The sequence below is a fragment of the Onychostoma macrolepis genome, chromosome 14 (genome assembly GCF_012432095.1).
Source record: "Onychostoma macrolepis isolate SWU-2019 chromosome 14, ASM1243209v1, whole genome shotgun sequence".
NCBI lineage: Eukaryota > Metazoa > Chordata > Actinopteri > Cypriniformes > Cyprinidae > Onychostoma > Onychostoma macrolepis.
Genome location: NC_081168.1, coordinates 5,304,506 through 5,448,684, shown reverse-complemented (window position 1 = coordinate 5,448,684; position 144,179 = coordinate 5,304,506). Strand labels below are relative to the sequence as shown.

The 144,179-nt window shown below is 37.0% G+C and overlaps 5 protein-coding genes and 1 long non-coding RNA gene across 10 annotated transcripts; 2 read left to right on the top strand and 4 right to left on the bottom strand.

The window, feature by feature from the left end:
• Positions 1-27,010: 27,010 nt before the first annotated feature.
• klhl4 (kelch-like family member 4) lies at positions 27,011-70,286 on the bottom strand. 5 transcript variants are annotated; one of them, XM_058797825.1, is made up of 12 exons: positions 66,614-69,898; positions 65,834-66,511; positions 52,211-52,378; positions 50,890-51,026; positions 50,472-50,668; positions 46,121-46,333; positions 45,785-45,956; positions 42,603-42,827; positions 38,815-38,977; positions 31,894-32,106; positions 30,754-30,925; positions 27,011-28,965 (listed from the first exon to the last, which is right to left on the bottom strand). In XM_058797825.1, exons 2-12 carry the CDS (start codon positions 66,250-66,252, stop codon positions 28,906-28,908), a joined length of 2,139 nt encoding a protein of 712 aa, XP_058653808.1. In that variant the 5' UTR covers positions 66,253-66,511; positions 66,614-69,898; the 3' UTR covers positions 27,011-28,905. The 5 variants fall into 5 exon arrangements, with proteins under 5 accessions (XP_058653808.1, XP_058653810.1, XP_058653811.1 ...); XM_058797827.1 differs by lacking the exons at positions 65,834-66,511; positions 66,614-69,898 and adding an exon at positions 70,031-70,286; XM_058797828.1 differs by lacking the exons at positions 65,834-66,511; positions 66,614-69,898 and adding an exon at positions 69,968-69,984.
• On the top strand, positions 56,669-65,983 carry LOC131553281 (uncharacterized). Its single transcript, XR_009274156.1, has 3 exons — positions 56,669-58,048; positions 58,184-58,293; positions 65,858-65,983. It is a non-coding gene; the product is annotated as an uncharacterized LOC131553281 (long non-coding RNA).
• A 216-nt stretch (positions 70,287-70,502) lies between the features above and the next one.
• Positions 70,503-101,243, bottom strand: ahnak (AHNAK nucleoprotein). Its single transcript, XM_058797822.1, is given in 6 exon segments — positions 70,503-78,083; positions 78,086-89,384; positions 89,531-89,736; positions 89,976-90,132; positions 90,421-90,482; positions 100,950-101,243. Coding segments are annotated over 4 exon segments (18,222 nt in total). The 5' UTR covers positions 90,421-90,482; positions 100,950-101,243; the 3' UTR covers positions 70,503-71,523.
• A 16,502-nt stretch (positions 101,244-117,745) lies between these two features.
• Positions 117,746-125,006, bottom strand: eef1g (eukaryotic translation elongation factor 1 gamma). The gene is made up of 10 exons (XM_058798402.1): positions 124,864-125,006; positions 123,891-124,049; positions 123,748-123,811; positions 122,702-122,844; positions 122,475-122,618; positions 120,963-121,092; positions 119,982-120,207; positions 119,720-119,892; positions 119,407-119,531; positions 117,746-118,024 (listed from the first exon to the last, which is right to left on the bottom strand). Exons 1-10 carry the CDS (start codon positions 124,873-124,875, stop codon positions 117,866-117,868), a joined length of 1,335 nt encoding a protein of 444 aa, XP_058654385.1. The 5' UTR covers positions 124,876-125,006; the 3' UTR covers positions 117,746-117,865.
• Positions 125,007-126,126: 1,120 nt separating this feature from the next.
• On the bottom strand, positions 126,127-128,374 carry polr2g (RNA polymerase II subunit G). The gene is made up of 8 exons (XM_058798403.1): positions 128,227-128,374; positions 127,753-127,862; positions 127,506-127,665; positions 127,307-127,357; positions 127,165-127,230; positions 126,990-127,061; positions 126,862-126,895; positions 126,127-126,618 (listed from the first exon to the last, which is right to left on the bottom strand). Exons 1-8 carry the CDS (start codon positions 128,236-128,238, stop codon positions 126,605-126,607), a joined length of 519 nt encoding a protein of 172 aa, XP_058654386.1. The 5' UTR covers positions 128,239-128,374; the 3' UTR covers positions 126,127-126,604.
• Positions 128,375-136,204: 7,830 nt separating this feature from the next.
• On the top strand, positions 136,205-136,995 carry neurog1 (neurogenin 1). Its single transcript, XM_058798780.1, has 2 exons — positions 136,205-136,248; positions 136,359-136,995. The coding sequence occupies exon 2, from the start codon at positions 136,369-136,371 to the stop codon at positions 136,993-136,995; it is 627 nt and encodes a 208-aa protein (XP_058654763.1). The 5' UTR covers positions 136,205-136,248; positions 136,359-136,368.
• Positions 136,996-144,179: the final 7,184 nt, after the last annotated feature.

Below are 144,179 nucleotides of genomic sequence, written 5' to 3'. Positions count from 1 at the left end.
CATTGCTGAAATCTACAGTAAATCATTCAGTACAAAATAAAACTACCTGGTCTCATGGCATTTACGTACCTGGGTGCACTTTTTAACGTGACATGAAATACGTACCAATAAGTACATATCACTGCAGTTTCAAAAATAAATGAACACTTTCACACAAATTTACAGAGTTGCGATTAATATGTTGCGGAAAATCGTGCTACACGCACTTTCATGAGATCGGGTTAGACTACAACAATTCATTTGTAGCCTATTTTACAAATGATAATACAACGAATTCATGACAATGTTTCACATTCAAGCTACCCATAAAAGTGAAAAGTTCTTTAAAATCATCTGGAATGCAATAAAGTAATTTTTAAAGCTGTTTTGCTGCATGGATTAAAAATAGGCTAATAAATAATTCTCATATCAGACAAAATTGCGTTGCAGAAAATCCTTTAATTTTTAAGGAAATTCTAAGGAATTCAGAGCAGAGAAGCATAAAAATCAGAAAAAAAAATATAATCGGGCCTGTTTTAGGGTTTATTATTTTTATATTTTAGACTGTGATGAAAAATGACTCGCCATCTCCTCATTGGACTTGCCTTTAGAGAGAAATGCATCTTTACGGATTACATAATGAAAGAGTTTTTGTTTTCGATTTGAATTATTTCGTTTTAAAGTAGTAACTTAAAGCTTTCTATAGATATATTTATCATATTTGTGACTCAATTCGTTGAGTTTCGTTCATCATTGTGAAGCGCTCCTATTCAAGACGAGACGGCAAGCACATCCTCTGTTTTCCTATTTATTTTAATAAAAGCACAACGTTTTGTTGACATTGTGAATGCACACAAATAACAGTAGACCTTTTACAGTTCCGAATGATGTATTACTCTTTCCTTTTATGAGCAAAAATTACGGCATATTTAAGTTGTTTCCACTATCAAAAAGAAAATGCAAGTGACCGCTCTGGCGCCTCCTTGTCCTGCAAAGTGCGCTTCAGCTTCCACTCTTCAAACAAACGATTGGATTTGCACCTAGCGCACATTTATATAGTTCAAACATTTCAACATTGTGATATGCTTGAACTGTTTATATCTATAGATTGTAATTGTCTGCCGCTGGCCGCTTGGTCGTTACTTACAAAAAATAAAATAAAATAAATAAAAAAAATAAATAAAAAAAAAACCTTACATTTAACGAACAAAAAGTGCTCCAAACGTTTTTATAAATTAGCTTCATAAAAAACGAAACGAAACCCTCCAAACGAAACGAAACCCCTGCCTACCCTCGGAAGAAATCCTGCAGGAGCCCCTGGCATCAGCTATTACCTTTTATATCAGTTTTGCATTTGTTAATACTATCGGGTAGGTTAAGGGCTGGATTTGGTGTAGGGCATATTTCCAACACGATAGAGCATTAACCTTTAGCGACAGTCCCCGGATATTTGAATTCTGAACCGCCGCAATACGTATCTGAAGCAACGTAATAAAAAAAACAGCAATACGTACCAATATCTACGTAATAAAAACGTGCCAGGGTTCACATATTGAACCTGTGTTTTAGCTCCACTCACTGGACATTTCTATTTGAAACTGCGGCGAAACGTGCAGCAAGGTACGTAAAACGGTGTCGCACAAAAAGTGCGCAGAGGTACATATTTTTATGAGACCAGGTTGCAATAAAACTTTGTGCATAAAAATCTGCAAGGTCAAACTGAACCGTATTCTCATACAACACATTGTGCATGGAATACTTGAAATGATCATATTATTCCATCCACATCAATATGTCACATTCATAATATTTTACATCCCAGAAATGTCATTTCTGCTTGCAGTAATGTGGCAACTTATTACTCCCAAATAACAGACCAATGCAAGGCTCAAATATCCAGCTCAAGACATTCACATCCCACACCCGTGCCTTCAAAAGGATTTTATGGTAAAATCTCTCATACTAGTTAGACTGCGGTGATTTAAAAAGTTGAAAGAGAGCAGAAGTCAGGAGCTCTGGAATATATTAAACACAGTATGAGAAGATAGCAGAAATATTCATCATTCGGAGACTTCAGAATGCATTACCAAAGAACAATTTCAACAAGCTCTTAGTACCTCTCATTAGACGGTGTATCAAACCAGAACAAAACTCACTTCTCCTAACTACGTGGAGGAAGTGGATTGGAAAATTAAATGGAAGAGACAGCACAGCCTTTGCCATGGTATTGTCGCCAAGCCTCGTTCATGCTCAAAAGTCCCTCAGCTGCTAAATTACATGCTCTTTAATGTCACATCATTGGCTGTCTTTGAATGCCTAAGCATATCAGAAAACACATAAAAATAATTGCTGGAAGACCCATTGTCTCGAGTTCACGCGAAGATGCCCTTACTTGTGAAGATTTCAAAGTTTGCACGCTGGCGTGAGTTGGTAAAGCGAAGAGCGTCTTCTTGACCAGCTTCTTTTTAAACCTGGAGTTTCACTGAGCATCAGTGGTAAGTTTGTCTGCAGACTTTCTTTTAGTGTAGCGGTGACAGTTGCTCAACTCAACTCATGGTGAATATCTTATGAGTAATATTTAATTGGGCTGGCATTGCGGTGTCAACTGCCCCTCCTCTTTGCTTTCTTATGCATTGGAAGCAGTCCTCAAATGAGTCTAGTCTCTCATCTCCGTCTGCTATAGGGAATCAGATAAAAGCCTCTTCAGAGAAACCTGTTCCTTTGCATAAGCACTACAGCCAAATCAAACAGTCCTTTCCTTCACTGTGCTCTGACAGCAGTATGACAAAGGTACACCTTTGGTTCTTTCCAATGGGACAATAGTCGTATCGTGCACATCAAGGGAAGTTTTAAACATTTCAAGAGCCCTGAGTTGTTCTTTGCATGCAAATGTTCTCTTTGCCTCTGTGCATGTGTGGCTTGAAAGACAGAAGGCTCACGTTCCCCAGAGAACAGTGGTTTGAGAGCACAGTTTTGCCCGTCTTTTGCATGCTAGCTTCATCCATATGCATTGTGTGATATTTTAAAAATGTATTAAAAATCAAACATGTCCTTCCATTTAGTTTTTAGTTTGTTTTATTTAAATGCTTGTGCTTTTTGTGTAACTTAACTTAATAGTTCACACAAAGACAGAAATCTTCTGAAAATGTACTCGCCCTCAGGCCTTCCAAGATGTAGATTAGTTTGTTTCTTCATCGGAACAGATTTGGAGAACTGTAGCATTACATCACTTCCTCACAAATGGATCCTCTGCAGTGAATGGGTGCCGTCAGAATGAGAGTCAAAACAGCTGATAAAAACATCACAATAATCCATAAGTAACCCACACCACTTCGGTCCATCAGTTAATGTATTGTGAAGTGAAAATGTCCATGTTTGTATTTAAAAAAATTAATCATCATTAAGATATTTTCAATTTAAAACACGCAAGTTTTCACTTCACAAGACATTAATTAATGGACTAGAGTGTATAGAACTATTCTTTAAATGCACTGCACATAATATGTGTGCGGAATAGACAAGCTTATGTTTTAATAAGTTGAATGCAAAATCCCCCATGCACCTTCAATGCATCTGCTGTATCTGATCAATTAGTGTATTATTGGGCCCTTCTTATTATGGCAACACTAAACCACTTCCACTGCAGCATTTTTGGCTCAATTCTAGGATTCTGAAATCTTTATTCCCTAACAATTGGTCTGGAGACGAAAGTCAACTATAACACAGAACAGACAAAATAACCATCCAATTCACTCAACAGCCTTTGCAATCACATATTGAAATGGAAATTACACCCTCTTGGAAGTGCCTAGCTGATTCATGAATTACTTTTGCATTGATTGTGTGTTTTGCATGCATCCAATAACTTGCATTTTGCACAGTTGCTGATAACATGGAGTGTTGTAATCTACAGCCAATTGTGTATTTTCACTGCTTGAAAGTGACACAAATCATTTTTGATCCATTCTGCAAGATTTATTTATTTATTTATTTTGCCACTGCAAAATAATACACCCATTTTTTTACTGAGGAAATCTGTGCAAAATTATAGTGCCGCCGTTCAAGACAGAGCACGATGTTAAGGAACAAATCAAGCAGATCGCGAGTCCCGCAGCTTGGAGAAGGTAACAAATATGTCATGACATGCCAAAAATAAGCAATTCAATTAACAGAGTTGTAAAACAGAGCAAATTATTAAAGTGAAAATGCCTATTTACAGAAGCAACACTAAACCTCCCAACGTTGTGCAGAATTAGCCTGATTGTCTCTCTTTTAGCTAGTAAAATGAATGATTTTAAATGCACGTCAGAAAAGTTGACATCTCGACACAGGTCAGCCAGGGAGTTCTTGCTTTTTCTGTCATTTAACCAACCTACAGATGACCTTCCAAATCAGGCCTGATAGCGGACACCATTGACTTGGCCTCATCCGTGTCCCGTTTGAAGCTCTCTTATGTACTCTGTGTGACACAACTATTTCTAGCTGATAGTGCATCTCGCCCCAAGTCTTTGTGATCTTAGATATCGTGTTTGACTTTGCCAGCTGATCAATATTCTATGAATTTTTGAAGCTCATTTAGTCTTGGGGAGAGAGAGCAGACAAACGTGTTGGGGCATTTACTGGGCCTAAATAAATAAATAATTAGGACATTTCACAGTACAAAAAATGTTCTCTTTCTCTTGTGCTTTAAAACACAGTGTATAGTATGCATAAAAATATCTCGATTGATTGTACAAAGTTGTTAGCCATCATGTTGATTTTCACACTTCATAACGAAGCAGTTGTTTGGAGGGAAAAAAGGCAGAATGTTATTTGCTGCACCATATTCGACAGATACATCCTCTATTCCTTTTGATCAAATGACCATTATACTGCAAGCTTTCACTGTCTCCTGCTGTCATTTCATTTAGCAATACTGGAATTGTAAGACCCTCATACTGTGCTTTCTGCCAAGAGATTATTAGGCACTTCAGAGTAGGAGATGACTTCCGCTGTTTACAAAGATGTTCTAAAGAAATATGAAGGTGAGTAAACTCTAATCCTCCCTGGCACTGCTTTGTAATTTGTGATATAACGGTACTTTAGCTAGACTAATGGTAGCAGCAACACAAAGATAATATAAATTTAACAGAAATTGATGTCTGAAAGCTTTGCATGTAGAAGCAGGTTTGATCCAGTAAAGCATATTTTCAGTTTAAAACTTGCCACTCATAGATGTACATCTGGTGAAGACCTTTCAACTTCAAGTCTTCTAGAGATATGCAATGAATCAACTGAAATATTAATATGCTGCACATAAATTGTGTGCAGAATAGTCACACCTAAGTTTTTGTTATTATTTGTTTATTTTTATTTTATTTACAGTTTTTGATGTAATTTGATCTGAAAATGTGGTACAATTTACATAACAAAAAAGTTTTCCTTTTGTTTGTCTGAAATGTTGAAAAATATTGAATATTATTGTGCCAACATAATGTTTTATTTATTTATTTATTTTACTTCAGTGATTCAAATGATTTTATAAAGATTCTAAAAGTGTCTGAAAATTCCCATGTGATTATAGGCATAATACTAATAATGGCCAAATAACAACAAAATTCACTTCACCAAAACTCTGAAATCTTACTGTTGGGTTTTTTCAGCATTTTGTTTCTGCAAGTTACATTGTTACGCCAGTCATTGAGTCTTTTAAAACATTAATTCAGGAATAAAATGAATAATTTATTCATTCAATTCGTTCAAAACAAATTAGTTTGAGAACAAAACAAATTACTCTTCATGGGCGAGGCACTAAATCATTAATTTAATAGATTTGTTTAAAAATATGGCAAATAGTAAGTATGTTTATGAGTGAGTCATTAACAACCGATTCGTTCAAAACACTGATTCATTCAGCGGTGCCATAAAGGTGTGTTTCTCTCGCAGATGCAACAATTGCTTTGCTTTGACTTTGTTTGGCGGAGTAAGTGGCAATATTGTGTCTAAAATGCAAGTTGCTCAAAATTCTTAGCTTTTTGTTTGTCGAATTGTTGGATAAAAGCAAACTCGCAACTGTGCCGTTCTGAATTTGAGCACGGCTGTGATTCTGCACGAGGCTGATGGTAATACCACTGGTGTGATATTTGACATTGCTTAATTATCAAGCATAGAGTTACATATTCTTGCAAAATGTATAATATATCACGGCTGAAACTTTGTATGTTTATGGGAAGTACTTTTGTTACAAGAATTTCCCTTGAGAGAATGCAACCGGACCTGATCATAAGTTTAGCCACCTGTCCAAGAGATTAATTCGAGATGGTTTGTAGTGGGCTTAATGATTAGAGGTACACTCTGCTGCAAGAAAAATAATCACATCAGCTAGTGTCATTAGCACTCCTTTCCCCAGAGGTTAGAGCGTGTGGCACTGTGTACAACTGAAATTAATTCCCGGACCTAATCAGAACCACATTCCAAGACATGGGTTTGATTTTCTTTTCTTAAGGCTGTTATGGAATTTATAGATTAGATACAATGCGGCTTCCGAAATTATTAGTTACAGCCATGTAATTATATTCTGTAGTAGTATTCCTGTCTTGAGCATGCAGTAAGGGACGCTCACATGGTTTACACCTCACATACCTCAGTGTTTATTTATCTCCTTCCTGCAAAAAGTTTTAATATGCTTGTTTATTATGCTGCTGTTTTAATCACACTGCCATTATACAAAAAAAAAAAAAAAAACATTAGGGAGGCTATAAACACGAGGTAAATTGGACTTGACACTGCATTTCAAATTGTAAATCAGCCATAGGCAAGAATTCACTTTTTTAAATCATGCTGAAAGCACACTAATGTCAAACCAATTGTCATTTCAAATGAGATTATAGTATCAGTTAATAAGAAATCCGTTTTTTTGCTTTCAAAATGAAAACATGCTTATCTTCATCTAGCACCATCAGAGGAAGTCGTTAGACTTGATGTTTTCTCAAGTCTTAATTCTACAGAATCCACTAGTATTATAATGCACAAACAAATCACTGATTTAAATAATAAATAACAGTTATATTTAACTTCAAACACAGCCTGCACAGACCTTCAGCTCAGTGAGGATGACAGCAGTGCAAGATAAGCTATGCTGTTAAAGCGTTTAAGGGCAATTATTTGTAAATTGTGGCAATTGATTTTTTTTTTAACGGTCCTGAAAATGCATTTTGTTAGCACTGCGTTATCATTATAACTGTTTTGTCCTCAGCTCATTGTGACTGCATTGTGTGCATGGGCAGAATTTTCACTCGGCCAGCAGGCTCCAGCTGTCACAAACAAGGATTTGACTTGTTTTAAAGGCTATAAGGGAATGACAGGCCACTGTAAAATATGCTTTCAGACATTACCCTATGTTGGTGCCAGTTCTTCAGCTGTGCCACCACTTGCCACAATTTATATGAATCATTCCCACACTCCCCTTGCTGCTTGTGACATACAGTATTTATTGTAAATCTATTCAACACAAGTATGACTTTCAAATATGGCTATGCTGCACGCTACTGAAGAATGAATGCAATACGTTATACTGACCATAAACATAACTTTACAAGCCAGTGCCTGTCATAAAAGATGTAGGGTGTGTGATTATGAATTTTGCATGTATATCATGCTGGATGACAATACAGCAAAAAATGTATAAATCTTTTAGATTTATTCAGAAAATGAAAGGAGCATTATTCAGAATGCCATACTACATTTCTGTCTTAAGAAATCAATGATTACAAATTTATTAGGTTTATTTCAGATTGGTGAACCATGCACTGAGCTGTTTCTGTTACAAAAGGAGAAAATGCAAAAGCTGCGTAGTGCTATTGTGACCATATCCTAAATATTGATGTTTGTTTACATTATATTTATTTGCTTTTTAAATTCAGTTAAAAGAAAAAAAAAAATGATTTGAAAAGGCCATCCAAAATGTAGATGAGTTTGTTCACCTGAAGAGATTTGGAGAAATTTAGCATTACATCACTTGCTCATCAGCAGTGAATAGGTGCCGTCAGAGTGAGTCCAAACAGCTGATGAAAACATCACAATAATCTGTTCAGATCACAATGATCTGCTTCTTACAAACACAGCTTTTCATTTCACAAGACATTAATTGATGGATTGTAGTGGTATGGATTACTTGTGGATTATTGTGATGTTTTTATCAGCTGTTTGGACTCTCATTCTGACGGCACCCATTCACTGCAAAGGATCCATTGGTGAGCAAGTGATGGAATACTAAATTTCTCAGATGTAGAAACAGAATCATCTACTAACCAAACTCATCTTCGTGTTGGATGACCTGAGGGTGGGTAAATTTTAGACTTTCGAGGGGGTGGAACATTTCTGGTAAATTTCCAAAAATATTGGAAATTTTCTGGGATTTTATTGGAAACTTTAAGAAAATTTGGGGAATTTTCAGAAACTTTTGGAAAGCTTCCAAAAATGTTCATGCCCTTTTGCAACCCTAGTAAATTTTCAGCAAATTCTCATTTTTGAGTGAACTATTCCTTTAAAGACTATTGCCGAACTTTTTTATTTTAAGAAATTAAATCAATACTGTTCGAATAACAGTTCTGTGACAATGTTGCATCAACTGTAGTTAAGTAAACTACATAAGGGAATATAAAAGCTGTCTATAAAAATATATAAACGCATTTCGACAAACAGTATAGCTGTAGAGAAACTAAATCTAAGATGGAAAAGAAAGGTGCATGAGAAAATAGTAAAAATTCAGCACCTTTTCTTGTCTTAACCCTGAGCAAATACAGTGCGTCATCAACCGCTAAGGAACAAGAATCTCTTTGTTAGTTTGATCAGGATTTGAGTAAACTCTGAAACAGTGCTTATTGCTCAGTTATCCACTTTTGCTATAATGAAAAGCATGTCCTGAATCTGTCATGGGAGATTAGGTGAATGTGATTACTGTTGTCCTTTTGCCAGTGTTGATTTATACCCAGCGGCAGTACAGTCAAACCATCCGCATGTGTTTTACCTCTCTTTATACCAGGGAAGATTAAATAGATTGAATTGATGATAAGGACTTAAAATAAAGAAGTTTTATCAGAATTGTGCTCAACATAGAAAGAAAATTGATATTTTACTCCCAGTGCCATGCAAATGTATTTACCCCCTTACCGGTTAAGAGTGATTGTTCTATTATTAGTGCTTGTGGCTATATTTGCAACAGTTTTTGAGGGTGTTAATACTTCACTTATGAAAGTGTCATCTCTTTGCATTGCTTTGCCAGGAAATTTTATGCCAGAAGAAGTTGGAAATGGCTCAGGTATGCTCGGCCATCCTTTGTTTGCTGCCCATTATAACATCCATGCTGGAGAAAGGTCAAGCCACGTGTCTGACATCCAGCTGAAGATGTGCGTCATTGCTGTGTGGTCACACACACTTCACACACCACAGAATGTGAGACATTTTATTGTGACATATTAAAGAAGGCCTTAATGCCTGTATTTTATTTTATTTTTTTCTTGCTTTTTGGAAAGCAAGCCATCACCTTCGTTTTGTCGTACGCACAGTTCAATGCTGCCAGTATGATGAGGATTGTTTGATGAACTTTTTGTTACTTCACTGTGCTTACATAAACAAATATTGTCGTGTTTAGTACTTTGGAAACTGCCTACAGTTCTGTGTTGGATTCAATTAACTGAGCAGTCTTTATCTTTACCCGGTCCTATGTTGGCAATAGCTGTGAATGTTACAAGCGTGGGTGCTTCGAGAACAGCTACTACCTAACTGAGAGTGTGAAGAAGCCATTTTCTCTTGGCTCTAATTAGGATATGACAGATTGTAATGCAGTCCAGGTTCAACAGAGTTTCTTTGTGATATTTTAAGTATTGTTGTTATTAAAGGGATAGTTCAGAAATAAGTATTCTCATCGTTTACTCACCCTCATGTTTTTTCAACTTTTATGGAAATTGTAGAACAAATGAGATGTTTTCAGAACATTCACATGGCTCGTTTTCATACAATGAAAGTAAATGGTGACCAGAGGCAGTTAAGCTCCTGAAATGACAAAAAGCACCATAACAGCAATATTGTCTATATTTAAAATTGCTGCCAAAAAATAAGCCAAATCAACGTTTCGTCACAACTTCATTTCATTACATTCAATCTGCTTAAATTTGTGTGGGACTCCATTTGGAGAGTAAATGTTAAAAATGTGTTATTTTACGTGTTTTCATGTCTTGCTCTTGTTTAATGGTCAGTTCTGTTGAAGGTTTGTTTTGAGAGTTTCTGTTATGTTGTGTTTTTTGGTCAGGTTGCCGCTTGCTTTGAAGTTTTTTTGATCAAATTTTTATGGATTTGATATCAGCTTTTACAGCTTTTGAATCTGTGAATAATTAAGCCAAATCTGTCTGTCAAAGAACAAATCATAGTCCAAATAGGACAACATGAAAAAAGAAAACATGAAACCTGATTTTCTCAAGCATGATCCAAATCACTATTGTAGGTGGTTTGAAATTAAAAACTTTGGTCACACTTTATATTAGGTGGCCTTAACTACTATGTACTTACATCAAAAATAAGTACAATGTACTTATTGTGTTCATATTGTATTGCAAAACACTTTTACTGCTATTGAGGTGGGATATGGGTAAGGTTAGGGACAGGTTTGGTGGTTTGGGTAGGTTTATGGGTGGGTTTAGGTGAAAGGGATGGGTCAACAGTGTAATTATAAATGTAATTACAGAAATTAATTACAATATAGGTATTTTAAAATATATAAGTACAATGTAAAAACATGTATGTATACAAGGAGTGCATTGTGCCAAATTATTAATTTAAATGTAAGTACATATTAGTTAAGGCCACCTAATATAAAGTGGGACCAAAAGTTTTTTTTTTATGTTATTTGTATGTGTCTTATAGCCACAAGATCAATTTTGATTTTTGGTCAATGTGTCATGTATTCAGCATTCATCATACAGGAATCTACCTGATTTTTTTCTCCAAACACATAACTTTACATAGGCTACAGTTCACTGCAGTTTCCAGTTGGGATGAACATTTAGGCAGAAAAATGTCAACAACTTTTATTTCTTTTTCACACAAATTATGATTAGAGGGCCATGATATTGATTAATTAAGATGTCCATGCAGTTCCTTGCAGAATATTATGACCTCGAAAGGTTTTTACTATAGTGCATGATTTGTAAACTAATACGTGTTGGCTTTTCTGATGCACAGTAATAAACCTGCTCGGTAGCTCACCTAGTACAACACTTCATTTGCGATGCAGAGCACCCCATAAAACACAAGTCGTAATAAGAGCTCAAAGTAGCAAGCTAAAATGTCATGGTTGCCTCAGTGAACACATTTTTATCTGAGGTTTACTTTTAATTTTTAATCTTTTCATTATTTTTAAACACAATGGATCTTGGTTTGAATCTTTAGGGTCTTCATGAAAAGTCTATAACATACTTTGGTTAAAATTTCTCAGTGGTACTGTAGTGTAAAACAACACCCATTTTACCATGTCAAAAACAGCTATGCTCACAGCGACCTGTTTCCGTGCATGTGCCTTTAAATGATAATGAGCTACTGCTCACCCCGCCTTCTCTTCAGTGGGTTGAGCAGTTCTCTGAGACTGTTAACTTTAGCCACATTTGTCGTGGAACTTGCTAACTAGCACATTATTAGGAAAGGCGATTTGCAAAGATTTAGAATTTTTTTTTAAATATACTAACTTCTTCTAGAGGTGAAGCTGGATCACAAATAATTATTGCGAACATAGACACATTTAAGTAGATTGGGGTTACATTTCCTTCAAAACAAAAGTAATCCACTGCATCTTCAGCGGCTCAGATGTCAGGAGTAAATGATGACTGCTATGTTTATTCTTACATTCTACAACAAAACACCTAAATTGCTTATAAGACATTCTTGTCTACACCTGCTCCGGCTTGAAACAATGGCAGACTGTTGACAGCTCACTCAAGGCAGGTCTATGATAAAATGGCAGTGTTCGTCAACAGTCATGGAAGGGGCCTGGGACAATTTATGTCACTTTGCCAAGAATCTGTGAATGGCTTGCTCTGAGAAAGTGCTTATGATTTGTGGGGATTTAAAAAAAATTTTTATGAAAAAGCACTGGGTGGATTTTTATGATTATAGGGTGGTTGTGTGCACACACTGCCAACACACATTTATGTTCAAACACCATATGTTTTTTTCACCAAGTGAATTTTGCATCTGATGTCCCCTTTAAGCTCCAGATATTTCATGCTCCGATATGTACAACAACCAGTAAAATAAAACATTGCCAAATTCACATTCATTCATTTTGGATAAAACTTAATGCACTTTTAGCATCACTGGAGATTTATTTTTGAAGGTGTCTCGAAATGTGTAAAAAAAAAAAAAAATGTGTAATATCATTTTGCAGAAATGTCACAAAAGGCACGGTTTTCCAACAAGCCTGGGTTGCATGTATAACAAGAACAACTACTGTGACTACTAACATGAGGCTGAGTACATGATGGAATTTTTATTTTGGGCAAACTATCCCTTTAAGAAATACTTGAGACACTGGAGGAAGCTGATTCACACTTTCCTTTTGGCAATTTCAGTTGATTCAAATTTAAGGTCAAGTTTAAAGATTCCCTTTTGAGAAACCACTGTAAAGCCAAGTAGATGTGTTTTATGAATACATGGCTGAAACTCTAAAGCAGCATTTTCTTTAGCAATCCAATGTTGCAAAGGGCTAAGGTCAAAGGCTTTACAGAAGCATTAGAATTTCAAAATTTATTGAGGGAGTGGCCTTGCCATCAGCCATGTTTGTTGATTGAAGGGAGGTAAGAGAACTGGCTTAATTTGTTTCATCTGAAGAATTATTGGGCTCTAATATAATGGTGTGATTCATCTTTCTCACCATCTGGTCCAAGAGAAGTGCTCCAGTGGTGCTGATTGCCTTCCCTGGTGCTGTGTGGAGGTAATAGGCTGTTCAAAGCCAGTCCCACTGTGGACAGCTGAGCAGAGGTGGGGCAGCAGCATCTGGGCTTGAGGTTGTCACCAGCTGCCTGTCACGCAAACTCCCTTAACTAGCAAGCGAAACCCACTCTATCCAACATTATGCGCTTATGCTGAAGCGGAACAATCGTTATGTCTTTGGAGGAGTGACGAACGAGTTGATGACCCCCAAGGTCGTTGGATGCTTCTTTTGATAAATGGCGCTTCAGTTTCTTGTGATTACTGAACACTAATTTACCCTAGACCCGAGTGATTTTGTACCATTTAGAAAAATAACAAATGGACCATCGTCCAGTCAGAGCAATCATACTAATAATCTGTGTAAGAAAACGGTTCAAAGACATGTGATCAAACCGTTCATCTCCCGCTGACAGCGTTATCAAAAAGCAGTCAATAGTCAAAGGAATAACAAGCTCGACTCAAAGGGCATTGTGTTTCATACTCTCACCCAGCGGGCCCTTAGTGCGCCGTCCTTGTCACGAGAATCTTGATGTCTAATTTTAGACCCCCGAATAATTACAGAGTCCAGTTGACATTTTGCAGCTGATGTGTGGTCTTGGCTAACGCACCTTTTTGACACAGCCCGTCTCCCCTCACAATTATATGAAGTGCGGTTCACGGAGGTCTGCGTTTCATACAAACAAAATAACTGTAGGCAGATTTTTGTTCTTTAAACTCGTGATGCATGGAGCACATTACCTAGCAATCTCGATTCAAAGTCCCAATTAAAAGCGAAGGGGGCTTGCTCTTCATTACCCGAACTCCAGGCGATTTTCGGGTCATTAAGCTCTACCTGTATCTGTGGAAATATTTTAGAGGTGGACATCTGGAGGTTACGAGATCAAGTATAAAATGAAATGCCTCGCCGTCCTCTCTTTGCCTTTTGTCCGGAGAGGCCAAAGATAATGAAATGTAATGCCACGTGATAAGGATCTTGGCAGCGTTTTCTGCACACCATCATCGTTTGATAAAGCAGTAAACGGTTTACGGATAATGTTAATTATTTAGCCTGGGTGTTGAAAGGCAACAGTGCTGTAAATCCCCACCTTGCTCATATCATACTGTACGTTATTTTTCAGAAAGCTCTCCGTTTCCTCGCAACACGTGTAGATGCAGCTATATAAAGTCTTTACATTTTAATGCCGTGATAGTACAGCATCATTCCTCAAAGCCCTCTAGAGCTCTAGTCTCTATTCACCGCTGTGTGTAAAAGCCTTTTTATCTAAAGACCTCCTCTGCGGTGTCCATGGCATAAGGTAGCACATCTTTTATCACACAGAGGGAATAATACCCCCGAATAACCTTTGTTAAGCTCGATAATATGAGCTCTGTGCATGATATGATTCACTCGTCAAAGAAGAAATGCTCTAAAATGGCACCGAAAAAGATTGGTACGACAAACACAAGAAGATATGTGGGAGGAGTCGTATATTTAACTATATTTAACAGATTGTGTGGGAGGAGCCTGACGTTTGAAACGTTAATTGCGCTCTGTAAATGTGCAAAGTTTCGTGGCAGACTGCAGTTCTGTCTATTACAGTCTTCAGATCTTTCATAGCTTCAAGGATTGTATAAATGTATTTCTTTAATTCATTTTTGTTTGAATAATTTAGACGTTCATCTATGTTAAACGTCCCTACCACCGGTAGATCCAGATGCTGTTAAAGTTCGCCTCGGGCCGACTTCAAGGAGTTTTCGTCGATCAATATTTTTTAAGCAGAGGTACGAGCTAAATTTTTATTAATTATTAACGCTGCACTTTTGAGAACTACTGAAGCAGAATTAAAAGCAAATTGTGAAATTAATAAATATGAACTTTATAGCCAGACTTGATCCTTACCAGCAGCTTTTAATCCTGTGAGGTGATTTTGATCTAAAACTACATGCGCTAAAAAAAGAAGAAAGCCTTTTCAACACAGAACTGTTTTATGATTTATGGGAAGCCCACGTAGTTCAAGCATGCAATATTCATGTTTAATTCTGTCCTTCACTTTTTCAAAGCAAATTTTATTCTTGCCTCAATATTGATTGGAGAAGAATGCAGGGGAGAAATTTACAACTGATTTCATTTTAGATCTTTATGCCTGACAATTTAGTTATCTAGATACTCTGGAGATTCAAGTGGTCACATTCTGCGATAAACTTGTATCCTACGATGGCCAGCTAAAGCGGTGTTTTGTTTCTCTAATGGAATCGGAATAACTTAGCAAATATTGGCAGCCTGAAGTGAAAAGGACGCATGGAAAAGAACAACCAAACGCTTTTTCTTCCTGCTCTCACAGCAGGTGGAATACCAACATAAAAGCATGGGGTTCTTCAGGCTTGGGCTGCCTGAGAGACTCGCGCGCTATAAAAAGCAGCAAGATGAGTCAATGTTGCCATCTTGTGGAAGGCAAATTTCCAGTGATGGCCAGCTCCCTCACGCAAAGACCAGCTCTCCTTAGAGTCAAAAGAAAACAGATACATCTTGATATGTGATGAATGATGTGGATTCAAATGACAGCCTGCTCCCAATTAGCACACCAAGTATATACAATATAGCTATTTGTATGGCTATAAACATGCATTACTTAGAAAGATGTGATTTAAAGAGGCTTATAGTGCACACAGTTTAAAAGTACTTGTAAGGCGTAACAGCCTTGACAACTCGAGTTAAAACAACAAAAACAAAAACTTTCATTGCCATTGGTTTGCCTTATGGAGCTGCTGTAATGATCACACTCAGTGCAGTTGTGAGTGTTTTTAAACCCTCTCTTGTTTCTGTGACCATCGTCAAACACTATTTAGAGTCTCGCTGGAGATTTGGGCGCTTGTTGCATTCAAGATGATCCACAGTAATCAGCTCCTTTGAGTCCATCCTTCTGAGCCGCAGCACATCTCGCTGTGTCTTTATGTTACATCATTCTCCACATGGCACATTATTAAGCTTATGGGAGCATGCTGGAAGAAAGCCTTGCCCTCCGATTTGTTGTTGCAGGGAGCCTCAGCTGTTACGAGCGCAGATGGATCGTTTGCCGACCAACCCAGCGCAAGCCATTGAAAGTAATTTATGCACGCTTCTGGAGGACATTCTTGGCATTGACGTGACTCACATTGCTGCGATGCCTTTGAATGTGATATTAATGACATGAGTTGGCTGTGTCAACAGGGATGATTTTCAACCAAAACGGAAGAACGACATCGGCCTGTCTGTGGATTCCTGCTTTGCACCTACCGGAACGTAGTCATCTGAAATTCCGACCAGGTGTCGTGTCACGCTGATGCCTGGTTATGCGGTGGTGTTTTTGTGTGCGCTGCGGCAGATTATCAGAGCTTAACATGCCACACTGGAGATTTAGCTTTTATGTAGCCCATCCTCCAAGTGGCAATGCATGATCCAGGTGCATTTTTCCCTTGAAAACACTGTGAAGGGCATGTTTTGGGAGAGTGTTAGAGCTTGAAACACAATGAAAGTGGCTTTTCTGACACAGAGGCTGCTGGTTGCTCTTGCTCAACTCCCTGTGACAGGACTGTGACTGAAAAGCTCAAAGGCATTGGCAAGAAATCCCTCACTGGCAGACACAGCGTGCTTTTCAATTTATCCCTCTTCACGGCATCATACCTATTAACTCTCGCTGAGTTTAATTGCATCTTCTAATGCTTTCTCTTTTATTTTGAGCAGTTTTTCAGTTCATTATATAGCATGCAGTCCAGCAACTTATAGGGGCCCTTGAGTAAAACTTTCCTATTATACTGATAAGTGCAAATCTCTTTAATTTCCCCTAAATTAAATGGACTTCAGAACAACTTAAGGGCCATTACTGTTATGCAGTACCTTTAGAGCTCTGCAACTTTACTAAAATGAACATGCCACCATTGTAGCAGACTTTCAGAACATGCTATGGTCAAGCTCAGGGACTTCAGTTTTATCAGCTATAACTTAATTGTTTATACATTGTAGGTCTGCACAATGTATCAAAATAAAATTTATATCACAATGTGGCTTAGTGCAGTTGTCAAATCTTGCAGGCTGCGATTTAAATAAATATAAGCTTTACCGGTTTACACACATGTAGTTCATGAATGTTTTAGTGTTTCAGCGTCTGAGAACAGTTGCTTATGTTTTAAGTCAATATAAATGCTTCAGAAAGAAATCGGATGTGTATCAAAGCATTGGATCTGTGCATTTGGACTTGAAAGTGGCAGTAGCCTATACTGCACCCACTCCTGTCAATTTATACAGTGAAGTCTATGCAGTGTTATTTTACATTTGATTATTCAGTCTATGTTTCTGAAAGCTATTGTTAGATCGACCTGAAAAACTTAAGCCACTGTTTATTTCAATAGTGTCTTTGGTGTGTTGCATTTATTTGTACTATTACTTGCAATTGGTTTATTTGTTCTTATTTTTTTACTGTTCACTTGTCATGTCTTGTAATGTTTCCACTTAATATTAGTTATGACAGTAGTTTTTTCTGTGACATCGAAATTGGAATATGGAAAAGGAAATATTTGTATTTTATTTTATTCATTTACTTATTGTGAAAGTAAAAAAAATTATAATAATTTTGGAAAAATGATTTAACATTTTCTGTGTAGTTGCACTTCCCACTAATTTTAGAATGATCTATTATTTCCAAAGCTATTTGAGTCATCTGGTGATTTTTTTTTTTTTCTTCTTCAAATTGCAATATATCGCAGAAATACAAAATATCGCACTGCCATTTTGCAGACGTAATGCATTGCCAAAAAAATGAACAGGTTGGAAATAAAGGGCTAAAATCTTTGGTAATGTCAGTTAGGAAAAGTACATCTGTTTATGTTAGTTCAGGTCCAGTTAAATAATAATAATAATAATAATAATAACAGATACAGTGTCGTGGAATCCAGGGATACGAGGAGATGTGGAGATGAGGAATAGCAGACTTTATTACGACAATAAACTAACATTACAACTCTACAGACATTCACCGACATACATATGACAATCGTATGACAACCATTGACAATAACAATTGACAACTAAGACCGAACACAGAGGAGAGGGAACACAGGACTTAAGAATACTTGGGGAAACGAGATAATTAATAACACAGTGCTGGGGACTAATTAACTAATGACAAAAACTAGCACACGGACAGGAACTCCAAATAAGGTCACAAGAGGAGGGGAAACACAAGACGTAGAGACACAGTCTGACACTACCCCCCCCCCCTCCCAATAGGCGCATCCCGCGCCGTACAACATCCAACGGGGAGGGGGGGGGCGATCTGGAGGCCTCAAGGGGCAGGGTATCAGGATGGACGGCCTCCAGGGCGGATCAGGGGACTCAGGAGGCCATGGCAGGTCAGGGGACTCAGGAGGCCAAGGCGGGTCTGCCGCCGAGACCTTGGCCTCGGCCCTCGCCTCGGCCTCTCTGGCAGGAACCTTACTACCCCCCCACCCAAAATTTTCTTCGGGAAATTTAAGGTGGATCTGGGCAGGCGCTCAGGCAGTGCAGAGATTGGGAGGCGCCTTCGTGGCGCAGGCACAGGGGGGCGCTCTGGAAATGCGGACTCTTGGGGGCGCTCTGGAAGCGCGGAGCTGGACAGAGACGTAGGAGGGCACTTGCGAGGGGCAGGAACTGGCGGGCACTTGTTTTTAATATCTGCTTTAAAGAAAAGAAAAAAAATGGAAACTCTCGTATTATTTCTTAATGAATTGTCTTTTTCTTTTCTTTTTTATATTAGAGCTTAGTGAAGCACCCGAGGACAAAAATTTTACCATCCACTCAAACTAAATTACAGAAATTGTTTAAAATTCACCCCTATGTCCACATAATTGTGATAAAGCGATAAAAGAAAACTGACTAATTTCATTAAAAGACCCATGATTGACTGTCTAGACATGAACTGCCGTGTGGGGCTCTCTGAAGTCAAACCACAGGACTATAATAACAAAGAAGGTCAAAGGCAAGTGCCATTGAGTCCGTAATAATCATTTCTTCATCAAGCTTTTTATACCAGAAATCTTTCACACCGTCTACATTCACCTTTTTCAGGAGCCTGACTGAATATAATTTTGCAGTGATTTGTTGCCCTTGTTGAAGGTTCTGCAGACTTTCTGTGCATTCAAAGAGTTTGTCTCAGTCTAAGTCAAAGGGCTGCGAGAAAATTCTATTTTGTGTGGGGCAAAAGATTAATGTGTGTACATGTTTGTGTTTTGCCAAGGGGCGATGAATGGGTTAAGGTCGATGGAGACTCAAGCAGTGAGATGTTGTATGAAGGTCATGTCTGAACCATGGTGGAGAGTTTACTTTCAAGGACGTGCATGTGTGCTGCTGTTAGAACATTCAGTCAAGAAAACAGTCTGCTTTCTGAATACAGAGTCAGGACATACAAAATGAAAGACTTGCTGTCTATGTTCATAAGCTACATTTTTTTACTCCACACTCTTTCAGTCCTGTTTCTATATAGACACTTAACTGATTACTATTTTACGTTACAGAACCCTGAGACCCCACAAAAAAAAAAAAATCTTATTTTGTTTTCCATTATAAATATTTAAAAATGCTCAAATCAAGATACATTTACATGAAATTGTGAAAAGCATTTTTTTCTTTTCTTTTTTGAATGCTTAAAACAAAAACAAAAAAAGTCTGTCAGTGGGGTTCCATTAAGTTTTTTATTTTTTAAACTTAACATCTTAACATGCTTCTCAAGTATATGTATTTTGATTAAAGATTTTTTAGATGTATGTATGTATGTATGTATATATGTGTATATATAGATATATATCACACAAAAAAAGTATTACATTTTTGAGCATTTTAGCATTTTCTTCTTTCTTTATATAGTCAGTTCACATTGAATTAGGAAAGCCAGGAAGTTTCAACCTGATTTTTCAATATTAGTTTTTGAAAATGTCTGTGGGATCATTTTAATTAAAAAAAAAAAAAATGTTTTTATACAATTTAATTTCCAATTTGTATTTATAATATTCAGTATTATATTCAATATGTGTGTAGTGTGTAAAATTTTATTTTTGAATTTTTTTAAGGCTTTTTTAAGTCATGTTGCTTCTCAAACATTCTTGATTTAGGAATGCTTAAATGTGTGTAACGGAAAACAAAACAAATCACAAAATAAGTGTATGCAATGCAGTAATGATATAGTAATTTTAACTTGCCTCTAATTTTCCCATCAGTTTCTTGTAATATACCTGTATTCCTCTTAACAAGGAGACATATTCATAGAAGCTCTAACTCAGATTGTTATATGTTGTGTTGTGTTTTTGAAAATGTCTGTGGGGTCATTTTTATTTTTAAAATGTGTTTATACTATTCAATTTAAATAGTAGTAGCTTATTTATATTATTTAGTACTATTCACTCTCAGAAATAAAGGTACAAAAGCTGTCACTGGGGCGGTACCTTTTCAAAAGGTACATCTTTGTACCTAAAGGGTCCATTTTGGTACCTTAAAGGTACATATTAGTATTTAAAGTGTACATATTTGAACCTAATAGGTACAAAAGTGTACCTTTTGAAAAGGTACCGCCCCAGTGACAGCTTTTGTACCTTTATTTCTGAGAGTGTATTCAATGTCTATTTTTAAGCGGATCACTTCTTAGCTGAATTTCTTGTTTTACATTGTGGAGTACCTTTAGTTTAGATAGTGAAAACCCACTGAATGAACTGCCTCAACAAAAGTCACTGAACTTCACCATTTCCAGCTTTAAAAATCCACACAATGACTTGGTTCTCCAAACGATGTAAAGCTTGTTAAACACATTAAAAAAGTCGTGTTGGGAAAGACGCTCCGAGTCTGAGTTTAAAGAGAATCTGCCTTCTCAAATTTTCAAGCTGAAGGCTACACTACAGTATGTCAACTTATGCAAAGCACCATAGCGCTCCTGTGAAATGCACGGTAAGATCAAATTAATCTTTTGAAGTTGTTAACAGCGATAGGCTGAAATCCAGACTCAGGTGCAGTATGTGCTGCCTTGGGCAGGCCTGCTGGCAGTGCGTATGAGCTTTGGGCTTACACGGTGTGAAGCAGTTTCCCACAGTGATACCCAGTTACAAAGCGATCCAAAAGTGATTAAATTAACTCGGTGTGCTGCAGTACTTATGTCCCTTGGCTGGCAGCTATAGACTACGACCCAAAGGTTAAGCACTGCCACCTCTGCCCTGCTTTCTGTGATTATCCTCTGAATATTTTGGGCCATTGGCTAATGTGAATAACTGTAAGTGACCTGGTTTGCATCTGAATGTGCAAGTGTACTGTGCTTATGAGCTTGGGTGTGATTCTACCGGAGCAGATTGTACCGAAGAGCCAGTGGGACTAAAAGTGGTGTGGTCCTATGGTTTGATATGATTCGTGAGTAAATTATGTTAAATAAGAGTGATAATGATCTTTCTGTTTACTGAGCTGTCTTGGTGCCTTGTTTAACACAGTGCCCTTTTATTGAGGCATTTCCACACTTAGTGGAAAATAACTCCAGAATAACAGAATATCTCTGGGAATTGACAAAGAACTAGACTAACCCAGCCTGAGGTCTTTTAGAACAGTTAAGCATTGCGGGTAACCGTTTATTCAGCAAAGTAATGGCCTGGAACTTTAATTGTCATGGGTAGTTCATCTTCACCAACAAAAGCAGCTAACAATGAGGTCTCGGTAGAATGCCTACTTTTTGCCTAAACTGGTGGTGATTAAGCTCTCTCTACTTTTTGCAGCTGTGCAGGGCAAAAGAACCGCTCAAGGGCTTTCACGTGTTGATCTATCAACAGATTCAATCATTTTTATGAGATTTAATTAGTATTTACTTCTGGCTTTGTTTGACCTTCAGTTTCTGGCTTTGTTTAACCTTCAGTGTCCTTAACAAAAACCTTTTTAAAAGTTCAGTTCGATTCTTTCATTATTTACTCACCATTGTGTTGTTCCAAATTACTGAACGTGAACTGAGAATTATTTTGGAGAATGTACGGTTTTGTCTTATTTGCCATGCACTTACAATGAATGGAGACTTTCAAGCTTCAAAAAGGTTTCAAAGACACTGTAAAATCATCAAGAAAGTAATACATATGATTCATAGTCTGCATTTAAAGTCATGCAATAACACCGTGTGAAGAGCAGACTGCATTAAAGTTGTTTTTCACAGAAAGTATTGACATCCATAGCTCTCCTTGGGAGTTTTTAGAAGTAGTGATGTCTGATTCATGACCAAATCTGGTATACAAATCCCAATCTAAATTATTCTCAGTTTAAAATCATTGACTCACTGGAGGAGAAGATTACCAGTGAATAACAATCAGGTCTGCAACAAACTATTATTTTGATAATCGATTAGTCTAATGTATTCTAATGATCATTACAACCATTAATCGACCAATTGCCGATTATTTAACCAATTAATCAGCAGGATGCTTTCTTGACTGCTGGTTTCTCACCATTTTGTTGTGTGTTTATTTCATTATTGAGAGGAAAGCATGCAGCACATACACAGCAGTGTCTGGTTCAGCTGTGTTACAACTCCGACTCTCTTAACTCCCTTCTTCTTGCATCTGCACTCTCAGAAATAAAGGTACAAAAGCTGTCACTGTGGCGGTACCTTTACAAAAGGTACATGTTTGTACCTAAAGGGTCCATTTTGGTACCTTAAAGGTACATATTAGTACTTAAAGTGTACATATTTGAACCTAATAGGTACAAAAGTGTACCGCCCCAGTGACAGCTTTTGTACCTTTATTTCTGAGAGTGTGGGAGGGCAGAATTACAGTCTTGTGCTACAGCACCAGACTGGTCAAACCGCGTTATTGCAGGCCCATACATTGGGGCATATGAGATCGAACGAATATTGGATGACAATTTTTGAATTGTCATCATTGCCGATAATGTCGACTAATCGTTTCAGCTCTAATAACAATTGAACCTTGTAAATATTATCAAATAAGAGTTTTGCAATATAGCCCATGAGCTTTATGGACCACTTTTGTGGTGATTTTTCATCCTTCTTGAAAACTTGAATCTCCAGTCCTTATTCGTTTCAATAGCATGAAAAAATGACTACTACATTCTTCATAATATCTCCTTTTGTGTTGCACTGACATACAGTAAAGAACATCATAGTAGTAAATGATGGCAGAATTTTCATTTTTGGGTGAACTGTTCCATTAAGAGTAAGTTATTGTAAAACTCTTTTTCAAGCTATTTATATTTTGTTTTCTCTGAAAATGTGAGATATATTGTATTTGCACTCAGCTTGTCACTGTTCCTAAAACTGGAGTCAGACAGCAGATGAATTTAGAAGGGTGTTTAATTAATAATCATGACACAGCCTGGGGAGCAGTTCTGATGTAACTGCAGCCTATTATTTACTAGCGTTACGAAAGTTGTTAGAATTGTTTAGGGTGTTAAACTTGGCCTTATGTTTGATAGACATTTGTCTTATGTATTTCACATCTTCACTCTGTTTTCTCTTTACTTTAACTCTTGAGAGGACATTAAAAGACGATCAGTATTTCAGTTCGAGTGATTTTGTCAAGACAAGGTTGATGTGTTTTTTTCTTTGTGCACTCCTCGCTGAAGTGTGATTAGTTCTGTGTTCCCTGGTTCTTCCCTGGTTCAGATGTTACAGATGATTAGAAATGCCTCGCAAAACAAAGTCCACTGCGATTTATACACGAGGTTTCCAGCAGGTAATTTTGATATGCTTGTCATTCACACCTCTGTTAAAAGTTCACTTACGAGCTTGTCTGGGAAATTGGCATTCATATTTGTGGAGGTTCAGCCCTCTTGTGTTTGTAATAGTGACTCAGTGTATGTAGTCGCTGAATTACAGAATGTCTCCCTTGGAAGTTGAAGCCCATTAAAATGATAGATTGCACTGTGTCGTAGTTTATGCTTAGGGACAGTTTACACCCACAAAGCAGTCTAATTGCATTCATTCCGGTGAAAAATCCACAAACGTTGAATCTGGGCTCTCAGGCGAGTTGGCAGCAGTCTACCTGACATCAGAAGACTGCCTTTGAGGGAGAAGAACGAAAATGTAAATTCTGACAATGAAAAGACAGGGTCTATATCATCTGAAGTCGGTGGACAGGCCTACCATGCATAATTTCAAAGACGGCACAAAGCTGGTACAAGAAAGCGATGGATGGGTTCATTTCTTCTTCTCTAAAGCTTGTTGATCTGCACATTCCTCCCCGTCACATCTTGTTAAAATGAATGACAATCAGTGCATCATTTCAGCCTCTGAGACAAAGTCTCTACCTCCCATTTCAAGCTCCAAACATCTGACGAACATCAGGTTCCCTCTTATGCTGCGTGTCATTTTCTGGCACTGCAGAATATACCTTTGAGAACATATGAATAGCAATTAAGACATTTTCAAATGAGGTGACTTTGGCACAGCAGCTCTTCTTTCTCTGCCTCTTCCCTCTCTTGCCATATCACTTCTGACATTTTTGACAGCAATTACTATCTGGGTATTTTTTCATAGGCCTACACGGTATATACAGTCATATTCACTGTATTGTTGCTTTATTTGTATTTTCTGTTCGCTTTAAATTTCCAGCATATAAATAACCCTCAAGTTATTTTTGTTGTCGAAGAGTTGTATTATTTGTTGTAGGGACAAAATGTAATATTTTTTGTCATACAATCACTGCATACTGAACAAATTAATTTCCTCAGCACAACTATTAGTATTAGTGTTGTATGTGTGTTATATATTATATATGTCTATGTGTGTGTGTGTGTGTGTGTGTATATACATGCATACATACACACATGCATAATATATATGTGACCCTGGACCGCAAAACCTTAAGTCGCTGGGGTATATTTGTAGCAATAGCTAAAAATACATTGTGGGGGTCAAAAATATCAATTTTTCTTTTATGCCAAAAATCATTAGGACATTAAGTAGAGATCATGTTCCATGAAGAAATCTTTTCGTACTGTAAAAAAAAAAATTTTTTTATTACTATTTTATATTTGATAATACATTTTATTAACTTCATTTGGACAACTTTAAAGGCGATTTTCTCAATATTTAGATTGTTTTGCACCCTCAGATTCCAGATTTTCAAATAGTTGTATCTCCGATCCTAATAAATTTACCCTTATGACTGGTTTTGTGCTCCAGGGTCACATATTGGTCTCATATATTTTGGTCTTTTCTGGAGTTTGACTAAACTGTCCTTGTATATCAAAAGCTGCATAATGCTATTCCAAATTTTTTGTGTTCGGCTACTTGAAGAAAAGAAGCAGCAGACAGGTTTTGAACGACATGATGATGAGTAAACGATTACAGAATTTTCTTTTTTGGGTGAACTGTTGGAATTCAAAGCATCTTAGTGGTGGTCCTTCAATTCATTGTGATTCATTCACCGACTTTAAAATAGCTGGGGAATGTCTGAATGACAGTAAATGTCTAGTGTCTTTGTTTTTTGTTTTTTCCAATTGTTGATGCCAAAAAAGTATAACTGTAAGATGTAGTGTGATTTGTCATTATGAGTAGCAGGATTTTTTTTTTTTTTTTTTTTTAACATATATAATTTCTTTATATTTCATCAGCCTGGCCTAATAATTATGCAGCATTATTATCTCAATTACTTGCCCTTGACCTAGTTGATGCAAGTTGACATTTATTGTTCATAGCAGGGATAGAGAACTGGCCTTTTGAATTTTTTTTTTTTTTTTTTTTACTTAAAGTAATAGGACTAAAAGTGCAACAGCACCATCTGCTGTAAATACACAAATTATGCATACACATCAAAATGTAAAGCCATGTTCTTCAGAGCCGGGTTCAGTCTGTCTCACTGTAAGTCATTGCAAGGTCTGCCGCAACTTTTACTGGATGGAATCCAGGCTGTCGTGTTTATATTGAATTCTTATTTGAGCTCTGCAATCAGTATGCAAAGTAATTTGATGGTCCGGGTGATATCGACAGGAGCGTAGATTACTTTTATGTAATGTCCAATAAAATCACACTAGCAGTTTTATTGCAAGATGAAACGAATGTATGCTGAACATTTTGTGACAGATCATTAAAAAGTTTTGTGAAGCTAAAGCTAATTATTCTAATTATAAATTCTATTAAAACAGACGAAACCTGAAATGCTGCGAGTGGATATAGGCTATATAGTTCCTTCATTCAGAGGTCTTGGCATTGATTTGTCAGTTCCAGCGTGGATGAAGCAGACACAGCTTTCCATGAGGCCATGAACCGGAGGTCAGGTAATTTCAGAAGGCTCTTCAGATATTGCCATTTCCAACATCTGGTGGGACTGAAACAACACCTGCAGTCTTTTTTGCCCTTTTGCACTCCCTCTCCACCCATCTTCTGATGTGCTGCGGCAATTGCGTTGCATTAATAATCAATTTTTATTCCCTTTGAAATGTTCAGTCTTTGTTTTGCTCTTGCTCTGTTGAAGAACAAAGACTATAATTGCAATCTATCCATTTTATCAGATACAATCTGGCTTTGGACATCGCTCTGTCCTTTCGCATCACTTTCATCTTGTGACATTTCAGACTATCAACAAATAACACATTAATTTTTTAAAGGTTACACTGCAACAATTCAGGGTCTTTTTTTCTAGACTTGAACCTCCTAGGTCTCTGGGTCTGTTTGATTGAAGTGCCATTGCCTCTTTTCATTTCATATTGATTCAGTTATGTCCTTCATGTAGAATAATGATTCTACCCATGTAGCCTACTGGATTTATTGACCGCTGTAGTAATCTTGCTGTTATTGTTAGATTTTGATTTCTAATCCATAATGTTTAGCATAAACAAATTAGCCACGTTGGTAACATGTTGATTTTATTGCAGATGACTAGTGATACTAAGTGACTCGAGTCAATGGTCGTATTTTTATTTTCAAATGGAATTAGTTATTAGTTTCTTAGAGGTTGTAAGACATCCACAGCTGAGGCAATATGCATCCAATGCTGTACAAGAGACAACCACTGGAGGCCACTGGAGTATTAAAAAAAAAAAATAAAGGGCTTGAAACAGCATACGCAGGACACGCGGTGCTCCATCAGACAGAATGCGCCACAGAAATACTCAGAAAAAGAATAGCTTTTTATTTCTAAGTTTCTTCAGCATGCCATATATAAAACAATGAAAAATTCAATGAAAGCATTTCTGTATTACAAATGTATCACACTAGTAAACTTATTCTTGATTTCAGCGTGTTACATTCCAGTTAAGTCAAACAGGTAATGGGGGCTCATCAATGAAACATGTTTATGGCAGTCAAAAAACAAATGAATATCAGTACATCACAAAGAAAGAATTCAGATAACAGTTTTAATGACAGACTTTGACATCATGATTAAAGACCCTGTGAAATTACCTCATCTTATGCTAGCTTACTTGTAAACACAAACAAAAAATATATATATTTTAGTAGATATACACTAGAGCTGCACAATTAATTGTTAAAATACTGTGATCTCGTTTCTAACACTCAGAGAGAGCAGTTATATGTAAAAGTATGAAACAGCTTCACAAAGTCTTTTAAACCACACAGTATCTTTTTTTTTTTTTCGTTACAAACATTCTAATTATCACATAAGAACTAGGATAAAAGTTTATTTTTTGGATATAAACACTGATGCCTAGCGTTCAAAATAGAGTTAATCATCTTTTGAAAATAACTTGACATTTTAAATAAATATTGTATTATTACATCATTATACCAGTAGGTGGCGACAAGTGACTGTTAAAAATGTATTCAGCCTTGATTCATTCATTCAAGAGATTCGTTCAAAAATATTGATTCATTTAATAATGGAACAAGTGAATATTTTGAGTGAGACACTGAATCAGTCATTCAAACTGGAAAAAAACTTTAGTTTTTTTTTAAATAGACTGCAGTAATCAACATTTTGTTAACACTACTAACAAGTTACGTGTCATTTTGTTGTAGCTGTCTATTCAGAATCACGGGAGAATCGTGAACTCTGTTTTTAAACAAAACAATCATGGAGCTCTATTATAGACTTAAGATTTAAATTTGCATGGCTGTGACACAGCTATAGCCTATTGATATGAAAAAAAGGGATGAGCCCTTTGATACATCCCACCCCAGATTCTGGTTCATCAGGTGATTTCACAGGGTCTTTAAAATATTTAATAATGGCATTCAAACATAGAAGTAGCATGCCAGTACATTATGAGAATAAATTACACAGGACCAGGGACTATATACATAAAGGTGAAATATCAATATGATATAATAGTATATTTTCTACTGTAAACCTTATTACCATTTTAATGATGACTTACCGATACGTGCTAATTACTTTGGTAGTTTTTATTTGTTTTTATTTTTTTCTACTTCAGAGACAGTTTCTTAAAGTAATTTCGTGCTGAACCTAGTCTCAGACCAAAAAAATCTATTCAGATGAGAACTGCATGAGTCTGTGTCCACAAACATTTTGGGTAAACCAGTGTTTTGTTGCAAGCGTACAGCTGGAAGTATTCACAGTGGTCTTTTAAAATTGTTTATCTAAGATCAAAATACATTTTCCACAAAATTTCACAAGTAAACAAGTATGCTGCTGTCTTTAAAATTACATTTGATTTTCATATAGTTAAAAGATATAATAAATGTCAAAAATGTGATGAGGTTAACGATGTAAATATTCACATGAAAAATTCTAACTCAAATTCTGTCTGTATGCATTTTCAAAAGTATTCTTTTAATATAAAATGTTTCATACAGCATAATTAAGTAAAATCTTATAAGCATTATTTTTTTTTCCCTTTTATTCCAGTCTGTAATAGTGCTGAATATCTGAGCGAAAACAGAATGAATGGCACACGGCTGTCTAAATCTGTTGAGATGAATCCAGTGTTGACGATAGCTTTGTGTACTACGTGAAAAGAGCATTCCAAGAGTTGACATCGCAGGCCTCTCCTTGAGGTCACAGTTCAGGGACTCTGAGCCTTCAAGGCAGTTTCACGACCACCACACATGCCCCCGCCCTCCCAATGTTTAGAGGGACCTCCTAGAATAACAAGAGACAGAGGTTAATGACCAGTGTCCAACCGCAGCAAATTCCCTCCTCCGCAGTGCTCTCAGTCACACTCGGTCTACTAACAGCCCATTGCAGGTAATCTTATGAAAGAGAGAGCAAGACAGAGCCATGGGAAGCTGAGACAGGAGGCAAACTAGACTTTAATATAGCGTTTGTAACTCAGGCTGGCTAAGGAAAGAGAGGTTAACCTCATGGTGTTCGATGCCATTGTGACACAGTGGAAAACAGAAGAATGGCAGGAAATGCTTGCACTTCCTGTTCACAGTACATCATCCAAGCATTCAAGGAATATTTACAAAGTCGACTGTTTTGACATATTTAATGTTATAGAACATATCTAGGTGTTGTTGTTTTTTTATTTTTTGCAGACAACGTGGTTGGTAAGATATAGTTGGCCAAAAATGTGGATAGCTGTAAAATTCTTGTAGTATTTCAGATTCAGTACAAGTTAAGTTTAACCAAAAGGTCTTGTGGCATAATGTTGATTAGCTTGAATGGTAATTTTGAATTGTCTCTTCTTTCTTTAAAAAAGCCAAATATCTGGGTTAATTGAACTAGCGGTGCAATGCAAATGAATGGGCCACTCACGGTTTCAAAATTATAGCCACAAGATGTAAACACTATGTAGTTTACATAATTTTATTTTGAGGGAAAAACTCACAAACCTTTTCTGTGTAAAGTTATATGGAATTAACTTTTGTTGCTATGACAATGTAAAAACAAAAACCCTAAATTGCTCAAAAAAAAAAAATTAATTCTTCTAGTAACGCTTGTGTATTATTTGAGTTGTATTGTAAGGGTTTTTTATTAATTTATAAGCTTCACACTTTTAAATCTTCCAAAAACTGGTCCATTTAGCTGTATTGTAACCTCATTTCCTAGAAATAGATCTTTAAAGCAGTGGTTTTAAACCAGGACCCACTAGGGGCATCAATATTACTTCAAATCAGTGTGTGAATTGAGGGGAGGCAGGGGGATGTCCTGGACCCCCATTAACATTCCTGAATGAAATTTCATGTTTAGAACAAATCGGTTGAGCGCATGATTCAATTACCCATTCATAAAGTCATTAGTCACTTGCTTTATTTCCTTAATGAATCAGACCTTTTGAATGAATCAAATGTTTCAATGACTCACTCATTAAGGTGACTCATTGAGTCATTGAGTCACCACCTACTAGTGGTTTTAGTTTCATATTTTTAAAAGATATTTCCTAAATGTTATATTTCACCATTAATCTCATTGTGTTATTTATGCAATTTTAATTGCAGTGTAAATACATATTCGCCATCTTATTTTTGAGCCACTTGAAATTATTTTCAAAATTATTTCTTAAAATTATTTAAAGTAAGACCAAACCCAGTTTCTTATTTTAATTCACCCCATGGATATATTTCTTTTTTTTTTTTCTTTGAAGATCCAGGGTTTTCAGTGTTTTTATAAATATATGTGGAAGCCAAATTTTAAAAGTGTGATTTCTAGAATGGAATAAGAGAAGTTAATTATTAAATCAAAACTCCATGGGCATTTCAATAATGAATATACATCTTTCAAATCATGACAAGCTCTAAAATATTTAATCAGGTAGGAATTGTCCGTAGAAACATTTTTAAAAGTTTTGAATCCTTATCCAGGTTAAATCACAAACAACTGGAAAAACCACGGGGCGTTTGAACATTGTTGTCGTCAGTGGGGCCCTTGAAGTCAAAAATGTTGAAGCACTACTTTAAAGGCAGCCTGATTTGTAGATGAACTCACCTCAGTCCATTCATTGTTCTGTGCATCATAGGACTCGACACTGTTTAAGTAGGTCTGACCATCATATCCTCCGACCGCATATAACCTGTCTCCCAGCAGACACACCCCCACTGCATCCCGGGGGACACTCAGAGAGGACACTGTGGTCCATGTGTCTGTTTTGGGGTCATACCTGTGAATGCAGTACAGAACGTATGAGAGACAGAACAACTCTGCGCTAGCACTTTCAATACAAGCCGCTGGATAAAATGAGAGATAATTGCATAGAGAGGTTAAACAGCAGCCGGTCTGTAATCTAGACGATGGAAGCCTTTGAAAGCATAAGGACTATGATTATCATCCCTAACAATGAAATCTATTGTGCTTTGAGCATGCAGAGTAATAACAGAGCAATAAGTTGAAGGTTCTGATGGCCGTTGTTCGTTAATTTGGATGTCTTTTTGTTCTTAAGGTATATTTCAATTATTATTCATTTAGTCTTTTCCCTCAAGTACTTACAGCTAGTAGGTCACCTTTTACTGGGAGAATTTGTTTTTGATAGATAGATAGATAGATAGATAGATAGATAGATAGATAGATAGATAGATAGATAGACTAATTATATAATAAAAATACAGTAATATACAGGTATATTGCTTATAACGCTTATTTTGAATTAAATTTTGCAAGGTTTACACCACATTTAAATGTTTCTTGAGCATATGATTAATCAGCATATTAGAATGATTTCTGAAGGATCATGTGACACTTAAAACTGGAGTAATGATGCTGAAAATTCAGCTTTAAGTCACAGGAATAAATTACTTTTTTTTTTTTTTAAACATTTAAATTGTATTTTTGATCAATTAAATGCAGCCTTGGTAAGTTTTAAATTTTAATTATTATTACAAACTTTTAGGCTATATTTCAGATCATCACCAACAGGGGGCATCTCACACCAGATTACTGAAATACTGTGGCTAACAATGATTTCACAATGGAGTAAAGTGTGTCCAAATTTGCAAATAAACATACAAATGACAGTATTTGGCACCCACAACTATGTGCCAAGACTCACAGCCTGCTTTTGCAGGATGTTGTTGTCATTATGATTAGGTGTTGGATTTCTTTCTTCCCAGATGCTGTGCCGTGGCAGCTTACCTCTCCACACAGTCAGAGAGACGTGAACAATGGTTTGAAGCTGGTGCATCATGTCCTCCGACTGCATACAAGAAACTGTTATATGTGGCCACGCCCACTCCTCCTCTCCTCTTTGACATGGGTGCACACATACTCCATTTATTGGTGTGAGGATCAAAACATTCCATCGATCGCAGACACGAGCTTCCATCACGACCGCCAACAGCGAACAACCTATTAATACATAAAGGTTTCACCTATTATTATAACTTAATTTACTTCCATACTGTGGTGTAAAACAGGATGTTAAAAAAAAAAAAATTATTTTATACACTGGTGTAATTTTTATCATGAAAGTTGGCATACTTTGTTGGACCAATCTTCAAATATTTTTTAAAGCCTGGTTTTAGCTAAAGAAGCTATTTTGGTAATTTTTTATTTTGGTAATTTGAAATACGTTACGGAAATGTATAGTAAAACAATAATTTTGAGATAAACAAAGCATACAGGACTTGTACTTGTATATATACACAAGTACATTATTATTTAGGCAGGAATATTTTGGCTGGGGTCATTGCCAGGATGGCTGCTGTGCTGAGAGAACTAGCTTTGGCCAGTCCTGAATGAGTTTATATTCAATTATAGAGCATTTACTTCCCTCCTGCATCACCACATGCACAAGTGTCAGAAATGAACTTTTTTATTGTTAAGAGGCATTATTTATAAAGTGGCATGAAATCAAAATGTACCTTATTCATTCTCTTAATTTGTGGTACTGGTCTTACTCTGAACAAATTATCTGGGCATTTTACTTTGGGATCTTTAAGCAAAATGTTGTAACTTGCTCTTGTGATATGCTTACTTGACATCTATGACACATGCAAGGCCACACTGCAGTTAAGCAAATTGCATTGAGATCCTGTATCACTCACATTTCACAAGTCAGTCAACAATTTATAAATAAAATACCAGTTCTAGTTTTCTTTCTTGTTCGTTTTTCTGTTTCACTCAAATATTTTTCACAATATGGCAGCAAAATTGGTAACGATTTCCATTTATAAAAATATATAAAATATATTCTAAAAAAAAAAAAAAACAGTAACATTAATATTTTCCAATTTCATTTAGACAGTTTTTTTCTTTTTATTGATTATTTTTGTATTATTTGAGTTTAAAACTACTCATTGTCTTAACTGAAAAGAGAATTATATAGCTAAAATTAATTATTTGGGGGAAAAAATCTGGGTTTGCGGACTCCTGGGGGTCCAAGAAATAATGCAGAAATATATATGTCTTAAATGTCTTAAAAATATTCAAAATGTCTTTCTAAAGATTATGGTCAAAAGAAATAACTTCTATTATCTGATTGATTTTATAAGGCATGAAAACACTATTAATATGGCCAAAAAATTTGCATGATAAACTTTTTCATATGATACAATGTTGATAATTTTCACAATAAAGTGCAAGCTTTATCGTGTAGTGCAGGCTGCAATATTAATGTCTCATTTTTTCTCTTAAAAATGCACATTTGACTGTAGCTTTGAGTTGACAGTAGTAGCTTGAATTATGTAAATTTATGTTCATTATCAAAAACAGTAACATTTGTAAAAAAAAATGTAAAAAGTTTTTTTTTTTTTTTTATTAACCATTGGTTTTCCATAGTAGCATACATTTAGATCATGATAACCAGTTAAAACCACACATGCAGCACCTCAATGCCATGGTAAAAATGTAACTACAGTATATGGTTTCTATAGTATTTGTACATAAAACAGTAGTCTAAATGCATTTGTAAATGCAATGTATTTAAATGCACAAACACTATAGCTTAATCGTAAAAATACTGGAATTATATTCCATTACTCCTTTAATATGTCTATATTAATAATATTACAAAATTCGATATGAATATCCCACATTTCTGCCACAATACCATGGTGTAGTTATTGTTACTACAGTAAATTCTACAGCTTTCTGAAACATTTATCAAGCTGTTGTTATTTTATCAATGAAAATGATCTCGCTATAATTATTGTTATCAATTTATCGCCCAGGCATAAACGAAAGTAAATCTCTCTCTGTTGGACAATACACTGATGTGAAGACACTTGGACATGGCCAAGGGAAAAAAAAAAAAAGGTAGTTAATTGAGAATCTAGGTTTAGCATAAAACAATAATGTTCAATCAATAGAAGAGATTTTACAGTGTTACCAAGAATTTTTATATTATGGTGTCCTCAGATTTTGCTGAGAGTCTTGACAAGGGGTCTCTGGGTCAGAAGAGGCTGACAAACCCTGTCCTACAGAACTTCGAAAAGACACCTATGATATGTCCTGGTGAACAGACTGATCAATTAATCACTTGGAGAAGTAGGCCACTGGGCTCTAGAGGTAGCTTGAAGGGTTTGTTTTTGACCTGGTTACAGAAATGCTCCACGAGTCATCAGTCAATGTTCGGCTAGATTCAAACCCAGCCTCTGTTTTCTTGGACAGAGCTAACAGCAGCTCGCCTGTCACTCAAGTGACTTTAATGTAAAAGACACCAGAGGGTCTTTGGTCTCAGAGCCTATTAACTCCCGTCTGGCTGTACAGGGTTACGCTGTATATTGGATCCAGTACTTAATTCAGACCTCATCATGAGGAGAATCCATGGAGGAAAGCGATCAGCCACAGCACACTGGACATACTGCTATTGATTAAAAAATTAAAAAATTAAAAATAAAAAGTATTTTTACATTTTGCTTCTCTTTTTCAATAGAAAATAAAGCATTTTTTTCATAAAAATTTATAGTTGAAAAAAAATTTTTAAATTAAAAATCCCCATACTACAATATAACAGTGGTAATATAGCACAGTATCCCCTTTCTACGGTGGCCGGGAAGTGCAAAACAACATTACAAAGTGTGAAACACTTTTACGAAGCTCGAGACAAATTTACATTTTGGAAAACATTTTTAACTATCATAAAACACAATTACATGGGAAAAACACTTTTACCAAGGACGAAACAAATTTACATTTTAGAAAACAAATTAACAAGACGCAAAACACTTTTACCAGTCCCGAAACAAATTTACAATGACAGATTCTTCACGGAAAGGGAATGTACCACACACCGGAAGTGACGCGGTGAAAGGTGGTGTTGTCGGTGAGCGCGGTAAATTCGTGTTGTGGTTGTGGAGTAAATGCCGTAAATAAAGTTTATGGTGACCGAACATGGACTGCGGCCGAGGGATGTTTTGCCAGTTTTGTAGTGATGTAAAAATGAAGCTTTGCGAAGCACCAAGGCTTCCCCTCAACTGTATTGTAAAAAGGTTCATTACTCGAAGCTTTTCAAAACGATGCACACTAACGACATCTTGTGGTCAAAAGGTGGAAATAGCTGCCTTTGCGTCCCGGACGACCCAGCCATTTTTGGATTGTTTCAGATAATAAATCAGTTTGTGCTATGAAAATAAAACAAAGAAAGTATTAACGCTATATAAATTAATCTTTTACATGTCAGTCATTGTTTTACACAATATATGCATAAATGATCAAAATAAAAGAAGATTATCAGAATGGTCAGCTGAAGTGATTGTGAAGCGGGAACTAATACAAAATGAACATGCACAAAACTACAGATGCATATATTTATTCGTATATTGATTCATTCTTATCAAAGAAGTGAGTGACACTTCAAACTGCGCAAGTGGTTCACGTTATTTGAAACAGAATACGAAGCAGTCACGTGGTTCTGTGTGAAAACGAAGCTTCGGACGTCACAGATCACGTGGTTTTGGCAAAATGAATCAAGCTCCGGTACAGTGCTTCACTGCCAGATGCTTTGTTTTTTTGATACAGGCTTCGAAGCCTCGGTGTCGAATGTCACATCACTACCGTTTTGTGGCAAACACATGAGCAGCTTAACACTGTCCGGCTGTCGAGACGTCCCTGTGTTTCCGTCTGGTTCGCGTCGTTTAGAAACTCCAAACACCGACCACACGTACAGCAAAACCACCTTAAGCTGCTCATGTGTTTGCCACAAAACGGGCAAAACATCCGTCGGCCGCAGTCCATGTTCGGTCACCATAAACTTTATTTACGGCATTTACTCCACAACCACAACACGAATTTACCGCGCTCACCAACAACACCACCTTTCACCGCGTCACTTCCGGTGTGTGGTACATTCCCTTTCCGTGAAGAATCTGTCATTGTAAATTTGTTTCGGGAATGGTAAAAGTGTTTTGCGTCTTGTTAATTTGTTTTCTAAAATGTAAATTTGTTTCGTCCTTGGTAAAAGTGTTTTTCCCATGTAATTGTGTTTTATGATAGTTAAAAATGTTTTCCAAAATGTAAATTTGTCTCGAGCTTCGTAAAAGTGTTTCACACTTTGTAATGTTGTTTTGCACTTCCCGGCCACCGTACCTTTCCAATCTTAAGTCCCCCTGCAATCACTAATAATATCCCTTAAAACTTATTTCTGATGATCGAAATTATATGCAAATGATTTTTCCTGTGAAAAAAAAAAAAACGTCATGCCTTAAGCCGGGCTTACACTGTGCGATTTCTTAAAAGTCCTTTAGGATTGTACTTGTCAGACTAGGAACATGATGATTATGTCACACTGTGAGATCTCAGTTGTCCTTAATGTCAGACTGTACGACAGTCAAGACGAGTTAAAAACGGGTGCGCGCAAGAAAACTTGTCCGGAGTTTTACATTATCACCCCTACACGTCCAGTGACCGCGAGCTGAATTGCACGCGGGAACGAAATGTTGACTGTCATGAAAAGTATACGAACGGCGGCAGAAGAGTTTCAAAACGAAATCTAAAAGCGCCTGTTTTAAAAATATTTTGGATTTTGGAAAAGCCTGTTGACCTGCCATTTATTTGGTTCCACAGTATTTGCTGACTTTTATTTTATTTAAACTGTGATTTTTTTTCCCCTCCATTATTTTACATCAAGGTGTATGCAGTCAGTGCCTTCAAACTTTCTCAATGTTTTGCTAATTCTACGTTTTATAATTATTTGTTACTCAGTCTTTACTGATTTTCAGTTTTGTATACCTATTTAAAATTTGTAAGTTATTTGTCATTTTATATTAGGCATATAGCATGGTGTATTTTTATTCGTTTTGTTAATAAAAGTTTTGATGCCGAATTTCCTGCTAATTTAAAAGTGAAAGTAAAATGCGCACGGTGCTTTTACAAGCTATATAAGCAAAGGAAAATGGGAAAACTCAAACAAACTAAAAACAAACAACTTCTCAATGCCGAATTGCCGAAAATGTGAAAGTGAAAGTAAAATGTGCAAGGAGCTTTTACAATTCATTTAAAACTGAATGAAAAGAGGGAAAACTCAAATGACCACGGTGATACCGGTGTTGTCACATGTCCATTAGCCGGTGGGAAAATTTCCTTACAGTCACAACCCCCTATGCATTTCTCTATAAAAGGCACGCCCATAATGTGGAAATGGCGAGTCAGGCATATAATGGCATTCGGCAACTTCATCTTTCCAGCCGACACTGACTGAGAAAGCACTTATTAATAAATAATTAAAATGTCGTCTTTTTCCCGATGCATTCATAATCATTACTTTAGCCGGTGCTTTGCGGCAAGCTTTATGCGTGCGCTTGAGCGCGGAATAGGCTATAATACGCCTAAATGCCTATATTAAAGGATGGTTTAGGTTATTATACAAATCAATTTAATATAAATGTGCGACTAGTTGACTAGAAAAATCTTTATGGGGCAGGCCTACTTGGCACAATTGCACCGATCCATTTTTAAAATAAAATCATGTCACATTGTAGCCTATTGCATTGCAATAGTTATGCATGAGTCAAATGTTTTTATTTAATTAAATTTTTTATGGGGGTGCTATGGGGGTGCTTTGGTTTTTCTTGGGGGTGCTGGAGCACCTGCTAGCCCCTCCCTCGCGCCGCCCATGATTATAGGAATCTTTTAGGATTTACAAAATTTGTCCCAGACGACCAAATCGTTGCCAAAATCGCACAGTGTGAGCCGGGCTTTAGAATGGCTTTAATATAACTCATTTTGTAGACACGAAATATGCAAATTAGTGCCCACCTCCACTCAATCACACCAGCTCAGACCTGCTCTCACACTTTCACTCAGTTAACTGTAGTAGTAAACGCTACACAGCAGGCATTTTTGTGTATTACAACACGCAATCAGTTTTTTAAATGGTTCAAGTCAATAAAGAACATCTAGAGTCCCCGGCGCCTTTGAATTCAGCAATATATGTTTGCAATATATGTTTGCACCAGAAACTGACTCCGAAGAAGAAGACAGGGTCGTCTACAAGCTGATGTATCAGAATGGTAATGTAGATATTGCACTCTATAACATCAGGCACATAACTATAAGTGATATCATTAGCGTTTGGTTTGACTATGTTATCAAACATGAAATGATAGAGATATGAAAAGCCCTATCCCGCAAGTTGATGGGATTGTTTACATGTGTGTGATGGTAGTAAACGGGCTGTTTCAAAATGCATTATTGAGACTCTTTGGTTCACTGCAGTTTTAAGTAGAAAATGCTCAGCAGTGGTGTTAACTGATGAATTTGAACATGGTTTGTCTTTAATCATATTAAAAACATCAAACACAACACTGAAAACTTAATTTCCACCACAGGTCTTTAGTTTTGATAGATTTTCAGTTATACTGTAAGGAACAGCATTTTTTTCTCCACTCAATTATGATAGAGTGAAGGCAGGGACTAATTTGCATATTCATAGTTCTACGTGTACTAAATGAGGTAAGGCTGTAAAGCAATTTTTCAGCAGTTGACTGACAAATTGCTTTGTTCCTCTTTGGTATATTGAATACAAATTTGAATAAAAGCTAAATACATGTAAATGTTTTAAAATGATATCGTAGCTCAACAATGCTACAAAAATATAAGACAAAATGAATTCCTTACTTTCCATTGAGAGCAGTGACTCCGACGGTGCTGCGCGGTGTGGACATACTGGCCACGTAATTCCACTGCCTCGCCTGGGGGTCCCACCTTTCTACTGTGTTCAAATAGCTCCATCCGTCATGGCCTCCTACTGCATACATGGGCCCCTCCAGCACAGCAATTCCTTTACAAACAAATAAATAAATAAATAAAACAAAAAGTAAGACTGGCCTCAGCCTTTAGCGGTGCACGCCATACATCAGACAAACACACAATTCAATAGCGAGTGTCTGTCTTTGTCTCCGTGATGTAGCGAAATCGGCAAATGTCAAAATTTTAAATGGTAATAAGATGGAATTAATTTCAAGAGCTTTTCCTTCTTAAGCAGATATCGGTAGCTAAAGACATTCTTCTGGTGCGACCCTAAGGACAGCAGCCCTAAGACGCTGTGGTAAGCATTAAGTATTCATGGTGCATCTCGCTGCTCCCTTTACAGCAAGGGTCTCTCGTGTTTCTGTTATAAATCTCTGGCTGTCGCTTTTGGGGTCCTGACATATAAATCGTCTTTTGACCGACATTTTGGTTATGATATTGCAGTGCACTTTATAGGCCTCAATGAGCAACCTTTGAGTGTCAGTTTTATGGGATTATTGTACAGTGCATTTTCTCTGCGAGTTTAAATTACCTGCCATATTTTTTATACACGTTTTTATGTGCAGCCCAGATTGCCTTTGTTAATTTATACACAGTTGCTTTGATGTTTGACCATCCGGTTACTTTTATTGTTATTTCTTGAGGCACTGGTGTTGGAGCCACACAATTTCTATTATGCCCCAGCTGGTTTGCCTTTTTTATGGCGTGTTTATAGAAATAGATGCACAAAAATAAGTTTTCCCTTTGTTTTGTAACAAATAAAATTAAATTTTCAACTGAATTTAAATTAGTGTATTTGGTGCCTAGATTATTAACTGGAACAAGTGAAACTCCTTGTCATGAAAGGCAACACAGTTACTACTACAACACTATTGCTACTCATTTTCTTTTTACAGAAAAGAAAGAATCTGTACTAAACATGCTAAACAGCACCACATGTTGGCTGCACCTCCTGGTAAAAATTTTGCAAATGCAATGAGAATGTGGACTAAAAGTGTATAATAACAAGTTTCCTTTCTCTGTTGAACAAAAACATGATATTTTGCAGAATTCTGGTAACCAAACAGTTGACGGTAGTCTTTATCTGCTTGTTTCCGGGTCCAAGCCTCTACTCATTTCTCTTGAGAAAACTATCTCAACAGCTGTTTATAAGCCCTGTTTATTTATATTACACATTAATAGCTAAACATTTAAAAACTCTACGGCAGGGGTCACCACACTCGGTCCTGGAGGGCCGGTGCTCCAACCTGCCTCAATTCACCTGCATTGAAGTTTCAAGTATACCAAGCAAGACCTTGATTAGCTGGTTCAGGTGTGTTTGATTAGGGTTGGAGCTAAACTCTGCAGGACACCGGCCCTCCAGGAACAAGTTTGTTGACCCCTGCCCTACGGTGTATACTAAGTCTCCGTGCTCACAATGTTCCAGACAAAATATTTTAATGATTTATAAAAGATGAATCATTTTCTTTCCATCTGGGATTTCAGTATGGAGATAAATGTTAGGATTCAAATTTTTGGTAGTATTACATCACATTGTGAGTGTATATTAGCACCATTTGTTGCTTTGTTGTGGCATCTGATAGAGGTTTTGGACCTGAAAGTGGCAATGCTTGACGTCAGACTTCACAATGGTAATGGTAATGGACTTTGATGGTAATAGCTACCATCAACTGATTAGTTACCAGCATTCTGCAAAATCTTTTGTGTTCAACAGCTGAAATAAATTCAAACAGGTTTAGAACAACTTCAGGGTGAATAAATGCCAGAATCTCTTTAAGCTTGTTTTGTGTTTTAGTTAGGGCTTGGATAATTAAGCCAATTAGAAACAATTAACTATTTTGAAATATTTTTTCATTGAAGGACACAAAATTTTGTAGCATTTCAAAACAGCGTGACATCTAGTAGTTGTGGCCTAATGGTTAGGGAGTCGGGCTTGTAACCTGAAGGTTGCTGGTTCGATTCTCGCGCCGGCAGGAATTGAAGGTGGGGATTGTGAATGAACAGCACTCTCTCCACCTTCGACACCATGACTAAGGTGCCCTTGAGCAAGGCACCGAACCCCTAATTGCTCCCTGGGTGCTGGAGCAATAGCTGCCCACTGCTCCGGGTGTGTGTTCACTGTGTGTGCGCATTTGTTCACTACTCACTGCTGTGTGTGTGCACTTGGATGGGTTAAATGCAGAGCGCTAATTTCGAGTATGGGTCACCATACTTGACAATACGTCGCTAACTTAATCTGCAGAAATCATGTGCCTTGGCCAGTTTAATATGCCCTCTAAACTCTGATTCAAGACAAAAAAAGACAATTTTGAACTTTCAAATTCTTATGCGGCAGTATTTTAAAAGCATCCAGTCACTAAACCAGACTTAGGGTGGTAGCGTTTTAACCATATCATAACTATATTTCATAGGCATTTGGGTTTCATTTAAAATTGTTATGATTTTGAAAGAAAAAAATATGTTTTAGAGTAAGCAAAACCACACAGGGACTCACATGATTTTCTGGCAAACATGCTCTGCTGTCAGAGATCACATGCTTTTGGTAAAAACTACTCAAGCTACAATAGTGACTTAATTTAAAAAGTGTTTTTTGTTTTTGACAAGCTTTGGAGCTTTGATGTGAAATGTAACATCGCTATCAAGTTATGTTATTCGTCTTCCTCCTTTACAAATCGCTTCCTCATGCTCGTTTTGTCTTTTAAAACTGGACCAGAGTGAACAAAAAAAAAAAACATTATTGTCAACGTTATCAGCTTTAAAGTTAGGCACAAAATAACATATAATCTCCCTAATGCAAAAAACAAAAAACTTTATACGTTAATTAAGTTTCAGACTGTGACTGACTGCTTTTGATAAACTGAGACAGTTGACACGACATGTTCTTAAATTTCCTCGGGCTGTAATCTGCAGGGGCGTCATTTCTGTTCAGTCGCGTTCAGCTGCTTTTCAGCGTTTTGTGCCATGAACCGTTTCTAAGAGTGTCAAGAGTCAAAATATTTCAAAACACACACGGAGACGTCTGTGATCTGTTCCATTCTGCTCCGTCTAGCTACTGCTGAACCAAAACACGTCATGTGTGAATATCAATGAAACCAATATCGTTTGGTGCGTGAATATTAATTGAGTCATGCAGACATGGCTTGGTAACCTAGAAAGTACAGCCAATTAGCCAAATAAATTAATAAATATTCATTCATGAACTATGCCCTCATAATAGTAGGATTTCTTCTTCTTCACAAGCTGATTAGCAATGTATTCCTTTCAGCTAATAAGTTAGATCTTCTAGGTGAACATAGCTTCTTTAATATTAATGAGCAAAGCCTTAAATTATTAAATGCTTAAATTATTAGTTAAAATACATTTAAAATATATGAAATATGGACATAATGAATGTTCGATCAAGATCTTTTCGAATATTTTCATAATGAGAAATTACTGATATGTTAACTATGTAATTTTTTTTTAGGACTAGTTAGACTTTCAAAGTTAAGGGCTGATGTTGTTTAATTATTTATTACATTTATACCGTATTTGTCACATTTATACAGTGACACAGAATGAAGCAAATTTAATTACTAAACATTACTGTGTAACAATTATTCATATAAACTGTGTAATAAGATTACGCAAACATCTGAAGCATTCATAAAACACACCTAATCCGTGTCTGTGGGTTGACATTGGCGGCATGGTGGACCACACTTTAGTGATTGGGTTGTAGCACTCCACCATGTTAGAGGTCTTGAGTCCATCCCTTCCTCCAACCACATAGAGCTTGTTATCGATCACTGCCACCCCGAACTGAAGTCTTCGCCCATTCATGCTACCAACTTGGATCCATCTGTTTGTGCGAAGGTCGTATTTCTCTATTGTTGTAGACCCTAAAAGTAGACAGAGACTCTAGAGTTTATTGTTAGTTAAAGAGTTGTATGCTGCTATGCTAATAGCGGTTTTACTGTACAAAATTTCTGTTTTGATGGCAGTAAGAGATATAAGAAAAGAAAACTAAGTAATGGTCTGCCTTTGAGACGTCCATACTTCCAACCAGGGCTCGTACAAGATGCTTTAAGTATTTCAATCTGACTCTTTGTCATTTAAGTCCTGGAAAACCATTGAAAACAGCCTTTATGAAAAAGGTACTTGAAAAATTAAAAACAATATATATGAAAAGTGTTAAATTTTTTCAAGAACATCATTAAAATAAAGTTGGCGGAAACTCGCCCTCCCTCTGCCGAGGCTGTCAATTTTTTGTTCTGTCATATCTATCATATTGTCCAAACATACGTGAGAATGTGTGCATGTGCGTATGTATATATTCATTTATGTATTTTATAACAGTACGAATAGTAATTTTATTAACATCTTTAGACTGTTTAAAAATACTACACACCAAAGATGTTGCTGAATTATACACTTATCTAATTTGATATATTTTTTGTCATAACTTATGATTAATTTTTTTGTCATAGCTTATTCATTCATTCACATTTATTTGTATAGCACTTTTCACTATACTTATTGTTTCAAAGCAGCTTTACAGTAAATGCATGTGTCTACATTACACTTTAGAGTGATCTGTTTTCAGAGTTGACTGAAAGTAATGTCCATTTCAGAAATTAACAGTTTAAGATAATAGAAATCATGCAGTCAGTTAATATGTATTAATTTTAGTCAAAAACAATGAGCTTGTTAAAGCAATTCGTATAAGTGTGATCATAATGTTTACATAATGTGGACATTTAGAGGCTTATAAATGTAGTTTTTCTTTACAATTGAGTAGTGTATTCTGGATTGTTATGATACATACAGTATCTCACAGAAGTGAGTACACCCCTCACATATTTGTAAATAATTTATTATATCTTTTCATGTGACAACACTGAAGAAATGACACTTTGCTACAATGTAAAGTAGTGAGTGTACAGCTTGTATAACAGTGTAAATTTGCTGTCCCCTCAAAATAACTCAACACACAGCCATTAATGTCTAAACCGCTGGCCACAAAAGTGAGTACACCCCTAAGTGAAAATGTCCAAATTGGGCCCAAAGTGTCAATATTTTGTGTGGCCACCATTATTTTCCAGCACTGCCTTAACCCTCTTGAGCATGGAGTTCACCAGAGCTTCACATGTTGCCACTGGAGTCCTCTTCCACTCCTCCATGACGACATCACGGAGCTGGTGGATGTTAGAGACCTTGTGCTGCTCCACCTTCTGTTTGAAGATGCCCCACAGATGCTCAATAGGGTTTAGATCTGGAGACATGCTTGGCCAGTCCATCACCTTTACCCTCAGCTTCTTTAGCAAGGCAGTGGTCGTCTTGGAGGATTGTTTGGGGTCGTTATCATGTTGGAATAGAAGGGAGGGGATCATGCTCTGCTTCAGTATGTCACAGTACATGTTGGCATTCATGGTTCCCTCAATGAACTGTAGATCCCCAGTGCCGGCAGCACTCATGCAGCCCCAGACCATGACACTCCCACCACCATGCTTGACTGTAGGCAAGACACACTTGTCTTTGTACTCCTCACCTGGTTGCCGCCACACACGCTTGACACCATCTGAACCAAGTAAGTTTATCTTGGTCTCATCAGACCACAGGACATGGTTCCAGTAATCCATGTCCTTAGTCTGCTTGTCTTCAGCAAACTGTTTGCAGGCTTTTTTGTGCATCATCTTTAGAAGAGGCTTCCTTCTGGGACGACAGCCATGCAGACCAATTTGATGCAGTGTGCGGCGTATGGTCTGAGAACTGACAGGCTGACCCCCCACCCCTTCAACCTCTGCAGCAATGCTGGCAGCATTCATATGTCTATTTCCCAAACACAACCTCTGGATATGACGCTGAGCATGTGCACTCAACTTCTTTGGTTGACCATGGCGAAGCCTGTTCTGAGTGTCCTGTTAAACCGCTGTATGGTCTTGGCCACCATGCTGCAGCTCAGTTTCAGGGTCTTGGCAATCTTCTTATAGCCTACGCCATCTTTATGTAGAGCAACAATTCTTTTTTTCAGATCCTCAGAGAGTTCTTTGCCATGAGGTGCCATGTTGAACTTCCAGTGACCAGTATGAGAGAGTGAGAGCGATAACACCAAATTTAACACACCTGCTCCCCATTCACACCTGAGACCTTGTAACACTAACGAGTCACATGACACCGCGGAGAGAAAATGGCTAATTAGGCCCAATTTGGACATTTTCACTTAGGGGTGTACTCACTTTTGTGGCCAGCGGTTTAGACATTAATGGCTGTGTGTTGAGTTATTTTGAGGGGCAGCAAATTTGCATATTTGTTATACAAGCTGTATACTCACTACTTTACATTGTAGCAAAGTGTCATTTCTTCAGTGTTGTCACATGAAAAGATAATAAAATATTTACAAACATGTGAGGGGTGTACTCACTTCTGTGAGATACTGTATATGGCCTTTTCTATGATTGGCCAGTTTGTTGTGATTGTTTCAGTTATATACTGAATTGAATACATTAATATTCAAAGGTGTTAACTGTGATCTTACACTGCAAAATGATAACTTATAAAAGGATTCAATTCATCACAATTATTTAATGAATGAAGCACCCCAAAAAAATATGACAGAGCCCTAAATAAGACAATTAATCATCAAAGCCCTAAAACTGAAATTAAGCATTTATTAAGCAATTATTTTTAGACAATTAATCATCAGCCAAATGAAAAAATTGTAACAGCCCTAATTTTTATCTATTTACCTTTTTAAGAATTTGAAAGATAATAAAGATATTGTTTGATAAGTGATATCTCTGTAACCCTTGAAAACCTTGAAAGTCCTGGAATTTCATTTTACAGTATCGGTACAAACCCTGTCCAACAGCATAGAGCGATCCAACAGTGGATTTCCGTGGTTTCGTTCTTGGGCTCTGTAGCATGGGACGGCGCTCTGGCAAAAGATGGTACTTCATGGCTTCCATCAGGAGCTTCTGGCATTCCAGGTCTTCTGAAAACATCTTATTGTTTTCCAGATCAGCAAGAAGCTACATCAAAAAAAATTAAATAAAATAGTGCATTAACTTCCAACACTAAAGAGTGCAACGTTAAAGAGTAACATTTAAATATTAGAATAGCAGGACATTTTTCAGTGATTACATTAAATTGTAATAAAATGACCTAGAGTCTTATATGAATTCTATTGGCAAACCTGTGGTGGTAAAAGAGGAAGTCGAATATACGCCAGCAACACTCCCAGATCCTGTTGCCGATGCTGCACATCATAGCGAACCCACATCATCAGTGCTTGGAAAATCGTTTCTTCATCTGGAACATTAATGTCATCACTGGCCAAAAGCTTGATAATTTCTGTTGTGGGCAGCAAGAGGAACTCTTGATTCTGAATTACCTCTAGAAAGTGTTCCTGAAATAGTAAACAGTTTTGTTTAGTTATAAATCTGTGTGTAGCAGTGTAATGAGACATTAACTTCAAGTACTAAAATGCATGCTAAAAACGAATTATATTATATTTATGGAAATATCAGTTATAGTTTATTATTTTAAATATATAAATGTTTTCTCAATGTGCCCAATGCAGCAATCCGGTTGTTAAAGGGATAGTTGAAATGAAATAAATTCTGTCATTAATTACTCACCCTCATGTCGTTCCAAACCTTTAAACCAAGAGCTTCATTCATCTTCAGAACATAAATTAAGATATTTTTGATTAAATCTGAGAGCTTTCTGACCTTGCATAGACAGCAACTCACCCATTCAAGGCCCAGAAAGGTAAGGACATTGTTAAAATAATCCATTTGACATCAGTGGTTCAACCGTAATGTTATGAAGCTACAAGAATACTTTTTGTGTGCAAAGAAAACAAAAATAATAACTATTCAACAATTTCTTCTCTTCTGTGTTAGTCTTCAACGCATGTTCACGAGAGTATAGTATCATGGTGCAAAAAGTATTCTCATAGCTTCATAACATTACGGTTGAGCCACTGATGTCACATGGTCTATTTTAACAATGTCCTTACTACCTTTCTGCCTTGAATGTGTCAGTTGTGTTGTTGTCCATGCAGGGTCAGAAAGCTCTCGGATTTCATCTAAAATATCTTCATTTGTATTCTGAAGTTCAACAAAGTTCTTAAGGGTTTGGAATGACCTGAGGGTGAGTAATTAATGATTAAGTCTGACATAACACTTCACAGTTTCCAGGGCCAGTTCCCCATCCAAACAACAAACGGTGATGAAAGACACTCACAGTGTGCTGTATTGCTACTCAAAAATCATGCACCCAACCTAAGGTGACAAAACATGCTCTTTTTCCCAATCATTTCCTGGTCAAGAATTCTAAATTGGCTCAATTATCTGGTGTGTGAAGGTAGGATCTACAGAGAACAGTCAAAGCAATGCAAATACATGTGCATAAAATGTGTAAGGACTGTAGAGAACTTGTCAATAGGAAAACAAAACCAAAACCCAGACATTTTAGGCAATTTAGAAATCCCAGCCAGGACATGAGGACGTATGGTCACCATATATAACCTTTATCTCCACATCAAAACCTCAGTTGGCCAGACAGTGATCCATCTTTTCTAAATCGTTAAAATATTGGTGAGCTGTGTGCCTGAAGACTGTAGAGCATGCCAAAACTTAGTTTAAAGGTGATATAAACCAATATTGCTCAATATAATGGCTGTTGAGATAGAATTTTCACTTGAAACGGACTAGAGGTTTGGACCCGAAACAGTATTTGATACAGCACGATATAACAAGCACATGGCCCTGACACAGAATATATTATCTTGTTTTGAATAGCCCATTATGGAGAATCTAATAATTGTAAAAAAAAATTTTAAAAAAACACACACACACATAGGCCTTGTTCTCCATCCATCTCAGCAATATAATGATATGCTCCAACGCATCCACAAGGACATCTGAGGTTGCTCTGTGATAAAAGCGTTTTGCAAGGTTCAACTTGTAGCATGTGAAGAGGATGCAGGAAATCTCTCTAACAAGCTTGTTCATTACTTATGGCACTTCTAGAGTTTCCTTTGTGCATCAGAAGTAATCCCCATTGATTCTGTTGCAAATAAGGGCAGTAAACATCCTATTGATCATTAATCAGATCTAAACAGCAGAGTCTCTGCTAAAGCCGTGCATTGGCTCTCGGAGCTTAGCTCAGACACACATAATTAAATGAGTAACATGCATTGATTTTCAGCCCCTCCTCAATATAGATTTAAACTCTACTTCTTCTGGTGACATTGATATAGATTCATTATTCGCAATTACCATCACAAGCACCCTGGCAATTAATTGAATACATTAATTCTGTTCCACTGCAAACATTCATTTAGAAGTCTCTCGTGGGCATATATTTTAGGGGAGGGCATTAACCGAACAGCAAGTAACAGGTCCTGCAGCAATATTAGTGTGAGATGCACAAGGCTCCGTAAAATCTAAATGGATTAAATTGTAAGGGAGGATGAGAGAATTTAATGGCTTGTGCCAAATCTAATGTATTCATGAGGAGAAATATGACCTAGAGCGGTGTTTGTGTTGTCAGTCATTTATCTAAGCATCGTTTCATCTGCCTTTTACCTTCAAAAGAAAATACCTAAACTTCCAGCATGCTACAGGCCACTGACATCTTGAACTAAGACATTAACCCATGTAAGTCTGCAGCTTCTCACCAAAAAAGAAAAACTAACGTCAGAATGAGACAGAAACAAGGAAAAACACACTCATCAAAATAGAAGTTTTTAATCTGAACACCACGGCGAGCCAACCAGGAAGCTCTGTTGGCGCTGTGTTCATTACCGAAGCGACCAAACAGGAAATTTTTCTGCTTGTGTCCTCTGATTAGATTAACCTCTCTGCTCTGGAAAGCCCTTTGTAAACAGCCTGTGCAGATGTCCTTCAGGAGATAAGGGCTATCTTCCTAAGTTGTTTCCGTACTTGGGCAGACAAATGCCCATCAAGCAAATGGGTTCTGTGGATCCTTGGGCTCCCGAGAATACTTAATGTATTGCCATTATTTAACCAAAGCTGCTTTTGCTACATTTCTCACACATCAAAGAGCTCTGTGCAACCCTTTAAACTGACCGCATGCTGAGATACAAAATGTCACATCAAATAATTGTATGCTTGAAATTCTTTATGTCAGACAAGGCTTTAAAACCTGTGGCTTTTTTTAATATGCAGGAAAAAATGTTGATGGTTATTAGTTTTAATGATAGTTCACTACAAAATGAAAGTTTTTGTCATGATTTACTAATCTAATATTGTTTAAAACCCTTATGAATTGATTATAGTCTGTAGAAAAGGAGATGTTATGAAGAACGTTCACGCTGCTATCATTAAAGTAAAATGAATGAGTATTCAATCTTGAAAATAGCAGTCCGTATGTCTTATGCACTGAATTCATATATATTTTAGTCTGTGATTTAGTCGAATCTTGCATTGAAAATCTTTCTTGACAGATCTGATCACAATTTACTTTCTATGTACGGAAAAAAGCAGCTTGGATGTTCTGCTATAAATTTCTCCTTTTGTGATCCACAGAAGTCAGTCATACGGGCTTCAAGAAAACATGACGGTGAGTAAACTATTACTTTTTTACATTATTGTATTGAAATCAGAGCAGGCTAGGACATTTTCAACTATAACAGAAAAATTTTATAAAAAAGATAAACAAATAAATAAATAAATATTGACATTTTAAGTAAAAAAAATATCTGATTTTTCTAATCGTTTTTTTTTTTTTTTTTAAGTTGCCATACCGGTGATTAGTTTTGGTTTGGAATGGACCTTTGTCACTTTTAATTACATTCAATTTTATTTTATTTTATTTTATTATATTTTCTTCCAGCCAATGTAATAGTGGTACAGAACACTGTGTGAAATGAAAAAAAATAAGCTAGGTAAATAAAAACTGCCATCTATAATATATTATCTATATCTCCCTATACTGTATGTGGAAATGTTTATTGTCAGCATTACTGGGTTATGTATGTCAAGTGTTGATATCTCATACTGTGAATATTGCCAGACGGGTTGTTTCACTGGTGAACCTTTAGTATTAGATATCAACACACTAAAACCCAATGAGACTGACAATCAACAAGCATAAGTTTAAATGCCTCTGAGTGTTACAAAATAAGTCAAAAGAGAAAGCCAAAACAACAATAGCAACAGCAATATAAACCAACAAATAGTAAAACAATGCCACCACATAATTTATTCATGCCAGATTGCATGCTGGGAACATCGCCAGCGTAGTACTGTAGACATTACACCAGTTAATCTGTAAATATACAAGAGATTACTGTAATGCAGACACAGATAATCATTCGGATTCTACAACACCAAGCTGCTACATCACAGTCATTCAACTCCTGTGAAATTGGAGTATATAGGCGTCATTTAATTGTAATTCTACCATTTCTACTGTGGAAAATACTGTGAAAGGTCAGCAACTAGCAATCAGGACAAATGTTAGCACTATGTTTAGTTAATTTAGAATAAGCTACTTTGTATGCCAGGTCCTACCATAGTGTAGTTGTGAGCGACGTTCAAAAGATCCATGCATCCCTGAGCATCAGCAAACGAACGGATCCCCAGGCAGTTGGATGGGTGCAGTTGTTTCATCAGAAAGTTACAGCAGACCTGAATAACTTGTGAGAGCTGGAGGAGACAAGCAGCAGCTAAAAGACTTTCGATTGTCTCCTCTTTTAGCTCCAGGACTCCTGTACATTTGGAGAAAAAGCAAAATATGCAAGAAACTTTTCAGAATTATTCTAGCTAAGAAAAATAGTAGCTATGTTTAACCTGTGTATTCTAAAGAATGTTAAACAGTTAGTTTGGGTTTGTAAATTAGTGTTTTGCCCACCGGCACTGACAAAAAACTGAGGGGAATGTGACACTTCAGCACATTTAAATAGTCTGCAAGTGGCATGCAGATACTCACCAGTATATGCAAAATGAACCAGCGCTCGCAACGCCTCAGGATCAACACCCTCCATTTTAATTTCCTCTTGTTTTGCCTCCCTCACATCATTGGTGAACATGGCAGCAAAGTAGTCTGAAACTGCGCTCAGGACAAGTCTGCAAAAAAATCGTGCAAGTAGTTTATATACATGCGACTGCATACTTCGAGATCAACTCAAACAACTTCTCGAGAGCCATCTTCGTAGAATATTCCTCTCTACAAAAAGATTTATCTCAGCGCAGCTATTTTCACCAGGTTGTTTCATGCAGCTCTGGGATGATGTTGATTGAGCTCAGTGTCAAACTGGGACACGCGGTAGAGATTTGGCTACAGAGAATTTTTCAACAGAATAGCATCAAAACACTCAGCGGCCGAGAGATTTCTTTAAATAAACACTGTTTTAGAGTCCTTGAAGAAAGTTCAACACGCTCCGTAGTTTGAAATGGAGCGTGCAGCACAGTTTTGACACTTCTTGATGCTACCATTTGCATATCTCTCCTTAAAGGAACAGTTCACACAAAAAGAAAATTCTGTTTTCACTTTTTTTTTACCGTAATGTTGCTCCAAACCCAAAGACTTTTTTTTTTTTTTTTTAACAATGTGCTCATCGCCCTTTTCCATGAAATTTAAATGAATTGGCCTTGATCTTTCAAGCTTCAAAAAGAATGCAGAAGCACCAAAAAATTTAAATGAACATGGTCCTTGTGTGCTATATTTCTAGTTTTCTGAAGCCGTACTATTGTCTGAGATATAGACCGAAAATCATTATTCACTGAAAATCTACACAGTGAAAGTTCACTCAACCAAAACACATCAAAAGTCTTAAAGGTTTGAAACAACATGAGGGTGAGTAAATAACAGAATTTTCTTTTTTTCATTTTGTTTCTTACAGAAAGCTAACTTCAGAGGGCTATATAAGAATATAGCATATGAATCATAAGCAACACTTTTTTGGTGTTTGTGCAGAAAAAGCTCAAAAGCTCCAATCCACATTTATTTAATAAAAAACCCAAACAGTACTTTATCCAAAATGTCTTCTTTTATGTTCAGGTGAACTATTCCTCTACAGTTAACTAAGAGTTAATTGAAAGCTTTAATATTAGCATTTAGTTTTGAGTAGCTGTCGAACAGTTTGAACAGAAGAATGACTAATGTGAATTCAGTCTCTTTTCAATTGATTTCTGGAGAAGTACCACACTGCATTTTAAGCAGCGTTCCCTTCTGCCCTGTTGATCCGTCTGTTTTTGCAGTGAAAGTAGGACATTTGAAAATGAGATGACTCGATTCGGTGGAGACTCACCTGTGTGCGGGGATCTTGTGATCTCCAGCTATCAAAAGTACATCACACAGCTGCTTGTGCTGAAGATAGGTCTCCATCTTTCGAAAGGTCTGTTCCGCATGGTTTGTGGCCTGGAAAAACTCATCTGAGCAGTTGGAGCTCATCCTAGAGAAACTGCTCAAAGCCAACCTGTGGGAAAGAGGAAGACCGAAGTTGAGCTGGGACTGAGCAATGTGCGCTTCTGTCAGTTTGATATGACTGTTTGATCTATGCGGGTGACAGGGGGGACTTAACTAACACCTGCACAGGCTGCTGTGTCCACCTGTGACTTCATCTTATATTTTCACCTCAATTGACCCGTCAGGCCCGAGTCTCCACAGAGTGTGTTGCAGCAAAGCATGAGTCATGGACATGTGCATCTCAAACTATGTTGTTCTAAATCAAATAGCTGTTTATTGTCACCTAAAAATGCAATTCTGTCATTTACTTTCCTCATATCATTCCAAACCTGCATGAATTTCTTTCTTTGGTCCATACAATGGGTGATGCTCCATAAACCCTCTTGAACCATTTCTTTTCAGCACAAGAAAGAATAGCTTACAGGTTGGAAATGATATGAGGTTGAGTAAATAATGACAGAATGTACATTTTGGTGAACTGTCCCTCCATTATTTGTGTACGCATTCCTGAAATGTGTGTATGGTAAAGGTTTGTATTATTTGAACATGCAGAGTTAATGGATTGTTTGACTTCTGCTATTATCTCCTACAGCGGCGCTTCAGTTGGTTCACCCATGACAAATTAAACAGGTGAAGCTTTCTAATATAAATTTGTAACATTATTCAGAAAAAGCGGTTAGCTTGAGCAAACTTAATAAATATGTCATGAACAATTTTGTGCCATTTTCCATTAATTTCCTCTGCCGAATATAGAAAAATGACTTATGCATGCTGTTTGTGTCATAACAGAGAAACACATTTGTAGCCTATTTAATCAATGATTGTGATGCATGATTTCACAACAAAATCTGCTCTATCACTGTTACTTTCACAATTTTAATGCTATTTGAAGGCTTGATCCAATTTATGGAGTTTGCACCCACAAAACAAGCTCTGCCAGTGACTGTCACCATGTTGTTGGATGCAGTTTTCTGTATGCATGAATTACACATTGTGCAGAAGTAATAAAAATACTTATTTTCTCTCCCAATTGGACATTAGTCATTCTGTGTATATCTTCCTTCACACTCGTGAAAGCTAAAATTGAAACCATTAGAGCTAAACTCCGTAAATAAGTGGATTGAAAGCCAGAGTTTTCCAAAGGGGCAGATTACCATTTGCACAAACTTTGCTGTTTTTATTTATTTATTTTTTCTTTTGGAAGCACAGGACTTTGTGGGGATCTGGTCTCTTCATAGAGCCTTGATAATGTAAATTCTGAGCTGCTCTCCCTGCAGACCGGTAGATTACAAGCCATTGTGCTGCATCTGAATAATCCCTCTGACTCACAGCAAACAATCTAAACCCTTTATTTTGCTGTCCTTCACGGAGCAAATCCATGGCTGACATTTAACCAGTCCACAACACTGTTTAAAAAGTCTAGCTGCCGTAGGGACGTACAGTAGAGCTGTGCATTTTGATTACTTGTCTGAAATATTATACCATAGAGAAGGGCGTTTTAAGAAAACTCAGTGATGGACTGCTTTGAATGATTGGTTATATTAACCGCCGTCGACAAAGATTTGCATAACAAAAACAAAGCATGACCATTATGATCATTTTAATATCTGCACTTCCTATTGTCCACTTCATCTTTCAACAAGAGTTGCAAAACCATAAAGTTGGGAATGAATATTAAGCACCTGATAAAACGTTATGATCTCGTAAAAGTTTTAATTACAGAGTAAATCCCACTGAAAGCTGTGCTCACTGGATCAATGGTTTTGTGGACTGTGACTCTGTCCTTAGAGGGACACATAAAGCAGAATTTCGCCCTTGTGTCCTCGACTTTAAGGCAGACATGCTTTATCATATGAGCTCGTTTTTTAAGCATACCGCCGTATAAATCACATTAATTCCAGAGTACATGCTTCTACTCTCTCTTTATAGCAGAATGTATGTGATAAGCAGTCAGTTGGCCCATTTAATATGATGGAGCTGGCTTGACGTGAGTTGGCTTGATGAGCAAGGTGACTCTCATACGGAATACATTATCTTTATCTCTCTGGTCAGCTGTCAGGGGTTGGTGATCGCACTGATATTTACAAGCCGAGGGGGGTTGACTTCTAAACATTTAAAACTGTCCTGGGGTTGCTCTGATCTAATGCCACATGCAAAGCCAAACTCAGGTTGTCTGGCTGACGGATCACATCAAATAGCCTGCTATTTTGCATATAGAGCATCCAGTTTGCTTAAAGGAACAGTTCACCCAAAAAAATAAAGTTTGCTGAAAATTGAGTCTGCTTCAGGGCATCCAAGATGTAGATGTTTGTTTCATCGTCAAAACAAATTTGGAGAAATGTAGCATTGCATCACTTGCTCACCAATGGATCCTCTGCAGTGAATGGGTGCCGTCAGAATGAGAGTCCAAACAGCTGATAAAAACAATTAATCCACAACAAATCCACACCCACTCCAGTCCATCAATTTAAGTCTTGCGAAGCGAAAAGTTGCAAGTTTGTAATAAACAAATCCATCGTTAACACATTTTTAACTTAAAATCATCACTTCTAGCCACTTCTAGGCAATATTATGGATAGAGGACTTATATTGTAGCTTATATTGAGGACTTAAATTGTAGCTTAATGATTTGTTTGTTACAAACATGTCTAACTGATGGACTGGAGTCATATGGATTACTTGTGGATTTTTGTGATGTTTCAGCTGTTTGGACTCTCATTCTGACGGCACCCATTCACTGCAGAAGACCAATTGGTGAGCAAGTGATGCAATGCTACATTTCTCCAAATCCTTCTGATGAAGAAACAAACTCATCTACATTTTGGATGGCCTGAGGGTGAGTAAATTTTCAGCAAATTTTCATTTTTGGGTGAGCTATTCCTTTAAAATGTTTGCATGCTTCCTTTTTATTGTTTTGTGATAACGGTACTTTATATGGCCCAAGTGAATGAAAGAAAGAGTGGTGGTTATTGGTTTTAAAGCCAGTGGCTGCTAAAGAAGACATTAAATTTACATTACATTCTTTACATTATGTCGACTTGTTTTTGTGAATTTAAAGGGACACATTTGCAGCTGCAAGACATTTAGACATTAATAACAGTGTTTAGACTGTGTGGACAGCAAAGGCTACCAGTCCCAGACTCCTTCTGGTCATTATAAGGTTGTTTTTATGCTAAATAGATGGCTAATTTATCTCACTGACATTATAACTACATTTTGGCACAGAACTGGGTGTACTGAATAAGAAATAAGCCAACATAAGAAGGGTTGTAAAACCTAGATGCATTACTTTTATGCCTACCAATATCGAAGAACCAAATTGCTTCTGTATCACTTTCTGAAAGGTTGTAAATTTACTGAAAATGTTTTCTTTCTGCCTGTAAAATTGGCTTTTTATATAAAAGGTCTTTACGAGCCACAATGCACATAAAACATGATGCACAGCAAATAAAACATTTTTGTAACCCCTGGATAATATATAACAATATGTGTGTCAATCTTACATTTACATTGCTGTAAATGTTTATTTTCTTTAATTTTATGCAATTCTATTATTACTTGTTTTGATATGTTTATTTTCCATTATATCTCTTTTATTTGTTGTTGCTTTTGTTGTTAATACACTGGTTCGAGTACTACTTCTGGCTAAATAAATCTTCATATCGTTATGCACTGTGAACAGAAAGAATAAACAGCTCAACAGTTGAAACTGCTGTGTGACATTTCATACTCTGAGGACTTTTATAGAAATCTATTTGTTGTGTTATCTGGTGCATTACATAACTCATCATATCTCCATATCAGTACAGCATCTGAGCTGTTATTGAACTTGAGCTGTATCACTCTATTCACCTAGATCAATAACAAGTGGGCAGTTGTTGCAGTTACCTGAGCGTTTCTTGACAAGAGCCTGCCAACAGACTCTTCAAACGCTATTTCAAGAGCCTGACACAGAGAGCATGTTATATGTGGAGCACCGCAAAGTGCTTAACCAGATTTTACACACATCGTTCCCTTTCTCTCTGAAACAGAAGCTTATTATTATCAGTGCATCTGCTTCAGATGTGTTTATTATTATTATTATTTAAAAATACTGTTTGTTAAAGTGCACTAGCTCTGCATATGTTAAGTGTTTTGATCAATACAACCAACAAAAATGGCATAAAAATATTTCTCCATTTTAGTGGTGCAGTTGCCAGTCAAATATGAATACAAATTACTAGAAAGCAGGTATGAAGGATTTTTCAAGGATGTTATAATAAAATATGTATCAGCATCTTTGCTCACATGCGTTCTGCGTATTGGTTGGCCTTTCAAGAAATAGCTGCTAACTGGTTGCAAACATACTGAAGCAGCCCTAAGCGATTTTATTTGGCAGGATCTTATTCCTCATAGAACTGCACATCAATGCCTCTTTCTCGATTTCTGTAGCATGCTTTGTTATTCAGTGATGCACAGTGCACACATTATGTTGATACTGCACAACATGCTTTCGTGCTTAAAACTGAATAACTGAACCCGTTCTGTGGCGTTTTCGTCCATTTTGATATTTGCTTGCCTTTTCCAAAATGTCACTGAACAGGAAAGATTTTTTATTTTTTTACATTGTCAATGTAAACAAATCTGCTTTTGAGTCTAATCTAATTCTTGTCAATATTTCAAATACTACAAACATAAACAGCACCATCCGGATACTGAGACAAAATAGTGAGTATGTTCAAAACAACATCATAAAATACCAGGTTTTATTTTCTGACCTTAAATGCCTTGCATATCTATTAAAGAACCTGGCATATCTATAAATGTAGAATCCTATGTCTTGTGTGTCTAACAGACAATTCCATAACAATAAACTAAGTGAAGATGAATGAACCTCACTTCTAAAAGAGGATTACAGCTATCTGTGCTCGCTCAAAGCTGTGAGTAGAAATCATCTTTATCGCCCAGACAGCTTAACTGGGGCTTCCTTCCCCCTGCATTTTTCACCCACTGTCCTTTAAGTCTGATATACTGAGTACAGTGGGGGCTCAATCTCATTTTTAGATAGATCTGTATTCATGTAAGCCCCAGGATTTGTGCTGAAGGAACTATTGTCTTTCTGTTCGATTGCTCAATTCCAGCAATCAAAAAGCATGTCTGTTTAAGAGATAAATATCCAGCCATCAGCATTCAAAAAGTGTTCCTCAAGTCATTTGTCAAAATGGGCATAAATGAGCAAAAATTGCCTAGAATTCAATTTTAAGGGGTTTTCCGTTTTACATGCAATTTTTGTTCATTTTGCCAGCATTATTATTTTGAATTATTTCAATTATTATAATATTAGAATGTAGGGTTACACACAATTCAGAATTTAATCATTTGCTTCTTTGTTAGTTGCAATTTGAATGTAACTGTCCACGTGAAGTTGAAATGGAATTTGAACTGGAATGAAAGAAAGGAGAATTTACTGAATTATAAATAAACAAACAAATAATGTTTTTCTAAGTAGGTGTTTAAAGGTAGCTATACACGTATTTTTCGGTTCGCCATATGTAGTTTTGCTAAATCACTGCATGTGCGGAATTTCAGACTGATTTCTGATTTTAAACTAAGCCTACCGTTTATATCGATACATTTTAATATTGTGAACACAGAGGACTCAAAGTGAGCTGCTGCAGCCTGGATCAGTGCACGATCCACGGTGAGATGTGATACAGTAGCCTACATATTAAACGCTTCAAGCGTGTGTTGTTTAATGCGTTTGTGACAGTTTGCATTACTTGTGTACTTACCTGTAAATGTTTGAAATTAACGCGAGTATTTCCATTTTGCAAAGGCTCATCCTGACGGCGTATCAACGTTTCGCAAACTTCAATGAAGGTGCGTCGGCGCGCGCATGCGCGTCACAACGGAGCTCATTGCAATACGACCACGATGAATGTAAAGGTAAACTATAAATTTTGCATATTTTGCATTCAAAGGTGTAAGCGTATCAAATCTCTATCCCCATTTTTTATTTAAAGACAGTGACACGCTCTTTAACATATATTTTTTTAACTGTGCTGTACCAAAACATAAAGAACTGTGACAAACCGTTATTTTTGTGTACCTTACATTCTAAGAAATGTTTTTGTTGTTGTTGTTGTTGTTTTTCACATTGGTCCATACAATGAGGATAAATGTATCAAATGTAATGAAATAAATAGAAATGCTGATCTATTTGTTTAGTACGCTAAATGTGCAGTCAAGAGATGGACATTTTTGCAAAATAAATCCCTTGAAAGTGATACCTGACAGAGTTTATTTTGCTATAATGATCAGTTTCCATAATTTTCCTACGTTAGATAGCTAAAATAATGACAGAAATTTCACGGGGGGAGCCACAGTCTATGGGCTTCTTATAATTTTGTTTTAATAATGATCCTATCTACATTTATTGCTATTAGCCATCCAAATCTCTTTAACAAGAAAAGCCATGTAGACTAGGCCTATTGAACGGTTATAGCCCTTTGTGACTGTGAACACATAAAATCACTGCTGCTGTAGCAATCAAAATAACTTATTGCCTCCACATGCCTACAGTATTTATGAATTCCACCTGTCAAAAAGTCTAGTCCTGTCAGCACACTTTCTACCCAGACTGAATAGATCAAAAGTGTGGCTGGTTCCTTCCCCAAAGTTAATGCCTGAAATGAGAAAGGATGTATCAATAGATTTACTGACTGGAATTTTCATTCAGTTTTTGTGCCAAAAGAAGTTTATTTTATTTTATTTCTTTTAACATGTTGATTCTTAGACTGAGCTTTAATAGTCATTAATATTCCCGCACCCATTCAGTGTCAAAACATTGTCAACTGATGACGCATTGCATTTTAGGATAAAGGTTAATTGCCTGAAATTGGCTTTTAATAATCCACATTCTGCAAACAACTTCTGTGAATGCATTATTAATGAGACAACAACAAAAACATTATGAGCAGCAATACAGGTCACAGATCTTCAGAGCCTTTAATTAGATTGCATTGAATATAAACATACCTCTTGCAGAAACCATGGAAGCACAATTACCTCGTGTATCAATATGTCTTAATATTCAGTGTTATTACCCTCTGTGTGTGGTAGTTAAAACAGTGAAGTGCATTAAAGACATTTTACTTTGATCATTGTTTGATTTATTGTCCTTTGTAGAGAACTGGTCCTATTCACAATAACGCAATATATGTTGGCAATTTTTATTTTTGCTTTTCTGTCTTTCATGCGAGACCGTTTTAGCTACACTTCAGTACAAAGATAAAGTTATAGAGGATATTTGTGAACGTAACCACACACGGCTCTTCAGAAGTCAAACAGGTGCAGAGATGAAAGCATTTTTGTTTTTTTTCAAAGTGCTATAGAACCTCCAGGTCAGACCCTGCTTATTATCATAAGTATTGCACTTTTTTCTTTATCTTCAGACTATGTTGCCCCTTCAGTGTGTGGTGTCTCATCACCTATTTCCCTTGCTAACCATCTGCAAGGTAAATTGTGCGTACCTCAAGGGTTATAAAAACTGTGCAGAAAATTCCAGTACAATACATCAGTATTTTTAACCTCAAAGGAAAAGCTGCGACTCAGCTCCCGGGAAAGTCACATGACATTAAGAGTGATTTGACAGAGGGGCTCTGTACATTAAAGAAGTAAATTTAAATGGGCTCGTTAAAATATACACTATGCGTGAATCCGTTATGTTGTAAAATGAATCTGTTTTTCCCCATCATATTCAGTAAAAAAAAAATGAAGCCAGATGTTTGCTAAGTGTGCATTTTTTTTCTAATATCCTATTCTCAGCAGATGCAAATTATGAACATCTACCAATTATGCTGAGGCTAATAGACATGTTGAAAAGCTGAATTATAATTTGATTGAATGCGCAACACTCAGCAGTGTTAGGATAATTTATTGCCTGGCTTTAATGTATTGATCTCAAATGACAACAAATCCTGAATTATCGATAATTATGCTAATAGCTGCATTTCAAAGACAAACAACATTCCACTGCAGAAATACAGAAGTGAGTGTTGCTTTTAACTATGAACAATATATTGTGTGTTTTTAAGTACATGCTGTACACAAATATGTACAAATACACTGTATATGCGTGGTGTAGACACTATGCACTATAGATGAACTGTAGAACAGATGAAGTTTTGTTTAGATATTCATGTAAATGTGATATGAAACTTATTGTAAAGGCTATTGCGCTTTCCATCCAAATGGAATAACAGACTGCTGCCTTCTTGAACTATACACAGATTAATGCATTAACTGTGCGTACATGCTGGCACCCTTTGAAAAGAAGAAATTTTCTCAATGTTCTGTTTTTTTGCTGCTGCCCTTTATTTAAGTTTTTATAAAAGCCCTTGTGAAGTTTAGATATTTCCAGGGCTTTTGTGTGATGCTTTCTTTTGAAAACATAAAAATTTAATTCGCTGATTAATCAGCAAGCAACAAGCTTTAAACCAAAATTTAGATTTCTAAAGATTATAAAGCAATCTTTTGAAAAGCCAATTTTAATACAGTGTTTGTTATAAATAGTGTTCAATAGTTATTTGCTCCATCCCTTTAAACTTCAATCATTCAACGCTGAACTCACCTCTAGCGTATTTTCCCCCTCTCACACTACATTTCCATTCCTCTATGGACAATGTCTCTTGACCTGTCAATGCTGTATGAAGATACCATAAATCTCTCCCTGAAATGAAGCTCTACTCATCCTAGGACAAGATGGTGTCATTATTTTCCAAGGCAATTGAGAGGAAATTGAGATATCATTCAACGTAACGGCTGCTGACTCAAGTCTCTGCTGTTTCCTTATTAAAGGGTCAGGGCCAAAATTCCTCTGATAGACAGCATTTCATCAAAAGAAAGGACTGCTCAGCTAGCAATGCACTGAATATATTTTTCAGAATGCATTTTTGTAATACGACAGCTTTTGAGAGCTTAAAAATGTTAAACTGGGACGCAATCCAGGTAAATATAGAACTCCATGTGATTATTTGAAAGACATCTATACTACAGTAAATCATTATTATTATGTGCACTAATTAATTGACAGATTAACAAACGATTAAGGGCTATAAACATTTTAATTAAATATATTTACATATATCTTATGATCTAAAACACAACATTTATAACATCCATTTGTATAGTAGTCAATGGCTTCTCTGCATATGGAAACTGCAAAGGATTTCCAAAAATCCTTCAGCAAAATTACTACCAGCAAGTAATTACAGTGAGCTTAGGCAATACTCCTTTTGAACTCTCTCTCAACCTTTCACCAGATTTCATGCAATAAGTACAGTGCATTCAAGACAATGCTTTCAAAACTTTAGTGAATGGTCATTAGCATTTCATCAAACATGTTATCATGTCTGCCGTTCTACATGTGGCCAATTAAAAAAATGCCTAAAGATGATTCTCTACTAATTTCATTGCTGTTATTGTATCATTGTGGCACTGCCCAGTCGTGTTAAGTCGACCTGGTGATATTTTCATGAGAATGCTTTAATTTGCACATAATGTTGTAGTTGAACACTCCACGACCCTTTGCAAGCCAGCATGCTGTCAGCTTGTCAGACTAGTTGAAGAAATGGTAACACAGATCACAGACATGGCCCTAAGCCCTTTACGCCTGCAGGGATATGTAGGACACCAAACATTGCTCTCTCTCTCTTTCTGCTCGGCCTTTTGAACAGATCAAAAACAGACGTTTCACATAAATATGAATTTATTTGAAATGAGTATCTATTATAGTGAATAGGCCCAGTTTAATAGCCCAACTAAAGATTCTGCATGTTAGATAAAGTAAGATACTAGTATGAGTGCACGACAGACTAAAGCAGAAGATTGGAGTTTTTGTTAATATTTCCAGGTTTTGATGTTAAATTTATTGAAAAACAATACATTTAACAGATTTCTGCTTAGAATGCCCTCCACTAACCTGATCTTACCGGTTCAGTTCATCATTACAAAATTACCATGACCTCTCTAATTTCAGTATATATTATATGCCTCTTCATCTCGCTTTCTGTTTGAAAAAAAAATAAATAAATAACCCTAAAAAGATGGATATTTCATCAAACCCTTTGAATTATTTATGATGAGCAGGTCTGCAGCCTCAATATTACAGAAGATCGACAGAAACATTCTAAACATAGTATTCAGCAGTTTTCATCAATTCCCATAGTGATACAGCTTCCAGGCTGAATCCAGATTAATTTCTTCCCTAAAATATTTTATTCATTACTGCCTTGGCTGCCTCACAAGATTTTGAGGTTCCACCAGTTTGACGTTTCACTGGTAATGAAATCCATGAGTACTATATCAGATGAATATAGCTTATACAGCCTACACTATTAAACATGACATGCTTGGCACTTTTCCTAGTAATGTGTTTATTTGAATAAATTTAAAAGTTAACATAATTGTGCACTGTGTTGTGAGACATTGCATGTCAATACAAAGTCTTTCTTTGCTTTTTCATCATTTTTATTAGCAGTGCTGGTGTAGAGAGGACAGGAAACAGAGGGGGAAATGGGATCGGCAAACAATGCAAGCCGCTATGAACATTTTTGTGTTTAAATGATGTGTTGATGGATAGATGGATAAGTTAAGTCCTGTATAGGACAAGCATTCTGATTCTGCATTTTCAAAATAACTCCTAAGACCAAATGTGTACTAATATTTATATCCAGCTCATTTCATATAAGTATTCTCTTTTTCTGCTTTATAATTGCACTCTAATGCATTACCACCTCCTCTTCAGTTACTGATGAATGCCACACAGGGCAATAAAATGCATAACCAATGAATAGTTATTTTTTGCCCTTTGGGTAAAAATGTGCGTTGAGGAACTATTAACTATTCTCACTATTAACTCACACACAGAGATGCACAACAAAATCTCTAGTCTAGAGGCACATTAAAGGCCTCATTTCCATTACATTGTGCCTGTAAGGGAAATTTATGCTTTATTTACGCATTCTAAATGAAAAGTGATAAAAGGACGGGGAAGAAAAACACAGAATAACAAACAAATGTAACAGCAGATGCATCATTGTATACCTAGAGGCTCTGAGGTATGATAATTTAAAGCACATGATGGGAGAGTCTTCAGGGATCAAATCTCTTTTGTTTCTATCTAATTCTCTGATTAAGTATTCATAACACAACGCATGATGGCCTCACTGTGGCACTCATGAAAACACAGCAGTTAATTTACAGGGGTTAAGAATGATTTTCTAGTGTATAAGATTAAATTTGCAATTTGTTTTAATGTTGCAGATAATGTCATTTCTGTATGAAAATAGCGCTTTTTCCATGGTAGATGAAGAATGAAGTCATTGTACTTAAGTTCACAAGACCATATCAATCAGTGGACAAGGCTATTAACACTAAGAAAGCTTTCAGACCAGCAAAGCAATTAACATAAGCTTTTAAAGGGTCAAAACTTGATGTTTGAGAGTTCATGTCTTGCGTATATAAGCAATGCAGATAAGACTGACGTGAAGATGGCTCAATAAGGAATATTCTTGCCAGATTCACCTGATTTATTTATTGTCTTTGACCTGAATTGATTCTATTACCATACTGTTAAAAGATAAAAGGCCAAAAAAGCAACACCGCACACACGCTCTAAAATATTAATAGACTCATAAATATCTATGGGAGATGTGCCTATAGCAGGAGATATAGCAGAGCTTATTGGGCGCCACAAACCCATGGCTAACTATGTTAATACAGTACAATGTAATGTTTTTAATGCCCTCTGACCCGTGCATCGCACGTATTTGCGAGTCTGCGGTCAGTCCAGCCCCAGTTGCAACTACAGGCAATGCTCCTTGCTGGAACAAGCAAGACTGAATAAATAAAGAGCCATTCACGCAGGATATGTTTACATGTTAAAAAAATCCCTACACTGCAAATGAAGGAGGGAAAATAGGGATATAACAGCGTTAGTCTATGTATGCATAAAGTGTTAACTAAAAATACTGGAAATGCAAAGTGATAAGATTTTAAAAGATATTGGAAAACAATAATGTAAAGCATTTAAATTATCATTGGGATGCTTTTCTCAGCTATAGTAATATACATTATGTGATTAATTAATCAGCATATCATGCAATTAATTTGATTACATATTTGAATCACTTGATACACTACAAATATATTATTTTTAATCAATGGTTATTTCGATTTAATATTAATTCTGTCTATACACAAAAGCGTTCGATGGACATTCATAGTTTTACGTGCATATGCATAGGGCCTTATCTTATATATACATAAAAGACTATAAATGTTCATCAGGTGTAGAATGTGTGGGCACGTTTTGTGTTTTTTTTTTGTTTTTTTTTGTTTTAGAACAGTGTGGTTTTGCTTTTATCTTTCTTGACATCATCTTATAGCGTGGGTCAGTCTTTCCACTTCCTTTTCTGAGAAGATGTTTACTTCCTGCCTTATGGTGACATTATGCTAGACAGAGTCACTCAGTGGAAAAACAAGACCTTTCTCTTCTAAACATCCAGCACTTAAGATGTGAATTGAAAGCATCTGTGGAAGTAGGGCTTTATAATCTCATAAATTTCAATCGATCGGAGCAAGCAAATTAAATGTTCTCTTTCTCTCAAACTGCACTGATGTGTAAATATCATCCCCGCTAAAGATAATTCATCCTGTTGCCCTTCCCAAATTTATAGCTCTTGCGCCAATGGTCTCTGATGTAATGGTATCCTCTCTGTAGCATTTATAAGTCAGAGGATGAATGCATTAACACACCGTGAAATATTCCTGCTCCAGGTTATGAAAATGCAGGCTGCTAAAACCACCTCACGGCTTACAGAATGTGTTATACTGCCGGCTATATCCAGACGCCTCTATGTTTTCCTCTGTGTTTTGTGAGATGACTGCTTGATGAATAATTTATCAGTGGGTATTTCAGAGCTGTGCTTCTACAACCCGTGTGCCATGTGAATGAACTATTCCCAGGTGAGCAGCGGTGGCAGCTGCAATGGAGTTGATTGAAAAATGATATTCTCCGAAGACCGAAGCGACGTGTAAGCGGTGGCCCTGAGTACTGGCAACACAGCCAATGAAAATAAAACAAACTGTCATTTCTGAGCAAATTTCACTGGCGTAATGAGCCCGAATAAAGTGACAGTTAAATACTGTACTTATACTCAATCCTGACGCTCCCTGGGGCTTAACGTAAATCCACTCCGTGCCAAAATAACACCTTGCTCATTTCTCGGCACAGTACTGCCTGTTTTCATTACCCGCACGAAGGGCAAAAATAGGATTTTCATCTAAAAACTGCAAGTCTTTAATGCCTACAGGCAGAACTTAGTCGCTTCCACCCTGCATGTGTTAGCTGACAGCAGCAGGCACCTCTTCGCACATCTGGTTATACGGTTCTATTTCTGCACTCAGTTTTTTTTTTTTTTACCTGTCTGTGGCTTCCTCCTCACAGGGATCCTCCGGATTGCTCTTCACATCCTCATGGCTGCTCTTCGCCTCCTCTTTCCTGGCACTGCAAGGTGAGTTGCTCTTGGGAAGCTCCTCGCTGGCTTGGAGGTGCTGGATGATGTTTTGCTGGTGCCATGATTGATCGCCTGGCCTGACGTAAACAGGCGTGGGTCCAGGGTTCGGTGCCAGAATGCTGTGCACGGGGCTGTTGTTCTTGCGGAGTCCTCCTCTGTCCCGGGAGTGACTCTTCAGCCGGACCGGTGTTCCCCTGTGGTCGAAACCTTCCTGTTGGATGTAGCCCCCATTCCCAGCTGAGGTCTGAGTGCTGTGGCTGAACCAGCGCCAGCGGAGCCTGAGGATCTGCTTCACGTCAAACTCCTTTTTTCCAGACACAGACATCCTATTCGCCCTCGATGCAATGCCAGTGGCACATGGAATCCGAGGAATAACGAGGCTGAGTCTCGGCTTCAGAGGCTTCACCTCTTTTGTCTTTGTTGCTGGTTCTGGCCAATAAAGGGACGGTGTCTGCAGCTTCTGCCTTGTGTCTTATTTCCCCCGTTCTCCAACTCTGTCTGCTCCTTGTCCTTAGTTATAGCGCACACATGATATCCTCTGCCTGTACCTCCCTCCTCCCTTCCCTTTGTCGTTCTGTGTTTCTCTGCACATACGACACGACACGCACACACACACAACACAGAAAATTAGGAATGCTTACAGCAACCTTCTCTGATTCCAGTCGCAAATAACGAACAGCTCTTACCCGGGAAGCTGAGGTGACAAACTGACAGGACGCAGAGGTCAAACCTTAGTGGGGAAAATCTTGTAGCACAGGAAGGAAAGCCAAAACCAGCACCATCTCCTTCCACGAACAGCATCATCTGCGCTCCCACTCACACTCTGCCCCTTTCCTTTCTGTGTGCACACACATGCTCTTTCCCTCGCTCTAGCTCTCTCTCGCTCTTCACGCATGCACATAGACATGTCTCCTCGCACAGTCCCCCCATCTGATGGGATCCCGAGGGAGATGGTCTCAGCCTCTCAGCGAAGGAACCCATGCAGAAAAAATATTCTCTCCCTGTCTGTCTCAAGCCGTAGTGACAGATAAATACCAAAGTGTATCACTGTTTTGACTTCACCAGTTAGTATTTCATCTCAAGTAATGTTAGTCAGTATGTGACTGTGTGAACTGTGCTGTCAGATCGCTGTAAGAACGCATGCATACATCTTTCATTGGTATATCCAAAACATTCTTTGATCACTGAATACATCAGCTTATGAGAAATATATAAAAGCTGTATTACAGTTTAATTTGATTCGTCGATGGTAACCAATTACTTTCAACTATTATTTTTTAATCAATCCCCCTTAAACTGTATATAAGGCAAAACAAATATTTATCACAATACTAATATTTGTTGATGTCGGGATGTGATACACTAACTCCTTTTTATATATATATATATATATATACATCTGAGAGGTTGTGTTTATCCTATAGACTGTTAGAAAAGGTAGATCTAGATGCGCTGCAATGTATGTCGTATTGCTCATTGTTTGTATTTCAAGATTTTCTTGTCTTATACTGCCTATACTGATAATGATTTATTCATGGGCAGTGCATTCAGTTGGCTGTTCTATTGCTATGCTGAAACTATAGATACCATCCCATCATCCTTTATATTGTATCTGTTATGGTGAGGAGTTCCCTTTGCTTTATTCCTTAGAGTGGTGGAGGGGTTTAGAGCCTCTGACAAATTTGCAAATCAAAACATTAAAATAAAAAGGTGATATGCACCAAATCATCAAAGCAGTAAATGTAATTTTTTTTTTTTTTTTTTTTTTGCCCAACATCAGCTTTCATTACAATAGATTTTTTATATTTTCAATATACAGTATATATTCCATATATATATACAACCTAAGGTGAAATATTTTGCACCCTGTATCCTATATTTTAATGAGGAATTATTAATAAGAATGAGTTCACCTGTTCACAAGACTTGAAAAATGTCTAGAATGTTATTAAATATGTGCATTTGTATAATGGTACTGAATTTACAAGTTAATCTGTGCAATGCACAAAATACAACAAATTTGTCAAATTAAGCTATTGCTAGTTGCTCTGAATAGAAAAAAAAAATCGGTAAGACATCTGTCATCCAGTTTCTTGTATTCATTGCAGATAAGACGAATTATAGGCTTGAATTTATCTTTTTTTTTTTTTACTTGAAAATTGACTATCAGTATTCATATAAGCTCAAACAATTTATCAGTGTATATAGCTTAACATATCAATAAATTGAAGGTGAAGATTTCTCAAAGATTTACGATCAGTACCAAGTATGAGGGCATACAGAGCAAACCATGTTGATTTTCAAGCTAAGATGCATTGCTTTGTACACTGAAAAAAATAAGAAGTTAAATTTACTTAATTTTTCTTTTGCAAGTTTTTGCACGAATATTTTTAAAGTAAAATTTAAATAAGGAATTAAGTAAAATCTACTTAACTAAGTTATCTAAAATTAGTAAAGGAAATAAGTAAATTTAACGTGATCAGGTAGAGTTTGATGAGTAATTTCTACTTAATTATTTCAAGTTTACCCTACAACACTCAAGTACATTTCATTCAGTCAGGGTTTGTAAACTTTACTCAAGCAACATAGCACTGAAAATAATAAAAATGCCTATAAAGCATGTGGTTAAGTTACATGCACGTATGTAAGCAAGTAGACTGCTCGTTATTCATTTTAAGGTAATATGTTGACTCAATATAGTTATTAACTGAATGAACACAGAGACCTGAATACTTGGTACATGATACACAATGACGGTGACAATCAGTGAATAATGTTTGAGTATGAATGGGTCATTTTGAGTAAAAAAATTAACTCCAGATGTCACAAAACAGCAAGTTACTTAACCTAACAACAAAAGCAACCACAAAACAGTGTAAATACATCTCGAAAACAGCAAAAAAAAAAAGAAAACACCTTATTAATTATTCATGCCCAAGTGCATGATGGGAACAACGGGATCATGACGGTGATATTTACTTAAACAATATTTCTAAAAATAACAAACAATTCCAAGTAAAATATACTTATAAGTTCAAACTTTAAATTCTACAAGCTTAAATTGAGTACTAATATTGAATTTACTCTATTTAAATTCTTGCCTGAACTAAATTATTTAATGTAGAAATTACATTTGTTTTTCTGTAGTATTTACTTCACCACAAAATCATTTTTATCAGTGTATAGCATGTTTTCTCTGGTACCTCCAACATTTTATACTTTATATGTAAAACAATTTCAAAACTATAGAAAGATCATATCAGCTTTATATGTCTGTAACGTGCATTTAATTTTTTTTTCAACACATTTGCTATTACATTCTGTCCTCAATGCCCTAAAAGAGCCCCAAGTATCCAAAGTTCATACATTTTATATATATATACACATATCCTCTGAAAAGGATTTTGAGGCATAAGACATATATAGGTGATCGTTTTGGTACAAAACCAGTACACACCAGTATGAACTGAAATAAATGCACAATCTAGCCTCTTATTCCTGTAGGAGTCAAGGACACCATCTGTTTAAGTCTCTTTGATACAAGAGATGTCAGCTTAGACCGCTGCTCACTGTATTATTCACAAACATCTGCCCTACCAGATAAAGAGAGATTCTTCCTACCTGCATAACACATAAATAATCATAATTCTACAACAAGGAGCATTGATGAAGGAACAACACTCCAACCCCACTGGCTCTTAACGCACTGGTTAATTTCCGGTGTTAATGCAGATTTGACTCCTTTATTAATTGTTTTATTATTATAAATGTAGTACATGTAATTTTTCCTCCAGTCAAAACAGCCTCTTTTCATGGCTTTGGTTTAGAACAGGCATATCTGAACAAAAAATCTGAGATGCTAAGCATACAAATTGGAAAACAGTTTACTTCTAATAAATTCTATAATATTTCCCCTCTTAAAATTTGACAAACCTGGAGTGACCAGGAATCATAAGGAAATAAGTACACACAACTTTTTGGAATCTGTACATATAAAACTGTCTCAGAATCAAACATGTTCAAAGACAAAAGAAACTCACCCTAATCCACTCAATTCCTTGTAACATCAGTAGCATAGTTAAAGACAATCATTTAGGTCTTACCTTTCAAACGAAACGGGAAAAATATGGGTGCTTGCCTGTATTCCTCTCAGCTAATAAGTTGCTTGTCATAGATTTCAAGCTAACCATAAAATGGATGGCCTCTTTTCTTTTCTCACCCCAGTTCTGCTAACGAATATTTGCATACAAAACAAACCACACTTTCCTCCCTCAAAGGAATTTCCTGATCATTTCCTTCCTTAGTACTGGTTTGAAGAACCAGGACAGGAAAGCCCATTTCCTGTTCTCTTGGTGTTGGCTCCCTTTCAAAGTATTCATAGAAAGCTGAAAGATTCAACACATTTGGAAAAAAAAAAAAAAAAATGCAACCTTGTTTTAAGGAGTATGGTGACATTAATATTCAAGTTAACGTTCCAACAAAACTGCTCTGTGTGGTTTTGCATTATAATACAGAGGATTTGTGCATTCATGTACACTTTTCGTACTTTAATGCAAATGAGTCACATTCAACACGTATTGATAATTGTTCACTTTATTTAAATTTTTTTTAAAACTGATACAAGACAGAAAAAAACAAAAGTTAGAAACTTGCAGCCTAAATGTCCCATTATTTACAAGGGCAAATGCACATTTTCTGCCTTTTCAAAATATTAAATGTTTTACCATTGGCATTCCTGTAGTTATATCACCACATGACAGCATGGCATTTCATAAATTTAGTGAAAGGAAGAGAGAGTCAACCGGATGTAAAGAAATGTGGAAGATATAACTAAGAAAAAATGCCTTAGAAACCATTAAATATCAAAGCAAGTCACAGCTTTTGCCAGCTGCTTCTTGGTGTGCATTTTAAAGATATTCAAGCAATCATTGAAAAAGACAGTCTTAGATATAAATACTTTAGAAGATTATAATCTCTGTGTAAATTCCATAGTATCTGAACTGTCATAATATTTGGTACACAAAGGTACGTTATCCCATGTATTGGTTTTGAATCAAGTTATTTACAGTTTGTACAGCCCTTAAACTTCATTGTGCTCACAAATGAGATCTGGTTTAAATCACTGCTCAAATTAGTTACTCATATGCAATGTGTGCAATACATATGATACAGCACTACTAAATGTAAGTGAAGCTGAAGTTTTAAAAACCTTTCAAATCTAAATAAAATCACTCCTCTTGCATTTAAATGTATCCAGACAATTTTAGAAAGGACAACAGAGTTCCAAAACTTTCTAAGGTACAAAAATAGAACAAGTTATCAGATGACAGATTTTTATATTAACTACACACATTGTTGAATTGGATTTGAATTTCCTATCTACAAAACGCAATTAAAATTACATAACAGATTTCTCTTATTTACAGTTAAATTGTGATTCAGAGAAAAAAAAAAATATTTATATATATCAATGCCTGTAAAGAACATATGTGGGAATTGAAGAAACAGTCAATATGGCAGTGCACTGTTGTTTAAATGAAAGACAGATTTACAAAAGTGTGTGTAAATGTACTGTGTATAGATTCTAGCGTGAAAACTATTTCTTTGGTGACACCGCTATTTCGAGCTGTGGAAACCGAAAACTGCCTTTTGAACCACTATCACTGCTAGATGATGACGACATTCTGGACTTTTTTGAAGACTGAGCAACTACACCAGCACCCTCAATCCTAACCTCACTTTCATCTGTCACTTCATATGAACCTTTACTTTTTGAGCTAAAACCTCCAATTGTAGCAAACTTCAACTTTCCTTTTTTGCCTTTGGCCATTTCTCCAACATCAACTGAAATGTTGCCACCCTCTGCCTGTAAGTGGCCTTCAGCAGAAACAGGGGAAGCTAAACCTCCCTCGTCACTTACAGAAGATGAGTGATGTGTTTTTTTGAAGAGGTCAAGGGAGGCAGATTTACTCTTTGGTGAAACTTTAAACCCAGAGCTTCCCTCTACTGCTAACTTGCCACTTGTCAATTGCCCAGAACTTAGGCTCAACTCCTTAGACACCTTTGCACCACCTTTACTGGTTACATCAACACCTTCTCCCTCAGCAGTAAGATCAGCTGCACTGCCACCTTTAGATTTAGATTTGGAAAATAATTTTGGCATTTTGACTTTCACTTTTCCACCACTGCTTTTCATATCAGTGTTCTCAATTTCCAGACTTTGGGAAGTAACTTCAGAAACAGCAGCCAATTCACCTGAACCTACATTTACTCTCATATCACCTCCATCTACTTTAGGCAATGCAACACCAAACTTTGGTACTTTGATTTTAGGAAAGGTTACATTACCTCCTTGGTACTCCATCACACCAGATAATGATGCATCTGGCTTCATGTCTAACCCACTTGCAGTCTCTCCCTTTTGTCCTCTTACATTAAAGCCTGGTATTTCAATGCTCCCTTTTACTCCTTTTTGTTCAGTGAGATTTAAATCAGCATCTAAAGCACCACCATGGACATTTACAGTAGGCACTGTCAACTCAACATCCTGTATTTTTCCTCCTACATCAATTTTAGCCTTGCCTTTTCCATTAATGCCTGATCCTGCTACACTGACATCTGGGGACTGAAAGGTCTTTTCTGGAACCTCTAAAGTTGCATCTCTAACAACCAGTTCAGGAGTTTTTATTTCAGAGCCAGAGATGCCAACTTTTGTCATTTTGATTTTTCCTCCTTTTGTTTTGAAATCAGGACTGTCCAAACTAGCACCTGGTGTCTGAATATCAGTTTTAAGGCTTGCAGAAGGCAGATCAGCAGATGATTTTATAGTTCCAGAGGCAGATGAACTACCTTTAGCTTTTGAAGATTTGATGTCAAATTCCACATCAGGAAAATGTAACTTTCCAAAAAGAGGTTTCTTTACTTTGGTTGACTTCATCTGCAGGTCAGGTTCATTTGTCTCCAACTTCATATCACCATCAAATGTTTTAGACTTCCCTTTCCCTTTGGCCAATTTGAATTTACCTTTCTTTCCTTTCACATCTATGTTCATATCAGGTCCTTCTACACTACCACCAGCATCAGGAATATCTGCATCCAATTTTGGGCTCTTAACTCCAAGCGAAAATTTAGATTTTTTCATTTTTGGCACCTTGATATTTGCATCTGGTCCACTGATGTTGACTTCAGGGCTTTTGACATCAATATTCGCCCCTATATCTTTTTCAGGTATTGAAAGACTGCCACCTGAAGGCTTTATTCCAAAGTTGGGACCTTTGAATTTTGGGAACTTAACATGTTTTAAACCACCCTCAGGTCCTTCAATGTCAAGATCAGGAGCTGTAACATCAATTCCAGGTCCTTTAATGTCAACGTCTGCTTTGGGGAAATTGATGTCAACATCTGGGACCTCCACTTTAGGACCTTTGAGTCCAAATGATGGCATTTTCATTTTAGGCATCTTGAAGCCACCTTCTGGGCCCTCGATATCAACATCAGGACCTTCAATGTCCAATTTTGGTGCCTTTAGATCAGCTGAAACCTTTGGTACAGAAACATCCATATCACCCTTCACTTTGGGCCCTTTTAAGTTGACATCTGGCATAGAGATCTTCGGACCTGATATGGAAGGCATTTTGAACTTGGGACCTTTGATTTTTCCTTCAGGTCCTTCAATGTCAAGATCAGGAGCTGTAACATCAATTCCAGGTCCTTTAATGTCAACATCTGCTTTGGGGAGATTGATGTCAACATCTGGGCCCTCCATTTTAGGACCTTTGAGTCCAAATGATGGCATTTTCATTTTAGGCATCTTGAAGCCACCTTCTGGGCCCTCGATATCAACATCAGGACCTTCAATGTTCACTTTTGGAGCTTTTATGTCACCTGAAATCTTTGGTACAGAAACATCCATATCACCCTTGACTTTGGGGCCTTTAAGATTTAAGTTGACATCTGGCATTGAGATCTTTGGACCAGATATGGAAGGCATTTTGAACTTGGGACCTTTGATTTTTCCTTCAGGTCCTTCAATGTCAAGATCAGGAGCTGTAACATCAATTCCAGGTCCTTTAATGTCAACATCTGCTTTGGGGAGATTGATGTCAACATCTGGGCCCTCCATTTTAGGACCTTTGAGTCCAAATGATGGCATTTTCATTTTAGGCATCTTGAAGCCACCTTCTGGGCCCTCGATATCAACATCAGGACCTTCAATGTTCACTTTTGGAGCTTTTATGTCACCTGAAATCTTTGGTACAGAAACATCCATATCACCCTTGACTTTGGGGCCTTTAAGATTTAAGTTGACATCTGGCATTGAGATCTTTGGACCAGATATGGAAGGCATTTTGAACTTGGGACCTTTGATTTTTCCTTCAGGTCCTTCAATGTCAAGATCAGGAGCTGTAACATCAATTCCAGGTCCTTTAATGTCAACATCTGCTTTGGGGAGATTGATGTCAACATCTGGGCCCTCCATTTTAGGACCTTTGAGTCCAAATGATGGCATTTTCATTTTAGGCATCTTGAAGCCACCTTCTGGGCCCTCGATATCAACATCAGGACCTTCAATGTTCACTTTTGGAGCTTTTATGTCACCTGAAATCTTTGGTACAGAAACATCCATATCACCCTTGACTTTGGGGCCTTTAAGATTTAAGTTGACATCTGGCATTGAGATCTTTGGACCAGATATGGAAGGCATTTTGAACTTAGGACCTTTGATTTTTCCTTCAGGTCCTTCAATGTCAAGATCAGGAGCTGTAACATCAATTCCAGGTCCTTTAATGTCAACATCTGCTTTGGGGAGATTGATGTCAACATCTGGGCCCTCCATTTTAGGACCTTTGAGTCCAAATGATGGCATTTTCATTTTAGGCATCTTGAAGCCACCTTCTGGGCCCTCGATATCAACATCAGGACCTTCAATGTCCACTTTTGGAGCTTTTATGTCACCTGAAATCTTTGGTACAGAAACATCCATATCTCCCTTGACTTTGGGGCCTTTAAAGTTGACATCTGGCATAGAGAATTTTGGACCTGATATGGAAGGCATTTTGAACTTGGGACCTTTGATTTTCCCCTCAGGTCCTTCTATGTCAAGATCAGGAGTTTTGATGTCAATTTCAGGTCCTTTAATGTCAACATCTGCTTTGGGGAGATTGATGTCAACATCTGGGCCCTCCATTTTAGGACCTTTGAGTCCAAATGATGGCATTTTCATTTTAGGCATCTTGAAGCCACCTTCTGGGCCCTCGATATCAACATCAGGACCTTCAATGTTCACTTTTGGAGCTTTTATGTCACCTGAAATCTTTGGTACAGAAACATCCATATCACCCTTGACTTTGGGGCCTTTAAGATTTAAGTTGACATCTGGCATTGAGATCTTTGGACCAGATATTGAAGGCATTTTGAACTTGGGACCTTTGATTTTTCCTTCAGGTCCTTCAATGTCAAGATCAGGAGCTGTAACATCAATTCCAGGTCCTTTAATGTCAACATCTGGGCCCTCCATTTTAGGACCTTTGAGTCCAAATGATGGCATTTTCATTTTAGGCATCTTGAAGCCACCTTCTGGGCCCTCGATATCAACATCAGGACCTTCAATGTCCACTTTTGGAGCTTTTATGTCACCTGAAATCTTTGGTACAGAAACATCCATATCTCCCTTGACTTTGGGGCCTTTAAAGTTGACATCTGGCATAGAGAATTTTGGACCTGATATGGAAGGCATTTTGAACTTGGGACCTTTGATTTTCCCCTCAGGTCCTTCAATGTCAAGATCAGGAGTTTTGATGTCAATTTCAGGTCCTTTAATGTCAACATCTGCTTTGGAGAGATTGATGTCAACATCTGGGCCCTCCACTTTAGGACCTTTTAGTCCAAATGATGGCATTTTCATTTTAGGCATCTTGAAGCCACCTTCTGGGCCCTCGATATCAACATCAGGACCTTCAATGTTCACTTTTGGAGCTTTTATGTCACCTGAAATCTTTGGTACAGAAACATCCATATCACCCTTGACTTTGGGGCCTTTAAGATTTAAGTTGACATCTGGCATAGAGATCTTTGGACCAGATATGGAAGGCATTTTGAACTTGGGACCTTTGATTTTTCCTTCAGGTCCTTCAATGTCAAGATCAGGAGCTGTAACATCAATTCCAGGTCCTTTAATGTCAACATCTGCTTTGGGGAGATTGATGTCAACATCTGGGCCCTCCACTTTAGGACCTTTGAGTCCAAATGATGGCATTTTCATTTTAGGCATCTTGAAGCCACCTTCTGGGCCCTCGATATCAACATCAGGACCTTCAATGTTCACTTTTGGAGCTTTTATGTCACCTGAAATCTTTGGTACAGAAACATCCATATCACCCTTGACTTTTGGACTTTTCAAGTTGAAGTCTACATCTGGCATAGATATTTTTGGACCTGATATGGAAGGCATTTTGAACTTGGGACCTCTGATTTTCCCCTCAGGTCCTTCAATGTCAATTTCAGGTCCTTTAATGTCAACATCTGCTTTGGGGAGATTGATGTCAACATCTGGGCCCTCCATTTTAGGACCTTTGAGTCCAAATGATGGCATTTTCATTTTAGGCATCTTGAAGCCACCTTCTGGGCCCTCAATATCAACATCAGGACCTTCAATGTTCACTTTTGGAGCTTTTATGTCACCTGAAATCTTTGGTACAGAAACATCCATATCACCCTTGACTTTGGGGCCTTTAAGATTTAAGTTGACATCTGGCATTGAGATCTTTGGACCAGATATGGAAGGCATTTTGAACTTGGGACCTTTGATTTTTCCTTCAGGTCCTTCAATGTCAAGATCAGGAGCTGTAACATCAATTCCAGGTCCTTTAATGTCAACATCTGCTTTGGGGAGATTGATGTCAACATCTGGGCCCTCCATTTTAGGACCTTTGAGTCCAAATGATGGCATTTTCATTTTAGGCATCTTGAAGCCACCTTCTGGGCCCTCGATATCAACATCAGGACCTTCAATGTTCACTTTTGGAGCTTTTATGTCACCTGAAATCTTTGGTACAGAAACATCCATATCACCCTTGACTTTGGGGCCTTTAAAGTTGACATCTGGCATAGAGAATTTTGGACCTGATATGGAAGGCATTTTGAACTTGGGACCTTTGATTTTTCCTTCAGGTCCTTCAATGTCAAGATCAGGAGCTGTAACATCAATTCCAGGTCCTTTAATGTCAACATCTGCTTTGGGGAGATTGATGTCAACATCTGGGCCCTCCATTTTAGGACCTTTGAGTCCAAATGATGGCATTTTCATTTTAGGCATCTTGAAGCCACCTTCTGGGCCCTCGATATCAACATCAGGACCTTCAATGTCCACCTTTGGAGCTTTTATGTCACCTGAAATCTTTGGTACAGAAACATCCATATCGCCCTTGACTCTTGGACTTTTCAAGTTGAAGTCTACATCTGGCATAGAAATCTTTGGACCGGATATAGAAGGCATTTTGAATTTGGGACCTCTGATTTTCCCCTCAGGTCCTTCAATGTCAATTTCAGGTCCTTTAATGTCAACATCTGCTTTGGGGAGATTGATGTCAACATCTGGGCCCTCCATTTTAGGACCTTTGAGTCCAAATGATGGCATTTTCATTTTAGGCATCTTGAAGCCACCTTCTGGGCCCTCAATATCAACATCAGGACCTTCAATGTTCACTTTTGGAGCTTTTATGTCACCTGAAATCTTTGGTACAGAAACATCCATATCACCCTTGACTTTGGGGCCTTTAAGATTTAAGTTGACATCTGGCATTGAGATCTTTGGACCAGATATGGAAGGCATTTTGAACTTGGGACCTTTGATTTTTCCTTCAGGTCCTTCAATGTCAAGATCAGGAGCTGTAACATCAATTCCAGGTCCTTTAATGTCAACATCTGCTTTGGGGAGATTGATGTCAACATCTGGGCCCTCCATTTTAGGACCTTTGAGTCCAAATGATGGCATTTTCATTTTAGGCATCTTGAAGCCACCTTCTGGGCCCTCGATATCAACATCAGGACCTTCAATGTTCACTTTTGGAGCTTTTATGTCACCTGAAATCTTTGGTACAGAAACATCCATATCACCCTTGACTTTGGGGCCTTTAAAGTTGACATCTGGCATAGAAATTTTGGACCTGATATGGAAGGCATTTTGAACTTGGGACCTTTGATTTTTCCTTCAGGTCCTTCAATGTCAAGATCAGGAGCTGTAACATCAATTCCAGGTCCTTTAATGTCAACATCTGCTTTGGGGAGATTGATGTCAACATCTGGGCCCTCCATTTTAGGACCTTTGAGTCCAAATGATGGCATTTTCATTTTAGGCATCTTGAAGCCACCTTCTGGGCCCTCGATATCAACATCAGGACCTTCAATGTCCACCTTTGGAGCTTTTATGTCACCTGAAATCTTTGGTACAGAAACATCCATATCGCCCTTGACTCTTGGACTTTTCAAGTTGAAGTCTACATCTGGCATAGAAATCTTTGGACCGGATATAGAAGGCATTTTGAATTTGGTGCCCTTGATATGTCCCTCAGGTCCTTCAACATCAAGATCAGGAGTTTTGATGTCAATATCAGGTGATTTTAAACCAATGTCACCACTAGGCACGCTGACATCAATTTCTCCTTTGGGTGACTTAAAACCGAACTTTGGCATTTTAAATTTTGGCATCTTGAATCCTCCCTCTGGACTTTTAACTTCTACACTTGGAGAATCAACTTCCACTTTCGGCATATTTAGATCACCTTCCAAACTGACACCAGCTTGACCTTTCACTTTAGATCCTTTCGGAAGTTTGACATCAACATCAGGTGCTTCAATCTTTGGCCCTTTAAATCCAAACTTGGGCATTTTAAATTTAGACTTCTTGACATTTGTTTCTGGAAAATTAACCTCAACATTTGGACCTTCAGGACCAGATACTGATGGCATCTTGACTTTTGGGCCTTTGATTTTTCCTTCTGGTAATTCTATGTCAAGTTTGGGCTCCTTGATACCCAAATCTGGTGTTTTAATGTCTCCTTCCACTTTTGGAATAGACACATCAACATCACCTTTCAGTTTTGGACCTTTTAAGTTGAAATCCACATCAGGCATAGAAATCTTTGGACCAGAAATGGTGGGCATCTTGAATTTGGAGCCCTTGATTTTTCCCTCTGGTCCTTCAATATCAAGTTCTGGACCCTTAATGTTCACATCTGGCGCTTTAATTTCTCCTTCCACTTTTGGAACCGACACGTCAAAATCACCTTTCAGTTTTGGACCTTTCAGGTTGAGGTCAAAGTCTGGCATAGAAATCTTTGGACCAGACATTGATGGCATCTTGAATTTGGGGCCCTTGATTTTTCCCTCAGGCCCTTCAATGTCAATCTCTGGTGCATTAATGTCTATATCTGCTTTAGGGATTTTCACATCAACATCTGGACCCTCCAGTTTTGGACCCTTCATTCCAAATGTTGGCATTTTGATCTTTGGCATCTTAAAACCACCCTCAGGTCCTTCAATTTCTGGGCCTTCAATTTCAACTTTTGGTGCTTTAATATCCCCTTCCACTTTTGGAACAGACACGTCAACATCACCTTTCAGTTTTGGACCTTTCAGGTTGAGGTCAAAGTCTGGCATAGAAATCTTTGGACCAGACATTGATGGCATCTTGAATTTGGGGCCCTTGATTTTTCCCTCAGGCCCTTCAATGTCAACCTCTGGTGCATTAATGTCTATATCGGCTTTAGGGATTTTCACATCAACATCTGGACCCTCCAGTTTTGGACCCTTCATTCCAAATGTTGGCATTTTGATCTTTGGCATCTTAAAACCACCCTCAGGTCCTTCCATTTCTGGGCCTTCAATTTCAACTTTTGGTGCTTTAATATCCCCTTCCACTTTTGGAACAGACACGTCAACATCACCTTTCAGTTTTGGACCTTTCAGGTTGAGGTCAAAGTCTGGCATAGAAATCTTTGGACCAGACATTGATGGCATCTTGAATTTGGGGCCCTTGATTTTTCCCTCAGGCCCTTCAATGTCAACCTCTGGTGCATTAATGTCTATATCGGCTTTAGGGATTTTCACATCAACATCTGGACCCTCCAGTTTTGGACCCTTCATTCCAAATGATGGCATTTTGATCTTTGGCATCTTAAAACCACCCTCAGGTCCTTCCATTTCTGGGCCTTCAATTTCAACTTTTGCTGCTTTAATATCCCCTTCCACTTTTGGAACCGACACGTCAAAATCACCTTTCAATTTTGGACCTTTCAGGTTGAGGTCAAAGTCTGGCATAGAAATCTTTGGACCAGACATTGATGGCATCTTGAATTTGGGGCCCTTGATTTTTCCCTCAGGCCCTTCAATGTCAACCTCTGGTGCATTAATGTCTATATCGGCTTTAGGGATTTTCACATCAACATCTGGACCCTCCAGTTTTGGACCCTTCATTCCGAATGATGGCATTTTGATCTTTGGCATCTTAAAACCACCCTCAGGTCCTTCAATTTCTGGGCCTTCAATTTCAACTTTTGGTGCTTTAATATCCCCTTCCACTTTTGGAACCGACACGTCAACATCACCTTTCAGTTTTGGACCTTTCAGATTGAAGTCAACATCTGGCATAGAAATCTTTGGACCAGACATTGATGGCATCTTGAATTTGGGGCCCTTGATTTTTCCCTCAGGTCCTTCAATGTCAACCTCTGGTGCATTAATGTCTATATTGGCTTTAGGGATTTTCACATCAACATCTGGACCCTCCAGTTTTGGACCCTTCATTCCGAATGATGGCATTTTGATCTTTGGCATCTTAAAACCACCCTCAGGTCCTTCCATTTCTGGGCCTTCAATTTCAACTTTTGGTGTTTTAATATCCCCTTCCACTTTTGGAACAGACACATCAACATCACCTTTCAGCTTTGGACCTTTCAGGTTGAGGTCAAAGTCTGGCATAGAAATCTTTGGACCAGACATTGATGGCATCTTGAATTTGGGGCCCTTGATTTTTCCCTCAGGTCCTTCAATGTCAAGCTCTGGTGCATTAATGTCTATATCGGCTTTAGGGATTTTCACATCAACATCTGGACCCTCCACTTTTGGACCCTTCATTCCGAATGATGGCATTTTGAACTTTGGCATCTTAAAACCACCCTCAGGTCCTTCAATTTCTGGGCGTTCAATTTCAACTTTTGGTGCTTTAATATCTCCTTCCACTTTTGGAACAGACACGTCAAAATCACCTTTCAGTTTTGGACCTTTCAGATTGAAGTCAACGTCTGGCATAGAAATCTTTGGACCAGAGATTGATGGCATCTTGAATTTGGGGCCCTTAATTTTTCCCTCAGGTCCTTCAATGTCAAACTCTGGTGCATTAATGTCTACATCGGCTTTAGGGATTTTCACATCAACATCTGGACCCTCCAGTTTTGGACCCTTCATTCCGAATGATGGCATTTTGAACTTTGGCATCTTAAAACCACCCTCAGGTCCTTCAATTTCTGGGCGTTCAATTTCAACTTTTGGTGCTTTAATATCTCCTTCCACTTTTGGAACAGACACGTCAAAATCACCTTTCAGTTTTGGACCTTTCAGATTGAAGTCAACGTCTGGCATAGAAATCTTTGGACCAGAGATTGATGGCATCTTGAATTTGGGGCCCTTAATTTTTCCCTCAGGTCCTTCAATGTCAAACTCTGGTGCATTAATGTCTACATCGGCTTTAGGGATTTTCACATCAACATCTGGACCCTCCAGTTTTGGACCCTTCATTCCGAATGATGGCATTTTGATCTTTGGCATCTTAAAACCACCCTCAGGTCCTTCCATTTCTGGGCCTTCAATTTCCAATTTTGGTGCTTTAATATCTCCTTCCACTTTTGGAACGGACACGTCAACATCACCTTTCAGTTTTGGACCTTTCATATTGAAGTCAACGTCTGGCATAGAAATCTTTGGACCAGATATTGATGGCATCTTGAATTTGGGGCCCTTGATTTTTCCCTCAGGTCCTTCAATGTCAACCTTTGGTGCATTAATGTCTATATCGGCTTTAGGGATTTTCACATCAACATCTGGACCCTCCAGTTTTGGACCCTTCATTCCAAATGATGGCATTTTGATCTTTGGCATCTTAAAACCACCCTCAGGTCCTTCCATTTCTGGGCCTTCAATTTCCACTTTTGGTGCTTTAATATCTCCTTCCACTTTTGGAACAGACACGTCAACATCACCTTTCAGTTTTGGACCTTTGAGATTGAAGTCAACGTCTGGCATAGAAATCTTTGGACCAGACATTGATGGCATCTTGAATTTGGGGCCCTTGATTTTTCCCTCAGGTCCTTCAATGTCAACCTCTGGTGCATTAATGTCTATATCGGCTTTAGGGATTTTCACATCAACATCTGGACCCTCCAGTTTTGGACCCTTCATTCCGAATGATGGCATTTTGATCTTTGGCATCTTAAAACCACCCTCAGGTCCTTCCATTTCTGGACGTTCAATTTCAACTTTTGGTGCTTTAATATCTCCTTCCACTTTTGGAACCGACATGTCAACATCACCTTTCAGTTTTGGACCTTTCAGATTGAAGTCAACGTCTGGCATAGAAATCTTTGGACCAGAGATTGATGGCATCTTGAATTTGGGGCCCTTGATCTTTCCCTCAGGCCCTTCAATGTCAACCTCTGGTGCATTAATGTCTATATCGGCTTTAGGCATTTTCACATCAACATCTGGACCCTCCAGTTTTGGACCCTTCATTCCGAATGATGGCATTTTGATCTTTGGCATCTTAAAACCACCCTCAGGTCCTTCCATTTCTAGGCCTTCAATTTCCACTTTTGGTGCTTTAATATCTCCTTCCACTTTTGGAACAGACACGTCAACATCACCTTTCAGTTTTGGACCTTTCAGATTGAAGTCAACGTCTGGCATAGAAATCTTTGGACCAGATATTGATGGCATCTTGAATTTGGGGCCCTTGATTTTTCCCTCAGGTCCTTCAATGTCAACCTCTGGTGCATTAATGTCTATATCGGCTTTAGGCATTTTCACATCAACATCTGGACCCTCCAGTTTTGGACCCTTCATTCCGAATGATGGCATTTTGAACTTTGGCATCTTAAAACCACCCTCAGGTCCTTCAATTTCTGGGCCTTCAATTTCCACTTTTGGTGCTTTAATATCTCCTTCCACTTTTTGAACACACACGTCAAAATCACCTTTCAGTTTTGGACCTTTCAAATTGAAGTCAACGTCTGGCATAGAAATCTTTGGACCAGAGATTGATGGCATCTTGAATTTGGGGCCCTTGATTTTTCCCTCAGGTCCTTCAATATCAAACTCTGGTGCATTAATGTCTACATCGGCTTTAGGGATTTTCACATCAACATCTGGACCCTCCACTTTTGGACCCTTCATTCCGAATGATGGCATTTTGATCTTTGGCATCTTAAAACCACCCTCAGGTCCTTCCATTTCTGGGCCTTCAATTCCCACTTGTGGTGCTTTAATATCTCCTCCTACTTTTGGAACCGACATGTCGACATCACCTTTCAGTTTTGGACCTTTCAGATTGAAGTCAACGTCTGGCATAGAAATCTTTGGACCAGAGATTGATGGCATCTTGAATTTGGGGCCCTTGATTTTTCCCTCGGGTCCTTCAATGTCAACCTCTGGTGCATTAATGTCTATATCGGCTTTAGGGATTTTCACATCAACATCTGGACCCTCCACTTTTGGACCCTTCATTCCGAATGATGGCATTTTGATCTTTGGCATCTTAAATCCACCCTCAGGCCCTTCGATTTCTGGGCCTTCAATTTCCACTTTTGGTGCTTTAATATCTCCTTCCACTTTTGGAACAGACACGTCAACATCACCTTTCAGTTTTGGACCTTTCAGATTGAAGTCAACGTCTGGCATAGAAATCTTTGGACCAGAGATTGATGGCATCTTGAATTTGGGGCCCTTGATTTTTCCCTCAGGTCCTTCAATGTCAACCTCTGGTGCATTAATGTCTATATCGGCTTTAGGCATTTTCACATCAACATCTGGACCCTCCAGTTTTGGACCCTTCATTCCGAATGATGGCATTTTGATCTTTGGCATCTTAAAACCACCCTCAGGTCCTTCCATTTCTGGGCCTTCAATTTCCACTTTTGGTGCTTTAATATCTCCTTCCACTTTTGGAACAGACACGTCAACATCACCTTTCAGTTTTGGACCTTTCAGATTGAAGTCAACGTCTGGCATAGAAATCTTTGGACCAGAGATTGATGGCATCTTGAATTTGGGGCCCTTGATCTTTCCCTCAGGCCCTTCAATGTCAACCTCTGGTGCATTAATGTCTATATCGGCTTTTGGGATTTTCACATCAACATCTGGACCCTCCACTTTTGGACCCTTCATTCCGAATGATGGCATTTTGATCTTTGGCATCTTAAAACCACCCTCAGGTCCTTCCATTTCTGGGCCTTCAATTCCGACTTGTGGTGCTTTAATATCTCCTCCTACTTTTGGAACAGACATGTCAACATCACCTTTCAGTTTTGGACCTTTCAGATTGAAGTCAACGTCTGGCATAGAAATCTTTGGACCAGAGATTGATGGCATCTTGAATTTGGGGCCCTTGATCTTTCCCTCAGGCCCTTCAATGTCAACCTCTGGTGCATTAATGTCTATATCGGCTTTTGGGATTTTCACATCAACGTCTGGACCCTCCAGTTTTGGACCTTTCATTCCAAATGACGGCATTTTGATCTTTGGCATCTTAAATCCACCCTCAGGCCCTTCAATTTCTGGGCCTTCAATTTCAACTTTTGGTGCTTTAATATCTCCTTCCACTTTTGGAACCGACACGTCAAAATCACCTTTCAGTTTTGGACCTTTTAGATTGAAGTCAACATCTGGCATAGAAATCTTTGGACCAGAGATTGATGGCATCTTGAATTTGGGGCCCTTGATCTTTCCCTCAGGTCCTTCAATGTCAACCTCTGGAGCTTTGATGTCCACATCTGGTGCCTTAATGTCAATATCAGCTTTAGGGATTTTCCCATCAACATCCGGACCCTCCAGTTTTGGACCTTTCATTCCAAATGATGGCATTTTGATCTTTGGCATCTTAAAACCACCCTCAGGCCCTTCAATTTCTGGGCCTTCAATTTCCAATTTTGGTGCTTTAATATCTCCTTCCACTTTTGGAACTGACACGTCAACATCACCTTTCAGTTTTGGACCTTTCAGATTGAAGTCAACGTCTGGCATAGAAACCTTTGGACCAGAGATTGATGGCATCTTGAATTTGGGGCCCTTGATTTTCCCCTGAGGTCCTTCAATGTCAACCTCTGGTGCATTAAAGTCTATATCGGCTTTTGGAATTTTCACATCAACATCTGGACCCTCCAGTTTTGGACCCCTCATTCCGAATGATGGCATTTTGATCTTCGGCATCTTAAAACCACCGTCAGGCCCTTCAATTTCTGGGCCTTCAATTTCCACTTTTGGTGCTTTAATATCCCCTTCCACTTTTGGAACAGACACGTCAACATCACCTTTCAGTTTTGGACCTTTCAGATTGAAGTCAACGTCTGGCATAGAAATCTTTGGACCAGAGATTGATGGCATCTTGAATTTGGGGCCCTTAATCTTTCCCTCAGGCCCTTCAATGTCAACCTCTGGTGCATTAATGTCTATATCGGCTTTTGGGATTTTCACATCAACATCTGGACCCTCCAGTTTAGGACCCCTCATTCCGAATGATGGCATTTTGATCTTTGGCATCTTAAAACCACCCTCAGGCCCTTCAATTTCTGGGCCTTCAATTTCCACTTTTGGTGCTTTAATCTCTCCTTCCACTTTTGGAACCGACATGTCAACATCACCTTTCAGTTTTGGACCTTTCAGATTGAAGTCAACGTCTGGCATAGAAATCTTTGGACCAGAGATTGATGGCATCTTGAATTTGGGGCCCTTGATCTTTCCCTCAGGCCCTTCAATGTCAACCTCTGGTGCATTAATGTCTATATCGGCTTTTGGGATTTTCACATCAACATCTGGACCCTCCAGTTTAGGACCCCTCATTCCGAATGATGGCATTTTGATCTTTGGCATCTTAAAACCACCCTCAGGCCCTTCAATTTCTGGGCCTTCAATTTCCACTTTAGGTGCTTTAATATCTCCTTCCACTTTTGGAATGGAAACGTCAGCATCACCTTTCAGTTTTGGACCTTTCAGATTTGGACCTTTCAGATTGAAGTCAACGTCTGGCATAGAAATCTTTGGACCAGAGATTGATGGCATCTTGAATTTGGGGCCCTTGATCTTTCCCTCAGGTCCTTCAATGTCAACCTCTGGAGCTTTGATGTCCACATCTGGTGCCTTTACCTCGATATCAGCTTTAGGGATTTTCACATCAACATCCGGACCCTCCAGTTTTGGACCCTTTATTCCAAATGATGGCATTTTGATCTTTGGCATCTTGAAACCACCCTCAGGTCCCTCAAGGTCAGGGCCTTCAATTTCAACTTTTGGTGCTTTAATATCTCCTTCCACTTTTGGAACTGACACGTCAACATCACCTTTCAGTTTTGGACCTTTCAGATTGAAGTCAACATCTGGCATAGAAACCTTTGGACCAGAGACTGATGGCATCTTGAATTTGGGGCCCTTGATTTTTCCCTCAGGTCCTTCAATGTCAACCTCTGGAGTTTTGATGTCCAGAGCTGGTGCCTTAATGTCAATATCAGCTTTTGGGATTTTCACATCAACATCTGTACCCTCCACTTTTGGACCTTTCAGTCCGAATGATGGCATTTTGATCTTTGGCATCTTAAAACCACCCTCAGGTCCTTCAATTTCTGGACCTTCAATTTCAACTTTTGGTGCTTTAATATCTCCTTGCACTTTTGGAACGGACACGTCAACGTCACCTTTCAGTTTTGGACCTTTCAGGTTTAAGTCAACATCTGGCATAGATACTTTTGGACCAGAGATCGATGGCATCGTGAATTTGGGGCCCTTGATTTTCCCCCCAGGTCCTGCAATGTCAACCTCAGGAGCTTTGATGTCCACATCTGGTGCCTTTACCTCGATATCAGCTTTGGGGATTTTCACATCAATATCTGGACCCTCCACTTTTGGACCCTTCAGTCCGAAAGATGGCATTTTGATTTTTGGCATCTTAAAACCACCCTCAGGTCCTTCAATTTCTGGACCTTCAATTTCAACTTTTGGTGCTTTAATATCTCTATCCACTTTTGGAACGGACACGTCAACGTCACCTTTCAGTTTTGGACCTTTCAGGTTTACGTCAAAGTCTGGCATAGAAAGCTTTGGACCAGAGATTGATGGCATCTTGAATGTGGGGCCCTTGATTTTCCCCTCAGGTCCTGCAATGTCAACCTCTGCAGCTTTGATGTCCACATCTGGTGCCTTTACCTCGATATCGGCTTTGGGGATTTTCACATCAATATCTGGACCCTCCAGCTTTGGACCTTTCAGTCCGAATGATGGCATTTTGATCTTTGGCATCCTAAAACCACCCTCAGTTCCTTCCATTTCTGGGCCTTCAATTTCCACTTTTGGTGCTTTAATATCCCCTTCCACTTTTGGAACAGACACGTCAACATCACCTTTCAGTTTTGGGCCTTTCAGATTGAAGTCAACGTCTGGCATAGAAATCTTTGGACCAGAGATTGATGGCATCTTGAATTTGGGGCCCTTGATCTTTCCCTCAGGCCCTTCAATGTCAACCTCTGGTGCATTAATGTCTATATCGGCTTTTGGGATTTTCACATCAACATCTGGACCCTCCAGTTTAGGACCCCTCATTCCGAATGATGGCATTTTGATCTTTGGCATCCTAAAACCACCCTCAGTTCCTTCCATTTCTGGGCCTTCAATTTCCACTTTTGGTGCTTTAATATCCCCTTCCACTTTTGGAATAGACACATCAACATCACCTTTCAGTTTTGGGCCTTTCAGACTTAAATCACCTTTCAATGTAGACCCTTTTACATTTAAGTTCACATCAGACACCGCAATCTTAGGACCGGAGACCGGTGGTATCTTGATTTCAGGATCTTTGAATTTTACTTCAGATCTCTCAATGTTAAGCTCTGGAGTCTTGATATCCACATCTGGTGCTTTAACCTCCATTTTGGTTTTCGCAAGATTTACATCAACATCAGGACCCTTTACTTCTGAAGTTTTTATTCCAAATGAGGACATTTTGACCTTTGGAACAGTAATGTCACCTTTGACACCCTCGAGATCTGGCCTTTTAATTTCAATTTTTGAAGTTGTAACATTCCCTTCAACATTTGGAACAGACACGTTAAAATCTCCTTTCACTTTTTGTCCTTTGAGGTTTAAATCTACATCTGGCATAGAAATTTGACCAGTGATTGATGGCGCATCAAATTTGACATCTTTGACTGTATGCTCATGTCCTTTAAAATGAAGCTCTGGACCCCTGATGTCCATATCTGGTGGTGTGATTTTTACATCAGCTTTGGAGAGACTTCCTACTGTATCAGGTTCCTGAACCCGAGCTGACATTTTCTGATTCCCAGTTATGCTGAAACCTTTCTGACTAACATCTTTAAGATTTTGATTGTTAAAATTCACTTCTACATTCTGACCTTCCTTGGGCCTTTGCACATCTATGGTACCAAAAGACAATTTGGTTTTATCATCGGACCCATACTTATGCACTTCAGACCAAGATTCCCTTCCAATACTGCCCCCTTTATCTCCACTAATGGAAAAACCTGAAACACGTGTATTCAGAACAGGGCCCTTTACTGTAGCAACCTCAGTTCCTCCCATCATACTTGAACCAGCTTCCAGTGGAGAATAAATATTTCTCACGTCTTTGTCTAACCCCGTGGTTACTTTGCCAGAGAGATCACTACTGCCTGCAGAAGCTTCAGTCCTTCCAAAATGTTCCATCACCATCTGTCCTTTACCACCTGACAGTCCAGTGTCTGACACATTAATTGTAATCTCTTTCCCACTACCATCTAATTCACTTGTTGCTTTAAAAGATCCTGTGCTAGAGTGCTTCACAGAGGAGCCAGTGACATGGGGCCCGCTAAGAGTTATGTCCCCCATTTTTATACCTCCGTGAGCACCACTAACAAGGCTACTATGTGGTAATCTGATTTGAGTAGAATCCCCCTCCGACTGCTCATGCTGCAAGACATGCATTTTGAACTCAGGGCTTGAGTGATCAATCTGCTGACTAGTCTCCCCAGGCACGTCCACAGTGTAGGTAGTTATTCGACGAGTGATTGTAGTAATGGTGCAACCATCACTGCTTGTGCTGCTGTGACGTTCTGTGCGCACATCAACACCCTCAGCAAGATCCTCTGACTTTAGTCTAGGTTTAATCTTCTTAGTGTAGATTCTCTTGTAGTCTTCGTCATCCCCGCTCTACAGGAAATGGAAAATTACAAATTACTATGACATTTCTGTGTGAAATTTATGTAAGAGAAATGTGTAAAACATTTCAGTTAAATTTAGTTTAAGTACTGAAGTACTGATCATACTAAAATCTACACTTTACAAGGCCACCTTACCAGAAGAATGTCTGAACTAGAGCCTCCTAACCCTCCACGTCCTTCCCATGACAATGTCCCCATTGGAGAACGGCAAGGTGACTTGTCTCCAGACTTATTTTGTAATTTTAGTCCAACCTTGTGTCGGTTTAGAGTCTTTAGTAGTTCAGACGTTTCTTCTGAGCTCATGTTGTCAAAGTAAATGGTGGCCCCCACAATTTGGTCACCTGTGACAAAAAAACTGTACATGGTAAGTTCAAACTAAATGATTTATAAAAGATAAATTATATATGGAAGACCTACAAGAACATTAGTTCATTTAAGAAAAAAAAAAAAAAAAAAAACACCAAAAAGGGGAGTGACCAAAGCTGTTCGGAGAATCAAAACATTCGAGAAATTAGAAAATTCGATTTTCCAAATGTTTGCACATTACATTACAACCTGCAGGGTTATTTTGACTTCATACCTTCATATACTTTCCCAGTATGCGCAGCAAGGGACTCATCTTTCACCTCTTTGACAAAAATCTCTCCTTGACCTTTTTGTTCTATGGTGAGCCCAACCTTATCAGTGCCCATCCATTGTGGGAAAAGCACTTCCCTTGTGTCCTGCTCGTCAGCCATCTTATAAATAAATAAAATGAAAAATTACACAATACACAATGAAACGCAGTAAAACATAGTAACTACTACACAATACCAAATATATGTGTCAACTACTATACAGTTTCAAGTTGAATGAGTTAAAATGAGCATAAGCTTTTTTCTAGAGAGAAATTACCTTATAAACAGTTAAAAAAAAATTTAAAAAATTGTAAAAAATTAACTGAAAATTGCAGTGCTTTCCTGTAAATTACACGTAGCTATTAACATCACTTAGCTAAAACACGTCTAACTATTTATTCTGTATACCTCTAAATGTGTTACTTCTTCACCTGTCCCCTAGTGTGGACCGTGTCAGCCCTTGTTCTTTCCTTAACACAAAAAAAGAAAAAGAAAGTTAGTGTCTTGATTAAAAAAAAAAATTTTAAAAACACATTGCTGTGTGTGTTTTTTTTTTATTTATTTTTTTCATTTTTTTTTTTAACAACAGTAAATGAGTATCAAACTGAGACCACCAGATGGCAATATAGTCTCCAACAAAGTGAAAGTAAACAAGCATGATTTCTGTTTGGGAACTTAGCAGTGGTTTAACTATATCTTTCTAGCAAGAACCGAGTTATCTGTATACCATGATTTTCTTCAGCAGCAAAAAGCACTAAACCACATGGGGAGAAAAAGCTTTAAAACAAGAGCAATAACGTGTCGCTAACTGCATTAAGCTCGGTTTAATACACAGATTAAACATATCTAAACATCTAAAAATCTGATGTCCATTAAATGAAAATCAGACTGTAGCCTGTGGATCTGGGAGGTCTTTTCTTGATGAACATTGCTTCAGAGTTTTTTAGCTGACACGTGGGCCTGCCATTCCAGCTTTCAACACAGAAAGTTCTTTGTTTCAGAGATATCACCCCCTCACAATCATCCACCCTGCAATTACACAGGACCTCTTGGATATGAAAACACCTACATTCATATTTCACTACACACTGGCAAATGAGGCACTAGATTATTTTAATTATGAAAACATTTGCCAGTGACAAAGAAAAAAAAAAAAATAATCAACGTCTTGTTAGTTATACCAAAAGTTAAGCAGAACTCGTCAAGTGCTGTGTAGTCAATTTGTCCCGTGTCCCTCTTTGTTGCCAAGTAAGATACGAATAGTAGTATCATTATGCTGACATGGACAAGTCAAAAATATAGCTCAACGGTCATTACACAAAAATATATTTTTGCTCAATAACATGATTGATCAGTTAGAATAAAGTATTCCAAAATGCCACATAGAGTGTAAGAAATGGAAATGGAAAAAGCTGTGTCTCATGTGATAATGAATTGGTGGGATGTAAGAATTATTCAAGCAATCCAAATGCTCCCTTGATTCAAATTAGTAAGTATTAGGGCTGCACGATATATTGCATTCGATTGTCAAGCGCATCTCGTCAGTAAAGCCGGTTCTGTGATTATTAATAAATCTCCATCACCCGTTTTCAAATGGAGCGGCATTTAATACACAGAGACGTATTTTACCGACAAGCTACGCAATTCACGCTCTGAATCACCTGCGATATTAAACGTGATATTGCGTAGCTTGTCGGTGAACTATGGCTCTGTGTATTAAATGCCGCTCCATTTGAAAACAGGTGATGGAGATTTACCGCTAATCATGAAACCGGCTTTACTGACAAGATGCGCATGACAATTGCATGCAGTATATCGTGCAGCCCTAGTAAGTATACTCACTTCTGAAATAAGCCTGACCCCGAGTTTAGTGGATTACTGAAGGAATGTACGCACTCAAAATAAAATGTGAAAACAATGCTGCAAATATTAGAGGTTTAAGTGCAACTCAACCATTCATCAAGCTAATGATAAAGTTAATTCTAAAACAATTCTATTAAAAATTATGTAAATTGAAATAATTCATTACAGCAGCAATCAATGAATTGCAAAAGTATAAATAAATTGCTAAAGTTGCTTTTAGTCTGTCTATTAGTTTTCAGTTCATCTATATGCAAGTATCTAAACACTAACAAAGTTGAACAGATATATGCATTTAAGATCCAGATATATGCATTTAAATTATACAGTCTTTGTCTTTTGGAAACTGGTTAATCGAAAAACTGATTATTCATAAACAACTAGAGAAATTCTATGTATTTTATAGAATGAGAACGTTCTCTCCCACACAAAATATTCTATTTATACTAATGCACTATTAGAGGGTGTTAGATATTAAAATAATAGACCGCTTTAACATTATAAACAACCCTAAGGAGAAAACAAGACGACACAACAACTACACATCAACATTACTATAATTTAACACATTTTACTGTGGCTGTACCTGGAACATCACATGCAACCGAATAATGCACAATATTTTACATTTAATAGACATTAACTCTCTGAATGTTATTTCAGTAAAACCTCTCAAAGTCCACAGGGGTAGAAATGCTACACATGGGACATGAAAGCTGTGAAACCCAAGCCTGAAAAAGTGCCTTATTATTGTTGGCTACAGCTGATATTTACAAAAGGAGAAGGGAAAAACCTACATTGCTGTGTACTTAAGAACTCCCTAGTAAGCAGTGCAAAAGCTTATTATTTCACTCCCAGCCTGGTCTATGTTCTGCTTCTTAACATGATGCCACACCCTCTATCAACATTCCTGTACCACTATACATGTTCTACTTCCTTGACCCTTTTTTAAACCTATATAGTCCATGGTATCATTTGCACAGCGGCTGTTGTCACAAATCTGACAGATTCCTCACAGTGCACTTTCGGAGGAACAAACGGTGTACATCCATGACTGAAACATGGAACAATCATGGAGCAAAGAGGCAGCAGAGGCACATTGCAAGCCACTAAACCATCGCCCAACACATTAATTGTGCCCAAGCATGCACATCTTACTTTCTCTTAACCACAGAGATTGAGCTCAAAACAACTCCGTACAAGTACAGCAAGAGTATAAACCATGTCACTACCAGAGCATTATTGGAGGGTATTTGCTTAAAGCAGATGGCTCTTCCCCAAAATCATATGATCTGCTATGATCCATGTAAGCAGACACTTCATAATACCTCCAGTGTTTGTACAATCATAAGACTTTAGCAACGAAATAGAACACATCTTTGTGAACTGCAGAGTTGTAATTGGGACCAAGATTTGAGGTCTAGCAACAAAGAGTATCGTACTGGAGAATGTAAGATTCAAACAACACTAGAAAAAAGGAAACCCCCAGATTTTAGTTACTGTAGTAAAAAAGGACCAAGAGGACCTAAAAGGAGGAGGGAACCCATTATAAACATTAACGGTTTGGCATGAATCATAATTATGTGACATAACATACATCCAGCAATTCTTGCTGAAAGACAAGTGGGCGTTACTGCTTATGCTGTCATTCAATCCACTGTCAAAGCAACTAATTGGCAGAAGGTTCTGCTTAGTCTTATAGCTGATGTTTTATGCATGTCATAAACTAATAGATAAGGGGACCTACTGAATTGCCAAGGATAATGCTCAAACTCTCTCCCGTTTTCCTTTATATTCTGAAAGAAAGCAAGAAAGGAGAGGGAAATCAGATGTAATACAAGTAAATATATAATACAAGTAAATATTTCAATGCAGCAAATAATCAGACGCCAAAACCAATCCAAAACCATCAATTACAAAATGTACATTCAACTCAAGTATCACACTTTTATCTTTTAAAGCAAAAGGCTTAATAATAATAATAGTTTTGCTTGCATGGTTTCGAGACCTTAAGCTAGTGGATCAAACTGACTTTATTTCCTTTTTCCTTGAAAAAATGCAGCCCCACCCTAGTTAGCTTTATACTTTGGTTTGCCCTAAGAGGGCGACAGTGACTGAAACGGTTACAATACGAGCCCACAAAACAGGGAGTTTTACTTTGCACAAACTAAAGACAGAAGCTTGCACGTGTCTGCACAAGCTTAAACGTTTCCTCTGGATGTTGCTGTTGAATAATTGTCTGAATATGATAGTCTGACTACTGAAAGTCAATTACTGTTGTGTTTAAATATTAAGTTTGATAACTAATTATTGTTAAATACAACATTATCACTCCCTCAAAATAAACTCACATGGCTGCAAATCCACCCTGTGCTATAAACACTGGGAATCTTTTTGGGCAGCTACAGACTGAGTGAAATTGCTTGTCACTGTCAGATATTACGATGTTTGAACATTTTTTTAGTTGCCTTACACTAAAAACGCATATGAGTGAAAGTTAAACTCTTACACTCATCTAGGCCTTTGTTTGCTACATTTGATGACGTAAACTAAAAACATGAGATGATTCAAGCCATTCATAGTCACCATGCCAATGGCAAGAAACTGCCACTTCCCACAAGCAAAATAAAGTTCAAGTAGGTTTCTCTCATAGGAAAGCAAACATCATGTGCAAATCCTCAATTGATCGTTTAAAAGCTCCTCAAGTCACATGGTACGGCCAAAGACACTGGAGGCTAAACTACGCAGTCATTTCACTCATTTAATTTCACACAAACCAAATTATCAAACTTCATTATCTACCCTTTTCTTACACAAAACGAGAAAAAAAAATCTGTCCATTTTTGTTTCATTTAATAAAATGGTTTAGTCGGCCAGCTCACTTGGGAAACAATTCCTCTCTGTTCAGCAGTATTTGCTTTAATAATGTACCTCTCCAGTTACTCAAAAATGATAAGTGTCACTTGTTTAAAGTCATAAGTTGCGAGGCTTTTTTCAAGACTAAGTCAAGTGACTTTGTACCAAACACCTAATATAATACTCCCGCAACTCCGGCATCATGAAGGGAAACTTTAGAGAAAGTGCCATAAGCTCTCATGCACATTCTTTAAATCTGTGAAGTGTTGAATTGTCCTTCACACTCCATGGCCTTTGAAGCTGTCCCGTGGCTTCTCGTCCAATTTAGTGTTTGATCATTTCTGCATGGAGGAGGCTGAGGACAAAGAGATATCTGTTTTAAGCCCTTCAGTCCAGGCTAGAGAAATGTTGGGAATTTGTTGTTTCATAAACGTGTCTTTCAGGCCTTTAAAGCAACGATGCATGGCAAGACAAGATACATGTGCGTTTCTGTGAAAACTGTGACAAAGAGCAAATGAAATGTGGTTTCGGTGATACTAATATAATTCAAAATTATAATAATAATAAAACGTTACGACTTGGGTCAGATCACAGATGTGGTTACTTGAAATTGAGAGGTTTTCCCTACAGCAGAAAAGCATGAAAAGATTTAATGTAACACTAGCACTGCAAACAAACGCTGGAATCAGCACAGACAGGTACATGCTTGCGTGGACCTGCCCTGATATCACTTCTCTCCAGTACTATTGCACTGTTACTGACTCTGCTAGAAAACAACTGTTAACAGCAAAAGTAATCATTTAAAGCCTCCCCAAGAAAACTGTATATTTACCCTAACTTATAATCTTATAAACTTATAATAAAGTACCTCTCTGTCCCATTCAAAATGGATGGGCAAACCTGTGCTCTAAATATTTACAAAAGCATTCACTTGGGGACTTACAATACATCTTGAAAATGACCAGCTATTTTAAAGTAAATAGCTCCTCACCGATTAGTGGTGTCACAAAAGTAGAAACTTTTTTTTCTGCTACTTCCAACGTCTTATTTGGAAGCCATTGCTAGAACCTCTCACTACCCTGTTGTTTCATTAACGAATGGTTATTTCTGAGCTGTGACTGAAATAGTCATGGGCTCGCTGTGATAAAGGCCAGTCTGGACGAGGCTGTCACACTGTTTGCAAAGAACAACATTTGGCAGAGCAGCTGTGTACACTCAAACGGGTGACATCTATGAGCCCTGTACTTAGTTGTATCAAGTTTGCTGTCACCTCACTAAAGGTGGAGCTAGCCGAATAAAACTGCATGTTACAAACACGATCAAGGATAATTATTTCCAAATTATTGCGCATGTCAAATTTCAGAAAGTGCTAGAATGCCATCTAGCTTTTAAAAAAAAAATTTCAATTTCAAAGAATAAATACATGTATATATAGTTTGTATTGTCGTGCATGAGAAAGACTGGTACTAGAACAAAATGCGACCATAATCACGGGTCTAAATGTGTCAGACGACACCGCAGCGCTTCCATCTGGCAGAGGTCGTTTTGGCAACAACTGTGCAACTCTAAAAGGAGCAGAGTTTATGGCACAACACAGACGGCAAACGTCGCAAATCCAAAGTAGGGGACACGCCCTTCGTACAATGAGAAACTACACACACACCATCTCTCAGCCCGCACATAGCGCACAGTGAGCTGCGAGCCCCACCCAGGCCTCCAGTCACACGCATTCCTTGATAGAGCCGCCAGGCCAACTGGAAGAGAGCCCAGCCTCTCCTGCAGTGACTAACTCCAAAGCAATGTCCTACTCTCTCCCCAACCACTCAAATCACCCAGTGGGTCTGAGCTGGGTACAAAACAGGGGATTCTTTCATGGTTTCCACTTACTAACAGCCAATGGAGCAGGGTCATTTTTATTTTATTATTATTATTATTTTTTTTAAGCAAGCTGATTTCCACAATTTGTAAAGACTAACAGAAACCCCCATGACACTGATTAACGCACAACAAAAGAGGTCATAAAAAAGATTGTTTGCGTGGTCTAAAAGCTCTTAGTGCTCCAATGTAAATGGAAGATATTGCACAACTATAAATCTACATTTATAAAGATTCAGCAATGCTGCGGGTTAGATAAGTGATAGAATTGTTGGGCAAACAACCAGACCACTAATTATAGAAAAGCTACTGCAAGCGTTTCACGCCACACTTTTTCCATTAAAGTGTTGTGATGTTTAATAAGAGACACACACACACATACAGTCAGCCATTACACAATGCAATAACATAAATTGTGGCCTTTGGCTTTGCCTACAGGAGTTGCTTGGTTGCTCGCCCTTTAGCAGACACGTTTGTTCCCAAAGCAAATTACAGGATATGTTTTAATGCGACAAGTGTAAGTCATATTTCTCCATTAAATGCTCATCATTCATTTCTGACAAAGCAAGAGCTGATACATGAAAACGGATAACTACTATTTGGTTAAAAGTTCCACTTTTACTTCCACATGGACTCAATTCAAAACCACAAGTGACCAAACTCTCGTGCAAAGACGTACACTTTCAATCTTATTGTGGAAATATCACCTATTTAGAGGAACAAACAGAAAACAAAGATAAAACCATAAAAACGTGCTGTGGTGAATTACATTAAATAGCATCATGAAGCCTTAAACGTATAAATATTTTAGATGCATGTATATTAGCTAAAGGCTTTCACTTGAATTGAGGCACTTTTTTTTTTTTTGGTTATTCTGACTTGTTTAACAAGGCTTTTAAAACCTGAGTCAAAGGATATGAGTCATCAATCAAATACACAGCGATGACTGACCACAAGGTGGTTCTCTTACCAGCTCGGTGTGCATTATATTTCCTTTGCAATCAGCTGGTTTTATAGTTAGGTCTGTGTCACGCACTGCCAAGCGTTTTGTAGAAGTGAAAAGGCATGTGGTTTGAAACATCCAAATATGTCAGATCCAAACTCTCTGCTTATCTATAATTCAACTAGAAACAAACTCATGTAAACTGCACACGGAACAATCTAACCTCTGCGGCCAGTATCCTTGGTCTGTTGTAAATAAGTAGATGTGCATACCCACATTACTGAAATGGCGTGATGTAGTACGAGCTGTAGTCAAACACTTATTCTACGTCAAGACATGCCGGTCATTAAATCGCCTTACAGCACACTTTGGAATGCATTAGAACTATTAAACTATGGCCACGCTGTGTACTTTGTCTTAAAAATGAATTTTCAAAATAAGTGTGAAACTTTCATCATCCACAAGCAACTCTTACATCACTCACTGGAACCTAGAAAACATATCAAGTGTCACTGAAGTGCATATCTTTACTGTTATTCATTGATATGGAATATTAGTTAGCAGTAAACACTTGCATAAAGTACTTGGTCAATTAAAAGTGCACAATAAACCTAAATCAACATTTAATCCATTATATCATGCAGCAATGACGGGTGTGGCTAACAGGAAATAACATGTCACGCAAGTTAGTGCATGCATTTCACCTTGGCTACAACATAACCTACTTACTTGCTGCATCATTAAATAATGGTTTGTGCATAGAACGTCATTTCTAAAAGTAACTGTCTGAAAACAAGAGGACTCATACATAATTGAAGCATTAAAGTCAGGGCAAAAATAACAGCCTTGGACAGACATTGAAGCCCAACCATCTTACTGTCATGTGATACTAAACTTTAATGAAATGCAGACCGTATCTTCTATTTCAAGGCTGACAACAAATGTAATCTAGTAATCCAAACTGAATTGCAGAAATACAATGGAAGTACAGTTTATCATGTGTCATAGGCACACGTACAAAAAGAAATCTGATTATCTGAGGTCCAAAATGTATAATAAATAAAATAATAATTACAATATATAGTACAAAAATGTAAAACTATCAAAATAAATAGGCCTATTTAAAAAATAATTGTAAGTCAGTAAATTGAATCAATTGGAAATGCCAACAATTATAATAATAATAATAAAAATAAAAAAAATGATTAAGGCACGTGTGCCCAACTGTTACAACACAACTCTGTCAATATGGAAAATGATGAAATATGAATGCCTGACTCTGACTCAGAGCCACATTGGCAAACAGATAGTGTATTGTCCAACTCTGTTTTAGCTTCCAAGCCAGTATTTCTCAACCATGGAATGATGATAACTCCAGGGTCTGTCTGAACAGGAAGACACGTACTAAGATAATGCAAGTCTCAGACTTCATACTTCAAAACTCTTCAAATGATCCCTACATCCTGTTCGGCACCGTGCTGACAACTTATCTGCGATGGATCATCACCACAATTTCATGCAGAATTGATTTCTTTCACTTGGTACCCTTATAGAAAAAAAAAAACAAATGAAGATTCGAGATGTGAGAAAACAAACAAACAGCGAATGAAATGCTCCGCTACAAAAGCCTGCCACTCCTCCCTTGGCGTTGTCACCGCAAGTCCTCGACAAGCCTTTAAGGAAACGACAAAGGAAGTGTGCACAAGTCCAGGCTCTTTCCGTTTCACGCTAGAATAGACGGTCCTATGAAGTACATAATAATCTGACCTATCAGCACAGAGGAGGAGAAAGTTTTGCCTCCAATGTAAACTTGCAGGACAATCCCGCAGCAGATAATGACACACAGACCTCAAAACTTTGTTTCTATTCAACATTCAAATCCTAATCGTTCAAGATAAGCAAGAAGCACCCTGTTCTGTTTAAAACAAAACACATTGTAACCTTCAAATACAAGCAAGGTTGAAAGACATTGCTGAACATGAACGCGGCAACCACACATACAGAAAATTTTAAAATCAACTTTATTTTTGAAGTTACTCCAGCAGAACTTTAAAACTGTACATTATTACTGTTTGACTGCTTTAGTCTGCTATAGAGTCATCTGTCCTGACATAACAGAAGAAAGCTTTGGGTGTGGCAGGAGAAGGGGGATGGGCTCCAAATGTTCCTCTGATGAAAAATCTGCTCACAAACATTTTTAAAAGATAGCTTAAATCAGATAAACTACAAAACAGCTTTTTGGATGTCAACACTCCATTCGCATCTCCAAACTATCAGCACTTATCTGCAACTTGTCCTTCTTACTCTTATCTATTCCTTTCATTCTCCTATTCTGTTATATAACAAAATTTCAGTCATCCTAGTGCAAAACAGCTCCATAACTGAAGTCATGCAGCAGTGGGGCGTGAATAAAACAATTCTTTCTTCTCCATAGCAAGCCTTACTTTCTCCCTGTGCGCTTCAAACCTGGTTTCAATTAGTAAGTCTTTCCAAACCACTACATTCCATTACCCCCTCCTCCCTTCACCCCTCTTACTCACTACCCACACCCTGGCCAGGGCTCCAGGTTAAGAAAATCAAGGCAAAATGTTAAAGGATTTGCAAATTAAATTAAAACTATCACATTTTACAAGGTAACAAGAATGATTCAAACTAACTAACATTTCATATATATATATATATATATTAAAAAATAAAATAAAATAAAAAGATCGAAATATGAGTAAACAATTCACCCACAGTGTAGAATATGTGCTGACGTTGTCCAAAAATCTTGAGCTATGACCAGATTTGGTATGGCAGGATAATGCTCCCTTTCAAGAGGAAAGTAAAAAATCTATGCAAGTGTGACACGAGTTTAAGTCACTGTATATACATTGTTGTATTAAAAAAAAATAATAATGAGTAGAGATCTTTCTTTTAAACTAAATTTATTAGTTTTATTTTACAGCGTGGGCATAGTCACGAAACCAAAGTCAGGCAACCTTCTTATCCACGTTGCACTGTTTTAACTTGGGTGTATCTTTTGCATGACATGCAAAACCCCAGAAAATTGTGAATCCTGTTTCTTCAGAGTGATTCAGTGGGTCAAGTTTAAGAAACTAAACGCTTAATTCTGAACAATGGCAAACATTAATATTGTTAGGGGGGAAAAAACGTGCGCAACAGATGATAATTACTGAGCAGATACACACCCACCCACCCTCTACATGTTCAACAATACAGTTTGTGAGATTTTGAGAGACACGATAAACCCCCCAAAAAAGCAAATATATAAGGTTATTACGCATAACTGTGGATATAATAAGACTAGAAGCAGTCTCAGGAAAAGGACTTTATGCAGCGTTCGCGTTTCATGCCACAAATGCATAACTGAGTAACTTCAAGAGATACACAAACTTACCTGGAAAGTTCAACACCTTTGCTCAGGCATCTTCCGCGGTCCACAGCTTTCTGCCACAGCCCAGAAAAGTTTTCCTCCACGCTTTCTAAACTAAACTTGAACGTATTCGTGTATTCTCTCGTTCTTTCTCAAGGCGCGAAGCCTCCCTTTCTATTTTTCTGGTTTTATTAGTTACTTTGTCACTTGCTCTCTCTCTCTTCCTTTCACATTCGTGCTGGTTTTTCTCAGTGTGCTTGTAACTCCGGGCTATGGAGAATGGCAGAGTTTGGGCTAGGGCTGTGAAGTTCTTCTCTGGAGAAGAAGGCGGGGGTAACGGTGTAGCAGGGAGTGGTCCTTTATAATTTTAGTCCAGCCCACCCACTGTTTGAGTGGCATGTATGTTTAACGCAGAGATAAAGCCTATACAGTCTATGGATAAAGCACGTGAATGTAGATTAGAAACAGATTTTAACTAAAAGGTTGAACTGTGTTTTTAGGACAGGAATCATTTTAATTATCAGGTTGGTGCAAATTGGCACATCTTTATTGAGGTAATTTGTTACGTGTTTTAAAATGTGTAATTATGAACCTATAAAAGGGTTTTGTTTGTTTGTTGTTTTTGTTTTTTTGCTTAATGGTGGAAATAGCTTTGTCATGAAATAGTCATGATTTTAAGGTATGTACCTGTACAGAAGTTGAATTAAACGTACAGTAAATTGGAGTAGAAAGTGTGGCATCTATCTCCGTTGTGCACTAAGTGTCACATGGTTTGGTGCCACATGATTGTAATCTCATAGTAAGGGAGGAAATGGTTTTCATTATATCTTTTGACTGTTGATGCTAATCTGATTTTATGGTGCTCACTTTTATTTTATTGTTTACTCAATCCACATTCATTTTAATGTAAGAGTGGGCGTGGCCATTTTTATTAATAATGTGCGGGGCTTCTGGTGTCGCTCACTTCTAGTTATTTTACCCTGCTAAAAAAAAAAAAAAAACAATAGAAGCCCAATAGAAACCATCACAGAAATTCTAATGGTTTCCATTAAAATACCATTATAAACCATTAGCTTTTTCCAGTAAAACCATTACAAAATTCCTTTTTGTAGTGTGTTTTGGCCATTTTTCCAATAGGATTTAACATCCCACCAATAGAATCCATCACATACCAGTAGACACCATTATAGTTTCCATTAGAACCAATACAATTCCCATTATAACCATTAAAACCATTACATTTTCTATTGCTTTTTTCGGCAGGGTACCTGTGTAAAAACAGTGCATTTTGCTGTTCCACATTACAAACTGGCCTTTGTTATCATATAAATTTTATTAATTGATTGATTAATTTATTATCATGATCATAAACACACTGGTTTGTGGCACAAAATGTTTTACCATTTATTCTTCTAGTTAGGCTATTTACCTTTATCAGCTAATGAATCAAAAGTCTCGCACATTCACAGAAAATAGCTTACTACCATGTTGCAAAATAAGGTTTATTATAGATAAAGCAAAAACATGGTGATACTGGAATTTTACTTAGCAGAATAGAATTCAGAAGAATATAGAGGTTTTGAACTATGGTCCAGTCCTGCTCCTGCGTGTCACTGTCCTGCAGAATTTAGTTTCAACCCCAATTAAACACACCTGAACCAGCTAATCAAGCTCTTATATTAGGCATACTAGAAACTTCTAGGCAGGTGTGCCGAGGCAAGTTGGAGCTAAACTCTGTAGGACAGTGGCCCTCCCAAAGTTTGGACACCCCTGAACTAGATGTTCAAACAAAATCACTCCCCTTCTAAAAAAAAAACACATTTTTGTGTAATTTGACTCTAAATCTTGTGGGTGTGACTATCCCATGTGACAACTAGCCTTCGTATCACATTCTGTTTTGTTCATATTGTCATATTCCTACAATGTCCTGTGTATGCATACTGAGCTGTCATGTGTTTTATAGTGTCTTGTGCTTACTGTCATGTAAGCAATGTGTACAGAGGGGGAAAAAAATATTTGATCCCCTGCTGATTTTGTACATTTGCCCACTGACAAAGAAATGGTCAGTCTATAATTTTAATGGTAGGTTTATTTGAGTGAGAGACAGAATAACAACAAAAAAGAAAATCCATAAAAACGCATTTAAAAAAAGTTATAAATTGATTTGCATTTTAATGAGTGAAATAAGTATTTGACCCCTTCACAAAACATGACTTAGTACTTGGTGGCAAAACCCGTGTTGGCAATCACAGAGGTCAGACTTTTCTTGTAGGTTTGCACACATCTCAGGAGGGATTTTGTCCCACTCCTCCTTGCAGATCCTCTCAGAGTCATTAAGGTTTCGAGGCAGACGTTTCAGAACTCGAACCTTCAGCTCCCTCCACAGATTTTCTATTGGATTAAGGTCTGTAGACTGGCTAGGCCACTCCAGGACCTTGTGCTTCTTCTTGAGCCACTCCTTTTTTGCCTTGGTCGTGTGTTTTGGGTCATTGTCATGCTCGAATACCCATCCACGACCCATTTTCAATGCCCTGGCCCTGACGGTACATGGCCCCGTCCATCGTCTCTTTGATGCGGTGCAGTTGTCCTGTCCCCTTAGCAGAAAAACACCACCAAAGCATAATGTTTCCACCTCCATGTTTGACGGTGGGGATGGTGTTTTTGGGGTCATAGGCAGCATTCCTACTCCTCCAAACACTGCGAGTTGAGGTAATGCCAAAGAGCTGGATTTTGGTCTCATCTGACCACAACACTTTCACCCAGTTCTCCTCTGAATCATTGGCAAACTTCAAACGGGCTGTACATGTGCTTTCTTGAGCAGGGGGACCTTGCAGGCGCTTTAAGAGAGTGCTCCTAATCTCAGCTCATTACATGTATAAAAGACACCTGGGAACCAGAAATCTTGCTGATTGATAGGGGATTAAATACTTATTTCACTCATTAAAATGCAAATCAATATATAACTTTTTTTAAATGCATTTTTCTGGATTTTTTTGTTGTTATTGTCTCTCACTGTTAAAATAAACTTACCATTAAAATTATAGACTGATCATTTCTTTGTCAGTGGGCAAACGTACAAAACCAGCAGGGGATCAAATAATTTTTTTCCTCACTGTATATACTTTTATGCTTCGTCACAAAAAGCCATTTTGCACAATTGACATGTGCAATTTATTTATGTAAATACAGCACAAGAACCTGCTGGAGAGCAGTTCTGCCATATACAGTACATGCAGTACTTTGTGTTCTTCTGATAAAAAGATCTGAATTAGTGTATAGGATTTGTTTATGATAGTTTTTTGTTAGGGAAAGATTTCTTTTTTTATGACAAATGTCAAATATTTGTAGACATTTGAAGACGTGCTTCTTGTCTTTGATAATGTGTTCATTGTGTCTGTAAACATGGATATAGTGCTCTCTTTGAGCTAGTCCAGCATAATTTCCATACCATTTTCATAATAGAAAATCCAGTGTAAATCTCTGAGCAGAGTTTCATTCTCATTTTGTGACCAATGGATTGTTGAAACCACTGCAGTTGAATGATTGGATAGTGTTTTTTTGGTTTTTTTGAATAATTAAGAATAACTAAAAATGGCAAAAACATGATCAAGAATATTACCACGCTTGTTAGGATGTTGAGTATTTTAAACTTAAACCATTTACGTTTCATTTTCTAAATGTAAAATGTTAGATGTTACTCACAATTTAAATAATATGCAATCAAATGTTAAGTTTAACCGTGTTGATTTGCCCATAATTGTTTTCAGTAATTTTAGAAATTTTCAATGGAAAAAAAAAAGCATATTCTAGAATTATATTAGAAATACTAGAATTATAAAGAAATATTTTTCTTTGTAATATCTGTTCAAAAGACTAGTGCAAATTTGCTTTTTAAAATGTTTTATTATTATTTTATTTATTTTACCAAATGATTTTTGTGCATGTCTCTTGCTATAAAGTTAATTAATTAATTTTAATCAAGGTACAAAAACAACTAATTCAAACTGATCACACAGTTCCCCCTTTTCTAATTTACTAAATTAGGCTACTAATTGGTTATTCAGTTTGCTATTTGGATAAGGAATTGAAACCAACAAACAAGGCCTAAATGACAACATAACACTGGTACGCCGAAATATAATCTGTGATTTTTTTTCTACAACGTTATATAATCATGAGTCAGAACCCTGCTGTCAAGAAAGCTAGAATAATGTCACAGGAATTTGTTACAATAATGTGGAGCTTCATCTGTTTAACTCAGAAATCCTACAGTTGAAATGATTTAAATATGTATTAAGCTCTGTTTGTTATCAACTCTTCCTATTTTTATTTAGCACATTTAATATTATGGTTGAATAAGTAAGGAAAACTATTAGTAAGAAAACAGACACAAATTACAGACGGTCATAATGACAAACAATAGATGTAATAAATAGAATAATGAACCTAATTAACTCAAATAATAAAGACTGTGAACATTATAAATCTAATATTCAATTCAATTTAATTAGGCTAACTTGTGACAGTTCACTGAGACATATAATGTGAAATTCAGAGCACAAACCTTTGAACATGGATTCCCTCCATCTAGCTAAACGAAGCCTGTTTGCAATGTGCAATACTGCAAAAAGATGGTATGCGCCTTTGCATTCGTCACAAAAATGTATTAATCTATTATGTATATATATAGTTGCTCACCCACACAGCAAAATTGTATATTTAAATATTTAAAATATGTTTCAAAATATATTTACGTAAATATATTTTCAACCAATATATTTTTTGCATATTTGTGAAATGTATTTTAAATATATAAATATATTTTAAAATTCATAATAAATATATATTTTGCCCTCTGCATATTCCAGTCCAAGAAAACACATTCATATATGTCACATTTGTTATCAATAACACATGCGGACATATAACAATGCAATGTTTACAATGTTCTAAAAAAAAAAAAAAAAGGACAAAATTACAATATATTTTTAAAAATCATGAAAAATTTAATCATTATGAATCTATATTTGAACTCTAGTAGGCTGTCGTTTGCATTTCACCTATGCTATACTGTGAGACTGGAAATGTATTTTCTTGCCTCTGAGATACATTTTGAAATGTTAGTTTTTTTGGTATATGAATGTTGAAGCTAAATATATTTTCTATTTCAAAAATATATTTCATTGGCCTTTGGTGTTTACAACATATAGCATATAGTTAAAATATATTTTGGGCATTTAAAATGTATGACATTTTTAGATAAAAAGTAAGCCTAAGAGAAAAGTGAAGTGAAATGTATACCTAACCTGAAGCAATTGAACTTCACGGGATTTGCATGGCTGATGAGATACCTGGAAGACCTGGAATATTCAACTGACTTTCCCTCTGTATACCCTGCCATTGACACTTTTACAGTTCTCTCTGTGTTACGTGTACTGCGAGGCCTTCTATTGCTGCAGGTTTTACCCTGAAGCATCTCACATGTTCCTTCACACCCCTCTCTCTGCTCAATAGTACTGCTCCATTTTAACCTGCCCTAATCTCACAAAATAGGTTTCACAAGGTCTAATTCACATTTGATTGAGTAAGACGTCCGCGGTTACTTCATTTAAGTGACTGTTTCAGCTGCCTCAGATATTGCTCACACCAGAAATGCAGGTAAACAGTGTAGGTGTGCACATGTGGTTCTGGGGTGGGAGGGTGGTTGGTTGGTTTTGAGGCAAACAGACAGACAGGCAAAGAGAGAGAACCCTGAGGCGCTTGGTGAACAAATCCATGTGTCACACCCATATTCAGGGCTGTGTAATGGTAAGCAGAAGATGAATTCTCCAAACGAGAAAGGAGTTATACTGTCTGCCTAGTAAAGAAACAAAGGGAGTGGCGCGTGGTGCTTTGAGTAAATAGATGGAAATACACAAGAATTGCAGAAGTCAGTACTTAAAACCCTTCTTGGATGTGCTGTAACCAGAAGAATAGACAAAACATTTGAGTCGAGAAACAACTGGAACAGTGTGCATATGTTCCAGTGTTCTCTCGTCGGTGTAGGAGTTTTGTCTCCCCAATGCAATAAAAACTTTTGGATCACAAACAGGCGAAGAATGTCAAGGAACAAAACAGTCATGCTTTTCTGCAGAGCTCCAAAACCATGTGAGGAAAAAAAAAAAAAAAACATGAAATGGCCACAGCAAATGCAACAAAGCTCTGTAGTTTGAGGCAAATGCATATTTGAGAGATTAGTCACCGTAAGCTAAATGAGAGGATCTCATGCTTTTCATTTGGATAAAGCGAGTTACCCAACGATGCTGGAGTAGCCCTGAAAAATATCGCAATAGTTCAATACTAGGATATGTGGGAACGGGTGTTTCCTGGTGAGTGGCTCATAGGTGTGTCTGCCTGTATGAACTGGTGTGAATAACAGCAGTCAGGGTTGGTGTGTCAGGGTGAGTCATACAGTATGACTACAATGCACGCAGCGCTATACCGAGAAGCGAAGGAAGGGAAAAGAACAAGGAGGGGCAGAGAGGATGAATTTATTGGGTGTGTCCTGGGATCAACTCTGGAGGATAAGAGGAGCCACTTTATTTGAAGTTTAAAGAAAACAGTGCAGAACAAAGTGATCTCAAATGTGCACTCTTGCTTGTGTTTTTACTTGTAAATCAGAGAACAGCTAGTTTTACTGCAGGGAGTACACATACTCTCTAATATAAAGCCTGAAAGCTTTCATTGATGCTTACCACAGCCGCACAATGGCCACAAATCATAGTCCTGCCAGGCCAAGCAATAAAAGTTGCATTGTTATAAAATATTCAATTTTTCACAACTGATCAGTTAATGGGTAGTTTTGGTTCCCCAAACGCAAATGGTAGAATTAGTCTGGAAAACCTGGTTTGAAGATACAGTGAATTTAATAGGTAAAGAAAAAGGGATTTTATGGTTGTATTTTATGTCACATTTTATAAAAAAAAAAAAAAAAAAAATATATATATATATATATATATATATATTATATATTTCTAATTAATTTAATAGATCAATTCAGTAATAATAATGATAATTTAAATTTTTCAGTATCTCCAATTGTTAATTAATTGCAAATATTTAAAATACGTTTCTAAATGTCTGCAATTAATTACATTTTAAACCACATTAAATCACTTTTTAATCATGTTTAATTGATCTTTTAATTATCTATTTTATTTTTATTAAAAAATAAATATCTGCATTTTCCATGTTTTTAATATCTGCAGCTAATTTAAATTAACTTTAGAAAATATATTTCAAATATCTGCCATTTATGATTAATTACAGATATTTATGATATATATTTTTTTTGAAATATCTGCAATTGGTTTAATCCTAAAATAATATTATCTACAATAATTTGAATTCATTGCATTTTCTATAAACATCTGCGATTTTTAATTTTTAGATAACTACAGATATTTAAAATGTTTAAAAAATAATAATAATAAAAAAACATTCAACATTTAAAATAACATTATTTTTTATTAAAAAACATCTTTGATTTAAAATGACATTTTCTGACATTTTAATCTTCTGTTAATGTCTTTTTCATACATGCAATATAGCTAAAAATGTCAGCCAAAAAAATATATATAAATTCACTCCTCCTCCTAAAATAATCTGCATACGCTACTTCAAAAGACACATCCCTTTTAACAGACAGGTGTGCATATTAATTTAGATACTGTTGACTCCACACACATTGTTGCCAGGTGTTTTTCAGCACTGCTGAGGCATAACAGACTTATTGGTTATTGTATCTAGAGTAGGCTACACCACAAAACAAAGACAAAGTTTTGAGTTTTCAATAGGTCCATCCTGTTCTTTGTGGGAGGGCTTGTTGCACAGCAAGGGCGTGGGCTACCTGTGTATGTAGGTTACTTCTGAAGACAGCAATTATTATTATTACAGTCGGCACATCTGTTAGTATGGAGGATGGGAGCGTTTTTGCATGAGTACAGTATGAGTACAGACATTCTGCCACAATATTAATGTGATAAGCCAAATGGCTGATAATTTTTTATTGAGTTACGGATTAGTATATGCTTTCATGCAATACTAGAAACTCTCTTAAGTAAAAAAAAAAATATCTTGCCCCATCCCCCGTTCGAATGGTTTTGATCACTGCGGTCTCCATAGTCACATTTTTTGTGTTTTCATGGAGTTCCCCTCTTTGAGATCCAGTGCTAATGTTCTAGTGCAAATGTAGGGGAGGAACATCATGAGATGCAGACTGAATTGTGGTTTCCCCTGCAGGTTGTGAGTCATAAACACGAGGGAGGGACAAACTGAAAAGGACTATTCTGGGATGGCTGCCATGGCAACATAATAAGCAAGGGGGAAGGTTATTGCAGTGATGTTTCCATGGCGATCCCCTGTGTGTATATAAATATGGCATGTCAAAATGTTTGAATAGTAACATGTTGCGTTGCTGTGCAGTCAGCAGTGTCATAATGTGATTTAAGAACAGGCGAAAAAGTTCGAAAATGTTTTTAGTTCTGCTAAACGTCCCTCTATAATGCGTTAACACTGGTTTGTGTTTATATGCGGCTTGTTTCACTTCATACATTCACACCTCTAGCCACACGGCCAAAAATATACAGATTGCAAAAGTGCTTCAAAGCTTCTCCAGCTAGAATTTTTTTCACATATCTATTGATCTTCAGTTCATTTCCTTCTAATACTTGAACTAAGCGACAAATAGATGTTCTTAGAAACAGGATCCACAGGAAGGCTATATAAAACTATAAACGTTTAACAACATGCATTTCTGTGTCACACAGTGAGATATTCAGTCCCACAGTGACATGCTTTTGTTCGTTCTATGTAATGAGCACTATAATTATTGATAGGCAGAAACAATCCACATTATTTTGGCCCCCGTGGCAGCACTGTTTATGTTAACTTCACTGTACCATTTTGTCTTGTTTTTAGACGCAATAGGCAACCTATGATCATTACATTCCTCTCATAGTTGTGAAGTGTTTCGACAGCGCAGTCTTCCACGGGCGAGTTTCAAACCTCATGCACAAGTTAATACAGGAATGACAAGCAGGCTTTTACCAGCAGAACAATGTGTACATTAACAGTATGTTCCATACCAAAAGCCTGATAACTGAGATGATTGAGAAATAAACCAACAGTATAGAGAATGATTTACTTGCATACACTCTCAGAAAAAAGGTACAAAACTGTTACTCGAGCGGGACCCTTTTGAAAAGTACGAATTATCTACACTTTGTGTACTGCTATGTACTTTCAAAGTACTAAAATGTACCATTTTGAGGTAAATAAGGTAGAAAGATGTACTTTTACCTCTTTTACCTTAGTACCACCCCAGTGCTTGTACCTTTTTTTTGGAGTGTATAATAAGATTTACTAATACACATTTAATATTTACACATTATTTTATTTATTTTTTTACAATTATTAATATACAATTTACAATTATTTTCAGTAAACACCATTTTCACAGTTAATTGTAGATTTTAGAACTACATTAGGAAACATTTACAGAAATATGCAATACTTCATTATTTGATCTGTATATGACTGCATAGTACAAAGTTACAAAATAACTATTGTGCTAAAGAATTTATATTTTCAAACATAAAAAAATACAAACATGCTGCATTATTAATTCATATATTTTTAACATAAGGGTTTAACTTTACACACAGAAGATATATTTTCCTATATATTAATGATCATTATATCAAATATACCAGATAATATATTGTGTTAATGGCACACAAGAATTCCTGTGGTTTTATGGTTATTGCTGCTTTAAACCAGCTAAACAAACATGTTTAACCTAGTCAATCACAAAATGTACTCAGCATATTGTAGACGGACGTACACACATCAAAGGTGAGTGAGAGAACCACAGATTCCTCAGAGGTCTGTGTTATTTGACCTATGAAATGCCTGATATGCTGTGTGCCTGTAAATGAGAGTGTTCTGCAGACAACAGCACCGGCAGTAAGAGTATGAGGTTCAGATTCTACTGCAGCAATATAACAATTTAACACCTAGGCAGCTATATGATTTTATCATTTATGATTTTATGAACTTAGGTGCTCATAATTTTATACATCCCTTGCATAATTTGTAAGATCCTAGCATATTTTTAATTCTACTCTGATTTAGCAATGCAGAAAAGAAGCTGCATAACAGATGTTAAGCATATTCCAAAAGACAAAATAATAACTTAACACACATTACCATGTTTTTAAAATCCTGTCGCATCTTTGAGCATCAGTGATGGGTTGCAGTTTTTCAAGTCTCTGCGAGTGGCAATGCATCTCAACATCATAAAGCCACGAAAAGGAAGAAAAAGGCTCCACATACAGAACATACCAGGAAACCAAAGAAATTACAGTCTCAGGACTATCACGAAGCATGAAAACAATTATTGCATGGCAACACACAATACTGAGAATCAAGGGGATGTAAACATTTAAACAATCAAATATTTTGTTTTGTGAAATGACAGGCAACATGACAGGCAAATAACTTCATATGAAATAAAATAAAAAATGTATGATTCATTTATTATATATATATATATATATATATATATATATATATATATATATATATATATTTATATATATTTTTTTTTTTTTTTTTTTTTATGATTTTGGGGTTTAGAATAAATAATTGAATAAATGACTAAGTAAATAAATGTCATGATGTAAAATGAATAAAACCACACCAACATTTTTGCATTTATGCCACAGTTTCATGTCATCTAAAGCATTTAGTATAGCTATGGTAACTAACATACTAAAAATTCATAAAGAGAGCTTTTTTTATGTTAGCATATTCTTCAAAGAATAATTCAGCCAAAACAACATGGTTACTGCACTTTTACTATAATAAAACCACGGTTAATTTTCTTGGGATTTGAATCTGTGTATACTTTATTTATTCTTTTTCTTTTAACTGCACTGCCTTAATGGACTTGCGATATGCGCTCCGAAGTGCCGAACTGAATCAAAAGTTTCACAAAACTGCTCCGAAATTCCTATCCGAATCAAAAGATTTGCAGACTTGCCCCAAAGTTCTGATTTAAATCAAATGATTCGCGATCAATCTGTGCTCCAAAGTCCTGATCTGAATCAAATGATTACACAATTCAATTGGAGTGCTTCAAAACAGCGATTCATTTTGGAACGCAATGGTTTAACTGATTGGAAATTTCGAAAAACTCAATTTCGCCCATCACTACATGCTTTTTAAAATCATTACAAGCGATGTCGAAATTCGAAAATGAAAGGCTCTTTGATCTGGTCTTTGCTAGAGAATCCAGTTTCAGTTTGAATCAATAAGAGCAGTTCCAGCGTAAATGTAAATGTTTGTCTGTTTTTGCGCCTTCAGCAATGTTTATACGACACTGTGAGTACTACTATTGGCTTAGCTCACTAGTTTTATGACATTAACTGAAATAAGTGAAAAAAAAATATGTTTAAAATTACAACAAAATAGCCATATTTCCAGGGGCCTGTTTCATAAAACAAGTTTCCCAAATAAACCAGGCTTATTTCAGTTAGTCTGACTTATGGTCAGTTGATTTGGTTCAAAATAAGTCAGACTAACTGAAATAAGACTGGCTTATTTGGTCAACTTTTTTCATGAAACAGCCCCCAGCTTTCCACCATGAAACATCCAACACAAATCTACCAACATATACAGGTGAGGTGACCTGTTTACTGCTAATCAGTGAAACACTGCATTAATATGACGAGCTGCACCTTAAAATGCATGTTAGACAGAAGCATAGATCGAGCGTAGCTTAATTCACTATATTTTGAATAGTTTGACCACTGCAATTCAGTTGGTGACAGTTTAATAGGAAATCAGTTGAAAGCATCTTATCTCATGCCATTTAAGTGAGTGTTAAATTTATCAGTATATATTTGAATAAATATTTGAGAAATTATTTTTGTATCTGACTGTATTGTATAGTCAATGTAAAAAGCAGATGAACACAAACTGTCAGAAGTTCTTGAATACAAAGCTACTCTCCTAAAATAACCCGTGATGTTTAATGTTTATTTAGTTTATGCATTAAAAAAATTACTATGAAATATTTTGCTGTGACTTCACTCCATGACATGTCTGAATTATGACACGGCCTACAAAGTGGATTTCTTGTGTAATCCTTATATAATACTTTAGAAAACAATTGTACTAAATTGTCAGTACAGTAAACGAGCACTTAAATATAGCATGCATATATGAAAAAAAAAAAATACTTTGCTGTGATTTACACATTTGTCCTGAAATAAACTACCAAATCCACCCGGAAAAATAACACAGTTTCAGCTTCAGCCTTCCACATCAAACACAAACGATGAAAGAATAGTCTTTGGCATGACATTTCTGAGCATTGTAGTGGAGCTCTGGATGAAACCAATGTCTATGCTCCACCTCCCCCAATGGTAATCTGAGCCTGCAGAGTTATGTATGGGGTCTCATGTCCAAAAATGCAGGGGCTGTCTGTTTTCGCTCTCCCTTCTGATGTCTGCAATGCCTTGCATGAAAATCATCCAGTTACTTTCTTAACCAAAACGTTGCGAGGTGTTGGTTGGCTTTGAAACTTATGAAAGGGATGCTAGAAGTTCAAAGATGCGATCTTTGTTGTGGTTCCCAGTGACTGACAGCAGCATTCACATTCCTGCCTTTGGCACTCTGACCTTTAACCCCTGCACTGGAATGCCAAAAATTCCTTCTGCACGTCTGCAGAGGGGAAAAAACTATGCAGGCCGCAATTAAAACTCAGATACATACCTGTCTACACTAAGAAACGTCATAATGTATCCAAATTAAACGCAGAATTTCACCTTCTCGTATGCATTTTGTTAGATTATGATGCAGTTTTGCATGAAATCAAAGTACAAGAGTATAGTTAATGAAAACTTTTATGCCGAGTTCTGGTGAGCCTGGTTGCGTGGTTATTTTTTCCTGGCAGAAGAGCATGGTGACTGACTCCAGGGGAAAATTCCCGTATCAGCACTATGTAGCACAAACCACTTTCAATGATACGCTTTCACAGCCTGGTTTCTGTTCTTATGTTCCTCATCTTAAATTGAGTTTCATTACTGACTCATTGCTGCCATGGCACTACTTTTGTATATAAGATAACACGTTTGTGACAATGCTCTCGAATTACCATTGCGATGCATGTTCGAAAACTCGAGTGTTTCTCGGTCTGCTTTCCTAACCACTGCTAGATCTCACTCTTTCCAGATGTGTGAAACAGAGGCATGCCAGGCTTTTTTCTTGATGCACAATACAGACCTTGGGTGCCTCTTGGTTTTTATAACATTCTGTCACATATATTTGGTGTAGCCTAATAAAATCAATCCGGAAGGAGTTGTGAGATGGGAGCTAAGGGAAGAGACGGGGAGGGAGTAACAGCGCTGGGGAACTTCAGGGGGAGCTGGCAGAACTAGTGTAGTGTTGCTGTTGGCATTACAGCACGTATTGTTCTTCAATCTGGTTTAGTTTGACCCTTCAAACTCCAGAGTCTCTCGACCAATACAAAGGAAGAGGAGGTTTTCTGGCAAACATTCCAGTTCCACACTCTCACGTTCCTGTGCGTTTCCGAACACGGATCATATTTTCACTCGCTTGACTCATAATGTATTAAAAAGACAGAATTAAAGGTTTACAAATAAAGAACTAGGTGATCGTAATGAAAAAGAATATCCTTTTTAGATTAATACTTCTATTCAGCAAAATCACATTAAATTGATCAAAAGTGACATTGTAATTATACAAAAGATTTATATTTCAGATCAGTGCTGTTGTTTTGAACTTTCTGTTCATGAAGGGAAAAAAAAGTTGAATAGGCTAATTTAAAAAATATTAAGCAGCACAGGTGTTTTAAATGTTGATATACTTCTTGAGCAGCAAATCAGCATATTAGAATGATTTCTGTAGGATCCTGTGACACTGAAGTCTGAAAATTCAGCTTTGCATCAGGAATAAATCACATTTTAAAATATATTTTGAGATGTACTTTGTTAATATTAGTTAATAAAAATAGAAACGTTCATGTTAGCTCAGATTCATTATTTTTTATTTTATTTGTGACCCTGGAGCACAAAACCAGTCTTAAGTCGCTGGGGTATATTTGTAGCAATAGCCAAAAATACACTGTATGGGTCAAAATTATTGATTTTTATTTTATGCCAAAAATCATTAGGACATTAAGTAAAGATTATGTTCCATGAAGATATTTTGTAAATTTCTTACTGTAAATATATCAAAACTTAGTTTTTGATTTTTAATATGCATTGCTAAGAATTCATTTGGACAACTTTAAAGGCGATTTTCTCAATATTTCGATTTTTTTTGCATCCTCAAATTCCAGATTTTCAAATAGTTGTATCTCAGCCAAATATTGTCCGATCCTAACAAACCATACATCAATGGAAAGCTTATTTATTCGAAAAAAATTGACCCTTATGACTGGTTTTGTGGTCCAGAGTCACATTTTAACATCCTTTTTTTTTTTTTAGTGTGATTGAGATATAAAATCTCTTCTTCCACGAAGTCCTGGCCAAAATAGCAGCACAAATAGTTTCACATGAAAAAAAAATAAATAAATAAAATGCATACAAAAAGCATTTTACAAAAACACAAAATACAACAATCAAAAATAGCACATCGATAAAAATCATATCCAACACTCAAAGATTACTTAAAACAATCATGTTTCCTTCAGGTTAGTCTGTAAAAGATTTCAAAGAACAAAACAAAATAAATAAACTATTAAATACAACTTTTCATTTTTATAATGTATTTTGAAATTAACATTAAGATTAATAAATGCTTCAGAAGTATTTTCAATTGTTAGTTCATGCTAACTAATTTAGTTAACTCATGTTAACAAGTTGAACCTTGTTAGCCACATTTATTTATTTATTTTTTTACATGTGTTTTACCTGTGTTTTATATTCATTGCATTGTGTTATAGGCTTACACATACGTCCGTAAAATTAATGGGCATTGGATACTATATATGCGACGTAAAACAAAACTAAACGCATGCAGTCCAGGGAGTTGTAAAATCAGGAATCCATCATGTGATAGAAAATGTCCAGAGAGAACCCACAGAACTGCTTTTATCTGAGAACATGGGGGTGAAATCAATGCCTGTACTCTTCAAAGGCATGCAAGTGAATCAGCGATCAGTGAGACAACGTCCTGCTAACACACTCATAGTGGTATAAGGTTAAGTGAGGGCAGCACATTCAGCTGAGCTCGAGCAGAGGCCACACCCTGTGAGTGCTCACCATTGAGCAACTCAAACACTCGTGAGGAATTTTATCAGTGTAACTCTTTAGCACTAAAGCGATCACATCTTTTGTAAGTAGATCTACTTGCCGAAATATTTACTTAACAGCAATCAATCACCCCGTAGTTATGATTAAGTTGCTCCCCCATGTGTGTATTTAATGTACTTACAGCAAATTTCAGGCTAAGTTATTTACCTCTCCCACACGGATCAAGGTTGTATTCCTTTCCTTTTTCAAATATGAAATACAGAGGATTAGTAACCAGATTCAAGCACATGTAATCACTGAAGCGTTGGAAACAAAATAAAGGGATAAATTACCAGTTACGCCCGTGGGGAAGGTGTGGCTCTTTTTTTCCCTCTAAAGTTTATACAGTCTTACCTCAGGTGTGTCAACCCAGCATACTCCTATGCCAACAGAAGTATGCGCATGGCCATTAGCAAATGAGTAAATTCTCATCATGTCACAAGAAAAAGAAAAACTGCAATACCAGTGGTGCATTAGAACAGATAGACATGTTTGAACAGCTTATGCTCGCAATCATTTTCCTTTGTTACAGCAATTTTGCAACTTAAAGTCTAGCCTACGGCAAAAGATGCTTGCAAATAAATATATGTGGTAAAGAGTCTGACTTTATATGTCCCGAAGACTTTAATGTACTGTAATTTTATGTAATGATGAATGCTTTCATCTAAAGTAATTTGCAGTACGTTTATACATATCGGATCCATGACCTTGACAATATTGCAACAGACCAGGATGCATTTCACAGAATTAAAATAAGAAATGTTGAGACATTAAGCTATGACTGTAACTTTATTTTTTATAATAAATTCACACAACCTTTAAACGGGATTAAATGTGCCAAGTATTTTGCATGAAGACCTCAGGGTGCAGAATGTTTCAACTTTACCATAATTTGATCTCCAAGAAAAAATTAAATGCATGCATATATATATATACACACACACGAAAAAGAACTGCCCATTTAATAAAGTTGAATTAAATTATCCTTAATATTTCACAGGCTTTATTAGGTCCATATTAGGGCGTTAAAACGTTCATGCGATACGTGACTCGAGGCGCCCTCTGGTGGAATTTAGTTTTACTTTTTTTCCCAAATGCCAAAGTCAAAATATGCAAACATTCCCTTAATTAAATGGCTGAGACGCCATTTTGTTTCCAGCTTCAATGATTTCCAGATTTGAGGAGAGCATCAAAATTTATAAGCTTTCTCAATCGCAGATCCCAGGAGAGCATCATGGGACTTTCTGGGAACATTAAAACCAGCACTACCAAATTAAAAGCAAATTTTATACTTTCAACCTTGTTCAAAGCTTGCAAAATTGTACCATTACCCATTTATAAAACATTTTATAACTGCTACTGAAGTGCAACATGCTTAAGCATTTGAGACAAGATTTGCGAGTAAAATAACAATCGTCTCTTATATAAACACTCTTCAAAAATAAATGAACACAAGTGTGGTTGTGGAAAAAAAAGTTTTATTTTTCTCATCTCAAGTCTTCATTCAACCACAGCTCAAAGCCTTTACATGGGATTCGCAAACAACTTTCATGTCCATTGATTCTGATGATAAATACTTCACTTGAAAATCTTGCCCTGGTTGAAAGGTTTGCCTACATGTTTGAATTCACCCTCCCATGCAAAGTACTCCTTCACCATGGTCTTGCACTCCTCACTGTCCACATCCAGCTTGCGCCAAGTGTATGACTCATAGTCGATCTGCCAATCATCACTCAGCTGTAAAGAGACGAGGAAAAAACAAACAAAAAAGATTTATTTGAAACAATGCCAGTAAAGTAATGCTTGAAATGTTGCATTACATTTTGTTTGTAGTTGCATGCTGAACAAAACTGATTTGCAACTGTCAACTTGTAATCAAAACAAGTCATCTAAGCATATCAAAATATACACCAGTTTCCAAAATTGATAACATTATCTATTTGATGTAACTGCACAAGACTGAATGACGCACATTTGCAAATGAATAGACAAATCAAAAGCAGTCAATTAGTCTGGTTATCCCATGGCGCAGGTAAAACCTTGATGCAATCTTTTCACATTTCTGTTTAGAACAGTGAACCAACTAGTTTTGCTTCAGCATCCTTATTTCAGATTGGACATCAAGGGTGCTGTCTGGCAACCAAACAATCCCAATGTTAAATCACACAACAGTAACATGTCCTTTATTAAAAAAAATATATAGTCTATATCTCAAAACGTAGCATTAATGTCAGAGGATGACAACACGTTCAGATTGGCGCCTGCCAACTTTGGCAAGATTCTACTGTAGAATTTTATTGGAATCAGTGTCAACAAACGATACAAGAAATGTTTGCCACATCACAGAACATATGCTTCTGTGATGTGCTGGTTTTGATTTACCAACACTAGATTACATGAGACTTGTGAAGACTATGTGAAAGGTTGTTTACTCCTAAAAGCCTGCTGCATTTGTTGCTGCTTTCCGTTCGATCACTACAGCGGTGATGAGATGGAAAGATTGTTTGGTTATTGGTCACAATTGGCCAAAACTCAAAGCAGCTAATGTTCCTCTTACTCGGTGCTTTGCCCAAATATGACGTGAGGCACTGGAGCTAAGCTTCACCATGCGCCTTGGAATAAAAGCTTCTAATCTGGCTGGCAGTTTTAAAACCTGATCTAGTTAATGTGATGCGTTAGATTTAAATAAAAACAACTGCAAACCACATTAACTGATTTTGCATTGCTAAAACTATAAAATAATGACCGCTTTCACAACACCAGACACAAAATCACCTCCAGAACTGTCAAAACTTGTGAAACAAAAGCTCAGGTGTCTCCAATGGAGAGAAAGGTTTGGTTTTCACCCACAGTATCAAATGTTAGTTTAAAATCAAATTACAGTGATGTTCACTACAGTAAACTATTAACATTTTTTGGTTTGTTGTTGATGAAGGGGTACACAAGTCCCACTGATAGTACTTTGAGGGCACTTCGATTGGGAAACACTAAACAATCTGGCAACTGTAATTGTTGCAATCCCATATCTTACATATCCAATTTATATAAGGTGATTGTCCCCAAGTCTATCTATAAACAAAGACAAAAAACAGGGTTATGGATGCATTTAAATCACTCACAGTAAATGCAAGGTCCTGGCCTCTGAAGATCCAGATACCAGAGATGCAGCTGTCATTGTTCGCACCAAAGAGGATGACACTGGCGAAGGCATTTTTACGCAGTTTGTCGAGTCGCTGGAACATTCCTGAGGAAAAGAGCAAGTGTGTACTTGTACATACCGTGGATAAACTATGCAATGCTACACTCTTGCGCAAGTAGCACACACGCTGAATTGGAAAGAATACTTAGAACAAGAAAGAACATTCCTGTCACTTTGTTTAAAGAGATACGTCAAAGAAAATGAAATCAAAAGTCAATGTGACCCGACCGTACCGGTGATAAGATTACAGCTCATGAAGGCCATAGTCAGCTCTTCAGGGAAGCGGTACTCAGCGTACCAGATTGAGAAGCCCTCACGATCAAAGTGATCCCAGAAGTAAGGCAATGCCACGGTCATGGTGTCCTCGTTGGAGTACTTTCTCTTGAACTCATCCATGACAAAAGAACTAGTAACAACAGGACAAATGCATACTGATTAGAGTGCTAGCTACTTTTTGAGAGTTAGTTATCTCTAAAGAGAAGGTGCATCAAGTACCTTTTTGGAAGGTGAGCAAATGGGTCCTTGGCTTTCGGCTCAGAAGCCAAGGCAGCCTCGCATTCGTCCATCTCCTCCTCAGCAGGGGCGGCTTTCTTTTCCTCCTTTTTCTTCTCTTTTTTCTCCTGCTGTGGCTGTTGTTGCTGCTGCTTGCCTCCTTCCTTACCACCCTTCTCCTTCTTGGCAGGAGCCTCCTTCTTCGGCTGCATCTCAGCAAACTTCTTAGCTAGAGAAATGACAATTTTAAATAAAAGCACACTTACACTTAATATTGAAAAGATATTAAAACGCCAAGTACTGCTGCACTATTATTTATGCTTCTATAAGGCATAATGCATATTACTAGAGCTTCATTACGCAAGTTTATATATTCTCTGAAGACAAAATACCCACTCAACCACATTTCTATGCACACTTCAACTTCCTCCAAAATAACAGCACCAGCTTTGTGCATTCAGTTATTTTGGAGGAAGCTGAGGTATGTAGAGCTTGAGGTTAATTTTGCTCGAGGTTCTACTGGCTTCAATATCAAAACATTATCTTTGTTAAAATATGAGGAAAAAGCCCTCAAGGGAAAGCCGCTGAGGTAACATAAGACAAACTGTTACATTACATATCCTAATAAAATAACCCATATAAAGCCTACACAAAAATAAAAGCCTATATTTTACAATAGTTTTTGGTTTTCTGGTAAATGGGAAAAAGCTTTATATCTCTAGCAAAATAACATTGTATATGTATTTCTAAGTTGCTTTTAGAATGTACATAATTATATCATTTTATTGGGTTTGTCAATATTTTACGAAGCCTAAAGAATGTTCTACAGTGATTTACAGTATCTGCCACCATAATGGTAGGAATCATCTTTGGTTGTGCTTGATGACACCTGATAACCCTGAAATCAGACTGATTTTCTGCACTTCAATTCAAGCTCAAGCTGAAATGAATAAACTACACAGCAAGGAGATTTGAGAAACGTACCATCAAACTGAGCCATTTTCTCACAGAGCTTGACCTCGCCCAAAACAGCCTTAAACTGTGGTTGATTGACACAGGTCAAAAACCAGCGAGTGACATTGGGGTAGGGCTGACGGAAAGCGGGCTCAAGAACCTAGATGATGAAAGACACATTATGACATCAGCAAACACGAAACCTGTACAAATTACACACTCAACATTTGAACAAAACTACCAACGTCAAACTGAAATATAATACTATAAATATGAAGGGACAGTTCAGCCAAAATGAGATTAATTTTATTAAAATAAATATTTTGTGGTCTGAAAAAAATAAAATAAAATAAATAAAAGGGGTATGGGGCGTTAGAACACCACAAGGGTGAGTAGATAACTTAATTTTAATATTTGGACAAACTATCCCTTTAATTATGTAACTGATTATTTAATCACTAATACAAGTTATCTAATGCAGGTTTGATCTGTTTAACACCTTGGAGCTTTATCAAGTACATTTATTGCACATGAGTCATTAAAACGGTTCAATAAGCCAATGGGTGAGGAACAGATGACATTCAACAAAAGAGACCATTAAAGGGTTACTCCACCCCAAAATGAAAATTGTTCCATTAATCACTTACCCCCATGTCGTTCCAAACCCGTAAAAGCTTCGTTCGTCTTCGGAACACAACTTAAGATATTTTGGATGAAAACCGAGAGGTTTGTGACTGTCCCCCTGACTGCCAAGTAAATAACACCGTCAAGGCCCAGAAAAGTATGAAAGACATCATCAAAATAGTCCATCTGCCATCAGTGGTTCAATCTGAATGTTATGAAGCAATGAGAATACTTTTTGTACGCAAAGACAAAGTACAGCTCACAAGCCTCCCGGTTTTCATCCAAAACATCTTAAATTGTGTTCTGAAGACGAATTAAGCTTTTACGGGTTTGAAACGACATGGGGGTAAGTGATTAATGACAATTTTCATTTTGGGGTGGAGTAACCCTTTAAGACAAAGATATAAATAATATATACACTTTTTTATTAAAAAAAAAAAAAATTTATATACACACTTTATAACAACAGGACAGCACCACTTAAAATTAAATCTTCGTCATACCTCTTTAGTAATCTAAAATAGGAAGAAATCAGTGTTAAATATTCAGAAAATTAAAAATCACTAATATCAGAGGCCAGTTACATAAACTTAGCCTCTCAACAAGTAATTAAGACTGAGCTTAATTACTTGTTTAACCAACTAGCAATTAGCAAAGGAGTAATCAGTCTCGCTTTTGGATTTAACTAAGACTAATCTATGATTTAATGCAACTAAATAAAAAAAAAAAATTATGGACAGTCTTAAAGAAATTAAATGACTAACTTTTAAAACTAGTCTCAAGCTTTTACACAACCATCCCCAGGTGATCCAAGATGAGATCAGATATAGATATATATGGGCCGTTTTTGTGAATCCACATCCCTAATTAACACAACCTGGTCACAGCTCAAGTTTTCATGGCACCTTGCAGACTCACCTGTTTGTAGAGCCAGAGCAGAGAGCAGACAACAGTGATGTCAGCCAGACTGACTCTCTCCCCAACCAGGAAAGTGTGAGTGTTTAAGTGCTGATTGAGGACGGCGAGGACGCGTTTCACCTCTTCCTTAGCCTGTTCTGTGGCCTACAAAGAAGACAGAATGCAGACTTACAAAACATTCAATTCCTGACAGATGAAACTATTACACAAACATATTCAAAGCTAACCTGTTTGTTGAACTGCATGATACCCAAGGTGGGGAACACCCAGGCACTAGCTGGAGGGATGATCTCAGAGTCAGCGAAACTGACCCACTGCAGCACCTGGGCACTGGCCTGGGGAGTGCTGCCACGAAGGGCATCATTGCTCACTGTCAGGACGAAACAACAGCATTAATTGCGTGTAATATAACACTAAACATTTTTTAAAGCATCACAATAGTTCACATATGAACCTATTTACACTTGGCCATTTTGGGCATTTCCTCTGATCGTGAAAAAGATCTGAGACCCACATCTGAATGTGCGCACACAAAAAAAATAAATAAATAAATTTAAAAAACGCACACCTCTTCATAAACTGCATTTGAATTTAATATGACCTGCAATGTGTACAAGTGCATCAACTCAACCTATAGAACACAAATCTCTCTTTATGGATCATATAAATTATAATAATATGTGCTCTCTGAAAATGTGTGGCAGGCATAAAGCGCGTAGGCAATTATCGGCAAATTTTGTTTTAATGCGATTAATAAACGGCAGTTATAATGGTGCTCATTTACCAACAATGAATGCATATTGTGATTGCCTTTTTATCTTTACATTTTACAATTAAAGACATTGAGCTGTTTGAATTACTGGTATAGGAGTTCCAAATGCATGCTCTTCAATTGGCGACACAAGAAAATTTTCACACCAGTTTCTGCCTTTATACACCCTAATTTACAGCTCACTATTGTAGGAAATTAAAAAAAAAAAAAAAAATCAATGTAATTTAGGATCAGTTTAAGGAACCTCAATGTTCGGCATTGCATCCCAAAGCTTATCACACAGTCATCTTCATTAAAACAGCTGAATGCACGCTCTCTCTCTCCTATTGCGGCCTTTGATTTTGAAATCAGATGATGAATGAAAAACTAAAGACTTAAATTCATTTTGCAGATAACATTTTTTGTGAAAGTGTAAATGGAGCCCTTTTAACAAATCGCTATCCAATTAAATGAAATGCATGAAGTGGCCAAGCATAAATAGGCCCTAAAAAGCTTACTTACAGTAGTGAGCAATGGCATTGCTCTCAAACAGACAGAAGCCGTCATCACCCTGGTAAGCAGGAACCTAAATGGACAGGAACAACATTAATAAATTCCATCTACAGCCAGAGCACACGCATTGAAAAAGGCAGGAGAGTACTGACCTTGCCCAAAGGAAAGTTGCTGAGGAAAGCAGGGGATCGGTTCGTCTGCCCAAAGGTGAAGGCAGGGGAGGCGCTCGCAATCTTCAGACGAGCCCCACTGTACTGGGCAGCGATCTGAGCCTTAAAGGCCCTCCAGTTCTCTGGGTATGTGTAGAGAGTCTGCAGAAACACAAGGTTTGAGATCACATTGCTGAAACTGATGCTGCTCATTCAGACTCAGTCATCTGGAACACAAACTCAGTGCCAACAGAAGCTGACCCTTCATTATGACCACTCACAGAGCATTACACAGCACTTTCCCTGAGGCAGACACAGCTGACAGCCAATTCCCTGAAATAAATTACCTCACACACTATAAACAGTGTTTGCATACACAGATAGAGAGCTAACATTGGCAGAACTGATAAAACTAACAGTGTTGCAGTGCATTTATTTGCAAACCATCTGATGTTGTTAAGTTTCGAAACCTTTGATTAAAACTTTTAAACCCCTTAAGTTATTTGACACCATCACTAGATTTCAGAATTGGATGTCATCAGTTTAAAAAATCTCTTATTTTGATTTGACGACCACACAATGAATGCTACTCAACTCACTACGCTTTTAAACCAGCTGCTAATACGAGCGCTTCGCTGTCATGTGTTTAATGTGAAACTACAAATAGCATGACACTCTGCTATCTACGAAATGTTTAAAGCGGGGAATGAAAGGCGTGCGCGGGGAAGCAAGGGAAACGTGGCACAAAGGAGCGCAGCGCAGTGCTTCTGTCCGTCATCACTCTAACCACCTTATAAAGGGGTGTAGGGAATATTTACAGCGAAAATAACCATCACGCCAGCTTTAAAAGAGCCTATAACGTAATGCGGCTCGACAACAACGCATAAAGATATAAGGATCGGCGTGATTATGGGGTGATTGTGGATGGAGATGTGCTGTAATAAGGCGTCTAAGGGTTTTCTCCCATCTTACTCACCCCTGCCGCCATCTTCAGGACGAGAGAAAGGAGGAACTGGTCGCGCGGTGGTGACGTATAGGCCAGGCCCGTCGCTGAAATAATACGTAATAAGGGCGTGAAAGTGAGAGCTGGACGTGCTTTTTATTTTATTTGGAAAGTATCAGATTCATGTGAGGAAATAAACTAAAAATAAGCAATTTTATAAACCAAATTAAATTATATGGATCTCTTTTGAATGACATAAGCTAAAAAAGGAAGACATGTCGTGCACTTCTTTTAATTTATTGTAAATTGTAATTTTCTTGTTTCTTTTTTGGTAACACCCGATGTGAAATGTATAGAATTGTACTCGTTTTGTACACTGTTTAATAATAATAATAATAAACGCGTTTTTATTATTAGGGAACATCGTCGTGATAGTTTTTGATATTCAGACAGAAATCTCGTTTTGGAATAAATAGAATGGATGAATCAATGAACAAATAGAATATTGTCATTCTAAATTGTGTTTACAACGCTTATTTATGTGTTGTTGTTGTTTATTTAATATATATATCTATATATATAGATATATATTAAATTAAATACTGCATTGTATTACAATCTGTGAAAGTACTGAAATAAAATGTAAAGTTCTTTTTATAAAAGTGAAAAAACACCTAATAACAGTCTTTACCGTTTTGTCCAGCATATGTCCACCGAATAAGGGAATAATAATAATAATTCCATTCATGATTTCCATTAAAATCAAAACGTGAAATAATATTCTATCTGGGCATGGATACTACACAACTCAACAAAGCCTGTAAAATTCCTATTTAAGGGAAGAAAATGCAGTTGACCGCACTTTATATTCAGTCTCAAAGCAGCCTATGACTTACTTGTTAGGCTATCTTGATGATTAACATGTTTGGATCCATTGGTGAGCAAGTGTAATGCTGGATTTCTCCAAATTCTCTTCCCATGAAGAAACACACTCATCTTGAAAGGCCTGATGGTGAGTAAATATTCTCCAAATGTTTATTTTTGGGGTGAACTATTCCTTTAAATGTCTCAGTAGGCAGCGAGCCACTGTGTGACTGGCATGAAAGGAAGTTTCAATTACAATCATTTTCCTACCTAACCATTGCAATAATAATAATAATGTTTCAGAGTGGGGTACCGATATGAAAATATTGACAATAATCAGCAATGCTCTCTGTGTACTATGTATTAAGCCATTCCTACAAAAGCATCACAGAACAAGCAATAACTAATACAAGAAAACCAGACGGAGACGAGTTCAAAATTTTGTGAGTGCTGTATTACAAAAGAAAAATATATTCAAGCGCAGGCTGGCTGGCATTTACAAAAATATTTTAAAAATGGCCTTATATAATAAAGAGATGAATAAGTCTAAAAGCAATGTGACGAATGATACCTTTGACTTTCCATAACATGCTTGTTAATTGCTTTTGCTCACAGGATCTTTCATTATCTGATGATATACAATTACCCTTTCTCTGCTACCTCACTTTAAATTAAAGAGTTCAAAGTCTTTCCATCACATGCTGTTCCCATTTAACTTGATGCTGTTCCACAATCGAACTGTTGCCATGGGAAAACTATGGATATACTAACATGAGGATAAAAATAACAATAAAAAAGAGGGAAAAAAGACAACTTTAAATGAATGGGAAAATAATTACAGTATATACATAAACTATTTAGCATCACCACAGCATCAAGTTTCATATTTCTTATATTCTTGGCAGAAGAATCAGCTCACAAGACCTAGAAGAATGAGAATAAAACTCTTAGACAATAGTTGGATAGTACAACACATTAGACAAAGAATAAAAAATGCATTATTGGAGGAAAAGAACAACATTGAAATGAATTTGATATTTTTTATATTTAATAATTACAGGTGCTGTAGTTATTGTAAATTATAAATACATAAACGCATGGCACAGCTAACTGCAAGTGACTGTAAACACAGCTGTGACAGATGTCTTCATTACAAGAAATACATACCCAGGTAGTCATCCATGAGAGATCCGATGGCAAACTAATAAAAAAGAAACAAAACTTAATTAAAAACCTTTAGAACTGAAATTTTCTAAATATTATTTAGCATATTCAACAAAGTGACAGGGATTTACAATATCATTCTTATCCACTCGAGTTCCCACAATCTTCAGTCGAATTTCATCATCTTGTTGGATCACAATGTCCTGTTGAAGAAAACAAACTGAAACCATCTATATTTGTGCAAATGAGGATCTGAAGAATTCTCCTCAATAAAACATTTGCTGAAGGTGATTTATTGAATCTTACCTCATCGACTGTCTTATAGCATGGAGGATTTGAGTTTGGGTCAAACTCCATCTCAGAGGGGATAGACTAGATATAACAGAAATAACACAATTACAAGTGCCAATGACTAATATTTACACAGTTTTATATTTAAACAACCTACATGACGAGAAATGAAACAAGACATGGGGCCAATTTCTGTAAAGAGTCCAACCTGGGAAAACAAAGAGAGAAAAATCTGAAAAAGCTGGGATAGTGAGTTTTATCAAAAACCTTTTTTTCAGAAAGTTCTTTATACAAGGGCTCTCCATGAACTAATAATGAAAATAAGAGCACTAACAGAAGATAAAATGGACCCGTACTTTGTTAACCTGGGTGACGACAGCGTCCACAACTTCTCCCTTAAAGGGACGGAATACAATGGCTTTGTATTTGACGGGATACAGCACAAAACCTCTGCCAGGCTGGATAACACCTGCACCAATATTATCGATCGTGGTTACTGCAATAACAAAGCCATACCTGTGAAACAAAAAGAGAGACATTTGAGATTCATATTGAATAATATTCACTGAAAAAGTCAGATCTCTAACTTTCTGTTGGACTTACTTTCCTGTACAGGTTCCCTCCACCTCAGTGAACAGCTTCTGTTTGACTGTGTTCAACAGATTGGGTCCAAAGTATCGGGGATGCAGGAGAATCTCATGCTCCAAAGAGATCTATTGTGATGGATATTGAGAAAACAACAATAAATACAAAAAAAAAAAATCTTGAGAGAAATTCATAACTATCATAACAACAAGTCACATGAAGGTAAATGCAATTAATGTATGCATCTAGAATCTGTTTGCACTAACAATTACATTGACTGATTCGTATTTTTATATCAACATAATATCCAAAATTACTAGATTTAACTAGCTAGCTTTATTACATCCAACATTTTCTAAACTTAGTGAGTGTGCAGGTAACTTAACGTTAGCCGAGACAAAACAGCATCAATGCGATACATGACAAGAATATATGGAATACCTAATGCTGATGTACATTTTAGACGTAAAATCAAAACAATTACGAACTTACGTGATAAAACATCTCTTAAGAGTTTTTATCTTCCAGATATCTCGATTTTAATTTTAAAAAGCTGCGAGTATTGATTTCTGCGTGTTCACGCGCCGACACTCAAAAGCACAAATCCAGCTACAAGAGTGTTTCCGGGTGACTTTTCAAATTAAAAGTCATACAATTTCCTAGAAGACATTTTCGCATAACAAAATAAAAAAATAAAAAAAGTTCAACCTCGAGTCAAACAAACATTTCTTGGCATATTTATTTTATAAATACATTTTATTTTTATTTTTTTTGTCAAATATTTATTTTAGGTATTTTTGAGATTTGGAGAATACATTTTAAAAACCCTGAATTATGTGATTTTGAAATTTTCTAGCAATAAACGTGATTCAAAATAAGTTTATTTCAATGCCCTTCTGTCATGCTGTGTTAAAGGCCCAAATGATGCTACTTCTTGCTTGTCATTGCTTTAATGAATATTTAAGTCATTCCATACATTTTATTTAATGCTACAATTCTATTTTTATTAAAAGGTTGCCTGCAAACCAGGGGCACAACTGAATATTATGGTTGTGTTCATTAAAATCAGTATATTTTTTACTAAATATTTTAAAATCAGTTCAACAAATTATGTAAAAAAATTATACTTTGTTAAGTAGCCTAAATTAATTGTAAGATACAGTGAAAAAAGAAAAAGACACTTTTTTTGATTATGTATTTAAAATACTGTTCTGCTAGGTTCATTTTATGTATCGTTATTTTTTGTTTTTATTGTTTTATTTATTTATTTACATATTTGTTAGGTCTCACAGCAAAACCTAACCCCCCACCCCCACCCCCACCCCCAATAGTACCCCTAAAAAAGATAACTGGAATATGCATATAACAAAACATGGTAGTGACTTTTGCTGTATAGCAATATAGAATATTTTATTTATTTAATTTTTTTTTTTTTTTTTTACACAGTGATAATCATTCTAATATCATCTTAACATATGGTAGCTGAATTCCATAAGTAAACAGTAATTTTGTTGTTCCCACTTAGTTACGATTTGTACTCAATCAAAACTTTGTCTCAAAATAAAACCATCTGAAGACTCGTCTTGAACGCTAACACATACAGTGCAAGACAGAACATGACCACAGGAGGTCACTGCGATTACAAAGTTACGCAATGTGCGACCATTGTACTAACTTTGAAGTTCTTCTAACTAACGGGACAAGCAGTTTAGTGTCTGTTTTTTTATGAATACATACTTACATATCTCAGTGCTGTTGAACCCCAAGATGTAGAAAGGAATATATATTTACCCATAAGCTTGAGTTAATTGTCTTCCAAAGTGAAACTAGTGCCAAGCAACACATTTTTGGCTTTTCACGTTCTTCATTTTGCCATGTTCTTATTAAATTAAGAAATGTTAATGTTTGGTTTCTTTGTAGTATGCTTAGAGCAAAACTAAGAAAAAAGACAGACATTAATAAACTTGTTTAAATAAATAAAGCATTATAATAGATAACTGTAATTATTACTTTAATATAAGCATAATCCATAATTCCATAATAAGCCAACAATGAAACAAGAAATGTTATATGACAAATAAAGCTTATATGTGTGAATCCAGGAAAAGATTTCCGAAAGGTATCCTTGTATAGTTTTGTTGCTGTTTAGGTTTAATAGCAAGTTTTAAAAGCTTCTTTTCACAAGCAAATACAAGCAAATGCAGTGCAGTGCTATAGATCAGACTGTCTCACCATTGTTGCTGAGGCAGGTCAGATAGCCGAGGACTAAAGCCATGCATGTTGATGAGCATGGGCAGATGTCCACAAATATCTGAGCATGGTGGATGGGGTTTGCATCATGCATAGTCCAAAACCAAGACAGTCCTTGGGGACTTCTTCATTTTGTCCCCGCCACATTCTTGCAGAGAGCTGGCACTCATCGCATTAACCTTGATATTATAAAAGGGTTGCAGATGTCCTCACAGTCACAAGTTCATGGCCTTCATGTTGTGGAGACGGTGCCTTCATTTAATCAAAGCCTTCATATCCCTCTTTCTATTTAGGGAAATTCTGCCATTCCTATAAATCAACTCATATAACAATTCATCAGTGTCAAATGGGTGCTTTGAAGTGCAAATCTAATTCACTGTCTTAATGCACAGAAAATATTTTACAGATATTAAGTCTTTAAGTCACAGGCTCTGTGAAAGCATACTTAAATATCACATATAAAAGTCCATGCTGAAAATCTAAATTATAAAGAGGTCTGCATGAGAAGGAATATTGCACCTGTTTTCCAGTGAAGCTATACTGACTGAGTATCCATAATCATTCCAGTGCAAATATATATATATATATATATATATATATAACAACTGTGCTGTGAAATGTAGCATTAGAAATGCAATTTTCTCTATGTTGCTTAAAGTTACAGCAAAATTCTGCAGTGCTAGCATCCTCTCTTTTGTCATTTAAGGTATTTTTGGCTATTAAATGCAGTTTGTCAGATTATATTTATGTTTATTGCTGAGAATAACACTGACGTTGTATTTAATCACTTTCTGCAAAACAGAAGTTAATTTTGCTTAAGAACCACAGCTACATAAATAATAAATGAATAAAATATTTTATAAAATATATCATTATATGCATCACAGAAGTGAATTCTGCTTTCAAAGGAAACTAACTAAATAAATAAATTCATGAAATATATAAATATATATTATTATAATATTATTACCTTTATAAATACATCAACAAATCAGTGTAAATTGATTCTACAAATTTTATTTTAAGATAATACTGTAATGAATTTAATCACTTTCTGTAACACAAAAGTAAATTCAGATTTTAAAGGAAACAAAATAAATAAAATATAATTATTACTTTTATAAACAAATGATTGCAAATGTATAAAATAATTCTGCTTTCAAAATAAACAAATACATAATGCATAAATAAATATATAAAATATACATTACTTCAAAAATAAATATATATATATATAGTATTACTGTATAATTAAATATTTTAATCACTTTATGCAACACAGAAGTTCTGCATAATGCAAAACTCTCACATACTTAATTTTCTGTGATTGATTTATACAAAGGAAATATTATATAAATACTACACAGTGAAAAAAGTGGCCACCTGCAATTGATACCTTAAAAAAATGATTTCGATTTTGTTAGTATAAGGTTGATTCAGTGATATTAAATAATATTTTCGACTTGAATAAAACCAGTCAACTTAATATTTTTTATAAACATTTCTAAGCAAACCTACCACTGTTGTCATTTGTTTCAACCAACACGCTGTTTTGAAATACATTTCTCTTGTGGTGCTTTTGTTTTTTGAGAGCAAAGCCGTAGTTTCTCCAGTATTGATCTGAGTGCTCTCAGAGCTGAAGGAAAGAAAGCCCTGTTCCTGAGCTTCAGCGCACTACTTTCCTTCCCCCTCTCCCCTGCTCTCGCCAAAGGTAGCTTTCAGATGCAAAATAAGCAGACATATGGAGAGGAGGTCTTTCTCCAGCCCTCCTAAAGATTCAGATTGTATGACAAATCACGTCCACCACCACCCTCCCAACCCCACACAGAATCTCCAGACAACAGCTTCATTAGAGTGAAAGAAGGAGTTTTTGCAGCTTTGTCGAGTCAAGCTCAGACTTCTTTCCCTTCTCAATTACTCCATTGTTGGCGAGAGATTCAAGTTATTGCTCTCAAAACCATATGGCTGATTTGAACACCTACAAGTGATACCACATAACTCGAGGGGCATTACATCTAGAAACAGAAATGCAAATTGTTTCATCAAAAAATGGATATGCGTCGATGAATAATATTTGTTGCAAAAAAAGAAAGACAGTCGGTCTGCTAAGCGAAAAGTCTAATGCATGGAACAGTCTGGTGAGGTCAGGTGTATGAACTTATCATTAGTCAGGGAATGGCTGTATACTTCCTCCCTTTTACGCTGATGTAGCTTGTGCAAAGCTTCCTCTCATTTTACCAAAGAGTTGCCCTGGTTACTTTCAAATATAAAGTCTTTAGAGACACAGCTCTCATTGTTAGCGCTGATGCAGGGTAAACTAGAGGTAAATTATGCACTTGCACAAACACACCAAGACAAGTGAATGCCCCACCGTAGGGTTTGTATTTAGACTTGGACATCTGATTGATAGTACTAGGTTCACGAACTGGTACATTATGTGTCTGACTCACAAAGAGAGACGAAAATTTACATTCACATCGCTTGTAATGAGATTCCATTGCATTTTGATAATACCACCTGTTCTGAAATCTTGTAAATAAACACACACACACACAAAAATATATGTTTCAGGTAAATTTGGCAAACAAATAGGTTCATTTGCATGTACATTTTAAATATGGGAATGTATTGTTTCTGAAATGCAGCTTTTCAGAGACAGGACACATGTCACTCTAAATGTCTAAAGCACTACAATAACAGCATTAAATATATAAAAAATGAGATTACAAATAATTACAATAATAATTACAAAAAATCCTTTTGTAAATTAATAATATCATATAATATAATAATGTTGTTTAATAAACGTTTTATGTATTTTAAATTTAAGAAAAATGCAAATATTCATTTTGTAAATTAATAATGCAATATAATGTAATGCAATATAATGTTGTTTTTTATGTTTGAAAATGTTGTATGTATTTTAAATGAATAAAATACAAAAAAAAAATTATTTTGTAAATTAATTAATAATATAAATCACTGCATATTTACTTCTTAGATTCTTGATGAAATATGGCAAATTTTGAATTTTGCTTGTAAACAGCACAAAATACAGTTATTGAAGAAAAAGAATTTGGATGAATGAATGAATGTCTACATAATTTAATAAATGTAATGTAATGTAAAGAAAGAAAGAATAGATTTGTCATTTTAGAATATATAATTTTTCGCAACATTTTATTTTGTACAAAATGCACTGGAAAAATCAATCAATCAATCAATCAATCAATGGAGATTTGATTAAAGTGCCAAGTTCCATTAGAACAGGGAGTGTCTTTAAACATTGTAACCCTAGAATTTATTTTCAGTCTCTTAAGGCCTTCTCGAGGCCGTGGGGGTGATTTTCTTATTTGGGGTGTGGTATCCCCGTACAATTGAAGCACTGGAGTAAGGAATTAATTATCATTCAAAAGTAATGGCCCTATTCTGCCCTGCTTGAATTCTGAAGAAGGAGAAAAGGTCCTCTGGCCCCGATCCTGCCGCAGCGCCAGGGGAAAGGATTATTCCGGGGATTACCATGTGAAAACTTCTATCAGACTTTCTGACTCAAAGATCTTTTGCGAACAGTAATCGCGTTAATACCCGGGGATTAATGCTGGGCCGAATGAAAAATTGAATTTTAATTCGAATCGCATAAACAGATATAAAATAAATTAAAAGACCATTCTCCCTGAGAATAAAGAGAGTTCTGCGCCTCACACGTCACATGCCAATCCAAGAGCAATGCACCTTTCCACACCTGCCATGCAAATCTTGCGCGTTTTAATGCTGCTCGCTTTTTAGTGTTGCAATAGCCATTGTGCATTGAAATATCACGTCTATTCAGCTCGCATATTTCACTTTACTCGCAGCAGACCCTCATCCACGTGCGTTGCGTTGCTTTCTTTCTTTCTTTCTTTCTTTTTTTTTTTAAATGTGTAGCGTGCACGATTGTTTCGGGGTCCAGATCAGACCCTCTTTAAGTAATTCAGTTGTTTCATTTTCTCACGTGTTTCTGCTATTGAAATGCAATCAGGTCTCGTGCACTTGTGCCTAATCCTGTCAAAATCTCCTTGGCAACATCTCTCAGCTGTGGGCAAAGCCCTTCTTCCTCCCCACCGCCCCTTTGGGAGAGAAAAAAAAAAAAAAAAAACCCTGACACATCCATCACGTTTGTGGAAATAAGTAATGTTAAGTAACATTGTAAAACAATAACTTTTTTATGACTTTATAAGAGCAATAAGTGCCAGGCCCAGACCAGATCGCTAATGCTCTGACTGGAAGCAAAATAGTCATTCAAGCTGTTTTCCCTCTTTGAAGTTATTACTGACAGGTTGGTGTTGTAATAGTAAAATCGATCTCCCCCATCACCCCAGTCTGGACCTCCATCAGAGGGGCTTTAAAACCAATGCATTCGCCATAAAAGCGTAAACAGGACAAGAAAGCGCACGCTGATATAATGCATTAAAATGAAAATGAATATTTAATTATCGTCTGCTGTCTATAATCAAAGCACGTTCCGATGAGTCTCTCAAAAGTTTTAGGAGTCCATGTGAGTTTATGCATCCAAAATTATGCATCTAGTCCACTTGTGCTTCACTTCATGCCAGCGAAAGCACAAACGTGCCTCAGAAGCGGGGTGTTTTTGTTCACGCTGGGACTATTTGAATAAGAATAATGCTATTGGAGTGTCGCAGGCCGAGAAAAATGAGTGACAAAAGCTCAGAGGCGCAGAATTTGGACGGGGGACAAGCCGTATAGAGCTGAAAAGAAGAGAGAGGAGAGGCGCACAATGGAACAATTCACCTTATAATCGCTTTGATATATCATACATGCCTGAAGACTCTAAACATTGTGTAATTATTTATAAATGACTGTGCCCCTATCGCCATAATACCGCACGGAGAAAGGCGCCGCAGGTCTCTCCCCAAACTATTTCTAAATAGTGCCCCTTCATTTTTTTTCCAAAGAGGGGCGAGTTGCTTGCAATTGAATAAATTGAATAATTAATGAACAATTGTATGGCTGTCTCATAAAGATGTCTTTAAATAAAACTTAAGGCACTGGGCACAGTGGAGCAGTTTGATTGAACTGCATCTTTCACCTTGTGAGTTATAACTCAAGATGCGCGCTGCAGGCAGGGTGGAATAAAGTGAAATATACAGCAGAAAAACGGGAAAATATTGTAATTTAGCTTAGCATGTACGTTAAAGAATAATATTGCATTATAAAAAAAATCCACATAATTTAATATGAAATATGGAAGAAGAAGAAGAAAAAAACCATGGGAGTAAAAATAGTGCATTAAAGCAATGCATAGCCTACTTTTATGATAAAATATGGTTTATGAATGAATAGATATATTAAATTTTCCAGAATAAATAAAATTGTTTAGTGTGGGTAAAACTGATAAACTTTATAATATATTGACCTTTCTTATAATTTTGTACAAGATTTTAAAAACTCGAATAAGTTGGTATATTAACAATTAATTGGTATATTAACATATAGGCTATAAACGGTTAGGTAACATTCAGTAAAGTAGCCTACACTTAAAAACAATAGCTTAACGTTTTGCAAACTACAAAAAAGGTTTGTAAGTATCAAAATATAAGCTACAAATAATAACAGATAGCACGTTTGACCTTGTATTAATTGTGTGGAATGAAAATGTGTCTTTAAAAAGTCACATTTATAATCTGGAATCAAACCAAAACAATTGTGTATATCTGAATAAAATAATATTGAAATGCGCAATGCTTTGCTTATAGCGCACAAAATAGACAAACTATTAGACAAAATAGACAAAAACTTGTCTTCTAGCCTCGGGCCCCTTCGTGTTGTCTCTTCTTTTCAATTTCCTCTAGAGATTTAAGTTAAAGTGAGCTTGGTGCATGCTGGACAGATAGCAACAGCTCTGCTCGCGTGGCTGGCCAGCTCTCCGTCTCTCTGATTGGCCAGCGGTGATTACAGGCACGCTTCAGAGGGCGAACAAACAACAGGCATAAATTATGCTAATGAGATGGTCGTGCGGCACGGGGCAGACCTGATGCAAACCATTCATTCATCCTTCACAAAAATGCCAAAGCGAGGGGGGTACGTCCATTGTCTCACCAGGGTATATAAGGTAGGTGAGGCCAGTCGTGTGCCAAGCTCACAAGCTCACACGAGCTGATTGAGGGGTAAGAGCAAGACAGACGCGTGCCTTAAACTTCAACACAAACTATCTGCAGGACTCTGCAAGACCTCAAACACCCAGTTTCATCTCCCAGCCCACATAAGGTGCGTATTGGCAGGACCAAGCATCCTCAGTGCTGCGCGCAGAGAACTTGGAATGTCTTTCTAAGCTTATTTTTGGCGTATTCCTGACTTGAATTTTGCTATTTCTCCAGGTTACCAACAATGGACACTGTCTACTCCGACATGGACACCTCAAGCTGTGACTACTCCTTTACGCACACGGATGACGAGGACTCGCGCAGCAGCATCCACCCCGCGTCCCCCTCGTCCTCCTGCAGCAAGCCGCCTGCGTCTCCAGCTGAGCTCCAGCAGAAGAAGAGGCGCAGGGGGCGCGCCAGAAACGAAGCCACCGTGCACGTGGTGAAGAAGAACCGGCGGATGAAGGCCAACGACCGCGAGAGGAACAGAATGCACAACCTCAACGACGCCCTGGATGCTTTGAGAAGCGTGCTGCCTGCTTTTCCCGACGACACGAAGCTGACCAAAATCGAGACTCTGCGCTTCGCTCACAACTACATCTGGGCGCTTTCCGAGACCATCCGGATCGCTGACCAGCGGCAGAGCAAGCCCAGAGACCCTGCGCTGCTGCTCCCAGGACTAAGCTGCATGGGAGATGCGCCCAGCCCCGGCGGTGACTCTTGCTCCTGGCCATCCGGCGCATCCTCCTCGTCTTCATCCCCGTCTTACTGCAACTCAGACCCGGGCAGCCCCGCGGCCATGGACGACTTTGGATACTTGCAAACCGATGTAGTTTACAGCTACCACAACTTCGTGCCTAGCATCTATTAATGTGACTCAAGCGTTCTCATGTCTGTATAGAGTCTGCAGAAGCGTGTAGTGTAAAATCAGAGGACTTTGCTGTTACTTTTCTAATAGAACCAAGAGCACAACATTAGGTATTCACTGTTTGCCTTAACGACAGTTCACAGATGAGAATGTTCTTATTTTTGTACGTTTTGTTACCGATATTGATGTCTTTTCCGATATCTTTGCACTTTTGCGCATTCTTTGGAGCATGACCTTAAACGCCTGTTAGAGAAAATTATAATTTAAAGCAAGACTGATTGGCCTTTGCAGTCCAAGGTGAAAAGTCAATATTACAATTTGTTGAGCGATAAAGCAGAAAAACGAGCGTGAAAATTGAGTTTCAACGCTGTGACAATAGACTGAATGGACAAGACAAAGATCTGGCCTTATGCATTATGTATTTTGACCCGAAGAAACCTCTCCTGTCTGGCTGATCCGTAGCAGATACAGTTAACTAGCTCTCACGACTGCTTTCCCACTACTTTCTTTTTGTTTTATTTATTCAACCTGTTGCTTTCGTATGTTATTGTATTTTTATTGTATATAAAGAGATTTATTCTATTATGTATTTACCTCAAAATATAAATCTGGTGCAAACGTGTTTGTACGAATAAATATAACGTTTTCTACAAAACAATATTCTGTGCTTGCTTGTTTGCTTCGTAATGTGACTCTGACATGCATAAACAACTCATAGCAATGTCTGACAACATAATGGGCATCATTGTAATGATCACAGCCACTGAAGCGTCACTCTGGGTCACAGCGCATAAAATAACGGTTATGCAGCAGGTGCATGGATACAGATCGGAGATACAGAGTCGACGCATCATCTAATCTGTCAACCAAACTGCTTATGCATATTTTACACACGATTGTGCTTGATTACATCAAACCCTCGGGATGAGTTTTAGTCATCTCAAAAATAAAAACGTCAACTCTAACGTGCACATATTGTAAATCTTTATGGTTACAAATGCACGTGCATGGCGTCGTTTTGGTCAGTGTGTGTTTTAAAGTTCCTATCTGCAGCCTTAATGAAATTACAGCCTATAATGAAAACATACCAACAAGGTCTGTTTGTTACTTTAAATGTATGAATAATAACACAGGTGGATAATTGAAGGCCACGTGCTGACTTAAACTTCACCAAAACTGGCCTCACGAGCAACTGTGGCAAAAATATAAAAAATGATGCAATAAATATGGCACTAAAATAACATCAATAAATACATTTAAAATGATTACAAATTTAATTATAACCAATTAATACTTAGTGCTTAATGGTTTAAGCAGATTTTTAAAATATATAAACGTACCTTAAAATGATGATTAAAAGGTATAAAAATAATCAATTAGAAGGCCATTCATAGCCGATTATTAAATTGTAAAATCCAATTTTTATGATACTGTAGCCTATATTAAATGACATTTGTTGTCTTATAAAATACAGTTTCTCACAATCAAAAAGCATTTACTTTTGGCAGTTTTACATCATTTTTTAAACCTTTCTACGATAGAAATTCCTAAAACGCCAGTTCATTTACACTAATCTGCGCGTTCAGATTTACGAACATTGCTTAATCCATTACACAATTATTATTATTTTTTTAATATAATTAACAATGCAAATGATTATAGAATTATACAAATTATAGAAATATACTCTGCTTATCTTTGGAACTCGCGACTTTAAATAGCTTCCTGCGAGTTTTTTATTCCGTGCACGTTGTGTATGTGTGGATCAGTTGATTTCTGAAGGGGTTCAGGTTAAATCCTCTATTTGGGAGTTCCGCATGAGGTCCAGCCAAGGCTCTTGTATCTGCACGTGTCGGGGATAGAAAAGTATAATAGCGCGAGCTGAAAGCCTCAGGGAAGCGCGCATGCCAGCTGAAACGAGAAAGAGGGGCACAGGCATGATGTTTATCACCCTCTCAAGAAGTTCATTTTACAGACCTTCACCGCACATCAAACATCCGCGCGGAGTCGTGTGGCTCATTCACAAAAGTAATAATCTGCAATGGACTTCAAAGTACAGCGCCTTTTCCTCCAAAATTTATGTCTGCATTGACATTATGACTACATTTCTTTGTTCTCAATCACAGCGGCATAAGCTTTCAACTGCTGCCCTCAGAAATGCACCTGCAGTCTCTTCTTTATTATATTCTTAAACACACCATCCACAACCACGCATATGAAGTGCATAATTATTATCACAGTAGCAAGTGCCAATATTTTGGAATTCCTAATTTAAACATGCAATTCAGGAAGCATAAACAAAAGACAGTCTAAACCCATTGTGATTTCAAATTTTCTTGATGGCTAAATTAGTTGATGGTTCATATATTTGTATTTTAGAACATTTTTCAATTTTTACACAAAGAATATATCAAAGATAAAAGAAAAGCTTATACAGATGAGCGCTATTCCCCTCTCTCCCCCTTCCCTTAGGGCTGAAAGCCTGTATCAGTGCAGAAGGGCTCACTCGGGTCACAGGTCACTAGAGGGCAGGAGACCCCTCACCTCCCAAGGAGATGGCCTCCCATGTCAACGACCACAAAAACATCAAAACAGCCTTCATGTTTGTACAGCCATTTGCACACAGCTACATATCGCAGCCCTTCAGAGACAGACATTATGCCTTGGGAGGTACATATACTTGACCTCACTTCTGTCAGAAATATCACGTGTAACGCTTCAGTGAAAAGAGATTGAACATATAATAAAGGTAAAAAAAAAACTGGTTCCGTCTCAAGATTCCTTCACATATGCAGTGAAGTATGGATGTAATTCTTCAGCTTTTAAGCATGCTTTGAATAGTTTGTAAGTCTGGTTGTATAATAACATACGATTAGAAATTTTACAATGAAATCACTTTTCTTTTTTTTCTTTTTTTTTATATATATATATATATAATCTGCTTGCATCTCTTTTTCTATTTTGAGAAGTTTTCATGTTTCTATATTCAGGTTACAATAGAAAAGATGAAATAAATGCATTGATTATATTTTAGTAGGTTTTTGCATTCGTTTATCATTAATATGTTTGTTGATTATGAACACTCCCTTGATGCTTTCATTTTACTTGTGACTCAGATTTAATCTGATATAGGTGTTTATAAAGAGTACTTCAACATTTTGGAGAGAAGCGTGCAGCATCTGTCTTGTTGCTAAACTCAAGACTGAGGAAGCATCACTAAGAGGAGAAAATCGCTCCGACAGCAGGAGGAGAAAGAATCGGCAGAAGATGGACGAGGCTCTTCAGTGGAAACTTAACCAGAGACCCCAGAGAGTCATATGAAGGCACAAAAAGCTCAAAGCAAGGGCCAATTAAACTATAACTGCCAGTTAATGACAAACAGAAGGTGGAAAAGAGAGGAAGGAGATTAGAGACAGCCTAGGGAGCCAATACTAAAAAGATCATGATCATATCATAAAGTGTGATGGAAATATTAGATTACATGAAATGTGATATTTTTAATAAAAAGAATAGCAAATGAATTGCAGTCTATATGATGGGAGGAGATATTTAAATCAAGAAATCTGAGCTCAGAAGAGAGTATACAGAAATATCAAATAATACTGAAATACTAAATAAATATAAACAGCAATATAAATGATAATGTAATGACAATAAATACACATAATTATAATAATGATGATAACAATAAATAATTAATATATAATTTAAATATTATTATTAATAAAATCTCCCTGCTCTCTTTCTCTCTCTCTCTCATTATTATTATTATCATTAAAATAATATTATTAATAAAGTCTTCCTGTATATACATATAAAGAAGATTAGTTGCTGTTCATTTCTTTTTACTCAGTCATAATCCTTATTTCATATTTGTACATTAAACAAATCATTGTTTTGTACCCATTTATAATGACTTGAAAACTTAAACAACTCATATAATATAATATAATATAATATAATATAATATAATATAATATAATATAATATAATATAATATAATATAATATAATATAATATAATATAATATAATATAATATATATAATATATATATATATATATATATATATATATATATCATTTTAGCCAGCTGTACTACATTTTAAGAGATGGGAGGTGATATTTAAATCATGAAATTTAAAGAAATATATAGCAATGTAAAGATATCTGTAAATTATATATATATATATATATATATATATATATATATATATATATATATATATATATGAAGAGTTCATTTGCAAAACAGATAACTCCGTTTTAACAATTGTTTTTTCATTGTGCATTCCAATTAATCTCAATCAAACTGCAGTCGGGTTATTTTGATTAGTTAAAAAATAACTAATAAATACTAGCTAACTAACACAATAAAAACATGATAACATAAAAAACATGATTTGTGAAAATTTTTAAAAACAGAGTTATCTGTTTTTGCAAATAAACTCTTCATATATATATATATGAAAGTGACGTGACATGTGGCCAAGTATGGTAACCCATACTCAGAATTTGTGCTCTGCATTTATCCCATCCAAAGTGCACACACACAGTAAACGGGGAGCTGTTGGGGGTTCGGTGCCTTGCTCAAGGGCACCTCAGTCATGGTATTGAGGGTGGAAGAAAGCACTGTACATTCACTCCCTCCACCAACAATTCCTGCTAGACCTAAGACTCAAACCCACAACCTTTGGGTTACGAGTCCAACTCTCTAACCATTAGGCCATATATATATGCTATATGTTATATCTGCTTTTCAGTATAGGCATATAGTATAGCTATAGTTTATATATATATATACTTGATGTTCACTCAGTTTTGATTATTTTTGTTTATTTGTATTCTTCAAATTTGTACATTCAGCAAATCATTGCTTTTACCATTTTATAATAATAGCCTTCAAAAGGTTACCTTAATGAGCAAATGAAACGTCATTTCTGAGTCTGCTGACGTATAAGCCTGATCTTTAGGAGCAGCAGAAACCTCAGGCAGCCCTGATTGCTTGTTTTGGGTTGTAGGCTGCTCTCCTGAACCCTGGAGATCTGTGACTAATTCTGTTTGGGGCCTTATCCTAAACAGAGATTAACAGATGAGTGCTGAAAATGGCATAGTCCTGCCCTCCGCAAAACTCACCTTTAGATCAGTGCAATCCTTCCCTTTAGCACCTAAACAGAAACCTTAACACCCTGCGTTCTGATGGAACTGAAGTCACTGAGAATGGCATCACGGGATCATTAGGGAAGCTAATGGTTTGTTTGGAAAATAGAGGATTATTTTAAGTCTGATTGGGGAGACAGGTGTCAAAAACTGCTTTTACTGGCCATCTACTCTGAAAAGCAAAGAAGATCCTGGAATTTAATCCTGGATATTGATCTGATGTTTTAGAGTTAACTGTAGATTTTGAGTAAATTTCATATCAACAGGTAGATTTTATACATCCACATTCCAGTTAAAACACTTTAGCTCAACAGCACAGCATCAGAGTGGGCTTTCAGTCGCTTCTTTCAGTGGGCTCAATGGGAGAGTATTGATCTCACTGTAAATTCCTGAACATTGTTCTCAATTTGTAAACCCACTTTATATGCTTTGTCTGTTAGAACTAAAGCCCCACTTCTCCAGACCCTCCCTCTGAATCCTCCTACAGTCAGTTTTACGACAGTTCAACCTTTGTTTTGTCCTCTCTTGTCCGTGGAGTGGAACCACCGAGTGCCCGGAATGTCAAAAGTCAAAAGACCTCTTGGCCTTCCTCAGTGTGCCGACAGAGGATTCAGTCCTGGCTAACTGTATTCTGCCACAGGCTGCTCGACTCATCGTGCCATACACTTTGAGCATCCTCTCTTTGTGCTTTCCCCTGGACTTTATGAAGGTGGAAATGAGTCCATTAGTGTTTTATTTCTTGCTAGGAGCAAGAGCTGCTTTCTCATGGATGTATCATAATGGTGAATTTAGCCTAAAGCATACAAACCTTTCCTCAAATCAACACTCGCTTTTTGGGATGCTAATGCCAGCAGGTCATTGCTTTGATTGCTTTGATTTGCAAATGCAGAAGAAAGCAAATTGAGCTGGTGCTTTGACAAACACTGAGAAATGTAATTCATACTATAAGAAATGTGAGGTACTATTATGCCCCCTAAATCAGTCATTTTATTTATTTATTTATTTACATTTTAAAGCAAACATCTGTCATCAAGATGGACATATTTTGTATATATTATTAGATTTAAATATTAGATTACATTTGATTACATCAAAATAGAAGATGGCCAAATGAATCACTTCTAAATGATGGGAGGAAATTTAAAGCTGCAGTCCGTAAGTTTTACCTCTTTGTCGCCATCTCTGTTTGAAAACCTGCAATTGCAGCTGTATGTGGAATCATCATGCTTGCGTGGGTTGTGCGCCGGCACGGCTCCAGCGCGGATGAATCTAATGTTTTGAGGAGTATGTGTGGCAGTCAGTCACCGCACCGGTGTGGATACTGAATCACAGATTCAAGCCTACGTCTTGCAATATATGACCCAAATAAGAATATTCACTGTATATTGTCATCTGAACGAGTAAGTAACAAGTCTGCCATGTTTGTTCTGACCAACTGGGGAAAAAAGCATTACAATAAATCGCGCTACCAATGGTGATTTAATCTAAAGATCGATTAGCTCATATCACATCAAACCGTGCAAATTATTATTATTGTTATACTTTATTCTCAAATTATTAATGTTAACAACTTCAGCATTGCGTGACTATGAGCATATTGTGTATTAGCGTGTAGATTTCAATTTCTGTACAGTACAAACTCTAATTGTCATACCATTCGAATTTCATATTAAGAAATTATTTTAACCCAAAAAACTAATTATGCTCCCTTCAAACTGGTTTTCTTTAAAATACAAATCTTGTGTAATCCCTGGCTCTCTGTAATCAGAAGCACATTTAAAACTGGAATGTAATATAATTTATTTCACATGTGTTTCATATAATCCTTTCTGGATTACTATCCGCTAGTAATTAGTCGACCATTAGTAATAGTCGACTAATGCTTAAAATGAACGGCTACTAGTCGACCAGAAAAATCTTTAGTCGAGGGCAGCCCTAATCTTTATGATATTACACAACTGTATTTTTGTTGTTGTTTTGTTTTGTGTTTTTGTTTTGTTTTGTTCTGGAAAGAAAATAATACTTTTAT

Coding starts and splice junctions, on each gene's coding strand:
- eef1g (XM_058798402.1), bottom strand. Junction 121,093..122,474: donor TGCTCTGGCTCTACAAACAG/GTGAGTCTGCAA, acceptor TTCATCATCTAG/GTTCTTGAGCCCGCTTTCCG. Junction 119,893..119,981: donor TTTGCTCACCTTCCAAAAAG/GTACTTGATGCA, acceptor TGTTGTTACTAG/TTCTTTTGTCATGGATGAGT.
- klhl4 (XM_058797824.1), bottom strand. CDS start 66,252: ATGTCTGTGTCTGGAAAAAAGGAGTTTGACGTGAAGCAGATCCTCAGG. Junction 45,957..46,120: donor TTCCTCTTTTACCACCACAG/GTTTGCCAATAG, acceptor TTTTTGATGTAG/CTTCTTGCTGATCTGGAAAA. Junction 32,107..38,814: donor GTCACTGCTCTCAATGGAAA/GTAAGGAATTCA, acceptor ATGTATTAATAG/GTTGTTCGCTGTTGGCGGTC.
- polr2g (XM_058798403.1), bottom strand. Junction 127,358..127,505: donor TCGTCACCCAGGTTAACAAA/GTACGGGTCCAT, acceptor TTGTTTTCCCAG/GTTGGACTCTTTACAGAAAT. Junction 126,896..126,989: donor GAGTGGATAAGAATGATATT/GTAAATCCCTGT, acceptor CTTTTTTATTAG/TTTGCCATCGGATCTCTCAT.
- neurog1 (XM_058798780.1), top strand. CDS start 136,369: ATGGACACTGTCTACTCCGACATGGACACCTCAAGCTGTGACTACTCC.